At 35.5% G+C, this 144,179-nt stretch overlaps 6 protein-coding genes, 1 long non-coding RNA gene, 4 other non-coding genes and 1 pseudogene across 13 annotated transcripts; 2 read left to right on the plus strand and 10 right to left on the minus strand.

Moving 5' to 3' along the window:
• Window positions 1-4,906: 4,906 nt before the first annotated feature.
• Window positions 4,907-6,180, plus strand: LOC116136479 (protein CANDIDATE G-PROTEIN COUPLED RECEPTOR 2-like). 2 transcript variants are annotated; one of them, XM_031422179.1, is made up of 5 exons: window positions 4,907-5,082; window positions 5,410-5,569; window positions 5,648-5,750; window positions 5,836-5,917; window positions 6,040-6,180. In XM_031422179.1, the coding sequence occupies exons 2-5, from the start codon at window positions 5,470-5,472 to the stop codon at window positions 6,115-6,117; spliced, it is 363 nt and encodes a 120-aa protein (XP_031278039.1). In that variant the 5' UTR covers window positions 4,907-5,082; window positions 5,410-5,469; the 3' UTR covers window positions 6,118-6,180. The 2 variants fall into 2 exon arrangements, with proteins under 2 accessions (XP_031278039.1, XP_031278038.1); XM_031422178.1 differs by having other exon boundaries at window positions 4,907-5,569.
• A 2,460-nt stretch (window positions 6,181-8,640) lies between these two features.
• On the minus strand, window positions 8,641-10,371 carry LOC116136460 (phosphatidylinositol 4-kinase gamma 8-like). The gene has a single exon (XM_031422161.1). The coding sequence runs from the start codon at window positions 10,369-10,371 to the stop codon at window positions 8,641-8,643; it is 1,731 nt and encodes a 576-aa protein (XP_031278021.1).
• A 27,989-nt stretch (window positions 10,372-38,360) lies between these two features.
• LOC116136466 lies at window positions 38,361-48,511 on the minus strand (annotated as a pseudogene).
• A 17,064-nt stretch (window positions 48,512-65,575) lies between these two features.
• On the minus strand, window positions 65,576-67,796 carry LOC116136459. Its single transcript, XR_004129037.1, has 5 exons — window positions 67,726-67,796; window positions 67,508-67,634; window positions 67,345-67,391; window positions 65,868-66,659; window positions 65,576-65,756 (listed from the first exon to the last, which is right to left on the minus strand). It is a non-coding gene; the product is annotated as an uncharacterized LOC116136459 (long non-coding RNA).
• A 3,710-nt stretch (window positions 67,797-71,506) lies between these two features.
• LOC116136483 lies at window positions 71,507-77,267 on the minus strand. Of its 2 annotated transcripts, XM_031422184.1 has the most exons (6): window positions 76,983-77,267; window positions 76,023-76,321; window positions 73,565-73,677; window positions 73,093-73,464; window positions 72,146-72,893; window positions 71,507-71,789 (listed from the first exon to the last, which is right to left on the minus strand). In XM_031422184.1, the coding sequence occupies exons 2-6, from the start codon at window positions 76,261-76,263 to the stop codon at window positions 71,722-71,724; spliced, it is 1,542 nt and encodes a 513-aa protein (XP_031278044.1). In that variant the 5' UTR covers window positions 76,264-76,321; window positions 76,983-77,267; the 3' UTR covers window positions 71,507-71,721. The 2 variants fall into 2 exon arrangements, with proteins under 2 accessions (XP_031278044.1, XP_031278045.1); XM_031422185.1 differs by lacking the exon at window positions 76,023-76,321 and having other exon boundaries at window positions 76,684-77,267.
• Window positions 77,268-97,778: 20,511 nt separating this feature from the next.
• Window positions 97,779-98,924, minus strand: LOC116136474 (abscisic stress-ripening protein 2-like). Its single transcript, XM_031422173.1, has 2 exons — window positions 98,486-98,924; window positions 97,779-98,187 (listed from the first exon to the last, which is right to left on the minus strand). Exons 1-2 carry the CDS (start codon window positions 98,816-98,818, stop codon window positions 98,005-98,007), a joined length of 516 nt encoding a protein of 171 aa, XP_031278033.1. The 5' UTR covers window positions 98,819-98,924; the 3' UTR covers window positions 97,779-98,004.
• Window positions 98,925-104,688: 5,764 nt separating this feature from the next.
• TRNAY-GUA lies at window positions 104,689-104,781 on the minus strand. Its single transcript has 2 exons — window positions 104,746-104,781; window positions 104,689-104,724 (listed from the first exon to the last, which is right to left on the minus strand). It is a non-coding gene; the product is annotated as a tRNA-Tyr (tRNA).
• A 17,831-nt stretch (window positions 104,782-122,612) lies between these two features.
• TRNAY-GUA lies at window positions 122,613-122,710 on the minus strand. Its single transcript has 2 exons — window positions 122,674-122,710; window positions 122,613-122,652 (listed from the first exon to the last, which is right to left on the minus strand). It is a non-coding gene; the product is annotated as a tRNA-Tyr (tRNA).
• A 6-nt stretch (window positions 122,711-122,716) lies between these two features.
• TRNAH-GUG lies at window positions 122,717-122,788 on the minus strand. The gene has a single exon. It is a non-coding gene; the product is annotated as a tRNA-His (tRNA).
• A 1,292-nt stretch (window positions 122,789-124,080) lies between these two features.
• LOC116136467 (egg cell-secreted protein 1.1-like) lies at window positions 124,081-124,518 on the plus strand. The gene has a single exon (XM_031422165.1). It carries the CDS (start codon window positions 124,081-124,083, stop codon window positions 124,516-124,518), a length of 438 nt encoding a protein of 145 aa, XP_031278025.1.
• A 1,183-nt stretch (window positions 124,519-125,701) lies between these two features.
• Window positions 125,702-126,196, minus strand: LOC116136468. Its single transcript, XM_031422166.1, has 2 exons — window positions 125,975-126,196; window positions 125,702-125,884 (listed from the first exon to the last, which is right to left on the minus strand). Exons 1-2 carry the CDS (start codon window positions 126,194-126,196, stop codon window positions 125,702-125,704), a joined length of 405 nt encoding a protein of 134 aa, XP_031278026.1.
• A 13,952-nt stretch (window positions 126,197-140,148) lies between these two features.
• On the minus strand, window positions 140,149-140,246 carry TRNAY-GUA. Its single transcript has 2 exons — window positions 140,210-140,246; window positions 140,149-140,188 (listed from the first exon to the last, which is right to left on the minus strand). It is a non-coding gene; the product is annotated as a tRNA-Tyr (tRNA).
• Between the last annotated feature and the right edge of the window lie 3,933 nt (window positions 140,247-144,179).

The raw sequence follows: 144,179 nt of genomic DNA on the forward strand, positions 1-144,179 counted from the left end.
AAATGAGAGTGTTTGGAAACAAGGGTGTTTGGGTTGGAGCCCAAGCCTATTCTATAAGGGAATAGGGAAATTAAACTTGCACTATAAAAGACAAAGTTTAATTGAAAGACAAAAGAGTTTTTTTCATTAATTCAATCATTCATTGAAAAAACAAAAACCTCCAGCCCCAAAATACTCTCCCACGCCAGACTTGGTTTTTGATTGAAAATCAAATACATTTCATTTCTTCTTTGTTCTTAAGACTAAAGAGGATCTAGCAAATCCCTCTTTAGTTCCTTGGGATTGTCTTCGTGTGGGCTACATCGGTTCGATCCTACACTTGGGTCGGTAGCAAAATAAGTTCAGAGACAAAGGTGGAGGAGCCTCCAAACATGCATATGATTTCTTAAACTCTAAACAAATTTTCTGCAGATTCTTGTTTTGATATCAACTGTAAATTTGTGCCCTGATCTTGGTTCTATGGAACAATCCGTGTTGTTATTAATTTTTGTTTTTCGTTGCCTCAATGGATTGTTTCCTAACATATGATTATAAAAGGGTTCGTTGGAGTATATTTTCATTGTGACTTAGGGGTTATAGAGCATTGCTAGATGCCTACCATAATCGGTAGGAGTTTTGTTCATAAAGAGTTATGACAAAACATATCGGAATAGATTATGATATTGGGCCCACGACTAAGCCACAGTGAACCTAAGAGGTCATACATAAAAACTAAGGAGAATGGAGAAATAGCCAAAGAGAGTTGATTATCCAAGGTTGGTTAGCACCTACCAAGGGTAATAAAGTTATTTATATTATTATCATTGAATTAGATTCAATGGAGGGTTATTTAGTTATTATGAATAATTTAAGAATTAAATTACTAATTGGAATTAAATGGAATTACAATTCATAATTAATCATTTTCTTTATTTTAAGTTGAATTTAACAATGGGTTGTAATTGTAAACATATGAACAGTTTAAGGTTTAAATTGTTATGTAAACAATTTAAGAGTTAAATTGTTAATTGTGATTAAATGTGAATCCAATGTTATTATTTATAAAAGTTTAACAATTTCATAATAATTATGAAATTATTTACAACTTCAAAACAATCATGGAATTGTTTAAGGAAGTCCAAAACAATTATTGAATTGTTTACAAGGCTAAACTACATATATAAAGAAAATGATATACTAATTTTAAGATAGAGATCAAAATTTCTAAGAACCCTAAATGTCTCTCTTGGCCTAATTCTTCCTTTACCTTAGTGTGGATACTCTTTTGTTTAATTTCTCTTGAAATTAAAAGTCTCCAAGGTTGTTAAGGACTTAAGGTAACAAGTTATACCTTACTTGTTTTCAATTTGATTGATTTTTTTTTTCAAAATATGAATATACATGTTATAGTATCACATGCATCATTTTCCATGCATTCCATCTTTCAATATCAACTCAAGAAGTACTTCACGTCACCCCCCTTTGTTCCAAACCCAAAGGCGGGAAACAACTTTTTATCTACATTGTTGTCTCTGAGACGGCAATCTTAGTTGTGCTCATTCACGAAGAGGAAGGGAAGCAGCTTTCGGTTTACACTAGCCTTAGTTATCGCAGCTCGTAAACTCCGACCATACTTCCAGTGTCATCAAATCATCAATCTCCAAGCTTCCTACTAAAGAAAGTGTTGCGTAAACTTGAGCTATCTAACCAAATTACTCAATGGATTGTGGATATTAGCGAGTTCGATATCACTTACCAACAGCGAACTACCATCAAGTCCCAGGTGTTAGTAGACTTTCTTTTTGACTTCACCCCTAACATCCACATCTAGGATGAAAAAGAATTGGTTTTTTCACCAACCATCCTTCTATAAAGTGGACTTTATTAGTTGACGGGTCCAAAAATATGAATGGGATTGGTATAGGAGTCTCACTTACTTCACTATAAGGCGACCTGATTTGTGGTTTTAAAGCAATAAACAACGAGGCCGAGTATAAAGCATTGATCGCTGGTCTCTCACTTGCCAAGGAACTTGGAGCATGCAAGATAAATGTTCGCTCAGACTCTTAGCTCATTGTCATCTAGCTCCAAGGCACTTATCAAGCGGGGGACTCCAAAATGATGGCTTACCTTGCTCATGTGAAAGAACTCCAATCCAACTTTAAGGAATTCACGATCACTAAAATTCCACGATCAAAGAACACCTATGTTGACACTTTAGCTAATCTTGGGTCGTCCATCCAAACCATGACCTCATAAACCATTTCGCTTGTCTACCTTTAGTGGCTATTAGTTTGGAAAGATCCAACATATGAGGTGTCTACCACCGACGCAAGTGATTTATGGATGACTCCAATAGTTTGCTACCTGATAGATGATGAGCTCCCGATAGTCTGATAATCTTGTTTTCTACCTTATTTTTATATTGAGTTTCAGTAGGATTTTCATTAACCTTTGCTTTGGCCGTGAAATGCATTAATTAGAAGTTTTGTTCTTTGTAGGGTGAACATCAGTTTTGAGTAAAAACGAGATAACTTAAGTTGTAGACTTCAGAATTGGACAGTTCTTGAGGCGTTAGAAAGTTGACTTGAAGGGCTACAATTCATATGTTCATGAATTCACCAGATTCACATTCACCGCAGCAAGAATTTTTACCGCTGTGACATGCATGATTCTTCAATGAAAAAAAAAAATTGTATAAAAAAAAGGGATGACTTGGGAGAAAAGAGGCTAGGGTTCTTGAAACAAAACACATCAAGGAAGAGGAGGAGATCAAGGGAGGGGCGGGGGGTGAGGAGAGTGGGGGGAGGGGGGAGGAGAGTCTAGCACCATTCATTTGGGAGAAGTTGGTGCAAAACCTTTCTAGAGATCAATTCTTCAAGATTTCAATTTTTGTTTTCTCTTACTCTACTTTTATGTATTAGTTTGGAATTGTTATGATGATGAGTTCAAAATTGATGTTGATTGTTATCACTTTGATTATGGAGTAGATTTTCAATTCTATCAAGGTATTCAAGAATTTTACTATTCTACAAGAATCTGTGTGATTTGCTTAATGCTTTTGGATTTGTTGTTTCTTTAATTATTTAGGGTTCTTATTGAATGATGAACTGGGTGGTGAAGTTTGATTAAAAAATCTTTTGATTAGGGCTTCATTGTGTTCAATTATTTTATTGATGTGATGATTAACTGGGTGGTGAAATCACTTTAAGTCATTAAAATAGCATAGATCATAGATTGAATAGGATACTTGGGAAAGTCTTATGAGATTTATGTGGCCGGTTTAGGTTTTAAGTGGGAGCGGAACCTAAATTTCGCAATTGCGTTAAATTGAGAGATTTAGCCATCTTTAGATCAATGAAGTTCTGAATCTAATTTTTATATTACATAGTTGTCAAAATTGGTTTAGGTAGAATCAAACCTTTAACATTTCCATTGCACAGTGATCTTTTGTCATGTTATTTTAGTTGTTTTTGTTTTTAGTAATTTCTATTGTTTTTTTTAATTTTAAATTCACATCACAATTTTCGTCATCTTGAATAGCGTTAAGATTAGTCAATGTATTTGTTTNGTGTTAATAAGAGGAGGTAGAGTGAAAGATTCGCCAGGTGTAAAATCCCATTGTATTCGAGGAGTAAAGGATTTGATGGGAATTCCGGGTCGAAGAAGAGGCAGATCAAAATATGGTGCAGAAAAACCCAAATCGATATGAATGGAAGATGCCTCTGGAACTAGTCTATCGGTCAGTCGATGGAACAATCACAACGTTACGCCCCAAAATCAAACTATATGGAGCCGTTACGAATGACCATAATGGAGTCTACTACACACTAGCCAAGAAAGAGTGTATTTTACTCACTTCGCCCGTTGATGATCCAATTCCATCCATTCATTCATTCATTATTATTATACGAAATATCACTTTTTCAGGCTAGTTTGTTCCGAGTAGGCATTCCATCCCGACGAGGTATTGTTAGCTAGGAGACGGGGATTCCTTATCTGTCTGTCAAGTAGAGTTCCCCTTCTCCGTCTGCAAGGTTTGTTTGTTCCTTGATGTGTTAGTTAGCAAGCGAAGCGATCTTCCTAAGTAAGCAAGCTGTAGTGAGCGAGTGCCTACCGCGTTGTGCGTATGCATCTACTGAGGTAAGGCACGATTGAGCGGCTAAGGGTTGCTGCTAGCGCATTCTAAAGAGTATTCCTTCTCTTTGTTCGGAGTAGCTTGATGAGAATAGGCTGCTAGCGAAGCGTCCTTATGCGAGCAAGCTGTAGAGAAGGAGTGGCTGTCGGGGGCAGTTACGACTGATCGGCTAGCTGTCTTGTTGCTAGAGCGCAGTAAAGAATACCTCTCCTGCCGGAATCATAAACTCCAGGTTCTTCGGCTGTTTCAGGAGCTGCAGAAAGGGATGCTTTAGCTGTTGAGGCGAAGAAGGGAATTGAGGTAAGGCTGGCATAAGAGAATGGAGTTACTGAGCTTACTGAGCTAATGGCCTAGAAGTAAGTGGAGTTAAGACAGCTCGTAACAGTATCGGAATACAATAGAATCCCTTCTTTACTTACCTATAGGCGAGTGACCACTGAACGATAAGAACAAAGCCACTTTCAGCTATAACCGGAGTGAAATGAGTTCTATAGGCCTTAGCCGGAACACTTTCTAACTAACTGTTAGCCAGTGAAGTGTAGTGAGATACTCATAATTGTCTGATTGCAGTGACAATTGAAGTATCATTTAACACAGTTGAATTTTAGATATTGTGAATCATACATCTCAGACTTGTACTAGGAGACTATAGAGATTCCTTTGTTTGATAATAGTTTAATTAGTGTTCGAAAGATTGAAGGAGCATTTCTAGAAATATTTGAAATCCAATAAATAATGTGCCTGTTCCCAGTTGACAGCACAATAGATAATCTCATAATCTCTTGGTGAGGTACCCTCAAATGAAATGACTGGACTTGGTATATGTTTAAGTAATATTTACGACATGAGAAGATTATACTCACTTATTTTCATGCTTATTTGCTTATTGTCAACTACTCCTGATTTCATTCCAGTTCCTCTTTTCACCCTGAAGCAAGAATTACTTCCAGTGGGAGGATGTTAAGGTGACGGTCTTTTCCACTTCTGGGGATACTTGGCGTGTTTATTAGTAGCAGAATCAGCTAATTTACTAATCTTGTTTCAGATCCAATTGCGTAAAATAAGGCAACTTGAATGATTAAATATATCCTATAATTTTTTAATTTTCAACTGATTTTGCCCTGATATTTGAACCTGAGTTCTTTTTATCACATGAAAGTAGCAAGTTATACATTATATTTATATTGTGGTTTTTATTTTACTTGCACATTCTGTGGTTGTGCTTAAACCATTGAAAATATTGATCTTATAACAATTTCAATCCTAATTTACCTTGAACTCTTCACTATCAGGTAATATATGTTTTTGGATTTGGGTCCCCACTGTTCTTTGATCTGGAAAGTACTCATCGGATGAAGTGGGGCATGTGGATCATCCACAACTTATTACTTACTGCAGTTTATGGCTTCATTTTATTTGTGCATTTCTCAAAGTGGAGAGAGAAGTTGCCTTGTGAGTAACATTATTTGCTCGATTATCATATTACTATAGCAAGGGATCGGATAAACTAACATTTTCTACAATTTGCAGCTAGGCCAGCATTTTACCACTACATCGTTGTGATGTTCTTCGTTAGTGCAGTTGCATTGTTTGGTTGTGTTCTTGCTGGAATCGGAGCTGGTTTTGGCATTTGGTACTCAGAATATTAATTTTCATTTAGAAAAAAGAGAGCTATTAAATTTAGTACTCATGAAGTGTTTTATCTTTTTTCTTTTCAGGTTGTATAATCTCACAGTTGTCTGCTATCATGCACTCTATCTTCCTTTCTTGTTTGTGACTTTTCTGGCAGACTTTTTCCAGGTGATCATCCCCACTACTATCTCCTTTGTTAATTGTTAAAGATGTTAATTTTCCGGGCTTTATTTATGATTAATTATGTCCTAATAATAACATGAGCTTGCTGGATTATATGATGTTTATAGGAGGAAGATTTTCTTTTGGATAGTGCATATTACTCTGAAATGAAAGATGCGGGATTCTTTGATGCTGATTGGGAGTAGGGCGTTTTTTTTTAAATGAAATCATACTACCATAGGGTTTAGTTTGTTGTATACTTTGTAAACTTAGATACGTATACCTTGTAAATAAATTTGAATTGGACTATTTATTTTCTTTTATCCAGTTTAAAATTGTAACTGAGCCATGAATGTAACTGCAACTGTTTAAAACTTAATAAAATTCTGGGATTCAGAATTTTGGTCTATTCTGCAGTAGTCGATAGTTTGAATTGATTTGAACTATTGGTTTATAAACAATGAACTTTGGATGGGATTGAGATCATTGACTACATTCATTACTGCTGTAATCGAAAATCTTAGCCAGTATCAGCTTAGTAGTTGGTACCATTGTTTTAAAAGCCGGACCGGACCAGTCGGTCTAACCGGTTGGACCGTGAACCGGCCATGTGTCCGGTTCGGTTCAATATTAAAACCGTTATAATATAATAGACCGTTTTAAACCGTTTGAAAACCGGATTTTTGCAACTGCCGGTCCAACCAGACCGACGGATAAACCGGTCCAAATCTAAAAATCCCTAATACGCGAAAACCCTTTTCATTGCGTTCAGTTCTTCTCTTTCACTCCTCAGCTTCTTACGAAAATTTTCTCAAGTTTCTTATGAAAATTTTCTCAGTTTCTTACGAAATTTTCTCAGCTTCTTCTCAGTTCTCTCTTCTGTGCGAAAATTTATCAGCTTCGTCTGTGTGTGTTGTCTATTTTCTGCGAAAATTTATCTCTGAAATCCCACCCAAATCGCATTTGAGCTCTTTGAAATCGACGACGACGTCTTCCTCCCTCGTCGGAAATCGACGACGTCTTCCTCCCTTGCTAGAATCGACGACGACAACTCCGTTCCTCGCTGGAAATCGTTGACGACAGCTCCATCGTTGACAACAGCCCTGTTCCTCAATCTAGGTAGCCATTCTTCGATCACATAGTTGACTTTTTTGAGAGGGTTTTAAGGGTTTTAGAAGAGGACAGAATCACATAAATAGGGAAGGAGATGAAGAGAGTGAGGCCATTGTTGTGAGTGGTTCTTGGTTGTGTCTGTGTATGGATAATTTCGTAATTCATAGCTTGTGGTTTTTGGATAAGCATTTGGTAAATGCAGTAAAACCTTTTTATAATGATGCAAACTTAATCTGGAGCAATAATCAATGCGACATGACTTTTGTCATTTGTTCTTCATAAAACTTTTGACTGTAATTGTAGTATTCTATGTAGGCTTGGCTGGGGCTGGATATGAAACTTTTGACTGTAATCGTAGTATTTTGTGTAGGCTTGGCTATGGCTGGATATGAAACTTTTGAGTTTTGACTGTAATCGCAAAATCTCTGATTATTTTTACTAATTAATTGATGTCTAAATGGTGATTAGTTGGGTTGAAGATGACATGTGCCAAATAGGAAAGAGATCCTTTATGAACAATTAATTGTTAGGAGATTGATCTCTTTTCTTAAGATAGCAAAGCAGCTGGTTTACATGAGCACCCCACCACTTTTCATTGCTTAATGCATGTTTAGTACATGTTTTTCAAGTTTCAGACAAATGGCGTAATTTTTTTAGATTGAAAGTCCTGAAAACCTAATCATATTGTAAACGTTTCATTTGTTCGATTATAACTTAGCAATCTTATAAACCTTTTTAAGTTAGCTATAGTATTTATAATGTTAGTACTGTATTATAANATTTTTTTTTTTTTTCCATAGTTTTAAATACTATGCCTATGAATACGTCGTGCGTTATTATTAATCTGAGGCTATATTACCTTTAAAAATTATTTTTGTGTGAGACTTTGACATAAAAGGTCTGTGAAGTGCCTCTAGACTCTAGAGCCCACAAATAGAGTGCTTTTTATTAAAGAAAATGGTAGTCACTGAAAAGTGTATACTGAAATTGTGCACTGAATGACGTAGTAAAATCTTGATCGTTAATTAATATTAATTTATAATGAATCAATGATCAAGATTTTATCACGTTATTCAATGTACAAATTCGATGTACACCCATAGGTAATTGTAGCATTATTCTTTTATTAAAAAGAAAATCTGTAATTGCTTTTCTTATATCAAAAAGAGCACTTTGTTTATTGCGATTGAACATTACGAAATTGACGTAAAGATACTTCCATGGTATGATTGGTAGTTGTTAGGCACATAATAGAGGAAACAAACAAACCAAAAAAAGTAGAAATAAAAAAGAATTTTTTGAATTCCAAATGAAACCATTACAAAGATGATGTTAAAAGGGACAATGGGGAATTCTTTTTCTATCTAAATGTACGATAATGATAACACAAAAGAAAGAAAACAATCGTAGGAAAGGATGGCGCTTTGCCAATCCCATTTCCCATATGGTGTCCTATTAATTTATGTATGTATGTATTTATGTATAGATATCATTATATCTACAATCTAAACTAAGACAGGTCATTGAGGCATAAATTTACAGTAACTTCTTGATAAAATACAAACCCTTAATCTTCCCATTTCATAAAGTTGGCCGTTTTTCCCTTTAGCTATTCCTCAGAACTTGCACGAAGTTCCCAACCTTTGTTTCAATGTCATGCACTTTGTTTCCTCAATTACTTGAGGCAGACCTTCCTCAAATGTTTTCAAGAACACTTCCCATTCACCTTCACTCATCTCTCCAAAACATGTTCCCCCACTTTCACAATTGTAACTTCTCACTGAGAAACTCATGCTCTTTGCAAATCCTCCTACTTTGTTGTTGTCACTCTCACCATTACCACTCTTTTCTTTGATGGATTTTGAATCACTTTCATCATCGTCATCGTCACCATTGTCAGGGACGTTTTCCTCATATAAGGGAAACAATGCAGGGTCTTGTAACCGCGGCATTGCTCTTACGGATAAGAACCGTTTGGTTTTGGTTGCATTAAACATGTCAGCTGGGTTCTGTAAGGGCTGAGGAAGATCCATAACATCATGGGAACTGTCCTCATTTTCAATTTCGAATTGAAACATTTCAAACTCTTGTTCAGTTTCTTTGTTTTCATCATTATTTTCCTCTTCTTCTTCCTCCTCCTCCTCCTTCTCATCTTCTAATATATTCATTACTTTTTCCTTAGCTTTTGCACAAACAGTCTCTAACACACTCAAATTTTCTTCATCACAGAACTCCCTGGTCATCATTTCACCTATTTCAGCTAGACAAAGACCAGCAGCAGCAGCTTGCTTCAGGAAAATGGTACAAAGGATTAGGACCCGGATCGATGACTCCCTTAAAGAAGGAAGTTTGGCTCTTAACATCTCTGCATCTTTGAACGGATCAAGATTGCTAACGTACTCAAGTTCAGACTCTGAAAAGGGTACTGAAGCTTGAGGCCAATGCAGCCATTCAAAATATGGATCATCAAGCCACTCAGGCAAGCATAATCCATGGTCTATGGGCACAAGCTCTGCAGCCTCACCACCATAATTTTCATGCCTATCATGTTTCTTAACTAGCATATTTCCAGCATGCCTATCAAGGTTTAAAACTCGTACATCAAAAATACCGATCTGGTGAATTGACGCTACTGAGAAGCTGGAAGGACCTAACTCGCCTGCATCGTATTCGTGATCTACAAAGCGTTGAAGTGAGGCAATCTTAAAGGGTGTGTTTGAAATTGGAGATGAATCATTAACATTGAACCCAACAGGAGAGATTTTGACTAAAGCTGTAGGAGGAACACCAACAAATCCATCATGGTCAAGAAGATAAGCAGCAAGTTCTCGGACTCCAGTTTCCCCTATGCGAACTGAGCGTTTAAGACCAGGCTGGCCTGCCATGAAACCCCCGAACCCTTTAGGATTATTGAAGGCTAAAGGCTCTTCATCGATTGGTTTTGCCACAGCAATAATGTCACCATTTCGGCCAGGCAAAAAGTAAGCACCACCAAGGCCACCTGAGACAGGAATTGGTTCAACACCAGAGGCCAGAGCTATAGCAACCTCAACAACAAGGGCGCGCACCCGTGGAGCTCCTCTGCCGCCAACAATTTCAATCCGCTGATTGGTGTCAAATTCGTCCTCCACATTATTGGCTAAAGAAAGGCAAGGGGTGGAGAAGCTTCTGTGAATATTAGCAACTTCGAAAGCTTGTTTTAAGGAGTGAGCAAGATTGGTTTGATTAAGTTCAAGAATATTGTAGTCAAACTGAGTGAAGGATTGGAGTCTGCATTTCTGGGATCGGTTAAACGGCTTGAATCCGTGATGTGGATCGATGGCTACTGCCATCTCAAAGAGTCTCATGCAGTTGAGAATGGAAGCTGTTCATGCCAAGGACACCTCTTCTCAGGGTAATTTTGCCCGATAATTAGTCTTCCCCAGGAGATGAACCATCACATTTATGCACTTCAATCAAACCTTCAATTAATCAACATAAATTATCATTTATTTCAACCAAATTTATGAATATGGGTACTACTTAAAACATTAACTCTTGAATTCTTACCTAATATTGGCATTCCTGTTATAAAAGTGCTGAGTTCGTTCTCTTGAATTTGCGTTTGTGACCTACAAATACAAATACAAATAAACATATATGTATACATAGCCATGATTATTATTAACAGCCTGCACATTTGCAACAAGAAAATGAAAAACAAACCACAACACGCTAATATATCATTCCCTCGCTCTTCCGCTCACAAATCGCCAAAATTTCTGCAACAAAAACAATCAAAATGCTGAATAACTAAAATTTCAAAGCAACAAAAACAGTTAACAAGAAAATGAAGAAAAGAAAAGCATATGTTTTTACCCTGAACACTGGTAAGGCATTCAGGGAAGGGGAAGGGGGAAGAAGAGAGACGAACAACACAAGCGCTGAGACAAAACCAAATCCACTTCACATCCTTTGGATTCTCATAATCCTCTTTTTTAAAATTCAGTTGAGACTTGCGGATGCTTCTCTCTCTTACCCGCCAATTTCGTTAACTAACTTTCTCTATTATTAACTTTATCCAATACAAAGCGGCCACCTACGTGGTTATTGGCCTTGCTTTTGTAACCGTTTAGTTCCATCTCTATCACCGGTTTCAGCGGCTGAGACCCGCTATCTACGGCGGAAGATTCTTCAACAGCTACCACTTTTGGGAAGAAATCTAAGTGCCCTTTGAAGCAATTCTATCCTATTAGTAACGACCCATTACATATTAAATGTAATACAAAAAATTCACTATATAAATATAAATAGAAGAAAGTGGTTACATGGATTCCAATCAAGGGTTTGCAATCGGAGAGTTAATAGATATGGTTGGGAGTAATCAAAACGATCATATATATGCAAGAGTGCTACATATCTCATGAGAGTAGTAATAATAATTCTTTGGATAGTGAGATAATGGTTTCAGGAATTTAAGAAGTAGATGATTGTACATTTATACAGACAACAATCTAGGGTTTATGATGGATAATAAGATGGAAGACTGAATTCATGGTGTTGTGATAAAAACATTATGGAAAAGTCTTGCACATCACTGACTAATCAATATGGTGGTGTTAATAATGTAGCGATGCAATGGAATCAATATTAAAGACTCAGAATTCTCAATGATCATAAATTAATGAGATTGTTTTATAGATACTTTCTATACCTAGATAAAAGAATAAAAAAGTATTTTGTTTTAGAATTTCTCATGAAAATGAAACTTCTTTATTAGTTCGAATTCAATCTACGTATATGTATATGTAGTTATTAACTTTATAAACTACATCTGGGTCATTACTATTGCATAAATTGGCTTTTTTTTTGGCAAAAATGGAAGAGATTAACCAGTAAAAACACCAGAGATTTATCGAAATAATTCATCAACATTTTGAAGAAAGATTTTTAGCGCAATAGAGGGAGAGGGCCGGGCATATGTGCACGTCACATCATCTAGAGGTTGGTCACCATTAATTACTTATCGTAGTTTTGAACTAATCATCTTTTGAGTTTCGTGTTAATTTGTTCCATATCTTAGTGTGCCAAAATAAATGAGTCTTTACTAATTCAGTCAAACTATTAAAAATTGTATAAACTAATGACAGATTTGATGACTATTGGGAATCAAAATTTGCTATTGAACAAAGAAATGGTTCCGAACCCATCCCCATTATGTAACTTTATGATTTTACAGGCGGCATCTCAGTGACTATAACATTAATAAATTTCAGAAGTGTTATATTTATAAATGGATTTTAAAAAGTTGGTTTTCTTAACTTTTTAGATTTAAATGCTATTTTAAAAAATAGTCAATTACAATAATAGACCCCAATGGTAAACATAAACCTAAACCTATTTTTTTTTTTTTAAAACTAAATTAATAAAAAAGTTAATGAAATAATCCCTTGAGGTTTTGTTAAATAATAATAATAATAATGAAAACCCTAAGATTATTAATGAATATCAACCTACCTTGATGAATTGTTAAGTTTTGGACGTTAAATAAACAATAAAGGGTATTTAGATAAATATTATTAAGATTTTTAACAACAATAATCTCAAATTCATTAAATAACAAAATCCTTCTCAAGTTTTAACGATCCCTAACAAAAACGGGAACTTTTGTCATTTTTGAAAGAGTTAACGACCCCAAAAATTGGTCCATTGACATTTTCCCACCCTCAAACTTTTAAAACACCCTTTTACTACCCAAATATTAGGTTATCCTCTAACTTGGGTGGGAAACAAAGTGCTTTACTAAAAAACCCCTTTCTTCTGTCTTCTCTTCTCAGCCTTTTCCATTGCCGGCACTTGTCGCCGGTGTTGGGGAGTGTCGACGACCAGAAAATCAGCAAATAAACATTCCTCAATTATATTTCAACCCAACAAACACAAAAATTGTACGAATCAAACTCAATTAATCCAATTAAAACTCAAAAAACCTTAAGGTGGGGAAGCTTCAATCATCGGCGATTGGTGATTAAACGAGATTGAGAATGTTGGGGCTTTTGGAGAGGAAGATTCAGGGAGTTGATTGGTGGTGGCAGGGACGATTTTTGACACTGGAAACGACTAGAAATCGGCTTGGAAGTTGAAAGGTCGTGCGATTCACAGTTGGCGATCAGCAAGCAAGGGACGGTGATAGAGGTAAAGGTTTTGTAGAGTGGATTGTGGGGAGTGTGATGGTGGTGTCTGGGTGAATTTCTAGCAAAGAAATCCACCGGAATTCCGACTTGAAGAGTCGACCATGCGAATGGAGGTGGTGGTGGGAAATGGTGAGTGATGACAGTAAATGGAGACTTGGGCTTTGTAGAGGAGGTGATGGGGATTCTTTGGGTGGTGTTGGAAGTGATTTTGAACGTCGGAGTTGGCCGAAAAATGGCAAAAGTCTATCGGATCTGATGTTGCTAACGTGCAGCATCCTTTGCTAATGTGCACCATTCTTCTTCTCCGGCAACCATTGTTTGGTGATCATTCTGCTCTAATTAGTTATGAGCTTTTTACCATCTTGCCCTTCCTAACAACAAAAATTACTAATAAAATTATGTTTTGGGTATTGAAATGGTATTTAAAATGTGGGTGGGTATGAATTTGTCAATGGGACTACTTTTGGGTGGGAACATGTCGCTAACTTTTTTTGAAACTACGAGGATTTTTGTCATTTAATGAAACCTTAAGGGTCATTCTATTAACTCTTACTAAAATAATAAACATATTAAAAATAAATATACAAATTTTGGTTAGCGGAGTCAATGACCAGCTGCCATCGAGGGTGGCTGAGAGCCCTCACTGATGAACCAATGGCCGCAAGTGGATTAACACTGCCACAATTTGAATCAACTTTAAGCAACATATGCCCTGCTACTGAAGGTTTGGGCAGAAGACACAAAGTTTTGCTACAAAAAATTGGCCAAACTTTTGCAACTCGTTATGCCTTAACACCATGACATTTTACCAAATCACCGACACTATTAGACTGATCGCTAGCTATTCACTGGCAACGCCAGTACTAGTCTACAAACTCTACTAGCCAATTTTTTATATTGAACTTTTTTATTTAAAAAATTAAATTTTAAAATGTTTCAATAATTTAAAAAAAAAAACTTATTTAAGAATACATATTTTTGCTTGTTTACATTGTTTTTTAAATGGAAAATTAATTTTAAAATTAAGTAGAAACAAACACCTTAGGGTGTGTTTGGTTAGGGGTAATCTCTCATTATTGAGGTAATATCGTCTTATATTACTTTATTATCACTTTGGAAGATGTTGGCCAAAGTCAAGAAGAAGAAACATAAAGATTCTTCGACAACAAATACAAATCAGCCATTGGAAAGAAAAAGGTTTGCCACACACAATAGTACAAAATACATCGCAATCAAGTATCACTTCATAAGAGAAGCAATAGAGAATGGTGAAATTCAGCTGACGAAACGAGACAACAGAAATTGCTTAACTTAAGAAAGGTGGATTTAAGAGCGAGAGAGAAGATCAATGAGATTGTCAAGTAATATAAGATTTCGATAATCTTTCAAAATCAATAATAATTACTGTTGGTTATATAGGAGGTAATCTGATTACCTCCATTTTCTTAGATATTTTAAGATTTCGTAGTAATCTTAATTTTGTTACAGTTTTATCTCTTATTAATAAAATTTTAGATCAATAATGCCCTTGTTATCTAAATAATTTACAATAAATTTATGGACAATTTGAGCCTTATACTCAAGGTTTTTAAGATAGAATTACGCTTGTACTTCAACCAAATTACCCAAGACCACAACCACCCTCAGCCACCCTAGAGGGTTGCTGATCGTTGGACACCAACGCCGACTGCTGCTGACAGTCACCATAATGGCGCATTGCTAGTTGGATTTGGTCAGCTATATGCTGATAAGGCCGTTTCACTACCAAATCTATTTCACAGCCACATCTTTGGCCATGAAACAACTACCTTTTCACAGTCAGATATGTGATTGTTTCACGGCCAAAGATGTGGTCATTTTACAGCCAAAGATATGGCTGTAGAAAGGCTAGATCTGTGGTCATGAAACTTGCATCGATAAGGTAGTTTCCGACCATGGATCTGTGAAATGGCTGAAAATGGCCTTAACAACACACGTTAAGACTTTAAAAAATTTTAGATTCTATATATATTTATATTTATTTGCATTTTGCCCCATATAAGACTTTTACTTTTGCCCCCTTTAGAACTTTGACATTTTGGGAAAAGAACAGATTTTGTTTTTTATTTTTGAACTCTTACTAGTTACCAGAACAACAACGCACGCCAAGAACCTCTCTTCCCTCTTTCTCTCATGATGCAGGTGCTCTTAAGACTAAACTCTCAAGTCTCTCTCACCGAACTCTGCTTCCAAGTCTCAATCAACACTACTTTTCATTAATTTATCAAAAGGTAATGTCCCTAATTTTTGCTATTCAATTGATGTTTTAAAGTTTTAGAACTTTTGTTATTGCATTCTTCCAATAAAATTGAGTATTATATATTTCGAATTTGAGATTTGAAGTGTAACTTAACCTGAATCTTGTTCCTAATAGCCAACTAGAGTCGTTGAAGGGCCTTTACCATTTAGCCAATGCGACAATGCCCAGACATCCCCACGCCTACTCATGAATTTTGAGAGACAAGGGTGATCCTATAAACATATTGGCAACCCACACTAGCTGACACCAACCATTAGAAGTCTCTCTACGGATTGTAGTACCTTTCCCCTGTTGTTTCTCCCTTATAGTAAAATATTCCTAAGAAGCAATATGTCCCAGTAAGAGACTAAGAGTAGTGTAAAAGAATCCAAGTTTGAATTTCCCATATAGTATAATATTCTTAATTGAATGATTTTAAGAGATAATGTTATCCCTAAATCAAATTGAATGATATAGTGATGACATCTTTATGTTCATGAGATGACAATGAATTATGTGGCTGTTTATAATTAGGTTGTTTGTTGTTGATTATTGTATATATTTAGTAAAAAAATTCATACCCTCCAATTTATTCATCCCAATCAAACATATTAATATAACATACCCACCAATTTATTTCTCCCAATTAAACATATTAATATAACATACCCACCAATTTATTCTTACTAACCAAACATATTTTCCTAAACATTCTCAGTAATCTTCAGGGTAATCTTTATTTCCATTAATATAACATTCCCAGTGATACAACAATCCCTTAAACCAATGGCGGATTTAATTAATGACGAGTGGAGACCACGGCCCCCACTCAAACTTTACAAAATTTTGGATTCTATATATATTTATATTTATTTGCATTTTACCCCCATAAGACTTTTGCATTTTGCCCCCTATAGAACTTTGACATATTGGGAAAAGAACAGATTTTTTATTTTTTTTTATTTTTGAACTCTTACCAATTACCAGAACAACGACGTGATGCGTGTTTCATACAACATGCAATATGTAGCAAGTATACTAATCGCACAAGTAATAAAATGATGAGTAGAGTATTGTTCCCACGAGGATTGTTAGCTAAGCACTAAGTATTCTACTGTTCTCAAGTTGGAGCAATCGACTTCTTTGGATAATGGGAGCAATTTTAATTAACGAAGGCAAAATCTGAAATAACTGACTAAAATTTAACTATGAAATGCGAGATAAAGAAATTACGGATAAAAATCAATTCAATTAAAAAGGGTAGGGTTTTGACTTCATTCGGACTTTATGGGTTAAACCTAAAAATTAAACTACATTCACATTCATATGCATTAGTTGTAAATCGAACTCACTAAGGTGTTAAACATACCTCCTCAGGCTATGTTTTCTATTCTTCCTTATTAACTTTCCGCACCCAACAAATTGAAAGTTAACAATTCCAAACTCATTAAGCATAACAATCCTACAATGATTTCATTAATTCTTGAATCTATCTCTAGCATCCAATACTATAATGGTTTTTACCCAAGAAGCCTAACATGATTCATTTCTCAATCTCATCATGTTCATCACATAAAGCATTAAAACTCAGAGCAACACACAATCAAAGCATAGTCATATGAACATAAAACAATCAATCACTTAACCCATTAAAATCTGAATTACAATCAAAACCCTAACCCAAAATGGGTTAGTTCATAGCTAAATCAACACTACAAATAAGAAAAACGACAATATTCAAGTTCAACATAATGAAAAATAAGAGAAAGGACAAGAAATCTCCCCAAATGATGAATCCCTTGGTTCAAAATCGAATCTTCACACTCCTAATCGCTAAATCTCTCCAAGCTTAATCAAAGAAATTGTAAAAGTTGCTAAACCTACTTCCCAGACCACCCTGGGCAAAAAGGTTAAGTGTTTCTTTTATACCTCGCCCAAAATCCTAAGAAAAACCCACATAAAGTAAAACTATGTGTTTCATAAAACTGGAATTTATGACCGTTGCCGTGGCGAAGAAGAAATTTCGCCGTGGTGAAGAACCAAACAAATTTGGTGCATGACTGGCTTACTTCAGCGAAGCTTTTTGAAAAGTTCTGAAATTACAGAACTGCCACTCTGTTTGCATCTTCGCTTGATTTTTCGATTCTCGGTGCTCTCCCCTTGGAACAAGCCTCATCGTGCTTTATCCTACTTCAAAACTCCCTTAACTTCTGAGATTCGCTAACTTCTGGGTCAAAAATAACAAATTTTGTCCTCATTTGCTCGAACATGTCCATTCTAACCTGAAACACGAAATGTAAAGAATTAAGCAACAATTCAGGTCAAAATGCACCAGAAAGTATCTAAAATCCAAATAAAAAGTCTAATGAAAACTGTATAATCCACAGATTATCACAACGCATGCTAAGATCCTCTCTTCCCCCTCTCTCTCATGGTGCAGGTGCTCTAAAGACTAATGTCTTAGTTTCTTGGCTAAGTTCGTGCGACCTTAACACTTCGGAAATGTGTTAAGGAGGCTAACACTCACACAAACTCAAGGACTAAGAGTATGCAAATGAGAAGGAGATAAGTGTAGAGAAAATGTAAACTCTATATTGAAGGATTACAACTTATGAACTTTACAAAGTGGAGTGGCCTATTTATAGGCTAAACCTCCTCAAGGAATTTGACTAGATATAATGTATACTTAATCCTTAAGTAACTCTAGGTGACAACTTTGGGAATGATGAAGCTTAGTCATGAAGTTAACTTAGCCATGAAGTTAACTTAGCCACTAAGTATGCTTAACCTTGAAGTTAACTTATCCATTAAGTAACATGCAGCGTACTTGAATCGCCAAGCAAGCTGGTCGTGATATTCTCCCACACCTAATGCTGCGACGCCCTCGTCGCATTATCCTTATAGTGCAGGATTAAGTCTTGGAATTGCCATAATAAGTCTTTGGTCTCCCAATTGGCTTCGGCATCGGGAAGTCCTTTCCATTTGATGAAGTATTCACGGTAATTTGGTACACCACATCGGCAAACGACTCTATCAACAAGTATTTCTTCAACTTCCTTGTCAAAGGATGTTACAACGACTATTGGTGCTCATTTAAAGACTCCTCGGGATGGCTCCTTTGGGTCTTTATGGAATGTCTTTAGCAAGCTTACATGAAAGATCAGGTGTATCTTCAACTTATGAGGAAGTTGGAGTCGATACGAAACTTTGCTGATGCGTTGTATCACTGGAAAGGGCCCTTTATATTTGCGCACTATGCTTTTGTGCACCTTTCTTAGTGTCTTGAATTGTTGGGGCAATAGCTTTACAAGGACAAGGTCGTCTTCTTGGAACTCAACATGCCTTTTTTTCTTGTTTGTCCACTTTTTCATTCTCTTTGCTGCTTTATGTAGGGCTGCACAAGCAAGTTCAGTTTGTTTGTGCCATGACTTGGCTAACTTGAAGGCTGCGGGGCTCTTCCCATCATAGCGCGTGGCTAAGGAAAGAGGTGTGTATGGATGTTGTCCCATAATGATCTCGAAGGGACTCTTGTTGGTTGCATCGCTCAACTGCAAGTTAAATGAGAATTGGGCTATGTCAAGGAGTTTTGCCCAATCTCGTTGGCTAGCACTCACATAATGCTAGAAATATAGCTTTAACAGTGCATTGATGCGCTCGGTTTGACCATGAAAGCTGGTTGAGAAGTTAGGTTTGATCCTAGCATCTTGAATAACTTTGTCCAAAATCTCTCGGTGAACCGAGGATCTCGATCATTGAATATGCTTGTTGGAATGCCCTATAACTTGATGATGTTGTGAAAGAAAAGCTTGGCTGTTTCCTCAGTTGTGTAATTGGTGGATGCAGGGATGAAGGTGGCATATTTGCTAAACCTGTCCATAATGACTCTGATGCTCCCAGACCCTTCAGACTTTGGCAAACATGTGATGAAGTCCATTGAGACACTCTCCCATGGTCTCTTAGGCACGAGTAATGGTTCTAGCAAGCCTGCTGGTTGTTGTTGTGCTACCTTATCTTGCTGGTAAACAAGGCACGTTCGTATATATCCCTCAATGCTATCCTGTATCCCAGGCCAATAGTAGGCAGATTTCAAGAGAGCAAGGGTAAGTCTCATACCTGGATGGCCTGCCTACAAGGAGTTATGACACTCATTAATCAACTCTTTCCTTAGATTATCCTATCTTGGGACGTAGAGGTGGTTGCCTTTGGTGTAGAGTAAGTCGTTAGTTAGCCAAAACCTCTAGGTTTTCCCTTCTCCTACCAAGGCAATGATGTTTCGAGCCAATGCCTCGTGCTGGAGCTCTTGCTTGATCTTGTCAGCCAATGCGCTTGTGACCTGACTGATGCTTGCCAACTCGGCCTTGTGGCTTAGTGCATCTGCCACCACGTTGGTCCTCATTGGCTTGTACTCCAAGACATAATCAAACTCAGCAAGAAAGTCCTGCCATCGTGCCTGTTTCAAACTCAACTACTTTTGGGTCTGAAAGTAGCTCGTTGCGACGTTATTTGTCAAAGTAACAAACTTGGACCCAAGTAAGTAGCGTTGCCACTCTAAGGCAATGGATGATGGTTGTTATCTCCTTTTCTTGCACGGTGTAACGCTGCTCAGTCTCATTAAACTTTTGACTCTCGTAAGCAATCGAATGCCCATTCTGCATGAGTACTCCCCCGATGGCAAAGTCAGATGTGTCGGTGTGTACTTCATATGGCTGTGTGTGGTCTGGTAAGGCAAGCACAGGTTCCTTGCTGATTGCAGTTTTTAGCTCTTCAAATGCAGCTTGACATTCATCTGACCATTCCCACAGCTTGTTCTTCTTGAGTAGATCTATCAATGGGGCTGCTTTTGTCTAGTATCTCTTGATAAACTGACAGTAGTAGTTTTCTAATCCAAGAAAGGATCGTAACTCTGACACTTTGGTGGGTGTTTCCCATTCTTGAATGGCCTGTACTTTGTTGTCTTCCATCATAAGTTGTCCATCCTTGATCTTGTGACCCAAGAACATTACCTTTGGTTTGGCGAAAGAACATTTCTCCGTCTTGATGTACAGCTTGTTATCCCACAAGACTTGGAACACTTCCCTTAGGTGGTGCATGTGCTCCTCCTAGGTTTTGCTATACACCACTATGTTGTCTAGATAGACGACCACTAACCGATCGAGGTAGGGATGGAATATCTTATTCATTAAAGTGCAAAAAATGACTAGTGTATTTGTTAGACCAAATGGCATAACCAAAAATTCATAAGACCCATACCTTGTAACACAAGTGGTCTTTGGCTTGTCGCCTTCGGCTATGCGCACTTGGTAGTAACTTGACCGCATATCCAGCTTGGTAAAGTAGCGGGCATGCCCCAACTGATCGAAAAGATCAGCAATCAAATGAGTGGGATAACTATTTTTCATGGATACCTTGTTGAGTGCTCGGTAGTCTATGCACATGCATAAAGAACCATCTTTCTTCCTTTGAAACAAGACTGGTGTGCCATAGGGAGCTTTGGAAGGCTTGATGAACCCTGCATCTAGTAGTTCCCACAACTGCCTCCTTAGTTTCGCTAGCTCCGGTGGTCCCATATGCTAAAGACCCTTGGCAGGTGGTTTGGCGCCTGGTTCCAGCTCAATCTGATGATCTACCTCCTTTCTAGGTAGTAGTTCCTTTGGCAACTCATTTGGTAAGATATCAACAAACTCCTTGAGTACTTCTGCTACCTCTCAGGGCACTACCTCTGGCGGGATTGGTTCCTCGTCGTCATACTGCTTGATGATGGCCAGGTAGTTTTCCTCTTTCTTCTTGATGCCTTTCTTGAACTGCATGGCCGAGAGCACCACTGTCTCTAGCTTAGTAGAGCGACTAGTAGGCAACACACAAGCTTACTCCTCGTCCATGATACACATGGTGTTGGTTGAAGACAAAGGAAATGTCTTGACTTGTTCCATAAACTCTAAGCCGAGAACAACTTGGTAATCATCCATTGGTGCAACTGAGAAATCTATGTAGCTGAACCAAGTTCCCATTGTGGTTTTGAAATGTCGAGCTACTCCATGTATTGGTTTTATCGCTGAGTTGACTGCTTTGATGGTGCCTCTACCTCCAAAAGACTTGAGGCCTAGCCAGCATGCTTCACTTACTGAAACGAAGTTGTGCGAAGCTCTCGTATCTACCATGGCTTTAGTGGCCTTTCCATTGATGGCCATATCAACATAGAGCAACCCTTTGGCTTGGGTTTTTGGTGCGGACTGAATCCTGTTGAGTAGTTGCATCGATCCTATATGTGCCCCATTGCTACTGCTTTCGACTTGCTTGCTCTCTTGATGCTTGGCTATGAGGGAAGTGAGAGCTTTCTTCTCCAAACAGTCTTTCACCCAATGAGGCCCATTGCAAATGAAGTAATTGTTGGGGGGTTTGTTAGAGCCCTTGCCCCAACGTTTGCCCTTGTCCTCACCCTTGGATGAGGAGTTCTCTTGGCGGGTGTCCCGGTTGCTCTCTTTAGATTGCCCATTGTCTCCCATACCTTTAACAAAGCCGCCCTTTTTGTCTTTGGGTTTGCCAGTGTGTTCTTTTTGGTTGTTATAATCTATCAAAATTTCAGCAACTACTATGACTATGGCAAGGTCTTGTACTCCCCGTCGCCTTAGCTCCATTTTCATCCATGATTGCAACCTGTCCATAAAGTTGAAGAGTGAGTCTTTATCGAACATCCCATGGATCTCCAGTATCAAGTCGGTAAAGTCTTTGATGTAATCACAGATTGTCCTTATTTGCTTGATCCTTTGCAAGCAAGCTCTTGCCTCATCCTCAGCATTCTCTGTGTAAAATTGTCGCTTAAGCTCTTTCTTAAAATCATCAAAGCTAGAGATAGTGCAGATACCTTTTTTGATGTCTCCTTTTCTTCTCCTCCACCACAGCCTTATGGTGTCCGTGAGACAGAGGACTTCAGTTTCGATCCTAGAGCTCTCCTCCATGACGCCTACAGCCCCAAAATACTAGTCTATTCCCCACAAGAAGTTGTCAACTTCTTGTGCCTTGTGTGAGCCACCAAAGCTTGTAGGCCTTGGGACGTCAATCCTTTAGCTTTCAATGACATTGCTGCTGGTCCTTGCAACCATGGCGCGCTTGCATCGCGCTAAATCAGCTTGCACTAGGACTGTAAATGAGCTAAGCCGAGCAAAGCTTTTGGCTTATCGAGCCCGACTCGTTTACAACAGTGTCAAACTCAAGTTCGAGCTCGAGCCTGGCGAGCCTTAGAATTGAGACTCGAACTCGAGCCGACTAGCGTGCCAGCTCGAACTTGAGCTCGCGAGCTCGATATCGAGCTCAAACTTGATAAGGCTTGTGAGCCCGATATCGACCTTGACCTCGATAAGTCTCGATCAAACCACCATTTCTCCAAGTTTGATCGAGCCAATTTCCCTTTTTTTACAGCAATCTTCTTGCGTAAACATTCCATAATTACATCCAATGTTGAATTAACCATGATAGTTTCGAACTTTACAAAATGCCTATTACTTTACAAAATCAAAAAACAATTCTGAATATATACAAATAACATTCCAAGGTATGAAAATACAGTCCACCAATCAAAATCACTATCCACCACAGTAGGCCTGTCTTCAACAAAAGCCACAATTTCCCCCTGCTTGTAGAAAAGTTCAATTTAGTAAGTATTTTTTAAGGTAACTATAACAAGAGAAAAATATGTATAATCATGAAACAAAAGCAAAAGGAATGAAACTTTTACCTATGCATGCCTCCTACCACAGCCAAACCATGCACTAAATCCCAGAACTTACGGGATAGGAAGATTGATCTCCAACGGTTGCTGCTCTTCCTGAAAATGACAAAGGAGTAATTGAAGTTTAGTTAGTATAAATATAAAGTAATAATTAAATTTAATAAAAACAATATTCAATATAAGTATATAACCTACTTTACATCCTTTCTTCACCCCATTCAATGTCCTGCTCCAATCACATCCACATAAGAGCATCTCCACCATGTTGGGAGTCAACGACGATCGGTACATGTCAATAACCTTACTGCTGCCGCTGAAAGCAGACTCAGAAGCAACCGTAGTAATAGGAATGGCTAATATGTCACGAGCCATGGTAGACAAGATAGGGAACTTTGTTGAATTAGCCTTCCACAAGGTCAAAGCATCAAATGCCATAGGGTCCTCGACACATTTATGGCGTCCCTCTCCCAGGTAATAGTCTAACTCTGATTTCATTGGCTCAACCATCTCAACCGCTTCTAGAAACTGGCTAAAATCATCCCAATCATGCCCCCTTTCTGCTGTTGCCCCCGACCCCTCACCAACAACCTGAACTCTATCCCCTGTAGATGCTGAAGTGCGGGTAGCTGTCAATGCTTTACTGGCATCAACATACTCCCTATATACCTCATACAAGGCATCTTGAACAACATCCATATTTGCCCGCGCTTCAAGCTCAAGATGCATCTTAGGGAACGCCCATTGAATTACCCTCATCTTCAGTCTGGGGTCCAAAATAGCAGCCACACCCATCAATAGATTACATTCTCCCTAATATTTGTCAAACTTTTCTTTCGTTTTTTAAATCATGGTTTGCATAAACGCATCTCTATCTTGACTCTTACTATCCAACATAATTTTTATTGTAAGAAACAAGTTTGATGTCGGATAATCACTCTTCGATATCAGATTCGACACACCACTAAACACCTTCAAAAGTGAACAAATTTTCTCAACTTTGTCCTAATCCTCCTCCTTGGGACAATAATGATAACTCAAATCCCTCACCTTCAAACAAGGAAAAACACGCCTAAATTGCATTGTCGTTGTCAATATATCATATGTTGAATTCCATCGCGTTTTGCAATCAAGAATAAGCTTGCGAAATGGCAATCGGCGCTATTGAACAATCTCTGCAAACACCTTTAGTCTACTCTCCAATGAATTGATATACGCCACGGTATCACGAATGTCCTCAATAATGTGTTTAATCTGATAAAGACCATCTTGAATAACGAGGTTCAAGATGTGTGCACAACACCTCGCACGAAACATCTTGCCCCCCCACATATGAGCTTCCCTGTAGCTTGGAAATTATCTTTCAACACTTTTACTGCAACATCATTGCTTGAAGCATTATCCACCGATATCGTGTGGACCTTAGCTTCAATTCCCCAATCCATCAAATACTTGAAAATTGCATCAGCAATGGCAACACCAGAACGGGGAGGAGGGAAATGAATAAAGTTCAACACCCGTCTATTAAACTTCCAATTATCATCAATCCAATGCCCAGTCAAGACCATGTATTCCATCCTCTAGTTACCTGAATGCCATAAATCAATGGTCAGACTTATCTTCCTAACACCTTCAATAGGGTCAGAAACTTCTGCCTCTCATTTTCAAACATTCTCATACAATCATTCTTACAAGTATTACGATACATTGGAGTCCATTCAAGAATCTCGTAATTCATCATGTTGTTCAAACCCTCTTCCTCCATAATAGAAAATGGATGCTCATGCATCAGCACCTAATGTGTAATAAACTCCCTCATCTTCAGCATACTGAATTGGCCCTGTTGAACATGTAGGATATTAGAGCCACCTTGAGAACTGGAAGGGGGGAAATTTATTCGTTGTTGCCTCAAGTGAGTTGTTCTCTTCATACACCTTTTCAAATGTCGATTGAATTGTGTTGTGCTTCCACTGGCAGCCATTTTCAACTTTGTTTTACAATGAATGTACTCTCCCTTCCTTGTACCACTAGGGAGAACCACCTCTGTAAATTTTGACCACACAGTTGATGTCTTCGCTCTCTTCTTCCTCTCTAATGGACTATCATTGTCCTCAACATTTTCGGGGCTACTCACACTTTGCTTGGTACCACCTTGCTTCCATAAATGTTACGCCGATCGACTGCTCTTACTGTAACACAATCTTCAACGTCATCCAATTTAGGGGTGCTTGAGGAACTGTCTCCCGATTCCATACCTACAATTGAAAAATGAATTAACCACTATTGTTAGACAATATTATAAAGTTAAAATAATATATAATTGATAATTCTAGTTCATTTTTGACATGCTTAATAAAATAAAATCTGGTTCTTTTGTGGTTTTTATTTGCTTGACATAATATATATTCATTTAAAAATAAAAATAAAACTCTGTTATATTTTTAATGGGTTAGAATTATACTTTGAAGTCTAAACACTTGATTCTCTGTTTATATTCTTAATACAGACAATAAGACCTGAGTGAAATAGAAACTATCTAGTTTGTAAGAACTTATTTTAGTCACCACAGATAATAAACAGAAATAATGCCTAAATTTTATGTTCTAATTTTCAAGTCTTAATTTAAATATGCATCTTTCGTAATATGATGGGAAGGTGAGATTTTTAAGGAGAATAAAATGAAAGTTGCCTCAACTTCTTAGAATTAAAGCTTCCGAAAACAAAAGGCAAGTTAATTGAGGATTCGTGAACCTAACGACTCTATCCTCAGCCATTTTGGTCAAAGAATCATGTGATGTGACATCCTAGAAATGAATTCAAATCTAACATAGAGGCAGATAAACCCCGTACAAAATAGAGGGGTTTCAAACCTTTTTAAATTCATGGTGAAGTCACATAACCAATGGTCTTGACACATCAAACTTGACCTCATAAGAGTCGTTAACCCAACTATTGTCTTTTAAAGATTCACAAAATGTTTTTATTTACACCTAAAATATACAAAGACCTAAAGTTCAATGAAATGAGTTCCAAAAGAGCATTTAAGACAGCCAACTGAGTATCTCCTTAAAACCCAAGCTGAAACAAAAGCTTCCAGCGGACCTTTCCAAAAAAAAAAAAAAACCAACAAGCTACACTCCACACATAGCAAAAAAAAAACCAATTATTTTGTCCACCAATTTTGATTTCTCACAGTAAAGGGTATGTTAATGGATTAATTTACAACCACAAATAGAATTCATATGGGTTGTTATGAATTTCTTGAAAATGTTAGCAAGTAGAAGAGGATATTAATGTAAAATATCACAAAGGAGGGGCAGGGAGACCACTTTTTTTGGGTGTATTACTTTAGATTATTGGACTCTTGTTACTTTTCAATTGCATCAGTGGATCCACTAACTCCAACCTTTTTCCTACTCCAAATCTTTATGATTGTCCACTAATGTAGCCAAGCTAGTTTTTGTTTAGGCGCGCCACCCATTCGAATGGCAAAACAAAACCCAAATCAAACATGAGCCGAATCCAAAGCTTCAACTCAGCTAAAACAATCTATAGAACACTCTTCCCATTATCGACAAGCAATGACAGTGAAGCGTGTCATCATCTATATGGGTATTTATAAAAATGAAGGCTTTTTCAGTTTCCTTCGTACTTATTTCTTTTGGCTTATTTTAAGACTACTCTTTTAAACGGAAAAAGGAAGGTGATCTCCTTCTCAGAAATGCACCTAACTCCAACTCTAACAATTAGACGATCCACTCATCTCATGCTTGCTTTTTTAATATAATTATTTGTCACAAACAAACAACTAACTATCACACATAGGCACAACAAACTAACCTGGAAGTTTCAGAGTGTGCGATTTCGGGCCTCCTTTTCCGATTGCCGAGATCGGAGATGGTAATAGAGATTACCGATTTCACGGCGAGGAATCGTGTCTGATTTGCGATTTGGGATTTAGGGAAAGTGGGAATTGAAGTTGATTTGATATTTTGGTGTATCGTGTTATAAGAATTTGCACTTTGGGGGGGAAACTATCATTTTTTAAACTTTTTTCACTGAAAAATGTTAGTTTAATACCTAAAGGTTTAAAAAATTACCAAAACACCCTATGTAAGTGCACAATGTTTACGCGAGCCGGACCAGACTCGCGAGCCTATGAGCCGAGCTTCATTGTGTTCGAACTTGACTCGGTTAACAAACCAAGTTTGAGTCAAGTTGACTCGATAATAACCAACCCAAGCTCCAAACGAGCTCTAACCGAGTCAAGCCGGCTCGACTCGTTTATAGTCCTAGCTTACACCTCGTCTAAGTGAACAAGAGTGCTGTTGACTTCGATTGGAACACATGACGGGTCTTGGCATGTTCTTCTACGAACTCCTCACGGATTTTCCCCATTTCGGTTCTTAACGACTCTTCTAATTGAAGCAACATGACTTTCACGATAGTATGTGTAACGCCCCGCTTGAGGTACGTAGTTAAGATTTGTTGTATTCATTGATTCGGTTTTAATTGAGTTTGTATGTTGAGTGTTTGCCTTGAAATTGGTTGAGTTTTGAAGACTCTTAAAATTGCAGTCTTCGCCGGGGTGAAGAATAGTCTTCGCCATGGCGACGTTGGCTTGAGTAAGGCGGTGTCGGTTCTGTAACTTTTCACCGGGGCGACGGAAGTTTCTTCTCCGCGACGACGAGCCAGTTGAAAAGTTTCTTGAGGATTCTAGAGAATTCTTCATAGGGGTAAAAATGACCTTTCTACCCCTAATTAGTAGGAAAAGTGGGGAGTAAAATGTAAGAAAATTTAGTAGAGAATGTGTTGGTGGTAAGGGTGTACTTGCAAAGAATCAAATGATATGGATGGAATTTCCAAGGAAGAGTAAGGGCAAAATGGGAAATGATGGTTATAAAATGAGCTAAAAAAAGGGTTTAGTGTAGAGAACCCTTCATTTCACCCATTTCCACCGCCATATCCATTCTCTAATTTCTCTCAATTTTCCATTCAATTTTCTAAGATTTCTAAGGAGTTTTAAAGAGCTTTTGGGTAGTTTTAGTAGAGATTGCATCTAAAGCATCCTAAGGTAAAGATTTTTGCTTTAAATATAAATTTGTTTATATTTGTATCTTGAAGTCTTATGGTTTTATGGTTTAAAGTTGTAGAGAAGGGACAAGGTACTAAGGAAAAGGAAAAGTATTAGTGAGATCTCTTCATTAAAGGTAAGTAAATCCAATCAAGTTGAGATTCAAGAAAAGTAAATGAGTAGAGATTTATTTTAATTATGTATATATATGTTATACTTACTTAAAAATTGAGATGAGATGTGTGGTTAGTCATAGTTGTTGGATATGCTTAAATTATGAGAAGTGTTTTTGATGTGTGATGAGAGAGTGAAATTTAGTCGAAGTTGGAGGAGTTGTGTATGAATATTTTTGGGAGTGTTTTCCTTGGCAGGAATTATGACTGTTTGAGGGAGTTTTCCTCCCATTTTGGATGATTAAAGAGAAGAGTAGAGTTATAGATAAGTAGAGATTTGGTATGCACATGAGTTGTTTGATGAAATGCCTAAGTGAGAAACTGCCCTATCACAGCCGTGACTTTCTGAGTAATTTTTTGGCATTTTACAGATTGAACTAGGTTTAGACCAAAACACAAAAGTTATAGTCCTGTCTCTAAGCTTTAAAATGATACCAAAACCGTAGCAATCCGATGTGTATAACTCAAGTTAAGCCCTTTTTAGTGTGACCTGCGTAGAATGACTGTCTTTGATGTACCATTGCATTTATGCTTTTCATGAGTGCATTAGTGAGCATGAGCCGTTCATACGCATTATTTATGCACTTAAGAAGTAGTTTGAGAAATAGTAGAGAATGTTAGTATAAGCTACTTTCAGAGTAAAGAGAGAAAGAGAGAATGAGCACTAGAGAACAAAGAGAAAGTAGTGCTAAATAAAAGAGAATAGAGTAGGTTGTGCGATGGGGAACCCGTGAGTTATGGGTACAGTATTCCCGCATGTATACCGCATTAAGAGAGCGGCATGAGTATAAGAGAGAGAAGTGGTATAGCCCGTAAGAGTGCATATGGATGAAGGTTATACCCGAGAGTACCTAAGAGAGAGATTATACACTCACATGGCCAAGGTTTCCGAATCCATGCATAACCGAGTCCGATCGGCTAGGATGAGCAGGAGTCACGTAGAGTGGGAGCGAGTCCCAGCCGTGCCTCCGGTAAGATGAAGCCGTGACTACTAAAGAGAGTTAGTAGAAAAGAGTTATGAGAAAGAGAAAATAGAGAGAACTATAAGAGAGAGAGTAAATGAGAATTGTAAGGAAAGAATTAGAGAGAGAGTTACAGGAATAAATACGTAGAGGATTTACTTACTAAGCATTAGCTGTGCTCACCCCGTTGTTTTTCATGGTTTGCAGGTTCTAGGTAAGGACACGGTCAGATGGGCGTCGGCAAGCGAAGGGAAATGGCTACACTGTCCACTTTGTTTTTTATGCTTTTGTATATGATATAACTTTTTGTATAAAGAATGTTTATGTTTAATAAAAAAAAATATGGGCCCAACTATTTATGTTATTTTGCATGTATTTTCATTATGTATCTTTTATGAGTATTTGAGTAGAAAGCGGTTATTACAGTATGGGTTTCGGTAACCTCCATCTCTAGATCATCTACTCGATGATCTAGCTCTTCTGACTATGTGTTCGCCCTTTCTTCTACACGAGATAGGCGTGAGTCAAAATTGGAAATAAAGTCTTTGGACTTACCTCTCTACCTTGAGAGGTTGGGGTTGGGGTCGACTCTCTCTGGACGACCATGTTCTTGGGAAGTCTCCATTTCAGCCATCTTGGATCCCTTTGTTAAAACGACAGTATCTTTTGCCATAGAATAAAAACCGAGGTTATGCCAACCGAGACTCTGATACCACTTGTCACACACTTAGTTCCTTGGCTAAGTTCGTGCGGCCTTAACACTTGGGAAATATGTTAAGCAGCCTAACACTCACACAAACTCAAAGACTAATAGTATGCGAATGAGAAGGATAAGTGTAGAGAAAATGTAAACTTTATATTGAAGGATTACAACTTATGAACTTTACAAAGTGGAGTGGCCTATTTATAAGCTAAACCTTCTCAAGGAATTTGACTAGATACAATGTATACTTAATCCTTAAATAACTCTAGATGGCAACCTTAGGTGGCAACTTTGGGAATGATGAAGCTTAGTCATAAAGTTAACTTAGCCACTAAGTATGCTTAACCTTAAAGTTAACTTAACCATGAAACAACGTACAGTGTACTTGAGTCGCCAAGCAAGCTAATCGTGACACTAAACTCTCAAGTCTTTCTCACCGAACTCTCCTTCCAAGTCTTAACCAACACTGCTTTCCATCAATTTATCAAAAGGTAATGTCCCTAATCCTAAATCCCTAATTTTCTCTATTCAATTGATGTTTTACAATTTTAGAACTTTTGTTGTTGCATTCTTCTAATAAAATTGAGTATTATATACTTAGAATTTGAGATTTGAAGTATAACTAAACCTGACTCCTGCTCCTAATGGCCAACCAGAATCGTTGAAGGGGCCCTTACCATTTAGCCAATGCGGCAATGCCCAGACGTCCCCACACCTACTCATGAATTTTGAGAGACAAAGGTGATCCTGTAAACCTATTGGCAACCCACACTAACACACACCAGCCATCAGAAGTCTCTCTGCGGACTGTAGTACCTTTCCCTTATTGTTTCTCCCTTATAGTAAAATATTCCTAACAAGCAATATGTCCCAGTAAAAGATCAAGAGTAGTGTAAAAGAATCCAAGCCTGAATTTCCCATATAGTATAATATTCTTAATTGAATGGTTTTAAGAAATAATGTTATCTATCAAATAGAATGATTTAGTGATGATATCTTTATGTTCATGAGATGACAATGAATTATGTGGCTGTTCATAATTAGGTTGTTTGTTGTTGATTATTGTTTATGTTTAGTGAAAAATTTCATGCCCACCCATTTATTCATCCCAATCAAACATATTAATATAATATACCTACCAATTTATTTCTCCCAATCAAACATATTAATATAACATACCCACCAATTTATTCTAACCAATCAAACACATTTTCCTAAATATTCTCAGTTATCTTCAGGGTAATTTATATTTCCATTAATATAACATTCCCAGTAACACAACAATCTCTGAACCCAGTGGTGGATTTAATTAATGACGAGTGGAGACCACGGCCCCCACTCAAACTTTAAAAAATTTCAGATTCTATACATAATTATATTTATTTGCATTTTGCCCCTCTAAGACTTTTACATTTTGCCCCCATAGAACTTTGACATTTTGGGAAAAGAACAGATTTTGTTTTTTATTTTTGAACTCTTACCAGTTACCAGAACAATAGCGCATGCCAAGAACCTCTCTTCCTTCTTTCTCTCACGGTACAGGTGCTCGAAAGACTAAACTCTCAAGTCTCTCTCACTGAACTCTCCTTCCAAGTCTCAACCAACATTACTTTTCATCAATTTATCAAAAGGTAATGTCCCTAATCCTAAATCCCTAATTTTCTCTATTCAATCGATGTTTTACAGTTTTAGAGCTTTTGTTATTGCATCCTTCCAATATAATTGAGTATTATATATTTAGAATTTGAGATTTGAAGTATAACTAAACCTGAATCCTACTCCTAATGGCCAACTAGAGTCGTTGAAGGGGCCCTTACCATTTAGCCAATGCAGCAATGCCCAGATGTCCCCACGCCTACTCATGAATTTTGAGAGACAAGGGTGATCCTGTAAACCTATTGGCAACCCACACTAGCTGACACCAGCCATCAAAAGTCTCTCTACGGACTGCAGTACCTTTCCCCTGTTGTTTCTCCCTTATAGTAAAATATTCCTAAGAAGCAATATGTCCCAGTAAGAGACTAAGAGTAGTGTAAAAGAATCCAAGCCTGAATTTGCCATATAGTATAATATTCTTAATTGAATGATTTTAAGAGATAATGTTATCCATAAATCAAACTAAATGATTTAGTGATGATATATTTATGTTCATGAGATGACAATGAATTATGTGGCTGTTTATAATTATGTTGTTTGTTGTGTATTACTGTTTATGTTTAGTAAAAAACTGCACCCAAAAAAAAAAAAAAAAAAAAAAAAACACCTTTCCTTTTGCTGTATCAAATAAATTATAAGTTATATGATTTGTGGTCCCTTATGTTTGTTTGTGGTTTGTGGTCCCTTGATGTTTGTTTGTGGTTTGTGGTGCCTTGATATTTTCTTTATTGCTTCTCTAATGTTTGTACGGCCATCACATGTTTATTGTTAAACAAAGTACAAACCAGTTTCAAATATTTTTTCTTGTTGCAGGGAGATCTTTATCTATTCTTGAAAAGAAAATGAGCACTGAAACAATCCACAGCTGTGAGAATACTTGATACATATATTAGAACATTGGAACAAATAAATACAAACATGATCCAGGGACCACAAAGCACAAATACGGCAAAACAAAGCACAAAAATGGGAAAAGGCTATTGACTTGCATTAAATAAAATACATAAGATTTTTTTCAAAACCTCAATGCTCTCTTTTGCCTTCTCATTGAACTCAATGCAAATGTCAAATGTGCAATTGAAAGTTATACCAAAGGATGCAACAATGATAACATTTATGTTACAAAAACTTATTATCAACATAAACAACAAAAACTTATTACAAAAGCTTACTAAAACTTATTATTAACATAAACAACTAATTATTTCTAGAACTTATTACAAAAACTTATTATCAACATAAAAATAAAATTAAAAAAATAAAAAAACAACTTATTACAAAAACTTAAAAGATGCATATTTAAGATTTTTAATCAAGCACAATGAAAAAAAGGACAAAAAAATATTAGTTCTTTGTTGACAATATCAAAAACTTTTTAAACTTTATAAACATAAACAACTAATTATTTATTGTTTGTAAAGATTAGCTTGAGAAATCATTGTTTATGTATCTTTTCTTTCATCCTCATTAAATTACTTGACTAAATCAAATTTTATAAAAAAGAGTTGACTTCTTTCTATAAATAGGCATGATTCATGTTATATGAGTCTAAAAGGAATTCAAACCCACAAAATATCACATTCTTATTGTCTTTCCATTACTATGTATGTAAATCATTATAGGTTATTATTCTTGTACAATTTCTTATTGTTCTATTTATTTAAAAGTTCTTATTAGGTATGCAATATGGATAAATTTCTCAAAAGAAAATCAGCAATAGACCAATCATCCTCATCAGTCCAAGAAATTAAAGCCAATGATAAAGAAAATGATCCATTAAAAGAAAGTCATGTAGAACTAGAAGCCATCTTGAAAGATTTTCCATATGATCCAGCTCTATGGCCTAAAATCAATCATTATCATCCTAATTATAGGGATGCAATTCAAAGATTTTACTTGTAAAAGAGTTGTTGCCAGCCTCGAAATCATGCATTTCCACTGACAAAATTTGGAAAAGGATATCGTCGATTTAATCTTGCTTGGTTTGATGTGTATGGCGACTGGCTTGAGTATAATGTGACCAAAGATGCTGCATTATGTTTGTATTGTTATCTTTTTAGACTTGCCATTATAAGCCAAGTTGGTAGTGATGCTTTCGTTAGTGAGGGATTTTGTAATTGGAAGAAACCAGAATGCTTTCAAATTCATGTTGGCCAGCCAAATAGTGCTCACAACTAAGTACGACAAAGTTGTGTGAATTTAATGAATCAAAAGCAACATATCAAAGTGGCTCTATCTAAGCAATCAGATCAAGTTAGGACTGAATACCGAACTCGCTTGGCTGCATCCATTGTTTGCATTAGATTTCTTTTGCGTCTAGGGTTGGCATTTCATGGTCATGATGAAACTGAAGACTTGAAGAACCAAGGTAACTTTCTCTAACTTCTTCATTTTCTAGCTCAGCATAATGAACATTTTAAGAGTGTTGTTTTGAAGAATGCACCTGGGAATCTTAAATTGATAGCACCAATGATTCAGAAAGATATTGTGAATGCTGCGGTAAATGAAACCACAAAAGCTATCATTGGTGATCTTGGAGATGACATATTTTCAGTTTTGATTGATGAGTCTCATGATGTGTCAATTAAAGAACAAATGGCTATTGCCATACGTTATGTAGATAAAAAGGGTCATGTACTTGAGTGATTTTTTGGCATTATACATGTTAGTGACACAACTGCAGTATCACTTAAGATGGCTCTTGAGTCATTATTTTGTCAACATGGATTGAGTTTGTCAAGATTACATGGACAAGGCTATGATGGGGCAAGTAATATGCAAGGAGAGTTTAATGGTCTGAAAAGTTTGATTTTGAGGGAGAATGAATATGCTTATTATGTTCACTATTTTGCTCACCAACTTCAGTTGACACTAGTAGTCGTTGCAAAAAATCACATTTCTGTTGCTTCGTTTTTCACCTTGGTTACTAATTTGATAAATGTTGTTGTGGTTCATGCAAGCATCAAGACATGCTTTGGGAGAGTCAAGTTAATAAACTTGTTGAAGCACTAGAAATTTGTGAAGTTAGCAAGGGACGAGGTTTGAATCAAAAGACAAGTCTAAAACGAGCTGGTGATACACGTTGGGGCTCATATTATTATACATTGATCAGCTTAATCCTTTTGTTATCCTCTGTGGGCGATGTGCTTGAGGTTATTGGAGAAGATGGTTTAAATCCTAAACAAAGGGGTGAAGCATGTAATCTATTGGATTTAATCTATTCCTTTGATTTTGTATTTAACTTACATATGATGAAAAGTATATTGGCAATTACTAATGAGTTGTCACAAGCATTGTAGAGAAAAGATCAAGACATTGTAAATGCTATGCTCTAGTCAAAGTTTCCAAATAACGGTTACAATTGTTGAGAGATGAAGGATGGGAATCTTTGTTGAGTGAAGCTTCTTCATTTTGCCAAAAGCATGATATTGCCATTTTGAATATGGATGATATGTTTGCAATTCAAGGGCGGCCATGACAGAGAGTTGAGCACATGACAAATTTGCATCACTATCGAGTTGAATTGTTTTATACTGTGATAAATATGCAACTTCAAGAACTTAACACTCATTTCACTAAGGTTAGTACTAAGCTGCTTCTTTGTATGGCATGTTTAGATCCAAGTAATTCATTCTCTATTTTTGACAAGCATAAGTTGATCCATTTTGCCTAGTTTTATCCATCTGATTTTTCCGCATTTGAGTTGATGGTACTTGAGAACCAGGCTGAGACTTATGTTATTGACATGCATTCTTGTGATGAATTTGCTAAGTTACAAGGAATTAGTGATTTGGCTAAGAATTTAGTTTGGTTTAAAAAAGACAATTTGTATCCATTGGTGTATTTGTGAAACTTGCATTGGTTTTACCAGTTGCGACTGCGACCATTGAAAGGGTTTTTTCTACAATGAATCTTGTGAAAAGTCGGTTACGTAATCAAATGGAAGATCAATGGATGAATGATTGTTTGGTGACCTATATTGAGAAAATGTATTTGATACAATTAAAGATGAAATGATTATCCAACATTTTCAGAATACGAAAACTCATCAAGGACAATTGTAGAAAAATTGTGTTTTTTGAAGATATGTATTTGTATTTTGTAATTTTTTGTTGAAGCTCATCCTAATGAAAAAAAAAAAAGTGTGGTTATGATTGGTTTAATTTTATTTATTTATTTATTTATTTATTTATTTATTTATTGTTTATTTTTTGCCCCCATCGAGTGAAATTCCTGGATCTGCCACTGCCTAAATCAAATGTACCCTTAATAGATTTTATCAGAAGTTGGGTTTAGAGTTTAGGGTTATTTCATTATTTCTAAAGTTGGCTAACAAGTTGTAACATTTTGGTCCATGTCAAGATATTATCCCCTTTGGGCCCTGGAAGCATCATTTTCTCAAAACACGTTTTGATAGTTTAGGAGCTCATATGATATTTAACATAAGTTTTTGAAAACTTAGGAGCTCGTTGCATGTTTGACAAATCTTCTCAAGCAATGTGGGATTTACATTTGAGCTTTACACTAGCGTTATTTACTCAAAACACATTTTGATAGTTTAGGAGCTCACAGGATATTTAACAAAAGTTTTTGACAGCTTAGGAGGTCATAGGATATTTGACAAATCTTCTCAAGCAATGTGGGATGTCACAATTCAACACCCCCCAACCCTTGGGAGATCTTGCTCTTGACCATCTACACACTTTAAGTTGGATTCGGTTAGACCTTGTTCTAATACCATCTACAATGTCCCGATCTACTTTTAAGCTATTGTGTATTTATGCACATCTCTCTTGATTTGAGCCTAGGAATTCATCATTGAATTCAAGGAATCATGAGTATCAATCGGGATGTTAAACAAGTGATTTAAGGGACAAACTACAGGACTTCATCTTTGAATTCAAGGAATCATGAGTACCAATCAGAATGTTACACAAGTGTTTAAAAGACAAACCACAACAATCCCAAACTAAACCATACGGTTTATACGTAGTACTGGTTATCATGTTAGGATCCAAAAATATATTTAAGATATAAATCCAAATGTATAAGAGTATATGTTTTTTCAAGACCTTGATGTGGTTGGCAGAAACGAAAATGGATTTGCAAATGGGATTTGAATTTTTCCCACCAATTTTTTCTCCTTTAGTTCCCGTCTCTTATGAGAAGGGATGTACAATTATTATCTTTTTACTTCAAAAGTTTAAAGAAAACTTTATATCTGCAGTAAATAATAGAATTCATAATTAAATTAATTAATGTTTTGTTATTTGATCTTTAATTGAAGAGCTTCTGTTATGCCTAGAAAAATAGGGCTGACACAGATGGGCAGTCAACGCAAGTGTTCATATCTTAGGTAAGTTCAGATGTCGTTCAGGTGCAGCCACGTCGCGCGATGACGCAAGAAGCGTGGTCCTGCTAGTGCAGTAGGTGCGTGTCAGGCTCGTGAAAGGCTGGAGGTGATCCACATGTCCAATCCCTGCAAAACTCGAGTGAATTACTCGAGTAGGTGAATAACAGGGAACAATGAAGGATTTGCATAGCAATCTAACCCATTCATGGATTTAGTAATCATTACGTGATTTCATCCCACTATAAATAGAGGGCTCCTCTCCCGTTTGTGGGATTAGCTAATTTCTCTTTGTAATAGCTTACATATTTTCTCTTTATAATCTCTTGTATGTCAGCTCGCGGAACGCGACCTGACCTCAATATCTTAATACAATATTAGTGGACGTATGAGTTGTTTTTTAAGCATCCGAACCACTTTAAACATGGTTCTCCATCTTTTATCCATCCTCATACCCCAAATCACATGTGTTCTCTGAATCAACTCAATATTTCACATGTGTGTTTAGTTGGCGTCAAAATCACGCATCAACAGCTTCAATATAAATTTTCTTCTTCAATAGAGGGTCTTCTTGTATTCTTTGTTATGGGTTCTATATTTTAGAATAGAAATTTAGGAAACACAAAATTATTCATATTGACAATGATATTGTCGAAATGAAAAACTTTTTGATACCATAATATTTTAAAGCCAAAGCTAAAATCAGACAACAACTTAAATTAATAATTTCTTCCGTGTTTCTAGAGTTGACATGTTTACTTACAGTATACGAAACTAGAGAGCAACAAATTCCAGATCTTGAGTAATATAAAGAACAAAATCTAAAAAATTATTCCTGGAAATTTTGAATATGAATAAAAATAGTGTTAGTAATTTTTATTTTTTATTTTTTTAATAATACTCTTATCATAACCTAAATGGATGAAGTGGGCTGAAAAGATAAAAAGTGGCGCCCAAATTAACTTGCCTTCAGCAAAACCCGCCATTAAGTTTCAGCAATGGAGTCCAACTTTAACATTACCAAAATAGTGGCCTAATCACAAAGCAGACTGCTACTACTTCAACCTCGACAAGTCTTGCCCACTTACAAATATGGAATACACAAGGTTTAGGCAAATTCCAATTGGCCAATTTCAAGAGAGGTTATATTACAACACCAGCCAATATGCAGATGGGAACCTCTTCAGTATCCTCAAAACTTTTATGCAATAAAATTATTAATGGAAAGACTGCAGATGATGCAGGGATGTTGTAATAACAGAGCACTTGTATCACTATTTATTATGTTTGTTTCAATATACAAGCAGAAAGGATGAACTTAGCGATACCAAGTTTTATTAGCATCAGCATTATGCCACGCCCATCATCAAATATCTTACCAACAAAATATTACATTATCGGATGGAGCTGCTAATCTGACAACACTATCATGTAAAGTGCGCGACATAGTTACCTCTATCTACCAGGTTCTTCATTATTCTTTCAGGTTCGCTCCGGCAGAATATAATTCATCTACACAACATTACCAAACTTACAAGACAGCTACAGTCTCCTTCCGCGGAACTCCATTTAGAGGCTTTACTGTTGGGTTCTTTTCCTGGACCTTGGCAATCTGTTGCTTATCCGAAGCAATGGCTGCTGTTGCTTGATCCACTTGAGGGTGTGATCTTCCACTACCACGCACAAGATCTTTAATGGTCATTTTCAGTTCTTTATCCTTCAGCAATGACTCCAGTGTGACATGTACACCTGAGTACAAAGGCAAAAAATTAAATTCAAGATCTTCCAAAAAGGGAGACCAACTTGGCCTCAAACAGTGCAAACCAAAAGGCCTACTTGATCATATACTTAAATTCCTAAATAAACAAATATATATATATATATATATGAACTTACGGAATCTCCAATAGTGTTTTGGATTTGTTGGGTCATTGATTGTCTCCTCTTCTGCAGGGCGTGATGTGTACTCTTCTTTCAATGCTAACAAATCCTGATTATCAAACAAAAGCACATTGTTTGTGTGCAATTCAAAGCGGTTGAATAGGCAAGCATAATCCCTTGACATGAAATTGCTATTGCACAGCTAAAGTGCACTCTAACTTTGACATTATAGTTTCCGAAAGGGCCTCTGTTTGACACTAAGCCAGGTAGTTTCATAAAAGTACCTGAAGAGGGAAAATTGCCCACATTGATGGAGATTCAAAATGTTGCCTTATGATGAATGTGTGACTTCTGGAACACATTTACTAGGTGGTAATGCGTCAGAACCAATACATTCTTGAAAAATCGATGTCTTCTTCCTCGTCTTCTTCCCACCAAGCACGAAGGGTAGAGCAATCATGGCAAGATGGAGCACACACCTGAATTACATTGGAACAGACACCGATTTCCGAATCATTCTTACAAGAAGACAAGGATCTCCTAAATATAAGTTGAGGTGCTTTAGACCATATGACCAAAATGCATATCCAAAGCCTGTGATTTCATGCTTTATAGTAAAAAACAAAATACTAAAAGAGTTACTAGATAGGTATGTTTCCCCATGTTTCCATTTCAATGTTACTGATATTTAATGCCACAGTCTTCTGTTACTACAGCATTTAGAAAAAATAAATAGTCTGAGTTCTTATAAGAAGTTCAAAAGTAGAGCATCTTAGTTCACTGCATTCACTGAAACATTAATTATCTATTATTATAAAATCTTTAATGCTCTCTTTCTCCAGTAGGTGTCAATGATTTATATGCTGTTAGTTGACATTCCACATAAAACCATCGTAATAATATTAGAGGCACAATGGAATAACTTAATTCCCGATAGAATATAATGCTCTAAGAGATATGAATAGTTTATATTTGAAGCAAAATGGTATATGATCTTACCGTCATGTGTATATTGAGAAGGAATACCAAAATCTAGTCCAGGTTCACTGGGCATACGTGAATGCGTAAACCTATTACCCCAATTCTTGGATAACCGAATTAAAACCATCATGTCACGTTGTAATTCGCAGAAAAATATTCTTTAAATGTAAAAGAAATGCAAACCAGAGGCAGGTAAGCCAGGGAGTGGAGGGAGAGTATGTGAAGGTTGAATGCATTTACAGGATGAACACAGGAAGGAATAAGTCCCAGATCTTCCCACAGGCCATCATATCTGATGAGTTCAGGAGGGCAGGTAATGGCTTCAAGGCATTCTGTCGCCAAAGATTTTCTTGCCGATGAAAATAGTAGTCATAGTACAATTTTTCAGAACATTTTTGCTGTCACAAGGACAAGAAATAAGCAGCACTCAGTCAGCAGTAAATCAAGAGATTCATTAAGGAAAACGCCAAAGGGCAACCATTTTATCGCTGTGAGAGAACACCAACATGATTTACAATCATGAAATACAACAAAAATTTTAATCATATCAAATATCTCAGCGCTTCAAGATCACTGACAATTCAAGCCGATTAGTCCAAAATTGACATGACAAATGTACTGCGATCATCCAATCTGAAAAACTTGAGTGTCCTCTAGATTGAATCGAGGATGAAATTCCTTGCATCCTCGGATCTCTAATAAGAACTATATTCTGCAAGAGCAATGAATATATGAAAATCTAGGGCAAGGACTGGCAACATCATCAAACACTTGTTTATGATGTCTGGAAGAAAAAAGAAACTTATATTGAACAATTCGAAGATAATTAGTTTGAAACTAAAAATTACAAACCACTCAGATCAAACATGCTACCTTTAGAAGATCCAAGAGATCACGACGTATCTTATCTTCGCTCTCAAACATATAGATTCTTGCACATGACTTCAACTGGCAGCAATTTTTTTCTCCGTGTTGCACTCCTCAGTGAACTAGGATATGGTATAAGGAATGATAAACATGTTTCAGTTTGGGCGCTTGAATGGATACAGAAAATACAAAACTAACAGTGACATGCATACAGTTGATGCAAATGCAAGAGGACTTTAGAATAGATCCAGAACTCTCTTCTCTGAAATGAAACGAATATCAAAATTTATAAACTAAAGATTGTTATTTAAGAGGGAGAGAGAGAGGGAGAAAGTTGTGCTGTTTAGAGTTCAAAATCTAAAACAAGCAACTCAGGGTGAATCTACATCAAAACTCCATTTCTAGAGTGACTCTAGAGGAAACCATAGCTAAGGCTGAGAGAACAAGAGATGTCACAGACTAGAACGTATCGATAACAATGGTATTTGATGGAAGCAGAAGTTGGGACCTTGCATTATCAAAGCACACCATCACCGAAAGAGGCTAGTTATAAATGCAGAAACCAAAGCTTCAGCATCAGGAAATACATTCCTTAAATGAATCTGTGTCGACATGAGTGGCAATAATCTGTCTTTCCTAAAAAGGGGTGGAGAATTAAAGAACTAATTCACCGGGAGAACATCAACTAAACACCTATGGCAGAAAAGATGAGAAAGCCATCTAAACGTAATTTGGTTAAGACAAAATATTGCCATCTAAAAACCAAGAAAATAATAAATGCACTCAACCTGAATTGAGACATAGAGAGTTCACACTTCGTGCTCTGCAATATTGACATTTAAATTTTAATTTACATCATATTCCCATTCTAATTTTGAAGCCTAGTCAGCCCATTTACTACCTAAATGTTTGCAGGAAATATTAAATTTCATAACTAGATGCATTATTCATCCAGTCAAATTTATTAAAAAATATATGTTATTAAGAAACCCTATTTCCTCAGTATACGCCAGTTTTGAAGAAATTTCAAAAAAAAAAAAATTAAGATAAAAAATGGGAACATTGAAGGTGACTAATTTAATTAAATTTCTCAATTTCATCAGTAAATTCATATGGCTTGCAAAAGATCAAGATATTTTATAATTCCTTCAGAAGATCATGAGTAGAAAAGACTAACAATCAGACTTCATCACCAAACTGTCATTATTATCACCTCATAACGGCCCTTCTGAAATCTGTAGAAAATTTGCAGCATATAAGTCCAAGAAGATCCAAATTTTTCCTGAAACAGGAAATATAAATAAAAATAAAATCCATGATATAGTAACACAAAAGAACAGATATTTCACTAGAAGGAAACTAAAATCACAAGTTAATGACGACAGGACTTTAGAAGAACTAGATTATAGCAAACAATGAAAATTCAGTAACCTGCAAGAACTCTGTTAACTACGGACGGTCAAGCGATCAAAGTCCCATATTCCCTCTCGTTCTAGTTCTTCCTAACAGAAGCATGTTTTTCCATATTATTAATAAATTAAAATAAGATGAAATTATTTGCATAGATGCTATACTGGTCTAGCCCTTGTTTATTATACAGATATTGTATTTCATGATTATATGGGTGTGAGCCCCACCTGACTCAGAGGATAGATGGCGAAATTTCCAAGTAGACCGTCATAGCATGCTCTGGAAGCTCCCAGATTCAAAGAAACCCAAATATGATCAATCCTGTAAGCTGTAAAGTACTTTGCCATCTGTGACCAGCAGAGAAAAGAAACAAGAAGAATCAAAAACCAGAAAGAAAGTTGTAGATATAGAAATCAGCCAAAAGGATGCTACATTTGAACATAGACAGGAAACAAATAGGAGAGGAAAACCTGTGATAATCGAACACGCACCAACCATAGTTGTTTTGGACATTTCCTCCCAGTTTAAGGAGGAAATCCCCAGTTGGCCATTTTTATCAAAATAATCAGGAGGGGTCCGGTAGAAGTGTTCATAAGGAACAAATTTGGATAGACCCAGGTATCCACACTATTTCTGTCAACACCCAATAGGTAGGTCTCCCTTCAAATAACTCTTTTCTTTCTTGCATATTCTGCAGCGTCTGATAGCTGTAATAGCAAAATGTTACCAAAGAAAAAACACATAGTTTGCTCAATATTTAGTGCAGATGATGCATAGATTATAGGCCTAGATCAGTGCACTTACCTGTAAATGTAATGGTACTGGACATAATAGTTGAAGCATATTATGTCGTAGTGAAAGCTGTCTTTCAAGACAAGTTTTCAAGCTGCAAGAAATGGAGATTTATCATTGCACAATCAAAAATCTTGATAAGGTTTAACCTATTTTTCACTCAGTTATTACAACTAGATTCAACACAACACCAATAAGATGAAATAGCTCACCTTGTCCTTTGAATAATGAGAAAAGCGACCCCATTGACTGTGGTCTGATGTGCAAAAAGTCCCGTAAGAAACAGAAAGCCGCATAGGGTTTTAGCCAATCCTTTTACAAATGAAATGAAACATTAGAGTAAATTGGTTTTCAAGGATTATACAAATTTAAATTCAAAAATAAGAGAATTGACTCTTTTAACTGAATCAAAAATAAGGTCAAACTCTATAAGACCTCATTCTCGGAGTAAAAATTCTGAAAGGAATCGGATTTAAGTGATTAAATCCTTCTCTCGGTCAAAAATTTCTTGGCAATTGAAAGTTTAGTAGCCAGAGTAGCCTCATAATCAACACCTGTACGTATCCAAAATCAAATTAGTAAGAAAAATGCCAACTTAAATGGATGGATGCAAACAATTATAACACCATTAGCCATGTACACATGTACCTTTAAATTATTTACAAGAAAGACAAACATTGGAAAGTAAGTGGATTATATCTCTTGTATGGGTTGTGTTGGGTTTTTCATGCTAAACCTAATTGAAGTATGAATTGCAGCTTTCAATTCAAAACCTTTTAGAGAATCTGTCGTGTACATGTATTTATTTTAAATTTAAAACACCTGAATAAATATTTAAGTTTGGAATTTGGATTAGCCATTAATGTTAGTGTCTTATGCTATATTTTGTAGTGAAAGGGACACTGGCAAAATAAATGATTTGAAAGTTTGTTTAAAGATCTAAGTATAATAACTATATAATAAATGGTCAAGCTGATACTGGCAAGAGTTATCATGACGAGGTGCGGGAGGGGAGAAATTTCAGCTGGTATGTGGATGCCTACAATTCAGATAAGAGTGGAAAAAGTTGTAACCTAATAAGAGCTTGTTATAACATCCTAAAATTAAATTAGCATTCACATTTCTGAACTTAATATGTAATACGCACAACCATATATTATACAATGTCATGCAAAAGATACCATCTTGATGTAAAGAACACAGGAATAAATTTGAGTAGACATCAAATCGCTCAGATGTATAATAACAGAATATGATATAAATAAAGAAATAGATGACTCTCCATCAGTAAGCTTAAGCAAAGACTTTGGGCCCCATCCATTCCAAAATGAATTCCACTTCTTTATCCATGATATTTTCCATCAAATAAGAAACAAATGAGACAGACACAATCAGGGTTAGGATCAAATATTGTTGCTGCAATTTTACCAATCACTTAAACTTTAGTACTAATGATTATTATACATGGTATGAAAGCAAATTTTGAGAAAGAGGCCATATCACCACAAATTTCATGTCTTACACAAAACATAAGCAATTAATCCATATAAAGGATGTCAGCCATGTCCATAGAGCTGGCTCACTACATCAAAAATAATTCCTTTTCTCTTCTATTCTTTCCAACCAAATATGGATCATAACATGCATTGAAACCATAAAAATATGAATGACATAATGTCTTTTCATCATGATCAAAAAAAAAAAATATATTTCAGAGGGCTAACTTTAAATCTAGCTGCACTTTTGCTTTCTCAATTTCTTTCTGCGAGAAAATAATAATAATGTGGTGGTCAAGATTAAAAATAAAAAAAAAATTAAAAAGGAAAGAAAGAGAGAGAGAGGTTGCTACTAAAAACATTGAGATAGCAGCACAAATTACAGGAGGACTATTATCATTTATTGGGAAAAAAAAAAAAAATTGAAGTTATGAAGATACCTTGAGATACTCTGGCATGTTTCAGAAAGTGCTTCTATTCTCAGGTACAAAGGATGCAAGCAAATACAGAAAGTGAGTGGAATGACAAAGAACAAGTCAGAACCATCAACATTTGTATATTAATGAAAACAAAATGAATCTTCAAGAATGCTGCGAAAACTGATTAAAATAACTAAGGGAATATATTAGGTGATGTAAAAATGTGATTGGAAAACGGAAGTCAAAAGAAGCAACTGTATCCTAGATGCAGAAAAAGGCAATGGCTACTTCCGTCAATTTAGATTATGGAACTAAATATAAGAAGCAATGCCAAGGAATGCACAAATATGCCAGCCAAAAGACGCATTGAAAATGTAAGTGAGTGGTAAACATGCCTGAGATGAATGAATGGAAAAGTTCAAATTTGATTTATGCAATTTGAGATTGAAGTTCTTGTGATACCTGTAGGGATATGATCCCACCACATCTTATGCACAGATGTATCATTGATTGGTAGAAGTTGAACTAAATGGAACCCAGACCCACCGACCAATCAACAAGTAATTTCAGGTCAAGAAACTCTCCAACACCAAGATCGGCTTCTGACCTAATAGAGAACACGGGGACTGCAACACCACGCACCCCTCCAAGGCATTTCTAACAAAAACAAATAGTTTAAGAGAAAAATATAATAGCCTATATATATATATATATATATAAGATTTACTCAATAGTTACCCGCATCATGCCATCTGAAAGGAAGATGTATCTTGGCTGATTGTTAGAGGAGTCAACGGACAGTTCCCGGTGGGGACCAGTTTCCAAAGAAATGCTTCCTGTTTTTCCATATTTACAATACTTATATGTGCAATGAGCGTTAAGGAGAAGAAACAGAGAACATAACAATGTCCAACCAAATTGCAGAACAGAAGGCAATATAAATCTAAATTTCAAATTATTAGAGATGAAGAATCCCAAAAGGATATTTAAAGGGAAGGTCACCCCTTTGCATTACACAATCTGTTTCCCAGATTGATTCACCAGCATAACTAAGTTTGAGTCCACCCTCAATCTTCCACTGCCCTAACTTTGAAGTGCTACCAATCACATATACCTGCATTAGTCAGACTTTATAAATATAAGCAAAGCAGCAATTTCAAACAGCTGAGATTATTAGCCAAAATTTAGAAGAAACAGTTAATATTAGATAATTATGAAAACTGATTTCTGGAGAAAAGAAATTACTGAAGTGTCTTCTTCTACATTAGGACAGCAAATTTTGAAATGCACAAGGATCGAATCTGTTTTACATTTGAAAGAAATCATTAATAACATGTCACAATGCTAATATTCCAGTTCCAAACTAGAAAATTAGATAAAAAGGATTGTCAAAAAAATTCAATCTATTTATAATTACCTTCCCCATCTAACTTATCATGTATGAGCCCTTCAGGTCTCTCAATGTTCAAACTCAAGCTTTGGCGAAAGATGACATTTTTGAAGGCACTTCTGAAAGGGAGAGCATCACCACCAGTCTGGATTTATCAAAAACAGAACTATTAAGCGAAATAGATGTCAAAACCAAAAACACTCAGCATGAGTGAGTTTTAGCCACCTCCAATCAACCAACATCAAACAGTCAAGAATATAAAAGACAGAAACATTTGTCAACATCGACTTCCTAATGACACAGATTTTCAGAGGGGACTCTAACGGTTGAAAAAACAAACTGCTACAAAAAATTACTTGGAAAAAGCTCCAAATCACTACAAAATAAGAGTGGAATACTCCATTTAGTTGCTGACAGGTACTAACGCAAAAAAACAAGACACAATTCAAAAGATTCTGATTATACAGTGTTACAGTGGTAATCATACTCATATCCAGTGTTTAATATTAATCTAACAGCATAGGATTATGAAACCAAAATTTAGTTCATAACATCAATAAGAATAAAGAGACACCAACTTAGAACGAATAATAAAAGAGAAAATGTGAATTCTAAAATTTCAAAAGGAAAATATTACAGAAAATATAGAATGAAGACAAATAAGACATCCATTAAGTCATCAAGTCTACAAAATGCTTCAGTCGGGGCTAAGAAAACTGAAAAGAAAAAGGAAGAGGGAAGATAAAAAAAAATATTAGGGAATCTACAACTTTTGAATTAGAATGCATTCTTTTCCCCTTTGGATACCCAGAAATCCGTTCACCTTCCCTATATGGAATGCTTTAACATTCAAAGTTCCTCTATTACTTTATTTTCTTATATTCAGCAACAAAAAAAGAACAAATAAATAAATAAACAGAACCATTTACAGCAAAGATTCCCTATGATTGGCCTTGGAAAAGTTGTCAGAGAATTAACAAATCCCAATTCCCAAATCAAAAATCAAGCATAAGTTCAATTGAAGCATAATATCAAGGAATATCCATCACCCTAGTTTTTGAAAAAGTGAATACACCTGCAACTACAAAAACACAAACAGCCCTTCAAAGTCACACATGAAGGATAGAGATGTAAGAAATTAAACAAGAACAGCACCTGCCAAAGATCATGAAGCTGAACTACTTCCCCATCCTTAATACCCTCGGGCAACAACAGTTTACGTTTCTTTCCCATCTCCCATCTCAGTACATTTCTCTCATCATCCACAACATAATAACTGTACTCACAAGAAAACCCGCTTGGAACTGCAATATTTCCACACCATATGAGCTGATCACCTTCATGAACAGGCCTCAGTAAAAAGCCCTTCTTCACATTCCATGAACCAAGCACAGGCTCAGAGCCGCAAACAATCAGGCTCTGACCCCAGTGAGTATAATACGGTATCCTAAAGTTTACCCTCGGTGATTTCACAGATTTGGTTCCAGAAAGCAATCCCAAATTCACCATTTCTTCCAAAAATGAAGCAGACCCAGATCAGGTTTCTCAAAATCTAACAGAACCCAAGGTTTCAGTTGTTAGTATTTACAGAAACTGGATAGAACTATAAAAACTATATAATATTAAAAATAAATATAAGAATGTACATATTGACATTTGGAATCTCATCTAGTTGATAAGAAAATATAACCACAGGATTGGTTACAGATTTAAAACTAGAAACTAACAATGCCTTGACGAAACTCTTACAAAAATGAACTTCAAAAGAGTAAAACTAACAAACTCAGATGATTAAAGCCCATTAATTTATAAAATTCAGGAAAAAATACTATTTTTAGAGAAAATTAAACATAGCCCATATCAATATGAAGAACAACTAACCTGAAAAAAAAAAAATTTTAAATAACAATAAGAAACCGAACAGAGGTATAGATGAAAGAGCAGTGTAGTCGGTAACCTTTACTAGAACAAAGCGCAATAAATGCTTCAAGGTATCCTCAAAGCAATGGTGGGTCTAAAATTAAAGGAGAGGAGAATATGCTAATGAGAATGAATTTTTGTTTGGATTCAAAGAAAAAAACAAAGAGAGAGAGAATGTGTAGAGATATTTTGAGTAAAAAGGGCAGGAAAAATGATACAAGAAGAAAGATATTTGGTTAAAAAGGAAACCTTGTGGTTGTGTATAGTTGATTGTAAGCAACTGAAAGCAGCATTCACGGACAGGAGATGAAGCAGACACACACACACACGCACTGACAGTTGGCAGCTTCTGCAGAGTTCATGCGAGTTCGTGTCGAGATCAAGAGTCTTACATTCATATTCATATTAATTAACTAATGAAATATGATTGCAAATAAACACAATTTCCATTTATCAAGTCCCACAGTTCTATTTTATTTAACGTATGGGTTTGAATTTTTTTTTTTTTTAATTTAATTTACCCTTTTCTGAAAAAAAAAATTATTTAGGATCAAATTTTAATTTTTTTTTCTTATTTTAATGAAAAAAAATTTATTAATTGTAGGAGAAGTATCTTGGCTTTGAGGTAGGCAATGAAGCACATGATTTTGAATGAACGTGTAAAATATGGAGGAATTGTAGGTCCTCTCCTCTTGTATGATCAATGCTCCAAGATACTTGCAAGTTGTAAAAAAAATACGTTTTGAAAAAGTCTTTGAGTTTGTTTAAAGAAAAAATAACAACCCCTTATTCAGTTTTTTATTTTATTTTTTTTAAATAATACGATTTAAGCGATGAAAATTATTTGTTTATGCAGAACCATACTATACTTACTCACCATCTTACTAACCATCTTACTATCCTTTGTAAATATAACGCATAGTACTGGTACTATATGCATAGTACGGGTACCATGTAAAATTTTAACAAAGGTTGTATAGCAGTTAGTACAAGTGGTGAGTAAGCATAGTATTTTTCTATGCATAAAGCTTAAAAAATTGAGTGGGACCTGGGTCCTGGGATGTCCATGGCCACCCGATGCCCTTGGATAGGTCCGCTATTGCGGATCGAAGAAGGAGGGGCGTGAAGATTTGAAAGCGGTGGCAATGGCATTTTTTAAACGGGCTAGAATTCTATGAAAAGGAATAAAAGATCCCTCTTTATATTTATTAAAATTACAAATGAAGATTGATTGATTAGGAAACATGGAAGAGTTATTTAGTAACAAATTCCAGTTTTACAAATTTACACTCCACATCACGATACTTAAGAAGTTAAGCATAGAAGGAGATTTGGAGAAACTAATGCAACGAGCAGACTGATTCTAACTAGGTTTGGGAACTTATAAATATCTTGTTATTCTTAGAGAATAATACTAGACAGACAAGCTACGTTTGGTTAGGGGTGAAAGAGGATTACGGTAATCTATCTTTTAATCCAGTCATTAACTTGTTTGGTTCAAATGATAATAAAAGATTAAGATAATCTTTTCTTCCTTTGGTAATCTAAGAGGTGATATAGGAGGTTATGTGATTACTCGAGATGGTATTTTAAGATTATTAAGTAATCCTATTTTTGTTCCAATTTTACCCTTAATATCCCTGCACAAGTGCCCTTCATTAATGTCAAATAACAATTAACCCAACTTGTTGAATGACTTCTATAACCTCATTAACTAATTATTTGGACAAAAATGCCCCTCATTTAGCAGAGAACTACTCAGTACCTCGCTTGGGAATTTTGTCGAACGGGTGGTGTGCCAGAAGCTGAAAAAAAATAATTAACCAAACTTGTTGAATGACTTCTTTAACCTCAACAACTAATTATTTGGACAAAAATGCCCCTCATTTAACAGAGAACTACTCAGTAGCTCGCTTGGGAATTTCATCAAACGGGTGGTGTGCTAGAAGCTAAAAAAAAATTCCAATCTCCAATTCATCCAAAACCCATAAAATCAACAAATAACACTCAATCAAACTCCAAACATAACCCCAACACTTAATTTCCAACCAAAGATCAAACAACCTCCAAAAACACAAACGCCCAAAATCGCAAAGAGAGAATTCGGTCGGCAAACAGTAAGTGCTCTGGCTGCAGGTATAGAAGGGTTTTGATCTGTGGAAAACCGATGGTTGCAACGGTGGTGGTCAATTGGATTTTTGTTGTCGAAATCAACCAAAATCCAATGAAGAACAACAAAACCCTAGAACGGTCGGAGCTGACAATAGGTGGAAGCAAAACACGAAAACTCAGCCAAATACAAGCATAAACTAGTCAAAAAAGGCTGAAAACGATTAAAAAAAAAAAAGGTTGATTTTTGTTGTTAATACAGAAATTTGCACCAACCAGAGAATTCTGATCGACCTTTATGGGATCAGAATGGACGTGCACGTGATTACGGGTAATCAACAATAGACAAATATTAAGTGCAATAAAATAAATGACAGTGAGAATTTTTTTTAAAGTGGTTTGGCGAGGTAAATTCTTGAGCCTACATCTATTGTTTTTTTGATATTTGCTGTGAGAGCTTACAATGAGAATTTTGTGTGAAACTCGTAACACCTTTTTCCTCATGTGAGGGGGTTTATATACAAGGTTTGTACAAAGGAAAGAGCAAAAATAAAGTGATTACAATTGACTGAACTGCGATTCTGATATTCTTATGATTGGAGCTGTGATTAGGCAGAGATTGATGTTGATTTAGTCATTCCCGCAATATATAGGATCTGAAGTTATCTAGGAATTGATTGAATGATCATTCGGGTTGTTCGTGACTAGCTTATGTTGGGTCAAGCTATGTGTTGACGAGTTTATGTTGTGTTAGACAACAGGTGGAGTCAGACTGATCCTAAGTCGAGCTACATCCTCGTGATAACCCGAGCTTGGTGGAAAATGTTAGAGTAGATGCCCTAAAGCCAATCAATTATAGTAGAATTGACTCTTTGTAATAATGTTCATTGATCAATAAAAGGCATTTTATACTATATCGCGTAAATCATCATTGTATGTATTGATATATGTCCTTAGAATGGTAAAACCGTGACGAGGGTATCAAGTGTTTCAAATCTTGATAGTGAGAACCCTATGAGCACATAAGGTGGCCATTCTAGAAACGTCCATAGCCCCAGTATTATTCTGAAGTAAGGGCATAGTGTTGAACGACCCTGTCGAAAGGCAATGACTGATCTCACTTGTCAATGTTGTTTGGTGACAACCTGGTGCAACACATAGGTGCTTGTTGTAGGCAAGTTCACTGGACTGACCTGACAGAGGATTCCATATGGATGGTAACCCCAATGTCTATGAAACAAATCCTCTAACGAATGGTGGTGCATGTGATCCTTAGACTTGAGATCACTGGAGCACCTTGTGCACCGATTGTTGTAGTTTGACACTAGCCTAACGCAGTTCTTTTCAGAGATGTCAATACGGTGGTGATTGACTACATTAAGGAGTGTATCAAGACTATGGTGGATAGAAGATTCATCATTCCCGGGTACGGGATAAGTTATCTCACGGCGCAATTTAGTAAATGGCAATGACACTAAAACTATGGCCACAATGGGATTGAGTTGTTGCTTTATCCAGTTTATAATACAGGTCATTAGTCCAGTAACTAAATACATAATATCGAGAGTAACCGAGGTCGATGCTATTTCTATGCCCCGGTCTCGTCGAGATAATAGATGATGAAAGGATCAGATTGTACAGTAACCATATCGTTGATAGGTAGCTGTTTCGCTGAATCCGAATCTATCGGGTGGCCATGATGCCTTGCTAGGGGCCAATCTTGGTCTATGTATAGTGAGACGATTAATTGGTGTTAATCGCGATACTACACACTACCAGTATGATTAGGAGCCTACGAGTCACACACATAGAAGATAATTTAAAACCAGTTTAGAAGAAGGGCATTTTCGTCTTTTTAGGCAAAAGGGTATTTTGGTAATTTCACAGTGCAATTAAATTTGCTGAAGTCATAGCCTTTATTTAATTTGATGTTAAAAATAAGTAAGTGAGATTACGTTTAAATATGTGTTTGCATATATTTAAATAAATTATCATTATTGTATATATATATTGAATTTAATTGAGATAATGATAAATTAAAATTAAAATATCTTAAAAAGGATGTTTGGATACAAGGGGTATATTGAATTTAATTGAGATAATGATAAATTAAAATTAAAATATCTTAAAAGGGATGTTTGGATACAAGGGATGTTTGGGTAGAGCTCAAGCCTATTCCATGATGGAATAGGTTAAAGTATGCACTATATAAGTGCAAACTTTGTGAAAATAAATTGATATTCATTTCAATGACATAAAAAACAAAAGTTCCAGCCCCTTTGACATTTCTCTCACGCCAGTTTTGCTTTTTGCTAAAAATCAAATACACTTTGATTTCTTATTGGTTCTTAAAGGCTAAAGAGGATCTAGCAAATCCCTCTTTAGTTCCTTTAGGTTATCTTCATGTGGACTACACCGGTTCGATCCTACACTTGGGTCGGTAGCGAAATACGCTCAGAGACAAGTTGGAGGAGCCTCCAAACGTGCATATGATTTCTTAAACTCTAAACTGATTTTCTACAGATTCTTATTTTATATATAAACTGTAAATTTGTGCCCTGATCTTGGTTCTATAGAATGATCCATGTCGTAAATATTTTTGTTTTTCGCTACGCAACTGGATCGTTTACTAACAGAAAAATCATACACAACATCTGCCCCCGCCCTTTCTTCTTCCATCCTCGCGATAGCCCAAGATTGCTTGACGAACGAAGGGTCAAGATTCACTGTAGATCGACGGCTACAATTAAACCCCACCCTTTCGTCTTCCATGCAAACCACTATAAAAGGTGGCGAAGTCCTCAGAATGCTCATTCAATCCATGAAAATTCTCTGACGTCTTTGTCCACTTTGTTGTTGTTTCGTCATCGCCACGGTGCTCCTTCCAGTGAGTTTTTGAACTTCTTTCGTCCCAGTAAGGTTCTTTTCCCTTTCCTTACACGTTTTTCCAGTTTTTGTGTTAAAGGGTGGCTAATGTCATGGCCACATTGGATGTTCTAGGGCTTTCGTAGGGTTTTTAAATACGTCTCCGGCGGGTCTGCGTTTAAGGAGGGTTTAATGCGATAGCCACCAGAACCTGGGGTAGGTCACCTGCGTTCGTTGTGTGGTGCAAGCTATCTTGGGTGCCTGAACTAAAAGCAAATGTGAAATGGTCGCCGAATTTTTTGAACTCTGACACATGTTTGCTTCTGTTTTAGGCACCTAGAAGCGAGCTAAAACCATGTCTTCTTCCAGCAATCACACAATTGACCACATGCTCGATTCGCCTGCAGGCTTGGCAATCCTTGGGGATTCAACTCCTGAGGTTTCCGAGAAAATTGTGGCACGAAGCTTGGACTCTGACATGGCAGGCTCTTTCGACCGTGCCTTGATACAGTTGGCTCAACCTGTGCGGTCTCCAGCCCATAGGCTATGAAGAGAGCCACAATCCTCGATTATCGTCGAGGATCTAGAATGCATAAGAGTAGTCTATGTGTCGCAGCTTAATTTGATGGCCCCGAGAGATATTTCTTGAAAGAATCCCCCGCCTAGATGGGTGGCGACCCCTAAGACTTTCCTGAGATGTGGGGTATCCATTCTCCCTCATCATTTTATTGACAACATGCTAAAGCGGTTCAACATCGTTCCCCTCTAGCTTTCCATAAATTCCTACATAATTATTATCGCTATATATTACGTAGATGATCTCTGAGTTGGACGAGTAATCCATCAAGGAGCTCGTCCATCTATATAGGCTCAAAAAAGGGCAAGACCAGACATACTATCTTTCAAAGGCGAGGAAGGTACATTTCAATAGGTTGGTCGATGTCCTGAAGAAGGTCCCGCACTGGGACTCACAATTTTTCTTCTATGAAGCCCGGGAGACTGGTGTCTTCACCTCGGAAGCGAGTAAGATATTGACTTACCGTACGTGCGAGGATCACTTTCGAGCTTTGTGTTCCAACTAACCAAGTTGCTTTGTTTTGAAGTTAACATTGAACATAACTATCTCCCTGTCACAAGCTTGTAGAGGCTTCGGCATTTCAGTGACCTTCCTGACGGACAACATAACGTTAACGAGATCGTTACGCTCCCCCACCTGTGAGCATACAGCTTCTGTCGGGACGACACGAGATTTCCTACGATTTTAGAAAAAGGTTAAGATATCGTTTGCTCGCACTTTTTACTGTGCAGATAAGTCACTTACTGCTTGTTACTTTCTTAAAGAGATGTGGGTCGAGAAACCCAAAGGCCTTAAGAAGAAGACGGCAGCTCCGGCGGCTACCAAGAAGACAGCAGCTGCTTTGGCGATGAAGTGGCCCACTGATGTCGCCGATGTGAAGCATGCCGGTGGTGAGCTTGGGGAGGGTCCAAGAGTAGAAAAACCCGTGACTGCTCCAAAGGCAGCAGGTAGAAAGAGTGTTTCTGAGCCCCAAAAGAGGCTGGCGAAGAAAACTCCAGAGCTTAGTAGAAGCTCAGGGGGAAATTGAAGGCACCCGAGCAACGCGATAACTCAAGTAAGAAGAAAGCAATCAAGCCTCTAAGGGCCTCGGGCAAACAAAAGGTGTCCAAGCAGCAGGGTGGCTAGGGCAAAGAGGTCGCCGCGCAGGCTGGCGACCTAAAGAAAACAGCAGCCAAGGAGTTGGCCAAGAAGAAGTCTGCTCCTATGGGCGAGGCTGGTGCTATCGGGGGGAGTAAATCCAGCTCATCCCGCTCAAAGAGCAAGAAGATGGATGAAGCGGCCCAAGCTGCGGTCGACACTCTTATCGATCAACTGCCTAACCATATTAGCATTGGGGTCACAGCAGCTAGGGATGGATTCACTCTGCGAACCTTCGTGACCATCAGAGATGCTGCTCCAACTGATATGTTGGCCTTGGTGTGCAGCTACATGGCGAAGGTACCAGTAGTTTGCTCCCCTTTTGTTTTATCATTGCATGCTATCTTTGCTTCTTGTTAACTTTCCATCTTGTCACCCTTTTCTCTGTTTTTTTGTTAGGTTACCATGGCGAGCAGGCTTTTTTATGAGGAGTGTTATACCACTTTAGAGGGCACTCACAAAGGATGGAAATTATCAGAGACGGTGAAAGAAGACACTCTAATTAGAGTCGAGGTTGCAGAGAAAGATAGGGCGGCCAACCAGGCTGAGCTCGAATGGCTTAGGGGGAAAATGGCGAGATTTGGGGTCAAGGAAAGAGAGTTCCTTGACAAGCTTAAAACAAGCATGGTTGAAGCTAAGGCAGTGGAAGCCGAGAAGAATTTGGCATAGCAACGAAATGCTAATAACAAGTTAAACTCCAAGCTTTTCTCAGCTTAGAAGGTCGCCTCAGACTAGGAGACCAAATCTAAGCAGTCCTCGCTTGACCGTGCCCAGGAGGTAGAAGGTCAATGAAAAGCCAAAGATGAGGCCGGGCAACTCAAGCTTCAAATTGAGGAGCTAAACGAGACCATCACTACTCGGGCCTGGCAGACGTTGGTCTTCCTCGTGCAGAAGTTATTGGAAGCCCACCCCTCGATCGACTTCTCTTTCCTGCTGCAAGCTTACCAAAAGGAAGTCGAGAGGATGAAGGTTGAAGCCCAAGGAATGGTCTTCATGTACTTGGATGACTCCGAGGATGATAGTGAGGGCCAAGAAGAGGTCGAGGAGGGAAAAGAGGAGATCGGACTCAAGCTGGAAGTCGAGGATCCGGCTCCCCTATCTACAGTTCTGCCGAGCGAGGCTCCCAACTTTGGAGAAATTGATGATGCCCCTTCCATTGAAGAATCGTTTCTTCTCGTCGGTACCAAGCTCCTTGGTCCAGCGGAGAATGACCCCCCTACTCCCCCAGCTGTTTGAAGCATCATACATTTTTTTGTCTTTTGTTATTATTTTTCTTCTCTTTTTTTTTTTTTTTTTAAGAATGTAATAGAATTTCATTAATGAAAAAGGAATTTCTCAGTATGCCCTTATCGAGTAGCGATTATTATATTTCTGTGGAGTCATTTCATTCATCCTAGTTTGACTTGTAATAGAAGATCCGAATTCACTCTAAGTTATGCATAGCTCGCTTCTTGACGCGCTTTTTCGAATGTGTGCAAGGAAATCTTTTGCGACAAGCAACTCCAATTCCGGATCAATTGTCCGCTTTGAATTTTAGTCATCTGCCTAAGGCCGATTTCCTTCGATGCTTGAATTTTTTTTTTCAAATTTAACTTCGTCGATTCATAACGTTTCATCACTACAAGGAAATAGACCTTTCTTGACAAAAAATTTGACAGAATCTCTTGACTATTTTCCTTGACAACTTCTTGACTGTTTTTTAACTGTCAAGGATTTGAGACAATACTTGACTATTTTAGCTAATCCTTGACTGTTATTAACTATCAAGGATCGTGTAAAAATTAAGAGGTGCAATTTAATTCATTGACTGTTATAGTCTTAATAAACACTGTGAAGGATAAAGTTAAAAAAAAAAAAAAAAATTCTGAAATTTGGCTCCAAGGCTTCCCACCCTAAAATTTGCTAAGGCAAAATTTTCCGCCCAAACCAAAACACACAAGTCCCTTGCCGTCATTGTCAACACTCAAAACCCATTTTCCCCTAAAATTCTACGAAGTCAAAAATAGGGCAAGAAAACTGCCGCCAAAAACCGAAGTGTCTTCCTCCCAAACCTCTCCCACCCAAATCTCCTCTACTAAACTAATCAGAGCCCATAAACCCTAAATCTCCTCCACTAAATCACCCAAGTTTCTTCCACTAAATCGTCGAAATCTCTTCCCCTGAGTCGCCAAAATCTCTTCCCCTAAGTCACTAAAATCTCCTCCATCGATTGTTTATGATGTTCCTAGTAGTAGCAACAATCAATGAAGTCGTCACTTCGCCACCTTCGCTGCCGCAAACCATCACCGGTAAGATTGTTATTTTCTTCCTAAAATCTTTTCATGCCTTCACTAAACTTGGGTGAGATTAATACATGCATTGATGTTGTCTTTTGATTTAATGTGAGAATAATTTCACACTGTGAGAAATCTTTTCATGTCTTTGAATATGCGCTGTACAGAGTCTTAACTTGGATATTTGTGGTTTATGCTGGAAGCAGCCCAACGGGCCTTCATTTACACCTTAAATGGTCACACCTAAAAACCAAGTATGAGAAGAGAAGGCAATACATATCATTAAAGGTCAACGATGTTTGGACGTAAACGCATGTATCCAAATTAATGTATTGGTGAGAAATGATTAATCATAAAAAGCTAGCACTGGCCAAGGGTAATATGGTCATTCATCATTATTGAATTGATATATTTATATATTTATTGGATTGGATTCAATAATGGGCCAATATATATTTATTTGATTGGATTCAATATTGGACCAATATATGTATATAAAATGGGATTAAGTTAAATGGTGTGCCTTGATTATAAATTTGTTTAGATCAGGGACTCAATTTAAGTTTAAATTGTTTCAAGGACTTGGAAAGATTATTGAAATTGTATTAAGGAGTTAATAACAATTTCAAAATTGCAAAAAAAGTCCAACTATAAATATGCACTTATAATCCCATTTAACCTAACTTTTGCATTATTTCTTCTCACCCAAAAAAGGCCAAAAAAGTTTCTCTGTTCTTCATCTTGTGGTGGATACACTTTAAGGATTCTTCATAAATTTTTAAGATCTTTCATCTCCAATCAAAGCTACAAAGGGTTGAAAAGCTTTAAAGGAATAATTCCACCCTATTTGTCTTAATTTCATGCCATGTGAATCTTACTTCATTTATACACCATTTTTCCACCATTGTACCCCTAATAAGCCTGTTTTCTTTCACTTTATTTTGTCGTAGCTTAGAGGCTCCTGAAAGGAGAGGCAACTAGAAGAAAATTTGCTAGATTTACACCAAAGCATAGATGAGAGTATGATGGTTTTCATACGAAGGTACCATCTTGAGGTCCGAAGCTTGGGACTTTCAATGCCAATACTGCATTGAGCAGTCTTAAGGATCGAGGTACGAAATAATAAGGTATGTAGAAGCCCACGCAAGCACTATCCTAAGAATTATGCGAAAGCGTACGAAAAGGTTAAATTATTACTACAAAAAAGGAAGAATATAAGAGGAAGATACAATTAGAAGATTTGGGGAGGAAGAAGGAAGAAACAAGACCTAGACAGTCTACTGTGTGGCTTCTACTGGACAATCGACCTCCAAACTCAAGATTGTATTTGAGTAATAAGAACTGAAAGCTTGCCTCATACACACCATTGACTGAGAGTAGGAAGTAAACAAGCCGAGTTTTTGGCTTATCGAGGTCGACTCATTTTCTACAGTACCGAATGCGAGTTCGAGCTTGAGCTTGGCAAGCCTGAGGAATCGAGCTCATGCTCGATACTACAAAGTGGGGCTCAAGCTCCATCTAAGCTTGAGAATTTTTGTCTCTATTTGAGCTCGGCTCGAGCTCGAACTCAAATACAATCTCTCAACAAAATGTAGTCCATTTTCCTAGTTTCCCAATCTCACAAACACAAGAACAAAACACTGCTATGAATCATTTCCAAGTTACCATACTTGATTAAATCTCAAGGGTCCAAAAAACTCCTTTTCCAACTAAGAATTTTTTATCTCATATTTGGTAAGATCAAAATGTCTCAAATATGTAACAAGTACTGGATTATATTGATATAAATGAAGGTTGATAATGTATTATATGAATCTTCAAAAGCCTAAAACTTTTTAACTTTACCATATAGTCCCTTTCAATTTCATGCAATAAAATCTTTAAAAATAAAAATAAAATGCAGTAATTTTGATGACCTAAATCAAGTAAAATAACCCAAATCAATTAGTCTAATTAGACTTCCTTCTTTCATTAAATTCCTTATTAATTATCCTTCCATATGACAAAACTCCAATTAAACACTCTTAAACACTAGATTTTGGATTCTCACTTCTCCACTAAAGATCGCCATTTGATCATGACTCAAAATGGGCAAGCAAGTCAAGTCTATTTTTCCTAAACAATTTTGGAATTGGTTTCTCTATTCCTAAACAATTTCGTACTTCCTTTAATTTCAGTCTCATTACTATTTATATTCTCTCATACTATTTTCTTTTCGGAAGATATGGGGAAGAAAAAGAAGATTGCATATTGTAAACTTTCCCAATAAAATAATTTGAAGAGATTCTTCAGACGAGATTAATTCAAAACTATCATTTGATTTTACCATCCACCATGCAGAGGGGATGGACTAAAGGTGGGCAGGGATCGGCCCAACAGGGCGTGGGTCTGGGCTCGATTGTCCCATTGGGACCAGTCTTTCATGGGTCCCACATCCATGAAAAATATTAGGGACCAGATTGATCCTAGGCCCGTAGGATCGGTCTTGGGACTGATCCCACGGGCCTAAATAATTTTATTTGCCCCCTATATTTTTTTTATCTATTTAGGGATTTAATCAAAATTTTATAAGGGGGTTTAATGTAATTTTTAGGGGTAATTTGTAAATTTTTAATTAATTAAACATAAATGAATAATTAAATGTTAATGAATATATAATGACTTAATTCTTAATTAGTTATAAATTTAGGGTATTTTTAATTTAAACTTTAAGGAGATAATAATAATTTAATTTTAAGTTTTAACGTAAATATAATATCCACACAATCACAAATAAACAATTAAATAAATTTAATTTTAATAAATTATTAATTTTCATCATCAATAATATTTACATCCTCCAAATCAATGTTTTTGAAAAGGTTAAGTAGTTCGGGTTCTATAGGGTGTTACTGATCTCTTATGTCGGCACGAGTCCAATCCCGTAAACATGTTATGACTTCAACCATCTCATTTTTTAAAGAACATCTTCTCTCTTCAACAATGCGGTCACTAATTGAGAATGCTAACTTTGATGCAATTGTCGAAACTGACGCAGATAAAATGGCATGTGCCATTTGGGCTACTATAGGGAATTGACTTGTATTGTTGTTTCACCATTGAAGCACATTCATCTCACACTTCTCCTTCATGATCATGTAGGATATGTCCATTTGTAGGTATCAATGTAGCTCATTTGGTCCAAGTTGTCTATACGAGTTGCTACTTCCACCACCACCGTTGTCGCGTTCCACAAACCTCCAAATGCTCAATCCTTGCCATCCCTGGTCTTCATCAAGGTCCTGTTGCTTGTCTTTGCTGGCGCTAGATGCTCTAATGTGCCTAGTCTGATACAAAGAAAAAAAGCTTCCAATTTTCTGTTAAATTCTATCAAATAAGAATTATAGGCATATTGTAAATTATGGCCTATCTAAGCGACCGTACAATTAAATACGCTTGATTTAATTCTACAATCTACAATAAGATCTAATCCATATAAGAATTGAATATCTAACCAATATTTCCGGTATTTTTTTTTTCCATTGCAACAACAATGTTTCAAAAATCTTCATTATATCTATATGTAGCAAAAGTTGTAGAAATTCGAAGTAAAACATCTAACACTACATTAGTAGTAGAATAATAACTACTACTTAATAAATTGGTGGAATCATAAAAAACTTTAAGAAACAAAAAAAAATAGCTCGGAAACCATCCGATCAGATTCGTTGACGACTTCCTCCGAATAGTTCTTCTTGTTGAAGAACTTTGTAATTTGTCTTGCGTATAGCTTTTTCAAACATCAAGTACGTGGAGTTCTAACAGATAGGCATGTCCGTACATGCCTTCTTTGGTTGAATCGGCAAAATCCTCTTGGCTACAATATTTGCAAAATTCAGTCCATCTTGAATTGTTATAGGCCATGAATTCGATAGTCGCGCACACCCTTTCAATCCTCGAATGTATAGGTTTTAAACCTGCTTTAACAATCAAATTGATGATGTGGTAAGCACATCTCTAGCGAAAAAAATTTCCTTCACCATGCAGATCCAATCTCTTTTCAAATAAAAAAATTGTCGAGGTGTTAGCAGCTGTATTATCAAGCGTTAGCACCACAACTCTCTCAGATAATAAATATTCTTGCAAAACTCCAATAATTGTAAAATAAATAGTTTTAGCACTGTGTTTTTCATATAATGCTTTAAAACCTATCAATTTTTGTTGTAAATGCCAACCATGATCTAAATAATGTATTGTGACACTCAAAAAAATTATTTTTGATCTAGCAGCTCATATATCTGAAGTAAGTGCAATAGATATATTCCTAAAATTTTGAAATTCTTTTTTAAGTTTTTTTTTTTTTTATCATAAAGGTTTTTTATGATCCTTCTAGTTGTAGCTTTACTAAAAGGGGTAAATGCTGGGAAAAAAAAAAAAAGCAGTTTTAATCATTTGAACAAAATAAGGATTTTCAGATAAAGAAATAAGAGAGTTCATAGCACATATGACTTTTGCTATTTTCTCTTGTGTTATGCGTGCATTGTAATTCTATGTTGAGAGAGTTAAGGATTGTGAATTAAAATTAAGTTGAGTTTGAATTTGTCTTCTTAGTGTAGTACTTGAACCTGAACCGGACTGACGGGATTGCTGCATTTGTTGGGGGTGCTTCTTCTCCAGTGTTGCCACATCGTTGAAGTCTTGTTCTCAACGCCGATAATAGTTAAGCAATTACATTCTCTGCACGTCTCTTCCCTCAACCCATTTAGCTTTGGCCGTTTTGATTTAGTGAAGAATTGCCATACCTTGGAGAGACAGCTCTCTTTGACGGACGGGCTGTGGAGTCGCAACTTGCTTATGTTTGACTGGACCCAATCCCGACCATTGGTGGTCGTGGAATTGGAGTTGCTGCCTCTTGAAATGGTGAAAATGGATCAAACGCTTCCATTTATTCAATGGATGGAACGCAAAAACTCATTTGAGGATGATCCTCCAAATGCATAATTTTGAGAATCCATTATGTATGTATAATTAAATAATAAATAATTAAAATGAAAGAAATTGAATAATAATATGAATAATAAATGAAATTGAAAAATGGGAAAAAAATGAATAATATAAATAATAATATGAATAAATGTAAATAGAAATTGAATTGAAGAGAGTTTGAGAATTTGAGTTGAGAGATTGACAGAAGAGAATAGATTAAGAGTTGAGTTGTAAAGAAAATGTGAAATATAGGGGGGTTTTATAGTTGATGTATACCCCTTCCCAACACAACACCCACCCCCCCCCCCCCCCCCCCCCCTCCTCCTCTCACATTCTTGTCACGATCAACTGACGGTTGGCTTCAATGGTCATGTGATCTTGTTGAGCAGCCAACGGTCAATTCATATATTTTTTTATAATATCAATTTAGCCCTTATATTTATTGTAAATATTAAAATAGGAGGGGTTTTGTAATTTGCAAAGGGGCATTTAAAAAAAAAAAATTGGGCCCGGGCCCTCCTCCACGTTTTGGGCCAGGTTTATGGACCGAACCCCCTTGGTTAGTCTTGCCTGAGTTTTGGATGGGCTTTTTGGGTCCCGTCCCAAATGCCCACCTCTAGGATGGACAAACCAAACGATTATCCTATCGATTATTCGAAGAGGAAGTACACTGTTATATTTTTGTTTGACCCTAAAAGAGAATATAACATTAAGATTGTGAGAGGCTCATCGAATTCGATATGGAAATAGGATGTAACGCCCCACTTGAGGTACGTAGTAAATTATGTTGTATGTGTGAATGTTTATTGTTTTGCTCTTTTTTGAGATTGTATATTGTTAATATTGTTTGGTTGCCCTGAAATTGTAAAGACTTGGCGAAATCTTGGTGTTACAGACTTCGCCAGGGTGAAGAATAATCTTCGCCGCGGCAACAAGGTTCTGAAACCAAAGAGGTAGGTTTTGTAATTTTTCGTCAGGGCGAAGAAAGATTCTTTGCCGAATAAAATGTATAGTGAGTTTCTAGAGAATTCTTTCCATAGAGGCAAAATGACCTTTCTACCCTTAGTTAGCAGGAAAAGTGGGGAGTAAAATGTAAGAGAATTTTATGGAGAATATGTTAGAGTGGGGGTGTGATTGTAATGATTTAAAGGACAAGGATGGAATTTCCAAGGATAAGCAAGGGCAATATGGGAATGAATGAAGAAAGTTTGAGCTAACAAGGAGATAAGCTTCATAAACCCTTCATTCATTCTTCTTCCACCGCCTCTTCCATTCTCCATTTCCTCTCAACTCTTCCTTCAATCTTTCAAGGATCTTTGAGGGTTTTTAGTTGGATCTTGGTAGAACATTAATCTAAAGCATCCTAAGGTAATGATTCTTGCTTTAGATGTGAAGTTTTGAAGATATTTGTATATTAAACTCTTATGGTGTTATTGTTTAAAGGGTAGAGAAGAGACAAGTATTTTAAAGGAAGGGAAAGTGCAAGTGTGATCTCTCCATTGTAAGGTAAGTAAATTCATCCCAAGTTGAACTTTGAGAAAACTTTTGAGTAGAGATTAAGTAGAGATTTACTTATGCATGTGTATGATATATTGAGAAATTGGGTTGAGATGAGTATTTGTTGTATTGTTTTTGAATACACTTCATTGATGAGAAGTGTTAATATGTGATGAATATGTGATGAGAGGATGTAGTTTGAAATGAAGTTGGAGGAGATTGAGTAATTTCTTTGGGAGTGCTCTTTTATGACAAGAATCATAGTTATGTGAGGGAGTTTCCTCCCATTTTGGATGGATCAAGAGAGAGATAGAACTATAGATAAAGTAGAGTGTATGTATGCACACTAGATGTTTGATGAAATGTCATGGGTAGTAAACCTTAATTCTTGCAGCATTGCATGTTGGCATTTCATGAGTGTATTAGTGGAGAAGATTAATTGTGCATTGAGAAGTGGCTTGAGAAAGAGTAGAGAACTTTGTGGATGAACTACTCTAAGAGTAGAGAGAATAAGAAAAACACTAAAAACGGGTTGATGCTTTGTGATCTCCACTCGGTAGATATTCAAACGGGTTGGTGCTTTGTGATCTCCACCCGAAAGTTATGAAAAGCGGGTTGGTGCTTTGTGATCTCCACCTGAAAGTCACGAAGAGTGAGATGGTGCTGTGTGAACTCCACTCGACCGTGCCTCCGGTAAGATGAGGTCGTGACATATAGCAGAAGTTAAGTAAAGAGAGTTGTGTAAAAGATGAGAATTATAAGGAAAGAATTAAGAGAAAGAGTTACGGGAACAGTCGAGTAGAGGATTTACTTACTGAGCATTATTTCGTGCTCACCCCGTTGTTTTTCTTTGTAGTTGCAGGATCTAGGTGAGAACGCGGTTGGACGGGCGCCAGCAAGCGAGGAGCAATAGTTACACTGTCCGCTGTTTTAATGACATTTTGTAAATGATACTTTTATTTTGTATAAAGAATATTTATATGTAATAAAAGGAAATTTTGAGCCCATTTACTTTTGTTAATATAAATGTATTCTACTTAATATATTTTTATAAATACCCCAGTATAAAGCAGTTATTACATAGGATTTTTGGATGAATATGAATAGAACTCAAGTGAACTATATATCAAAATATGAATAGAACTCTAGCTTCAAACTTGCAATGAAAATTAAGATACAGTAAATACAAAATACTAAGTGTTTGAAAGAAAGGATGTGCTTTCAGTTCGCCGGATTGGTACTGCAAGCCTTGAAACATGCAACATTGATTTCGCCGTAACCACTCTGTTTTTTCATTTCTGCAGCCAAAGCCAATTCAGTTAGTTTCTCTTTTTTCCATTTCAAGCTTGGGGGAAACTTTCTTCATAATTCATATACTTCATAGCTAATTTAAGAGATGCTAGTTTAATCTTCAATTATACATACCATTGTTGCACAAAATTGAGCCAAAGGTAATAATAAAGGTAACAACATCGTGCTCCAAAAGGATGAAGAAAACTACAAATTGAAAACTACAAAATAGGCCCATATATAAATTGTAGGCTGGGCAACAAAACTCAAGTAGAATATCTAAACTGGAAAAACTCCAAAAAGTTTTAACATGTTCATGGATATATACAACTCGGCAAAATTCAAATAATAAAAAGATCTTGATCCATTATTTTACAATACATAATCTGGAAACAATCTGGATAATTTCTCCTCCTCAGGTTGTAATTTCTCAAGCTTGATCTATATTATAAAATGAAAACATGAAAACAGGCCCACAAATATGTCAATTACAACCATCTAGAAACAGAATAATATTATTCTAATCTTCAATTACAACTCATATGATATATATCTAACGTTGGTGATAATATTCAAAACAAACAATTCTCAGCATCTCCATGTTCAAATAAACCAAGCAAAACAAGAACAAATAACAGAAATCCAATTCAGAAAATTTTAAAGAAAGGACATGTGTCTGCCTGCTGCCACAGCCAATGAGTGAAGGGAGAAGGATCAAACAATCTCTTGATTTCCAACTGAAGGGATAGGAATCTTAATCTCCACTGGTTGCTTCTGTTTGTAAAATACAAAACGGGAAAAAAAATAAGTTTACATTAGACTAAAATAAGAGTAACCACTGAATAGGACCAAAATACTTCTAAAATTATCAAAAATGGAACTTACTTTGCTCTTTTTCTTCACTTCATTAATATTGAGACACCAATCACCTTCACATAATAGCATTTGCACTGTTTCGGGAGACAATGAAGCTCGATAAGTGTCAACAACTCTACTTCCAACACTAAAAGTAGCCTGTGAAGCCACCATAATCTGTCGTCACAATAATCTTTTGATTGCTTGAATTCTATAAATATGTCATCACACTAATTTTACTAACACTGTTCAACAATGTCTTCAACTTCTGCTTCTCCATTTCATACACCTTTATACAATCATTTTTACAACTTTTGTGTGAAACATGCCCCAGGTAGGAATCTCATACTTCATCATACTGTTGGAACCCTCTTCCTCCACACCCATAAATGGATGCTCATGCATAAGCACCCAATGGGCAACTAATTCCCTCATTTTCGCCGTGTTGAACTTGCCTATAAGAGCAGGATGACATTTCCTCCAACACTTGAACCGACACGGGGGAAATTAATCTAATGTTGCCTAATGGAAGCTAATCGCCTCACACACCCTTTCAGATTTCTTAAAAATTGGGTAATGCTTCTGGTTGAAGTAATTTGTAATTTGCCCTTACAATGGATACAACTCTACCTTCCTTGAGCCGTCAGGAAGGATCACCTCTTTAAATTTTGTCCAACTAGCAAATGCATTAGCTCTCTTTCTCCTTTGAAGTGGATTGTCATTCTCCTCTTCATTAGCGTTGTGGCCTCATTCAAGTTATGAGGTTCAGCCGGTGAAATTGTATCATTCAATGTCGGTCGGTTGTGTACTAGCTTTTCATACCTGTAATTGAAAAATTCACACCATGCAAATTAAACATAAGATCTCATTATTATAACTTTTATATATATTTAACGTAGCATTAACGAAATATAAAATTGTTATATATATAATTGTAGCATTCAATGTAGCTTAATAATGAGAATTCCTATTAAATAATGTAAATGAAATGGCAGTTGTTCAATCTGCAATTATAAAAGTTCTTTAATTAAATCACCCTAAACCCAAAAGAGCAACATATAATTAACCAAACTGATTGCAATCTAAACATAAAGTATATAATCAATCTTATGGTTGAAGTTGACTCCAATAATTACTCCAATCTGTCAATAAATTTATTATTGTGAAAGTTGGGTTTATTCAATTCAAGGCAGGATTTGATCATGAGATGGAGGGCAAGTAACAGACGCCCAAATACAAACCTTAATTACATGACATATTCGGATATTCCTATTCATTTCTTAAGGACCCAAAATCTCTCCAAAGCAGGGAAATTGTTCACACAAATCCAATAATAATAAACAACAATCGTACATGAAAAACCAAACAAATCAAGCATACACGAGTATAGAACCTTCAATTTTAGCTTAGTAAACAAAAATGGCTATGACTATGAATCACAATTCATAAGGACCGCCAAGAACAAAAATAAAAATAAAGACCAAAATATTGGTAACTAATCAACCACCTCTTTGCTCACTCTCTGAAACAGCCTCAGGAATGCCTTCGAAATATCTGCATTTCATTGATAACACGAGGGTTTAACATCTCATTCCGTGATACATACATACATACATACAAAGTAAAAACTATAACCCAAGGAAAATATAACTAGCATCACTATTTCCCACCTGATATCAGTAATGAGTCTAATGACTAATGAATGTGAACTGTGAAGATCCACTGTCCACTGAACTGATGAGTGATGACATGAAAGTATGAAACAAGTCTATGAACTGTTATGGCCGATGGGTGTGTCTGAAAATAAACATAAAGATTCAGATAACAAACTAATAAACTATAACATTTTCACAAGCATGAAGGAGTTGAAAAAAATTATATTTTATACCTTTGAAGATCGTGTGACAAAGATTCAGAGGCAAACAACTGCAGGCAGTGTTTTTTATCCACTCTATAAAGAGAGCTTCATAAGTTAGAAGGGTATGAAAAATTGATAACTCTCAACCCATTCTCTCTCTATAGTTATTGTAGTTTTTGCAAGAATATTCTTTGGGTAATTATTGTTAATTAATACACATAAAAGGGGGTAAATTAATGAGGTTGGCAAGTCCAACGTCATGAAAATATCTAATTCGTGATAGTACGTTGAACTTAAACGGACTCGATTGACTAACTTAGGCGTCAGAGGGTTCTCGTCAGGAGCACCTTCACTGGTCCCTTAAACTCTGTTGTTGCGTTGTAGGTCGAAGTTCACCTCCTTGACTAAGAGCTAAGGCAAACATTGGTGGACTCCAAGCTAGGAAAAGATTATTTAAGTGGACGACCAAAATCCACCATCAACAATAAATTTTGATGAGCTTGTAGTGTATATATATATATATATATATAATGAGAAGAACTACACATTAGAGTTTATACAATAGTAAAAATGAGTTTGAGATTAGAGTTGAAGAGAAATTATTTCATCTAATTGTATATATTATTTGTCTCTGTATTTTAACAAAGAATAGTCTTATTTGAGTCCACTGGATCTTTTTCTAAAATATATTTAAAATTTTAATTTTTAAATAATAATTTATTTTATCTCTAAAATATCCTCTTTCTAAATCTTCAAGACTTTTATCTTCTTCTGTCTATTATTCTCAAGATGTACTCATCTATGTTACATTCTAGTTGAAGAAAGGATTTTGCTTGCGATTTGGGTTTTCTGATTCAAATGTGTTCTTTTGTCCTAGGACTCCAATAGCCTTTTCCCAGGAGAATCATTTTTATTGTAGGCACAAATACAGTGGGACAAAGAATTGCAGCAAAGTTGAACTACGGATCTAATAACCTTTAAGACTGCCTCTTATTCATCGGACGTTATATACCAGTTAATATTTTTGGTCAACTTATTTTTATTTTTGGTCTGTGTAGATGTAAAAATCTACCTGTACGGAAAGGAGGTTCTGGTCCCGTGAGATTGAGGCCACTAGCGATCCGCTGCAGCTGCACACGTAGAGAAACACACGCGTGAAGCGAACGGGAAACACCGGGGTGGTGTTTGCCGTAGGCACTCTGACGCTCAAGTCAGCAAGGCTGAAAGAGGCTAATATAGTGAGGGCTAAGGAATAAGAGATTACCGGAAGTCTAGTCGGGGACTGTGACTACGGCGAATCAGTGAAACTCTCGAGTAAAGAGTCTCGGGTGTGAAGGTGTAATGTCGATGTCTCTTGTGAGAAGGCTGGCCTCTGCTTATATAGTGGTCGTCTGGTTTCCCAATCCTGATGGGAGCAGGAGTCCTAATATGACTCCGATGTAAACCCTAGAAGAATTAGGATCGTGGTGAGTTGTCTTACCAGTGTCCAAATAGGAAGGTAACTCTGTTTAAGAGAATTCGCTAAGTAGGAAAGTGATCAGGAATAGGAAGGCGTCTTTGAATAGGAGGTTGATTGGGAGTAGGAAAGTACTATGACAGGGCTGTGGGCTCTGGATTCGTCCGTGGACCTAGGAAATGGGCTAGGTTTGAGAGGCTTGTGCCCGCTTGATTTGGGCCGGTTTATACCTCATGTTAAAATAGGACTAACATGGCTTGGGCCTTTACAGGACTGGGCCTGGTCCATCTTCGCTAATGGTCCTATTTCCCTATTTGGACCAAGGACGATTTTTGGCCCTAACAGTCTGAATTAACTAGAAATTAAGTATAACCTTGCTAAATACAAAAGTACCAAAAACCTGTCAAATTTTAGAGCGAGGTTTGGGGAAAAGAACCAATCACCCCTGAAGAATATTTTTGGCACACCGTATTAGATTGAATTAAATTAGATAGGACAGTACAGTGTGTTTGAATTTTGATAAAGTATTGTATTTAACAAATTTATTCATAGCCCTATCAAATTAATTCAATATCCCTCATTTTTAAATGTATTTTCGCTTTGACAAACTTGACATTAATGACATAATAATTTCTAAAATACACTTATTCTCTATTTTATATTTTTATCTTTATCTTTAACATATAAAGTTATAAACCCTAAATCTAAATTTTATAAATCATTGAAACAAATTTTTTTATTAAAATATATTACTATTGCAGTAATCACATAACATGGTGAATTTGAATCTAAAGAAGAAAAAAGAAAAGTTTCAAATTTTAAATTTTAAAATATAATAAAAGTGCTTATAACAATGAGGAATAGTTATCAATTTAACGGGAAATAAAAATCATTTCCCTTATTTACATAGTTAAAAACTTCAAATAATATTTAAATAATCTGAATAAAAATCAATATTTAAATGGATAACTTTTATTATTAATTGAATTATACTTAATTTATATTTATATTTTTAAAATATAAATTTTAAAATATTGAAAAATATTTTTATTTTATCAGATAATTAATTAAAAAATATTATTATGCATTTGTAATATATATAATACTAATAAATTATATTAATATATATTAAAAGTTACAAACCTTACTCACGCAAACATAATGTCTGCACGAGGTTACGAAAGAAGACCCGTGGGGGCCCACGGGTTTGTTTTCCCGCATATTGTTTGGACTAAAAGGTATTTAAAATAATGCAAAGTTTCTCTTTTAAAAAAAAAATGCAGCAATACTGTAGCACAATACTGTGCAATCCCATCTGCCATTTGGGATTGCAAGTTCTCCTCAAGGTTGATATTCTTAACATGCCTCTAGAGACTTCCCCAAAGATTTAGACAAAAATAAGGGTTCGAGAAAATTCTTAGTTTGAAATCTCCTAATTTTAATAAGGATAACCCTGTAATCTGTAAGAAAGGTCATTTTGTCAAGCACCAGCACAGATGATAACTTCAAGTAATGCAGTAGCAGTAGTAGTAGATAGATACATTCTAACTCAAGAAACTAAAGAGCAGTCCAACAACCAAGACTTCAAAGCGTTAAATTACTGAAATAAATTGATTTGAAAGCTTGGAGATAGCACACCAACCATGTATCTCAAAATTTTAGCCTATGAGACCAACAACGTATAAACAATTCAATACTTGCACTCATCCCCCTGTAGACATCAATATATCAAATCTAGATGGCATCCCATCCACCAAACATCCAACCACCATATTGCTTCCCCATTCGCACCCCCAAACACAAAAAACACAAAATTAAATTCCTTCTCTCCGTCATGGTGAGTCAACACATACCACAACCACATTGCGGAGATCGCACATCGCTAGCACTTATAGCTCTTGCACTGGACACTAGTTTTAGAAAGCTAGGGACTTTGCTTAAACAAAATCTATTATGGAGTGAAAAAAATAAGAGGGCACGCATGTGTTTCCAATGATGTTTGATAATTATGCTAAAACATGAATGACAAAAGCATCAGTGGATTATATGTTAAACAGAATTTGACACTTCAAATATTGTCCAAAGTAACATTGATCAACATACACTTAAGAGTTTAAACAAGCCAAGCACGAGTCACTTTTGACAGACTGCAGAGAACAAGAAGAAAAGAGCGATAATTTGAGGTCAAAATTTCATACCTGATTGGCCTTTAAAGGATGAGAAACAAAAAGGTAATGTGATACATTTGTTACTTTTACCTCCTTACATTTCTGCAGAAGAGAATACACAAAACAGCAGTAATGCACATAAGCAAGGGCCTGCCACCTCTGTGACTTTGACCTGATAATGCATCTGCCAGCTTGTATTTTTTTTTTTTTTTTTTTTTTTATCCAATATTTACATGCACAAAAACATATATCCACTCAGATGTGAGGCACGCCCTTTGCGCTGCTCCCACTTACAAAGCTCCTCCAATTTATCGGTCCATTTAAATTTGAAAAATACAATTGATTCCCTCGAATACCAGAGAAGCAATTTTATCTAGACAGTAGGTTATTTCGTCTTCATTGTTAAAAATGTAATACAACAGCTAACAAGAGTGACAACGCCAATTGAACAGCTGTATCACCTGCAGAAGCTGCAAAAATAACAAACCATACTTATTAACTGATATTTGCTATCAACCAAAAGTTAAGTTTGCATTTTTACGGTAATAGACACCAGAAAATAATTTCAACTGCAAGTCTAAGACAAAAGATGACTTAAAATGAAATAAAAAAAATTTGAAGTATAAATCAAATTATCAAACTGGCCAATCTAATGATTCATCAATTATCAATTTAGGACCCCTTAGAGATATAGCAAAGATAAAATAACCTGAATGAACAATCATATCATTGCACTACAAATCCACCAGACAGTGATTGCATGAAATGAGTTATGTCAGATTCAAAATATTTGGAGCATCAAATTACGATTATAGGAGATACTCACATGAAAAAGGAGATTGTGACACTGGCGGCATTGAGTTATGATGCTCCACGTCTGAACCACTCTTTGATGGGGGCCTCGCATGAGCAAAAACAACATTTGGCAAAGGACTTGATGCAGGATGTGAATGGGAGAAAGGTGCAGGCATAGGTCTCGGTGGAGCTATACGTGCATGCGGTGAGGCAGCAGAACGGTGAGGAGAAATAGTGGGAGCAATGGTAGGGGCCAAACGGGACCGTGTCCTTCCTTTTTTTGCAGACCCCCTTTTATTCGCACTGTGGCAGCCAGGAGGCTTTGCCTCATGACTTTTCTGAGGTGCAGGTGAATTTTTCATTGGGGCAGGTGAACCATGCGCTGGCAGAGGTGCAGCTGTCTGAGTCGCAGGTGTTGGAGAAGTTGCAGGAGCTAGATGGTCATTGTGGTGATGGTGATGGTGTTGATGGTGGTGGTGATGGTGGTGATGGTGGGAATGAGGTAGAGGAGCTGGAGAAGGTGATGATGAGGGGGCACTGCCATCGCCACCATTGAGGGAGTGTTGCAAGATAGATGAAAGTCGAACTTGCTTAACCCTACCAAATACAGTGTTATTTAAGCCAAGGTTTTTGGAATTTGAACCAGTGATTGTCTGAGCGAGCTGCTTCAACCTTGGGGTTGAGGGAGTATTTCCAACCGCCAAAACAACAGAAGACTGAACAATTGTGGGGGGAGCCACTGTTGAACCTTTGGAATTCAACAAGCTTATATACAAATTCTGAAATCAACAAAACAAAACTAATTAGATAATCACACTCTGGCTGTAAATGACAAGAACATCTCCAGTATCTAGCCATAGAGCCCTGTACTGAAATGCCTAGAAGTTTCTTCTTCATTATATGGTTATTCTTTATTCAAATGTATATTAAATCATGTATTGCAGAGAAAACAACAAAAATAAAGTAAAGATTGCCAACCTCATAGGGTGCCAGATGTAATCCTGACTTCAGCTGGCTTGTCAGTTCATTGAAATTTTCTTGTATTTGATAAATAGAGAAGTTCAAGGTAAAGTTGAAAAGGATTTGCACTTTCTGCAGAAGAAACGCACTCTGTAGAGGAATCACAGTAATTCCTCCAGGGAATTTCAAAACCTCAAAAAACAACGGGTCCCCAAACAAGGATGTAGTCAGGCGAAGGGATGATTGGTTTAAAACCAAATATACAAATGATGACCTGATCAAGCTTTGAGAATATAAAGAAATTTTTGAATTTTTTGCATCTGGATCAACCGCAAACACCACCTTCGTTATGTTCGATCCAGCTACAGGATCTAGAGATAAAATAACCACCTGATCAAAGTTAATTAAGTCAATACATGGGTAAGGAAAAGAGGAAAGTAAATGTTAAAAAAAAAGTATGTAACATGAAAAGGATTAAAAGAGAAGATACTTTGATGGTTGGAACACTGATCTCGTTATAAATGTCCAACTCAAGCTGTACGATATTGTCTTCCAGCAAAGAAACTGGCTTCTGAAGATTGAAACTTGCAACAATGCCGTGATCTGCATTAACAAATACTATTGAGTACATGGTATCAAAAATATAACACAATTTTAATGAAAAAAATCACTAACTGCAATCACAGCATCGAGGATTTCACATTTATTACACCGATAGAGTATCAAACGATCTATTACTTCTAATGATTATCACACAAAAGAAATCAATAAATAGAACCTAAACCATTTCCACAATGAAACTAGGGAAAAGTGCAAAACACCAAAAAATCATTAACATCAAAGTACAGTGACAAACATCTTCACATCTTCTATTGCCCCAAATACACTCAATCCTTTATGCTGAAATTACATAAGCACTGTTATGGCAGTCTACACAAGCAATGAGGGGTCTAATACCCAAAGGGACAGCTTGTCTTCCATATACTCCTCAGAGCCCAGATCATAAAACCATATTCCGATTGACCTTGGGTACAACAAAAACAAGAAATATCAATCCTCAGCGTATGAGACCAGTGGTCCACCGCAGCATCTTTCAATAACATAATATTCAAGATATTTAGGTAGTTGCACACATTTCCACATAACACTGCACTACTGATGATGAACACCAAGCACCACAGCAAATGGACCAAAACCTTTATTGACTACAGTGGTAACATTTATTGCATCCGAAAACCATTCTATATACAAGAAGTTTTATAATATGTGAAAGAATTTACAACTATGAAGAGCTAATAATTGACGTAAATTATTAAGAGATTACCAGAAATCTTAAATTAAGTTCTGATCCTTCCAGAAAAGACAGAACTTGAATAGCTTTAAGCGAAATGTAGGACCTACTCGGTGAATACGTAGCACTTACTGCTAAATGGCAGGATAAATCTTTGATGTGGCACTTCCATGTTCCATTCCACTCAAAAAGGTAAAGAAGCCAATCCCAAAAATCATAAGCGACACTGAAATAATTGATCTCAAGAAATTTTGGAAATAACTGATTTATGACAAACTGTCTCACTAAATACTATTGAATTTTTTGACATTGATCTCTGACTCCTTTGCTACAACATATGCAACTAAACTCGAATCTAGAAAAATTTTATCCCAATATAGGTTCCAATTGCCTAAGTCCTGCTTCACTTCTTCACATGCATTTCATTCGTGTTCATTTTAGAAAGGATCCAATTTTGAATTTGTCAACATTAATCTATAACCCTTTTGCTTCTCCATATGCAACTAAACTCAGATACAAAAAAATTTATCCCCATATTGGTTCCAATTGCCTAAGTCCTGCTTCACTTCTTCACATGTATTTTATTTGCCTTCCTTTTAGAGAGGATCCAATAAACACACATGGCAAGCGACATCTTTACAGGCTTCTGCTAATTGCTCTTTTGCGAAACACTACAATAAAGCTAGTAATAACAATTTAACCATTTTTGGTAAGTGACTAGAATATAAATGAACGTATAGAGTCAATTAAATCGGCTTACAATAGCATGTTTGGCACACAGGACGCAATTATAGAAGGCCTTAAAATAAGTAAAATAAACTAGAAAGTGACAGCATCCTCACTAGGGAAATCAGAAATAAAGAGTAAAAGATTTTATCGTTCCAGAAACATTGCTTTGATGAGAATTATTCCCACAAAAACCTCCAAAAACTCCTTTCTAAAGACCTTGCTGAACACTTGACCATCAGTAATCTTAATAGTCACTCTCGAATGTTTCCTATAATAGTAATTCTCCCATGAAACCGAACTCCATGACTTATTGCACCACAATAGAAATAACTCCGATCTTAGAAACTTTACGTCATCACATCAACCATACTACAAGTCATGTATTCATGTGACATGTGGATTATTTTCTCTCCCATTAATCCTAACAATCACTTAACACAAACCTATCCCTTAAACCATCAGCTTAAACAGGAAATTCTATCCATAGAATATTTGTAAAAAAAAAATATTTTCCTTCAATAACAATATATACCCATAATTAGAAATTTTTATGAATGAAATTACTTACATAATCTTCACATTAGATTTCCAAAAAAAAAAAAAAAAAAAAAAAGAACTAAAGATATCAGCAGTCAGTGGGAAAATTATCTGTCTATTTATTATCAAAACTAAATTCCCAAAATATAGCTCCAAATCTGCAAACGTCACTCAAAATAGAAATTTCCAAGATAACCACCAGAATTTGCTAATTGGTTCGCTTCTTTGAATAAATCAAAACAAAACAGCAATTAAAATTATAAAATTGAAAATACCACTAAAAAACAAAACAATAAAATAAATAAAAATACAAATCACTTTATCTTCCCACATTTTCTCAGCAACCAAACACAGCCAAAGAAAAGCACAGATCAAAGACCCAAAATCTGACCTTTAAACTTAGAATAAAGATCCAGATCCTTCTGATCTGAAAACGGAAGAAAAGGAGGCAACCAAAACAAAGCGGAGAGAAAGACGGCAAGCGATAACAAGAGCATGAAGAAACATTTGAAGCCAATGAGCCTATAAATCCAACAACATCCTTTACACACAAATCTGGTGTCCACATTTTGCTGTACATTCTCATTGACAACACTAACGGCAAGAGTTCGCTCATCCTCAGCCTTCCCCATAATGCATGTGAGATGTCGGGTCAGGCTCCATCACCTCCGCGGCAGCCACTTAGGTGATCTGGGTCTCCGTTTGGTGCACCCATTCTTGATAAAACTGAACAAACAAAAACNAAAATATCAGCAGTCAGTGGGAAAATTATCTGTCTATTTATTATCAAAACTAAATTCCCAAAATATAGCTCCAAATCTGCAAACGTCACTCAAAATAGAAATTTCCAAGATAACCACCAGAATTTGCTAATTGGTTCGCTTCTTTGAATAAATCAAAACAAAACAGCAATTAAAATTATAAAATTGAAAATACCACTAAAAAACAAAACAATAAAATAAATAAAAACACAAATCACTTTATCTTCCCACATTTTCTCAGCAACCAAACACAGCCAGAGAAAAGCACAGATCAAAGACCCAAAATCTGACCTTTAAACTTAGAATAAAGATCCAGATCCTTCTGATCTGAAAACGGAAGAAAAGGAGGCAACCAAAACAAAGCGGAGAGAAAGACGGCAAGCGATAACAAGAGCATGAAGAAACATTTGAAGCCAATGAGCCTATAAATCCAACAACATCCTTTACACACAAATCTGGTGTCCACATTTTGCTGTACATTCTCATTGACAACACTAACGGCAAGAGTTCGCTCATCCTCAGCCTTCCCCATAATGCATGTGAGATGTCGGGTCAGGCTCCATCACCTCCGCGGCAGCCACTTAGGTGATCTGGGTCTCCGTTTGGTGCACCCATTCTTGATAAAACTGAACAAACAAAAACCAAGAAAATGTTTTCTGAATATGGGAATTGTTTTGTTTTGTTTTGTTGTGAATATTTTAAAATAAAAATAATGAGAGTTAGGGTTTGAAGCAAGGTCAAGCAAAGGAAGGGAGAGAGAGAGAGAGAGAGAGAGACAGAGAGAGAGGGCAGCGAGTATCTGTAAATGACAAGTATGGGCTTTTAGTTAAGAGATGGTGGTGGTTTATCTGTTTTTGTTTTTCTTGTTTTCAAAATAAAGAGTGAGTGTGAGGTGCGTTGGGTTTTAGTGAGTATTAAACTGAGAGCATTATGTGCGCACTAAGCGGCATTGTAGGAAAGTGAAAGTATTTTTAATTCTCCATTATTATTACATTTAACGTTAATGGACACTTTCTTTTGACTTCTTGTAAGCCAAGTAAACTAGTCTGAATTTCCATCCCAATATTTAATTTATTTAAATAACAAATATCTCTTTTTTATCCGCATAACATTAGGCTGATATCCAATTTTATAAACTTTTTTCAACACTTCAATGTGAACTCGTAATTAGTCAATTCATAAATAGGTCTAATTGCTCGTTATAGGTTTTGTTATTCATTTGCGAGCTATTACGTCAGGGTTGTGAAAAAAGGTTTATAAAATTAGGTTGTGAGCTAAATTTTATCATTTTTAATATGTTAGAATTAATAAAAAATTCTTCGGTTATTAGTTAACAGTTAACCGTTAATAACCATAAAATCATATTAATTAACTTAATTATCTTTAACATGACAAAATAGTTAGAATGTACTAGACTACTAAATCCAATATGGTTTAACACACTTTTAATTAGATTATTAAATGCTAGACTATCAAGTTTGGTATGATTTAACATAGTTTAATTTTATATAGTAAATAACATGTTATTTGTTGTTTCATCAAGGATATAATTGGTAAATCATTTAATTTACGACTAGATTTTAATTTTTAATAAAACTTTCACAAGATTATTGTCTTGGGAGATATTTGTATTTAATTTAATCCTTAGGGGAACATTGTTATTCAAATGTTATTTATTGCTTAATTGCTATTTATTATTGTTTTAATTTACGTTTCAATTCAGCATATAAAGAAGAATGGTTGAAGGATAATACTACACTTACAATTCAATCTTACAAACTCTCTTTCATAACTCCGACGTAACAGCTCTCAATTGATTTCTAATAATTTTTTTTGTCTAACTAGTTGCTAATAAATCAATTATGAACTGTAACGTCTGGATTGTGAGATGAAGTTTGTGAAATTGAGTTATGAGTCACTATAGTTTAATAATAAATTTAGTGCATGAAATTTAATTACATTAAGAGGGAATTTTTGGTAAACTTTGTTAGGTACAACTTTTATGCTTCTTTAATTTAAAAAGGAGTTACGTCACTTAAATATAACTTTTTTAAATTCAAATTACCTATTATTCTATACAGACAACAATATTCAAAAACTGCAACAAAATCTAAAACCATTAATAATCCTAAAATGGTTTTTAAAAGCTAAATCATGAATTAAATTTTTGAATCAAAATAATGACATAAATTAAATGTTAAGCATGGGAGGCAGAGCTTTCTATTGAAAACGAAAGAAGACCAAGCAAAATAAATATGCAATCCTGGGAATAATAAATAATAGTAGGTTTGATTTTGAACATGTTGCGCAGATTCAAATGGAATTTAAAATATTATTATAATTTATTAAATAAAAAAGAACGAAAAATTAAAAAAAAAAAAATGGGAGTAAATGGTGGGGTATGTTTACTTGTGAGAAAGCGAAAGTAGTGGACGCTTCCAATTTAGTGTTAATGAGGCCCACGCGCCAGTCACGGGGGTTCAGTGGGCCGCACCGTCAATACGCTACCTCCACCTGTGACTGTCTTCTACTTTTAACCTATTCAGTATTCTACTATTCTGTCTGCACCACGACGCCGTTTTTATGTGTAGGTCAATGGACATACATTAATGGATATCTTATATTTGGTTGATCAGCTGTATAATTAAGTGATTGTATGAATATTATATCATATACTAAATTAGTGGCACCTTTCATGTTAATACCATTGGATAGGTCGATAGAAGATATACTCAAAACTTTTGACGCTATTCCCACGATGACGACAAGTTCTTAACTTTGAAAAAAATTTATTAGAGGATTTATTATTTTTGTTTATTTCAATAATTTAATTTTCACATATTTATTAAACAATGAATTATACAATTAATCTCTTGGTGTTGTACCAAACACAGTAATATTAAATATAAGAGTAAACTGCTTTTTCTCACCCAAGGTTTGTCTTAATGAGACTTTCCCACTCTAAAAGTTTCAAAATACCATTTTTCTACCCAAAGTTTATGTTCTGGATACCATCCAGGATACACTTTCCAATTCAATAGCCAACGGAGAGCAAATTCTGTCCAGGCTATTGGAGTTTTTGAAGAGAAAATATTGGTGAGTCTTTTGGTGGTGGCAAATTAGATTTTAGTGATTAGGATTGGTCGAATCTGACTTAGGAGGAGCGGTTGGATGTTTCACAAATCGCTTGATTGTTAACGATTGACATGTTAGATAGAAGCAAGGTTTGAAGGATTTTGATGAGTAGTGATTAGAGAAGAGAATAGTGATGGTTTGGGGTTACAAAAATGTCAAAATCAGCCGACGATTAGTCAAAATATAAACTTTGGGTGAAAAGAATTGTATTTTAAAACTTTTTATGTATAAAAGTGCCATTAAGGCAAACCTTGGGTGAGAAAAAGTCGTTTACTCTAAATTTAGTCCAACTTAATTCCCTCTAATCCTTTCAAAATATCTAGTCTAGCCGACGGTGTTACTTGTTTTATTGGTGTATAATTATTAAACCTATAGCCTACTCACCTTCTAAAGAGCCCACACACTAACAAAGTCTCAAATACACATTGTGGCCCAAACTAAAGTCCACTAATCACTCAAGGGTCCCTCATCACACATTGTCATTCTCTCCCTGAAAACTCGAACTTGCCCAAGTTATTTGTTTTATCAGAACATGTGGCCCCTTTGTTTCAATATTATATCCTTATCTTATTCTATTGTTATATCCTAAAAACCTAAAAATATATTTATTTCAATATTTTCAAAATCATATTCTAATTTATTCATCTTACAAAATATTAATAGTTATCTTTCTCGTAAAGATAACCCAATTTTACTTTTTTTTTTTCAAAATACTATTCTAAAAATCATCAAATAATTAACCAAATGAAACCGTCTATAATTCTGTCCTTGAATTCTAACGAATTTTCGAAAATAATATTTTCCTTGGCCTTCCTTCCGATAAAGAATACCAGCTTCCATCTTCAAAACTAAGGTAATAATTTATCAAGTTTTTATCAAAACTCCCATGTGCAGGAAGTAGGGATGGGCACGAGGCGGGTAATGATCGGGGAACTCCCTTCCCGACCCCCTAGGGGATTCCCCATCCCCCACCCCCACCTTGCATACGGGGATTATGCAGGGAAAATTCCCCGTGGGGATTATTCCCCACACATTCTAAAGTTTATTTGTTTATAATTTATAGATAATAACATAAATTGTTTATTCTTGGTCTGTTACAAAAACTTTGCATCACAATGTTTGTAAGTTCAAAATGCTACATTGACAATTACTGATTTAGATTACATAATTTAACTTATTCACTTCTTGTGGCACCATAGCAAAAAATTGATCCATTCCTTCCTTGGAGAACTGCTTCGACAACCTCTAAGGTTACTTGAGAGTTTTTAAAATAATAAACTAAAAACAATAAGTGAAACTCCATCAACTACACAACAACTCTCAAAAGGATCAATGAGAAAGTGGGTTCATGGCAAATTCAGGCACAGATAAGAACTCATCAGCATTCATCAACTATAAACCCATGAAATAAAGGCAGAATGTGTGATACGATGAAACTATGTTTTCCTTTACTGCGTTTCTCTGTTCTCATAAACTTTTTTTCTTCTCCTTTACAAGGCAAATGATATGCATGTCTATACCCTTAGAACATCTAACCCTTCTAATCAAAAGCAATATGTCTTACAAACTAGACAAACCTAAGAGTTTTCAAATTAATAAACTAAAAACAGTCAGTGAAACTCCCTCAACTAAACAACAACTTTCAAAAGGATCAACTAAGCAACTCTCAAAACAATCATTAAAATTTTAAACATTTAGTAGCATATAATCCTATTCCCACCTTTTTAGTAGCATATGGAACACTTACCAGAGCATATAATCCCATTCCCACCTTTTCGGTAGCATATGGAACACTTAGTAGCATACAATCTCATTCCCATCTTTTTAGGGGATACAATCTTATTCCCACCTTTTTAGTAGCGTATGGAACACTTATATAATATTATATTATTGTTGGAATTTATTAATTAAATTTAATGAAATGAGATGTGGTGGTGTAAGTTGGGAATTTGAAAATTAAAAGGTTGGTGGATTAATGGAGGAGGTTAAAGTTGGAAAGCGAAAAGATTGAAAATAATGGTGGAATTTAATGTTTTGTCCCACCTTGAGTAGTATAAAAAATGTGTTTTTCCTTTCATTTTTAACACACACAAAAATTGAGAGCTCTTTCAATATCTTATTTTCTCTCTAGTTTTTTAAGGTTTTTCTTTGTTGGAGTTAATACTTTATTCAGTTCGTCAGAATAGAAGAGTGGTGTTTCTCTTATTATTTATCTGTCGTTGTATCTTGGGAATCAGACACTACTCAAATTCTTGTGCACCCTAGTGAAGGAGGCAAATTTGTTTTAAGGAAACTGTGTGTTACACAGGCCTCGACATTCATCCCAAGGTTGTATTCTTTATCGGATCTCTTCCCGTCATTATGAAGGATCTTCTACACGTGATCACGTTGTTGGTATTGTTAATTTTATTGTATTGTTATTTTATTGACATTAAGTTATATTGTTTTTATATTCAATATGTTTATTATTTGCAGTTACTAATATAATAATTGATTATTTAATAACAATCTTAAAACAGATTTGATTTTATTAGTAACCATATTTTATTTTGTTGAAAACATTGGATTTTGATATTCCCAAAGGTTGCTGTCGTTGTGCAGTAAAAGTGTGATGGTCGAATTTGACAGTACGATTTAGAGAAATTTTGTCTAAGGAGACTGGATTTAAGAGGGACCGTCTATAACCCCTCTAGTGTTTCTTGGGAATTATTTATTGACAACTATTCAAAAATTCACATAATAATTTTTGGGTTTGGATTTTTCAGAAAATGACATCTAAATCAAACTTCGATGGCGTGCTAACCCAAGTTGTGGCTACCACACCAACTCGTGTGGCACCGGTCTCTGTTCCTATGAACCATGCGAAAAAACTGGAAAAAATTGATGGAATGCATTTCAAGAGGTGGCAACAAAAAATGTTTTTCTATTTGACCACCTTGAATCTTACAAGATTCTTGATTGAGGATGCTCCTACGCTCAAAGAAAATGAGCACGATGTTCAAGTTATCAGTGCTATTGATGCTTGGAAACATTCTGAATTTCTGTGCAGAAATTATGTCATGAATTGTTTGACATATTCATTGTACAGTATGTATGCTTCGAAGAAAAGCCAAAGAATTATGGGAGTCTTTAGATCGTAAATATAAAACTGAGGATGCTGGGTCTAAAAAGTTTGTAATGGGACAATTCCTCAATTATAAAATGGTGGACTCAAAAGTTGTTATCAATCAAGTGCAAGAGATCCAAATGATATTACATGAAATTCATTCTGAAGGGATAGTGCTAAGTGAAACTTTCCAAGTAGTTGCTATTATTGAGAAGCTACCTCTCGCATGGAAAGATTTCAAGAACTATCTTAAACACAAGTGAAAGGAGATGAACCTTGAAGAACTCATTGTTAGACTTCGGATTGAAGAAGACAACAGAAGCTCTGAAAAAATAGGGTTTATTCATGCAGCAGCAAAAGCAAATGTTGTAAGGCCAAGCTGGGGCCAAAAGGAGGTATCTCTAAGAAGCCAAAAAAGTTCAAAGGCAAGTGTTTTAATTGTGACAAGATGTGTCACAAAGCTTCTTATTGTAGATTGCCAATGAGGAACCGAATCAAAGAGGTAAATGTTATGGAGACTATTACTCAGGATGTCTTTGACATAAGTCTCTTTGCGGTGGTTTCAAAAGTGAATATGGTTGGGTCTAACCCAAGAGGATGGTGGCTTGACACTAGAGCCACTCGGCTTGTTTGCTCAGACAAAAGACCATTTAATTCCTTCGAACCAAATGAGAATGGGGAAAAGTTGTACTTGGGAAACTCAACTAGTTCTGAGATTGAAGGCCAAGGAAGGGTGGCCTTAAAGATGACATCTAGGAAAGATCTAACTCTAATCAATGTTCTATATATGCCAAAAATCCATAAGAACCTGGTGTCTGGTTCTTTGTTGAACAAGCATGGTTTCCGTATAGTTCTTGAGTCGAACAAAGTAGTTTTGTCAAAGAATGGAATATATGTTGGAAAGGGTTATGTGAGTGATGGGTTGTTTAAGCTCAATGTTTGTGTTGTAAAACCTAAAAGTATTAATAAGAGAATTTCTTTTGCTTATTTGCTTGAGTCTTCCTATGTGTGGCATAGTAGACTAGGACACGTTAATTATAATACTTTGCGTAAATTAATTAACTTAAATCACGTACCTATTTTCCAAATCAATTCCAAACATAAGTGTGAAATTTGTGTTGAGGCAAAATTGACAAGGTCATCATTTAATAATATTGAAAGAATCACAAATCCTCTTGATTTAGTTCACAGTGATATTTGTGACCTAAAATTTGTGATGATAGCACAAGATATTGTTATGTGTATTTGCTAAAAAGCAAGGATAAAGCTATTGATAAGTTTATTCTTTATAAAAATGAAGTTGAAAATCAACTTAATAAAAAGATAAAGGTGTTACGAAGTGACCGAGGTGGCGAGTATGAATCATCGTTCCGTGATTTCTGTTCACGACAAGGAATTATACACGAAACCACGCACCTTATTCGCCTCAATCAAATGGAATTGTTGAGTGAAAGAATTGTACTTTGAAAGAAATGATGAATGCAATGCTAATAAGTTTTGGGTTGTCTCAGAACATAAGTGGGGAAGCTGTGTTGTCAGCCAATTAGCTTTTAAATAAGGTACCTCGGAAAAAGGAAGACAAAACCTCTTATGAATTATGGAAATGAAGGAAACCTCCCTATAAATACTTGCGAGTGTTGGGGTGTCTTGCCAAAGTAGCAATACCAACACCAAAGAAGGTGAAAATAGGTCCAAAAACAATTGATTTCATCTTCATTGGCTATGCACATAATAGTAGTTCTTATCAATTTCTTGTGCACGAGTCCAAAATCCCAGATATACACGAGAACACGATAATGGAATCTAGAAATGCATCTTTCTTATAACATGTATTTCCATGTAGATCCAAAGAAGGATCAAGTTCGTTTGAACGAATATATAAGACTATGGTTGAAAATGGACCTAGATGTAGCAAAAGAGCAAGGACAATAAAATCTTTTGGTCTAGATTTTTTAACTGATCTATTAGAAAGTGAACCTCAAACATTTGAAAAAGCTGTGAGATCTTCTAAAGGACCTTTTTGGAAAGAGGCTATTAAGAACGAAGTTGACTCTATCTTGCAAAATCATACATGGGAACTAGTGGATCTTTCTTTGGGATGCAACCCTCTAGGGCCCAAATGGATTTTCAAGAGGAAAAGGAAAGTAGATGATTCAATTGACAAGTACAAGGCTAGACTTGTAATTAAGGGATACAAGCAAAAAAAAGACCTAGATTACTTTGATACATATTCTCCTGTGACAAGAATAAATTCCATTAGGATGATACTCACGATTGCATCTCTGCGAAATCTAGAAGTACATCAAATGGATATAAAAACAACTTTTCTTAATGGAGATTTGGAAAAAGAAATCTACATGGAACAACCCGATGGTTTTTCTGTCCCAAGGCAAGAAAAGAAAGTTTGCAAACTGGTCAAGTCTTTATATGGATTAAAGCAAGCATCAAAACAATGGCATGTAAAATTTGATAATGCTATGATGGCTAGTGGCTTCAAAATCAATGAATGGTACAAATGCGTCTACATCAAAGAACGAATGATGGTTAAGTCATTTTATGTCTTTATGTTGATGACATGCTCATTGTTGGTAGTAATGATAAGATGATCAAATCTACAAAAGATATGTTGAATTCAAGATTTGACATGAAAAATATAGGTTTGGCTGATGTAATATTGGGAATTAAAATTTCAAGAACTTCGGATGGGCTTGTTTTAAGTCAATCGCTGTATGTAGATAATATTTTTGAAAAATTTAATAAAGATGATTCTAGCTTGGCTAGAACACCTTTAGATCCGAGCCAACATCTATCAAAGAATAAAGGAGAGAATATTTCTCAAGTAGAGTACTCAAGAATTATAAGAAGTCTGGTGTACTTAATGACTTGTACTAGACCAGACATAGCTTACACAGTTAGTAAATTGAGTAGATACACGAGTAATCCTAGAGCTGATCATTGGAAAGCAATAATAAGAATACTTAGGTATTTACGGTGTACTCCTAGTTATGGGTTGCACTATACTAGATATCTCGTTGTGTTGAAGGATACAGTGATGCAAAATGGATATCTGATATAAAAGACTCAAAATCTACTAGTGGATATGTGTTCACACTAGGAGGTGCAGCAATATCATGGAAATCCTTTAAACAAACTGTTATACCTAGATCCACTATGAAATCTTAATTTATTGCTTTGGATAAGTGTGGTGAAGAGGCTGAATAGTTACTCCAATTCTTAGAGGATATTCCAAAGTGGTCAAAGCAAGTGCTAGCAATCTGCATTCATTGTGATAATCAATCTGCAATTGGAAGGGCACAAAGCAATATATATAATGGTAAGTTTAGACATATACGTCGTTAACATAATACCATTAGACAACTACTTTCAACTAGAATTATCTCTATTGATTATGTGAAGTCAAAAGATATATATCGGATTCGCTAACCAAAGGGTTAAATAGAGAGGTTGTTGAAAAATCATCGAGAGGAATGAGACTAAAGCCCATGAAATAATAAGTTGATATAATGGAAACTCAACCTAATTGACTAGAGATCCCAAGATTTAGGTTCAAAAAGACAAATTAATTATAAAGACTTAGATAGATCACTATAAGAGTTACGTACTCTCAGTCTGTTCCTATGATTAAATGAAACAGTGATGGCCGTAAGGAATAAGGTTAAGCAAAAGCTTTTAATGATTTATATGAATCGGGCTTCTGAGTAGAGTAATGTACGTTACTCTTAAAGAGATCACCTATGTGAGAAAGAAGTAGGACCGCTTCTAAAGGGAATTGTATAGGGCTCAATTTTTAAGAACTTCTCACAGAACCAGGGGTATGTTCATGTCCAAAACGAACATAATAATGAGAATTGAATAATGTTAGGGAGGATTCCTGTGTGAAGTATGTCATCAGTTACATAAATGACAAATCAATTTAAGGACATCATGTCTACTAATCAGTTAGTAAAGTAAACAAACTTTCACAATGGAAGGTTCAAAGGGTAACACCTACCTATCCTATACAATTCCAACCATTTAAACTCCATCACTGTGTCTTATGTCTAGATCTGTCAATTTCATTCATGTGGGGGATTGTTGGAATTTATTAATTACATTGAATGAAATGAGATGTGGTGGTGTAAGTTGGGAGTTTGAAAGGTGAAAGGTTAGTAGATTAATGGAGGAGGTTTTAAAGTTAGAAAGTGAAAAGGTTGAAAATAATGGTGGAATCCAATGTTTTCCACCTTGAGTAGTATAAAAATGTGTTTTTCCTTTCATTCTTAACACACAAAAAATTGAAAGATCTTTCAATCTCTTATTTTCTCCCTAGTTTTTTAAGGTTTTCCTTTGTGGCAGTTAAGACTTTATTCAGTTCATCAGAATAGAAGAGTGGTGCTTCTCTTGTTATTCATCTGTCGTTGTATCGTGGGAAACAAACGCTGCTCAAATCCTTGTACACTCAAGTGAAGGAGGCGAATTTGTTTTAAGGAAATTGTGTGTCACACAGGCCTCGACATTCATGAGGTTGTATTCTTTATCGGATCTCTTCTTGTCATTTTGAAGGATCTACTACACGTGATCACATTGTTGGTATTGTTAATTTTATTGTTTTGTTATTTTATTGACATTTAGTTATATTGTTTTTATATTCAATATGTTTATTATTTGCGGTTACTAATTTAATAATTGATTATTTTATAACAATTATTTATAACCAGGTTCAACCGTTCAAGGAAAAATTCTAGAAAGGGTCGAGGCTTGTCATTGCTGGTCAATGAATACTCATCTAATAAGATAGCTGGTAGTTTAATGTTTCAAGCTTTATTAAATTAATTTAATATTCAAGTGTGTTAAATTCTCTCTTATGGTTGTTTGGATTTTAGAGATAAGAAGATAATTTAATATAGATATTAAAAAAAAATTGTTGGATTTTTGTTTTGATTGTGAAAATTTAGATGGGTATGTTTGATGATACAACTATTGGTTTAGTTGTTGGATTTTAGAATTAAAAATTTAGCAGGTTTGTCAAACAAGACAAATCAAGCTTCTGTCGAGCTCGAGCTAGCTTTTTCTATGTCGAGCTCGAGCTCAAGCCCAACATTTGAGCTCGACTGAGCTCAAGCTCCACATTGTAGGAGCCAAGCCAAGTTCGAACAACCAAAGCTCAACCCGGCTCGTTTACACCCCTACCTGGCATGGCTATATCGAGTGATGCCTTGCCACAACAGAACATTGATCTTGCTAGGGATGTTCAGAAAAATGTAAAAACCCAATTGAACCGACTTCTTGGTTAACCGAAAAACCAGCTTGGTTATTGATTTGGGAGAAAATGCAAACCAGTTAATCGAAACCAGTTTTATTAACTAGTTTACAATATTATAATAATATATTATATATTAAATTAAAATATATAAAAAAATCCCTAAATCTAAATCCCCTTTACATATGTATGAATGTTTAATTTTTATTTGGATATGTATTGTTGATGTTTACAATTTAAATCAAGAAATAAAAAAAAAAAAATTAGTTTAAGCCTTAAGGGGAAAATCTGTTCAAAACCAGTTTTTTATAAGAGGCTAACCGAAAAATCTGTTTTCCCTTAAACTGATTTGGTTTCGGTTCAGGAAAATTCTTGAACTGAAAAACCAGTTTGGTTCAAGAAAACAATTAACTGGTTTTTAACACCCCTAGATCTTGCCATTCCAGATTAGGCATAAGTGGCAATCGGAGGCTGACGCTTAGCCCATTTGATGACAACTATTTTACCCTTTTTTAACCTTTTTTTTATGATTTCTAAATTTTTTTTAAAGAATTTTTTAAGGTTTCAATATTTTAAGTTTTTATTTTGAAATTTCTTTATTAATTGAATTTTTTAAAATTTAAAACATTTCCTAACGTTTTTTATTATTTTCTAAGTTTTATTTATAATTTTTTTCTATTGTTTTTTTTCAATCATGTATTTTAGGACATTTTTTTTTTTTTCATATGATTTGTTTTAAAAAAAAATTCAAAGTGAAAGGTCTAATTTACCCTCACTAGTGCTTAAGTTAACACCCTAAAGGCCTAAAGTAACATCAGGGGATATAAAGTGTAGTTTTTTATTTTGTTTCGATACTTACAAGGGGTGTCGGTGGTGTAAACCCAAACTACAAAAAATTTATTGCTTAAGCTCCTCAAGAATTTGCTGGGACTGGGAGAGGATCCACGACAAGCCTTTAAAAGGTTAAATGAGTACCTTGCTACGCGTCAAAAACTAACAACTCCTTTGGATAAAAAGGTCTGTTTATTTATATTGCTGCATTAATTAGTAGCAACAATAAGTATTGCATTTATTTATTTATTTTTATTTTTTTGTGAAAGAGACTACAACAAAAACTTGCTTACTATATGAGTAAAACGTTAAATGAATTTAGCGAAGTATACTAGAACGTTAAAAAGTAGACATTATTTGAAGCACATAAGGTTGTGGTTGAAACACTAATAGATCCAGAAATTTTTATTAAAGTGAGCTAAAATAAAATATAATAGCATATAATATTCATATTCTATGTTTTTAGTTGAAATTAATATAAAAAGAAAAAAAAATTACATATAAATATTTTTTTTTTTTAAATTTGAGGGTGAGCCATGGCCCACCCTCAATATATTTTAGATCCGCCCCTGTTGAAACCATCATTTGCAAAGTTAGATATAGCAAGATGGATAACACAGTAGACTATGAAATGAGTACATTAGATATAGAATTCAAGCATAAGCAATCATGAAAAAGACAAACTGTAGTAGGATTTCTTGTTGGAATATGAGGAGCAACAAAGTAATGAAGCCAAGAAAAATATATGATTTTCGAATCAATTTGGAGTTGAAATTGGATGGTGTTATATAATCTAGAAGGACAATGGATGGAGCAAGCCATTTGAGTTGAATTTAAAGCTTCTAATAAAGAAGTGGAATATCGGGCAGTGATATGGGTTTAATGCTAGCCACAACTTTGATGGTTAGGCAATTGACAATACGTAGTGATTCTTTGATATATAATCAAAGATGATATATTGAAAAAAATATACTAAAGTTGTTCATTCTTTAAGGAGCAACTTTGAGTATGTTGATGTCACGTAGATTAATATTCCTTGGGAGGAATATGAAAGAGCTGGGGAGTTGGCTAATAAAGCATTTGATTCTAATATGGGGTCTAGTAGAGTACTCAGTCTTGACTTTTTACATAAGCCATCCATTGAAAAATAGGATATTCCTACTGTTTTTCGGGTACGGGAAGAATTCGGTTCGGGTTGTGGGTAATTTCATCCAACCCGACTGTTCATATAAAAGAAGATGAGAGTAATTGCATGAGTTTTGTTATTGCATACGTATTGGGCCAAAAACAATGAAGACTGTAATGGAGGAAGTGCATGAGGGGATATATAAGAAAATGTAAGCGATGTTAGAAACATGCCCCTACTATTCACCAATCAGTTTAGTCGTTGCATTCTACAATCAGTCCTTTAGCCTTGATATAATGGGACCGTTACTGAAGGCCGAAGCTGGTCTTATGGCAAACTACTATTTTGTGGATTTGGGATGATGGTAAACAATTGATAACCAACTGATTAATTACTTTTTTAACAAATTAAGCAGAGATAACTAATTGTACCATTTTTTCTTGTCTAAAGAAGAGGTTGGAGGAGAAGAAGAAGAAGAGGTCAAGAATAAATAAGAGAGTGCTTTTGACAAAAAAAGAAAAGAGGAATAGGTTTTAAAAGTTTGAAAGGAGTTGGAGTTGTTCGGATATAAGGATTGGATGATGTTTTAAGAGTTAACATGCAGTAGAGTATGTCAAATTGGAATGGGTTATAGAATTTTAAAAAGGAGAAGAAAATTATAATGAAGGTGGCATTCTCTCCCAAATTGGATAAGGCTTTAATTTTTTATTCAAGTTATGAGTCAAATTTCGTGTCAACAATCACTGGGACAAATTTTTGAGCCAATCTCCTCAAAGTAATGGGCTTTTTTCTTTTAGCAAATTCATTAGGCCAATTCCAAGATTAACAAGTCATGGGCTGCATTTCCTTTAAATATTACACAAATTCTTAGGCCAATCTTTTCAATCAAATGGGATAGCTTTCTCTAGTAAATCAGCTGATTTTTTAACACTAATTAGTCCAATTTGTTGGCCAAGTTTAGCAAGGTTTGAGCCCAAGTTTGGCAATAATAGTCCACAAGTTCTTCGCCCCAATATTAAATAAGCTTTTGGACTAATTATTTCAACAAGCTTTTAGGTCATTTTAAACAAGTGAATGACCCATCTTTCTAAGAAGCTCTTAGGCCGATTTCAACAAATTATGGGCTGATTTTAATGAGCAAATTGATAGACCAATTTCTACAAGTTATTGGGCAATAAATTCCTAGTTCCTACAAGAGTAAACAATTGTTTTCTCACCCAAATAATAGTTTAATGATACTTTTTCACCCATAAACTTTTAAAATATTATTTTATTATCCAAATTTATATTATGTTTCTGATTCTGACATCATTGCAACTCCACATCACCATTCTCTTTCCCGATCATCACTCACCAAAACTCTCAAACCCTACTCCCACCGGCCTTGCCAATCGCTAATAATCGAGTGATTGGGTTTATGCAACTGTCCCCCCTAAGTCAAATTCTAATAAATCTCAACCACCAAAATCCAACTTTTCATTACCAAAAGACTCATTAGCCTCTTCTTTTTAAAAACCCCAACAGTCAAGATCGAATTTACTCTCTGTTCATTGCAGAATATAAATTTGGATAGTATAATTGTATTTTAAAAGTTTATAGGTAAAAAAGTGTCATTAAACCATTATTTGAGTGAAAAAAAGTCGTTAACTCTTCCTACAGCCTGGTAAACTCAAACTCAGCAATAAAATTTAACATCCGACCAAAAAAAAAAAAAAAAAAAAAAAGCAATAAAATTTACAAGGTATTAGACAAAAAATTCCTACATGATCGTACGCCCAAATTTGGCATCAAATTCCGACAAGTGGTGTAGTAAAAAGTAAAAATTCCTACATGTTCTAAGAATTCTCTAGGCAAATTCATCAGTTGATTTTTGATGTGTTCAAACGCCACAGTCAATTTAACCTTATTTATTTTCTAGGAAGATGTTAGCACAGAACAAGCAACAGTTTCCCGCAAAAGATTTTTCTAGCTAACTAATTATCCACTTAATAGGGTGTTTTCAATTGATGATACATAAAATAAAAACAAGTAATTTAAAATATAAGATCGAAGTAATATGAGACAACTGGATTGAAGGATTGTTCGCCTTCACTAAACAGGTAACGAAAATTAATAAAAGTAATTCTTAACTTCCTATCCTCTTGATTATATCAATTTAGAAAAAGTAAACGACATATTCCCACCCAAGGTTTGATGAAATCCCAAGTTAGTACCATTGGTTTTATTTATTCCAGATTCCCACCCTTAAAGTAACAATGTTATGAATTTTTAGGGTTTAGAGGGTGCAATTACCATAATACCCTTAACCCTAAATTAATAAATTATGTTTTAACCCCTTAATTAGTAGAATTACAATCTTACCATTTTATTTTCAAATTATATCAAAAACACCCTCGGTCACTATACACCCTTGCCGGAAACAACCCAATCTAGGCTGTTTCCGACGACGTCGAACCCCCTGGTCACCTCCATCACCTTCCCCGTAGTCCGTCGTCCAAAACCCCTCTGGTTCCCGACTCATTTGCCTCTCCAATCGCCGGCACTATTAGGCTTAGGGTTTCCGTGTTCTTCACCGGATTCTGGTCGATTCCGGGGTAAAAATCCAATTGGACACCACCAATGCAACCACCATCTCCAAATCTATGAAACCCCTATGTCCCCAGCAACCGTTTCGTCGTCATTCGCTGGCCGAGAGTTCGTGTTCATCGGCCGTTTTTCGATGAAGTGGTGGACGGCAAACGGTGAGCTTCTGTGGCTGGAAAGGTTAGGGGTTTTGTAGGAGAGGATGCGAGGAGTCAAATGGTGGTGACAAGAGTGATTTTGGGTGGAAGAATCGCCGGCAAAGAGCGAAAAACGTTGGGAATGACGGCTACTTATGTGCGCCGGAGGACTGTTAGAGACGGTGGTCTGCTAACGTGCGCCGCTCATGTAAAATGACCAATTTACCCTTTTACTGTTACATCAAACATTTTTTCGTCATTTTAAGAGTGGGAATCTGGAATAAATGGAACCAATGGTACTAACTTGGGATTTCGTCAAACCTTGGGTGGGAATATATCGTTTACTCATTTAGAAAATATCACAAGTTCAATAAATTGGGTTTCTCTTTACTTTGCCGTTGGATTAAATAAGCTCTTAACTCAATTCTCTATCTATTAAATCACCCCTAATCACAGGAAAATTAGTTCTCCATGGAAAACATAAAAGCAATGGTGTTGTCGTTGTTAAAAGTTATCTTATAATCACTTATGGGTCAACTTTGGAAAGACTAAGCTACATCAATCCTAAGCTAAACCTGGGTGAGTTTGGGGTTGCTCTAGCTTTTCATTTAATCACTCATTTCATAATCTGTAATGTTAAAGTGTTGGTAAAAGCTACTTTTCAAAAGTTTATTATTACAAAGCTGATTATGAAATAATCTATTTTTTTAAAAGGATTCCAAAATAGGGTTTTTGTAACTTTTTGGATTTAAAAGCTGCTTTGATTGTTTATATACAAAAAACACCTTAATGATATATTTAATTCAAATTTTTTCGTAAATGATTTTTTTATTAACTAATATTTAATACAAAATATCAAAAATTAGTAAATTGGAAAATAGTATATATTTGCACTGATGTTAACCGTTGACGGTGGCTAGTCACCGTGTGCTGAGGAGTGTCTGGCAACATCGCCGAAACATTGAGATTGCCATAGGCGCCTACACAGTGTTATTGGATTGACAACCAAAGGCTTTGCCATTTAGTTTCGGTTTTTGGCACCACTGTGTATATCGTCATCAAAGGTATGAGGGGTGTGTGCAAGACGCTCCTCTGCTATGGTGATTGCTACGCGGCTATTGACATTCGGTGACTCTGCAACAAGTTTTTTTTTTTTTTTTTTTTTTTATTTAAACTTTGTTTATTTAAAAAAATTGTTACTAATATATAGTAACTTATTAATGAAAAAACTTTATCTTTGTCATTTTATAGCAACAAAATGTATGTCTAAAAGCAAAGTAATTTCGAAATTTATGAAAACAAACACCATGTAATAATATTAAAAGTTGATTATGGATAAAGTTGGCTCAAAAGTGATTAACGGATAAGCACAACAATTCAAACTAAGCCTTATTTTTTGAACCCTTTGACACTATTGCAAAGAGCTCATGTGATAAGGGGTTTTTGATAAAATATTGGAAGTTTAAGGGAACAATTTACAAAACGGGAAAGTCACATCCAACTTGGACTTGGATTATCCAAGTGATCAACGAAAATCCTTGGGTGGTTTGAAAATTGTTCCATTTGAAAATTAATGTTTGACCCGAAAACTCGACTTCATTTGGGTCCTTTTGGGCTGAATTTGTTAACCCATATTAGGGTTGTTAGAAAAAAAAAAAAACCGAATCGAATCTGATTTTTCGGATACTCAAAAATTTGGGTTGGTTTCTTCGTATAATTTTTATGTGATATTCGAATTTTCAAGGTTGATTTTATTTATCACTATTCTTATATTGTTTTAAGTTTTATTTTATGATTTAAAGATCTGAGTCAGTTTTTATTTTCTTTATGTATATATATATTTTGGGTTTTGGTTGGTTAAATCTGGAGAGGATTTTGTTTATTTATAATTTTGTCTATAATTAACCTTTAATAGTGTTGAATTTTGAGTGCTGTTGATTGATTTATGTTTCGTGATTTTGGTTTTACTTTTAATTATAATAAGTTGTCCATCTAAAAGCTTTTTGTGTTTGATTTTGTTCTTCAAATCCTGACATTCTGTAGCTAGAGAGATAAAAAAGATTACTGAAAAATAAGTATGTGGTAAATATGTATGAGAAGTTTGTATATTTTAATGGCTTCCTTGCCATCACTTACCTTTCTTTCAATGGCTTGAACAAATAATGAAATAAATTTGTTAACTGTAAACCCGGTATCCGGAAACCGACCCGAGATTTCGGGTACTCCAATCACCGGTTACTCTAACAAACGGTTCGGTTTATAGGGGCACCCGAATATGATACCCGGTTTATAGGGAAAAAGGGGTTCGGGTACCCGGTTTTGAACAGCCCTGCCCATATTAGTGAACCGACTCTCTCTCTCTCTCCTCTCTGAGAGACTTTCCACGTTAATTAAAAAAATGTTGCTGGTTTAGTTAACTCCAGTCTCAAAATCTTTCACTTGGCTCTGTAGGGTTTCTCTCCGATTCCAAATTTTTCATTTCTTTCGGTTCTGCGCTGAATCTAATCTCCATCTCTTTGTGGAAAGATGGGCAAGCACGTGGTTTCTGACGAAGAAGGTTAGCCCTCAAAATGCCCTAATCTTTATCCTTTTTTGCTTGAGAGTGCTCTAAAATGGGCTCTTTTTTTTATTTTTTTATTTTGTTCAGATGAGGTCGAGTACGAAGGAGAAGAAGACCAAGAACCCGTTGAGGGGGATGCTGTCGAGGGTCGAGATGACGATGAAGAGGATGAAGATGACGGTAAGAGATTTGGGTTTGGGTCGAATTTTGATTTTTTTTAGCTTTAGGACTTATTTTCATGGGAGTTTTAGGGAGTTTGTGTCTATTTTTTTTTTTAATTAGGGTTTTTCTGTTTTTGGATGTGAGGTTACATTGCCTGAGGTGATTTTTATTTAGGTTTTATTTTTTTAAACGGATTAGCTGTTTGGTTGCTTAGAAAATGGGGAAAGAATAATGCAACCTGTTTTTGTTATATTTTGATGATTTAGACAATTTTTGGTAAAGCTGGTGGAGTAGAATCTGGGTTTTCAAGATTATCGTATGTAAAACTGGTTGTTTGTTTGATGAGAAAGGTTGGGAAGTTGCGTATGAATATGAATTGGCGTTTTTATGCATGTTAAGCTTCTATTCTTTTTGTGCTTAATGCAAGTATACAATGAAACTTTAGTGTTAATAGTAATTCATAGAAGTCAAGCTTAGAGCTAATCAAACAGAGAATCAGGCTTCATTAATGGTTGGATTCTTTGTGGTTATGACTGTATATGCATGGATTATTGTTCAAACATATTGGAATTATGTGTTTTAATGTGTTGATATTCAATCTGTTGCTTGAATGGCATTTATTGCTCATATCGTGTTTGGCCTATTGTCTCTTCCTGGTTCTGTTTCAAATTTGATTTTNTTACGTTCAAGTTCAAAAACTGATTGCTATGGATGCTTCTTATTGGGCCAGCCCAAATACATGGGAGCTTTGGGCCATTCCTGGATCCGATGAATCATGGGCTTTTTATACCCAACAAAAAAGTGAATAGAGAAATCTCGACAAAGTCAAATAACTTCTCCAAACATCTGTGATGAAATAATTTTTGCTATTACTGTATTACTTGTAGTTCTTCAAAGAAAAAAAAAAAAAAAAAGATATGGTAATCCACAAATAATTTTTAAAAATTAAAATAATATATCTTAATATTTATATGTTCGATATAATCTTTAAAAACGGTTTTCATATTAAAAACTATAGAAAGCTGTGAAAACAACTTTCAATGATTTAATCATGTTCTAATTTTACACTAATTTTTATAATTGTATCTGAAAACTGTTTTCGAAAACTTTTTAACTCATTTCTAAATGAAAAAAGGAAAGCAAAAGAGGAGAGGATCTAAAGCAAGCAGATGCCAGAATATCCAAAAACAAAAACAAAAAGAAGAATGATTATTGATTAGGTGAAGTGGGTCACTAACTGGGTTTGGAAGTGACAAGAACCTGCAATTTCAAATCTCATCTCCAATCTTCAACCAGATTTTGAGCCGATAACATTAAAATCCTCAACAGGAAAAATAAGATACATAGTGATCTCTTACGTATTAATATTACTGGTGAAATAATGTAATGAAATCCACAATTCATGGATTCAGTCTATCTATGTAAAGCTAATTTAGTAAACATAATGATCTCTTACAAGTGAAAATTGATGTTCAAGCTGAGTTGATTCGTCTTAAGGTAGAAAAAGTCAAAGGTTAATTTAGGGTCAAATGGTAATCAAAACATACAACTACTCTACATTGAAGAGGCGACAAGAACATAGAAGTGTAAATCTGAGTGGGGTTTATCTTTGCTTAATGTGGATAAGATATAATGATTATTAATGCAGGAAATTAAAGGGCTATACCTAACATTCAAATGCTGGCCATAAATATTAATGGGTGCTAATTAATTAATTGGTGAGGTGTTTTGTATATATTTTGATATTTATTAATTTATTAGGCCACTAAATTAAAATTGGGTTCATTTTAATTTGGTGAAATCACATGATGTCTGTTTCTGTTTTAACAATAATACTAGCCTCATAAACATCTCTTACTAACACCTCTTATTAACCCTGACAGCTTGCAATTTCATTAATAGAATTGGGTGATCCATCACTCAATTGCAATAAAAGTCATATGGCTCTTTCCACCTTTTTTTAAATATTTTATTTTTTTATTTATTATTCTTTGATGTGAATGTTTTTTTTTTTTTTTTTCAAAGTGTGTATCGTATATAGGTTGATAATTAAGTATTAGTTTTGATTTTGTATTTTATTCGGTTAGAAATTGATCATCAACTCCTAATATGCACTTTAAGAAATTAGAATATTTGTGAATATACTTTTAGGATGTGTTTGGTTCTGATAAAGATGTGAGTATCAGTGAAATAAATAACGTTAAAGATTAATGAGTATAAATTATTATTGTGTTTGGTTCCTAGATAACTTATTTTATTAATTACTGGCCTATATACAATATTAATAACCATCAATTTATTTTTAAAAGTTAAATTATCATTTTTTTTTTAAAGTTGACTAAAATTTTGTTGTAAGCTAAATATATAGTAAATTAATGAAAATGGGCATGCCTTTATATATAAAGGTTATTAAATATAGTAATTTGATTATTCAATTTTACTAGTGGAATGATGAAACGGGGAATGAAGTAAAATATAATTTATATAATAAAAACATCTGAAATATCATTATTATAAACATCACATAACAAAGGGCAAATGCTCAAATCACCCCCAGTAGAGCACTCACAAAGTGACCCAAACACACAGAATTATTTAGGGCAGTTGCTTACTGGTACACAGATACGTACATACATACGTAATTAACAAACAAACATAACACAAAATACAGAAAATTAACAATAATTAATTCACTAAGCAAGTAAGCAACACTTAAAAGAGATGGTGGTGCTTCTTGCCATGAGCCTCTTCCTCTTCCTCCTTGGTCTCTTTCTTCTCATGGTGCTCATGGAAGGCGAATCCTCCGGCTCCAACAGCAGCCGCCGCAGCAATCTCCTCCTCGATCCTGTGCTTGTGTGCATGCTCTGGGTCCTTCTTCTCCTTGTGCTTCTCATGCTTAAATATTTTCAATATACATCAACAAATCAGTCATCAAATAAATCATACAATTTTTACTATCTCAAAATATAAATATTATGCTGTCAAAACAAGTTTTCCAGAGAGATGAAACTAATTTGTTTCAAATTATCAATCAAATTAAAACTTAAAGAAAAAAAGAAGATAATGAAGTGAAAAATATCATACCAAAAGCCGAGCTTGAGAAACAAGTGTGGGAGATTTCTGAATTTAGGGGGAAAAAAAAAAGAAAAAAAAGAAAAAGAAAGAAAGAAAGTGAAGTGAAAGTTATTTATACCAAAGCGTAAGCACCGGCTGCAGCAGTTCCGAGCTCGCCTAGGTGCTCAAGATGCTTGTGGTGCTTCTCCTCCTTCTTGTAATCAACGTCCTCCTTCCGCTGATCACCATAGTCAGACCGCGGAGGCACCTCGCCGTAAGCAGTCTCGGAGTAGGCGGTGTTCCCGCTAGAACCGTAAGCATTGTCGGAGTAGGCGGTGGTTCCATCGCCACCGTAAGCATTATCAGTGCTGTAGGCGGTGGTCTCGGAGTAGACGGCGCCTTCGTCGACCGGCCTGTCCTCGTCCTTGTTGTGGCGGCCGAAGAGGTGGTGGTGGTGCTTCTCCTCAGACATGGTGAAGTAAAAGTTTGATTGCAAAGAGTAATTCAATACAAGAAATTTAACAAAGAATATAAAATTAAAAGAAATTTGAGTTTTGGTGTGTGATCAAGCTGGGGAAGTGAGGGTATTTATAAGCGTTGGTGGGAAAATTTTGTAAAATATTTTTCTTGCTATCGTGTAAAGTTTGTGACAATTAATATTTATTTTTGTGTGTTATTTTTTAATTTTAGAAAATCCGAAATGACAAACCGTGTCGAATTGGATATTAATAGGACCACTAGAACTTTTTGTGTGTTATATAAATCCACATGAGATGGGGGACAACTTTTCGGTGGTTAATTGTTATTATATGCATTTTTTGGGCTTATTATTGTTTGCAATTGGTGGTTGATATTAATTTTTATCTAATGTAATATAAATATCCAAGTAAATCAGTTAATATAAGTGTTGATTATAATATATATTGACGCGTGAAATAAACGAGTTTTCTTTTAAGAGTTTTAATAGGTTAATTTTATGCCTTCTTGAGAAGTATCGTTATATCTAAAGGTCACAACTAGTTTATGTATTTTTATATTGGGATTTGATAATTCAATTGATTTTTAATAATTTTAAAAAGTATTTAATAATTTTTGAAAATCATTAATTTACTTTAAACTTAACTATCTTTGGTATGTTTACTGTTGTGCATGATTTTCCGATGGCCAGATTCGTGCCACCTGTTTAGATACCATATCAGGATCTAGCAGCTAGAAACTTAGAATTGTCTCACGTGTCGCTCTCATAACAAATGACTTCACCAAAAAACTCATCAAGGTTAAGCATGGGTGTTTAGACTTAAATATGGGTAGAGGCTGACTCAGATCCAGATAGTGGGAGATTATGCGTGTAATCCGCCTTGTAATATCAACCCCTAACCAATGTTAGTGGTGTGCATAAAAGGGAGACACCACCTTCATTTTGGGGGATCTATTATTTATACTAGCACAAGAAACCACTTAGGAAGAGTCTTAGCTTGTCATTACGTGTTTCCTTCTTGTAATCACCATGTGTATAAGGCAACATAAGTAATAATATAATAATGGACGTTGGTTTGGTTCTAACTCGTCGAATTACTTTAAAAGTCTATTTTGTTCTTGCATTATAGATACTCTAATCTGATTATCTATGATCACGTATACATCCTATTCAATTCTATCGTAGTTGACTGAATATCTCTGATTGCAAGTTTTTGTAACATCTGCGGAGTTGACTCTGTTTTAACTGTGAAGTTTTAATTGGTGAAATCAAAGAATTTTATGATTATTTTGTAATCTTCACACATGCCAAGGATAGTGGATAGTGGGCATTTTGCCTGGAATTTCGCATGACAATGTATCATCTGTGTTTGAAAATAGCATGTGGGCCATGAAAACTAATCATGACGAAGTCCACGAAGGTCCCATACGAAATGAGTGGCTAGCCAGCTGTTCCTGTTTTCGTCGGTGGAAGGTGAACTATTGAAAAATTACCAAAGAGGAATTTCAGAGTATTCGTGAACAAGGACCACGAGATCTGAATTGTAAACTCACGCTGAAGTGGGGACCCACAAGAAGTCAAGCACTGTTACGGTCTTGTCTGTCGCTCTCATTTGCTGCCACGAGAGATTTTTGTGATTAGTTTTGACGTCATTAAATAGTATTTAATTAATTATTGTTTTTTTTTTAATAATTTTGGGAGTTGATGACTTAAGTGAGATTAGTGGTTGGTCGGTGGGATTTAAATTTAATTGGGAACTGGAAAAGCCCGCCAGTATTTTAAGGGAAAAAAATAACGCGGGAATAATGTTGCGGGTACTTTTAGATATTAATTCGGTAATGGTTTTTTTTTTTTTTTGGTTTTTCAAAGTTTTAAAACAAAATTAACCAAAATATGAAAATAATAACCCCAAGAGATTGGTTTGGTGATCAAAAAAGTTGTTTCTCATTAACTTTTTAGATTCAAATCACCTTAAGGTTATTTAACACATTCATGGCTTACTTAGAACATTGAGTTAAAGGGTGTTTAATACAGTCTTAGGGATAAACTGAGATACGCACAAACTAGTTTAAAACATGCCCAATTATAAAAAATAAAAAATAATAGTAATAAACGTAGAATTCGGAATATGGTATGGTGGGTTAGTATGAATAATACTACATATTTCAAGAATTATTGTAAATTTTGCTTTCAAGTAATGTATTTATCTATGTTGTATTGATGTGTAAATGAAAAAAATGATATTGTAAATACACGTAATGCTAAAAACAGTGACATATTACTGAAAAATTATTTAAGTGATATTTCTTTCATCCATAACTTTTCATAAATGTGCAGTTTTAGTATATGGGATACAAATACTTCAATCTTATTAAGTGATTGACGTTAGTGTCATTAGCCTACTTTCTTAACGCTATAAGGGAAAAGTTGACATTCCATAATATATAAATTTCTCTAAATAAAGCTTAAAAAAAAAAACGGTCATCAATAAGCTTTAGTGGTTGTATCTCATGAATGCACCGGGCAAGTTATATACTTCAAACCTGAAGGATGAAAATAGGGCAAATTTCTGTCTAACATCTGTTAGTGAATTCCATCTATGTAACTGAAAATACTAAAACGCCCTTATTATTTTCTTCTTCTCCTCTTTCTTTCTTCGCCACTGCTTTAAACACATCTCCTTCCCGAGATTTCAGCTTTTTCATTTGCAACAACAAAAGTGCCCCACAAACAACCACCCACCACACCACCCGACAGTAACCACCACAACAATAATCGTCCAAACAAACAGCCACTACATGAACAAGCGCCCCAACAGCGCCACACAACATTAACACACTTGAAGTTTTCTTAGCAGTTCAATTCAGTCATGCTCCCTGTATAAAATTATTGAAAATCACCCTTTTCTCTGAAATTGATCTCAGCCTCTTAATAATGCGATGAATCTATGATATTTGCTTAAGTGATTGTTAAATTGTTTGCCAAATAGTGGACGCTCTTTCTGCTTTGACAACGACCTTGGTTGACCAAACGGTGGGTTTCAAAGCTGGGATGCAGCATTTGTTGATCCATGCACCTGGCTTCACGTTACAGGCAATGATGATAACAAAGTCACAAGGCTGTTGTATATTCCACCTTCGTTAGTTTATTTAAAGATTATTGAGTTTAGTTTGGTATTGAGAACTAATTTTTAACTTGAAAGTGAAATTTCAATTTGCTTCTTGAAGGGATCCTGGCAATTATGGACTCCAATGATTTTGTCCTGAGCTTGGATCTTTGGCTAATCTTCAATATTGTAAGAACATTTTGCTGTTGTTGGAGTGGTTAATGTTGTGGTGGCTGCTGTCGGGGTGGTTGTTGATGTGTGGTTGTTGCGGGACGATTGTTGTTGTGGTGGTTACTGCCGGGGTGGGGGTTGTTGGTGGGGCACTTTTGTTGTCATGGAGAAGGAGATGCGTTTAAAGCGGTGGTGCAGAAAAAGGGTAAAAAAAGAAAAGAGGAAAGAGAGCAAGAAGAAAATATAAGGGGTGCGTTTGATGTAGTATTTGGATAGGATTTTGAGGATAATATTGGATTGTGGATAGGGGAGTATACGGGTAAATTTGAAAAATTATGAAAAAGCCCATAGGTTTACTAATTTAATTAAAGACTCTACTATATAAATGACAAAAACACCCCACCACTGCAGGTTCAGATTCCGGCGCCACCGTCGGAATCTAGTAGGAAAATTCGTTACGGCACAGACCGATCGGATCGTGCCGTAAACGCATCATTATGGCCTTTTTCGGCCAGATCCACCACGGATGGCCGGAAAAGGCCAGATCTAAGGGCCTGTTATGGCCGTCGACGCGTCGGAAAGGCCAAAACGACGGCCATCTTTGGCCGCAGCGACGGCCAAAGATGTGGCCGTCGTTTTCGGTCAACGACGACCAAGATTTGGACGTGTTGACCGTAACGACGGCATTTCTTGCCGTCACTGACGGCCAGTCGGTGTAATTCCGGCCATTTATGGTCGAAATTTAGGCGTTGTACAGATTCCGGCTATCACGGCGGTGGTTGCCGGAATCTGACAAATTGGGTTGATGGGGGGGGGGGTTTTGTTAATTTTTAAAAAATAAATTTTGGGGTATTTAGTGAAATTAATAACTTTATGGGGTCTAAATGTAATTAAAAAAATAGGGTACATATTTCTGGAATAGTGTGCCAAAATATTTGGAGAATAGGATGGGGAATAGGATAAAAACAGGGAGCCAAACGCACCCAAGAGTGTTTAGTATTTTCAGTTACTATAGACGGAATTCACTACAGACGTGGACGTAAAGTGGGTATTGTTGTTTTGAAATTTTGGGTACTAACTTGTCTTTGAGGCAAAGTTTGGGTGGGAACATGTCGTTCGGCATGAAAATACAAGTAGCCTACAATATTAATTAAGGCTTAAAATATCGGAGAAACACAGGTTTCAAAAAGTGACCTAGGGGTATATAGTAAAATTGACCAAGTTGAGCCAGGGTTGGACTAACTTTTGTTGTGGGTGGTGTGATCGGAGCCCAGGTCTCCACGTGCATGATGCAGGAGCTTGATTAAACAAAATTAGCCCAAGACTCTCCTGATTAAATGTCACTAATCCAAGAACCACACTTTAATGATTAGCAAAGTAAATTTGTTTATTAAATTAACCCAAGTGTTGAGAGAATTGAGGTGAGTCAAGTCACCACAAGTCTGAGAATGATGAACACCTATGAGAAGGAAAAGGTCAAGACTTCAATTGGTATTTGTAATTTTCTTAATCTTCAGAAAGGCTAGTGACGAAGATCACGAGTTAGCCTCAAGGGTTATAATTAGATTTGGGTAAATCGAGGGCCGGCGGCTCTAAAGGTAGAATTAACCAACAAAAGAGTTTCTTCTTAACGACAATGTTGAAGAAGCAAACAAGTAAAGCATTTTTTGTGCATTGAGAAATTGTATTTGTATATGGATCACATGATTCTGTGAATTGAGTTTCATGCTTTTCTTTTTTTTCCTAGATGGGAAAAAAGTGAAAGAAACAAGCAAGAAAAAGAAAAGATAATGAACACCTTCTTCATAGAGTAATTTGATCTTAAATCTCAAATAAAAAATAATATAAATTACCAGAAATATTTGAACCTTTTGATGATATTGGTGTAAATGCGTGAGCAATTACCTGCAACTGCATATTGAAGGCAGAAGTTTTTACTTTTTAATATTAAGTCCTTTGTTTATTTAACACTAAATTCAAACATTTATGTTTGTGACTGTGTGTAGAATCGAAAATCAGAGCTTCATTTGTCATAATCTCTCTGGTTTCAAGAAAATAGAGAAGAGATTGTCAGGAATATAAGTAGATATGTTGTATTTAAACTTGTGTTATTAAGGGTCATAATGCCGAATGAAACAGAGCAAATTACATTCACCAACAAGTCAAAAAAGAAAATGAGACAATACCGCATAGCAATTCATGTAGCCAGCCATACTACATTTAGATGTGAATAAGGCCCATTTATGCTCTATAGCTCCAGCCCAAATTCAAGAAGAACTGGGCCAGAACAACTATTTCTCCACTGTAATTAACATGTTGAAGTGTATTGTGTACTGGGTAGAATCTAAAAATATACCTGTGAATAGAAGAAGTAATAAACTTACACCCATCAAACTATTTTAATTCTTGAATGAAGAAGCAAATGGAATACATATGCTGTAGGAGTGTAGGTGCCTATGTAGTGAAATGGAATAGGAATAATATTTTCGGGCAGTGTACAGTTCTCACTCTCTCTCCTCCACTTCTCAGTAAACAATCAGAAAAAAAAAAAAAAAAAAATATCCGACTCAGTAAACATCAGAAAAAGGTCGACCTGCCGGATTCGAACCAGCGACCTAAGGATAGCCGCCAAGGGTTGTACCCACTACAGTCCTCCGCTCTACCAACGAGCTAAGGTCGGAAAAGCTGTGGCTGCTGGGATTCGAGCCCAGGTCTCTACGGCCAAACGTGAATTCTACCACTAAACTACAGCCACATTTGTTGAATGATGGATTCTCTAAAAATACTTAACGAATAAACCAACATTCAATCTAGCCCCCATTGGAATTTGGTAAAACAAAACTTAACCCAAGACTCTCGATTAAATGTGACTAATTCCGAGAAGCATACTTTAATGATTAGGAACATATTTTGTTTCTTAAATTGCCAAGCGTGAGTTTGAACCAATGACTTTTGAGGAAAATGAGGCAAAGTACCACAAGCGTAAGAATGTTCAAAGGGTAAGAGAGAAAAAGGTTTAGATCTTCCATTTGGGTTCGTAATTCATTATTTGTTTAATGTTTAATTCTTTGTTTGAGAAAGGAAAGGGTAGCTAATCAAAGATCAGAGATGACCCCAAGAGGATTCATAATTATTTATTAAAAGAAGAAAACTAAAATAACATGAATTACAAGGGATTGGTTTAACGGTTAAAGATGTTCGCTTTATTCATTGAGATTGGGTTCAAATCTAAAGGTCATCTATCACTTTGTAACTTATTGGGTCATTTGACTTATAAGGTGTTTAAGATTCCGAAGATTAGTTGAGGTACGCGCAAACTGATCTGGATTCCCTCGTTTACCCAAAATCTACATAACATACTACAAATTAAGTTTGAGCAAGCAAATTAACCATCGTTTGTATATAGAGAAATGTAATAATTTTACTCTAACCACATAAGAATCAGGGGAAATGAGTTTCATGTTTTATATATCTCTGTCTTAACAGAAATTTGATCTTAAATTTGTGACAACGTATTAACCGAAATTCATGTTAATTTAATCAAATACTTGCTGTAAACAAGAGACACAATTTTGTTATTGTGTACTAATTAATATATAATCAATTCCATACTTAATTCAGAGTTGAATAAGGAACTGCCCAAAGAAATACGAAGAAGAAATGAAAGGCAGAAATGGGTGAGAGAAAAGTTCTAATAATTCAATTTGTGTAATAATAATTAATTGGATGGCTCATCAACAAATGATATGATAATTAAAGAAAGTTAAATACAGATTTGCTTTGAACGATTATGATGATCAACAGTTGCTTAATACTATTACATAAAATGGATGGCCTCATCATTCCCATAACACAAGCAATAAATTAATTAATTAATCTTCAGGCTTTTCAGTCCTCATAAACGTTCAAGAACATTAATGTCAAATGATGCAAATCTCTCTATAAACCCTAGCTTCACCAAGCATTTAGTAATTATCAATCAAATAACCAGTACTCCCAACACAAATGGCTTATTATTCTACCACTTCCAAGCTCTCTTAATCGCTGTCTTTCGGCTTTGTTCGGGTTCCAGTGTGGCCACTGCACGGCCACTCTTGAACCTTAGCTCATCAACTCTCGCCGCACGTTGAAATTGGATGGGGCTAATGATAACGATCAGCCATCGAATTGCTGGGACTCCTTGACAGCTTCAAGCGTGCTCTTCAGAAATTATACTGTTTCTTGTGAACGGCGAGACATACCTTGGCCATGGATGTTGCGAAGCCATTCGTATAATCGCGAAGCAGTGCTGGCCGAACATGATGGATACTCTGGGGTTTACTGCTGAAAAGAGGAGATATTCTCGAAGGCTATGTGTTCATGAAACATCTCCACCGCAGCAGGCCGTTGGACTCGCTAGGGTTTCTACGATGAGGATGAGGACTCAGGTTCCATGAGTGCATGCATGCATGGCTTGGGATTGGATTTTCTTTGGTTATTATAAGTTATTTGAATAATTATTGTGTGGCTGTTATTTTTAATTTACGTTTTACTTGAATTTGTGTTTGCATTGAGTCAGAGTGATTAATTATATAATATTGTGTTCTGTTTTGTGGGTCTGAAGTTAGTATTTGTTTAATTAAATTTGGTTTGATCTTATTAAACAGTGAATCAAAAATTAGAAAATCTTCGGTTTATGTATAGTGGACTTGATTATATAAAGCACCAATTATTAAGTATGTTTTATTAAATTAATTAAGAATTGAAATTTTGGTTTCATATTCGGAATAATTGCTCAACATGCGCCGAAAATGCTGAACCCGCACGTTGGACGCCTTGGTGGCGTTGAGTAATTCTTAATATATACCAACACTTAAAAATCGAATTATATTTCAAGTCAATGTCAAAAAGTAATGAAACTTAAATGTTTTTTTATATGAAAAAAAATTAAATTTTGTTAATTTATACTAGAATAATACTATATTTATAAAAACTTTATATAAAGTTTTTTTTACAAAATGACGTATCAGATTATGATAAAAGAAAATCAATTTAATAAATACAGATTAAATTATAATATCATGTAAGTGAATTTTAGATATGGTAGGAAAATATTAGATTATAATTTTGAATATTCAAATTAACTAATAGAACAATTACTGAATTTAGAGTTAAATATCTCAAACCTAATAATATTGTTCTCCAAACACATTAATTCAAATTAAATAAAAATGCTTTCTACATGAAAAGATGTATAAAATCGAGTTTGATTATTTAAGAAAAAAAAATTAAGAAAGTCATCAATTAATATTTGAAATTCAATAATAAATGTCTGTAATACTAACAATTTTGTGTATTTAATATCAGAGTATTCAAATTAACAAAATTAAAGCCATTCAAGGCAAATAAATACGAAGAAATTAACTAAATGAAGAGAATAAAATGTTTTGTGACATTCAATTACCCAAATCCAAATTCCAAGAATGAATTTGATTTACAATAGCCAAAAAAGGGCACTCCCAATTTTTACGATCAAACATAAACATTGTCTAATGTCATCAACAAGTAGTCAGGTTAATTCTTGTTTCTTTCTGATTTGCAGATTTTTGTTTCGTCAAAACCTCCTCAGGGACTGCCGATCGCCCTTCTCTGAGGCACCAATGCGCCATTTTACTTCCATCCTTAGTCAACAGGTTTTGTCCAGAAATTGCATGGCGCAGCCAATTCGCAAAAACAAACAGTAACACTGCATCTCATCATCAAAAACTCTTGATTAAGGTTTGTTTGATATTAAAAAACAATACAACAATCTTACGAAAATGTAATCTTATGAAAATGGTTTAGTTGAAATGAGTCGAAATATTTTCGAAAACGATATCAGAAATTGATTAAAAGTCGGTTCACATTTCTTTAATTTTATCTGAAAACAGATTTCATATCCAACCAATTTCAAATATTAAATATAATTCAAAAATTTGAAAGCAATGATAATTTTTAAAAATTATTTTTCTAATTATCATAATCATTAACTACACAAATAATAACAAGAGATTAATTAAAGTTAAACTTGATTACCGATTTACAGTATTTCTGTGAGGGGTGGTTTCAAATGGTAATTTCAAACACAAATGTCTTGAATGTGGGTAATCTCTGCAAGCAACCTACTAACAATAAATCAAAATCACCGACTTCAGAAAAAAAAAATAAAAAATTTCCAATCAACGGAAAAAGAATTAAATAAAAACCTGGCCTTTTTCGGCAATGATAGAGATGTCTTGAACATTATGAGGATGATGATGACCTTGGAGATAGAGAGATGGGCAAAATCAGCAGACTCATAAGGGTTAAAATAAAAGAGAAGCAATCCTCTTTCTCCTCAAAACTCTTCAAATCATCTTCTTTTTCACGCAAAATATGGATCGAATGGGAGTCCCTTCTTCTGATGATATCTCGTTGGCCTCCATCAATCACTCCCCACCAATTTTTGGTGTTAACACTAAACCCTAGAACCACCCCAAGAAGAATGGCTTTCAATGGGAAACAACTGTTGGATTCCCCAAGTGATTAAAAATTTAAAATTGAATTGAGTGGGAAAAAAGAATCGCCATGGATATTACTTACATAGTCAGTAATCTAAGGGTCCAACTTAATTCAACTAGTAACTAGGTTTGGAATATTAAATATTTTTCTTCAATAACTGTTTTTTGTAAAAAATAAATCACCTATTAAAATTTTGAATAAAACTATATGCACTACCAATGTGTACTAATTCAAGTAATAACATTGGAAATTTGAAATTCTCCCTAAAAAAAAATTTAATTTTCAGTGTTAGTATTTGGATTAGTAGTAAATTGGTTAGTGCACATAGCATTACTCAAAATTTTTGATGCAGAATTTTACTAAACTCGAAATTCCTAAAATGCCCTTGAGCATGTTAACTCCCGGTGAACGTACGAATTGACAACTTCAATCCCTAACAAAATCCCCGAAACTGAGAGGTGGGCAAGGCCTGGGTCCAGTCATTCTAGGCCTGGGCCCTCAAAGAGCGAGCCCAAATCCTGAGGACTCTTGAGGGTTTATGTAAATTTGTTTTGTTGGGGGATGGGTTAAAAATAATGGGCCCCGTCCCTCCTCCCTTGGGCCTGAGCCAAATTCCCACATCTACAGTAAAGAACAAACACCTTTCTGAAACGCCCTTTAGTATGTTAAAGTTCGAGTCAACATACGGTGACAACTCCAATCTCTAGCCTCTGTCATACAGTCTAGTCTTCTTTAGCTCAGATAAGTATGGACAACACTCTGAATAGCTAGCCTTTGCCAACAAATATAGTCTTCTTTAGCCTTAGATATAGTCTGGATGACACTCAAATAGCTAACCTCTGCCATACAGTTAGTCTTCTTTAGCCTCAGATATTTAGGATTTTAAAATGATAAAACTTGTGTTATGTTGTCATTTATATGTGTGAGTGATTACCTTTTGTGGTAACCTCTTTGTATAGAAATCTAGATTAGGTAAGGAGTACTTAAGATAAAGATATTTTAAGTGACACGGCCCATCCAACCTTCCTTATCTGATAGACTTGGGGCACACTCTTAGGACTTAGGCGACCGAAACATGCCATATTCCAATCTTAGAGTAAATGACCTATTCCCCCAAGGTTTCACGAAATCCAAGTTAGTACTATTGGTTCCATATTCTAGATTTCCACCCTTAAAGTAACAGTGTTATGAATTTTTAGGGTTTAGAGAGTGCAATTACCATAAACCCTTAACCCTAAATTAAAATATATTTTCACTCCTAAATTAGTAGAATTACAAAACTTGCCATTTTATTTTTAATATATCAAAACACCTCGATCACTATACACCCTCACTGGAAACAGCCTGATCTGGGTGTTTCCGATGACGTCGAACCCCCTGGCCACCTCCATCACCTTCCCTATAGTCGCGTCCAAAACCCCTCTGGTTCTGACTCATTTACCTCTCCAATCGTTGGCACCGTTAGCTTAGGGTTCGGTGTTCTTCACCGGATTCGGTGGTGAAAATCCAATTGGACACCACCAATGCAACCCCCGTCCTAAATCTATAAAACCCTATGTCCCTAGCAACCGTTTCGTCGTCATTCGCCAGCCGAGAGTTCGTGTATCAACCATTTTTCGTTGTCGTGGCCGGAGATCGGCGAGTGATAAGGGGTTGTGAATTGTATGGTTTGTAGAGGGGAGGATGAGGGTTCAAATGGTGGTGACAAAGGTGATTTTGGGTGGAAGAATCGCCGAAAAAGAGCGAAAAACGTTGGGAATGACGGCTGCTAATGTGCGTCGAAGGACTGTTAGAGGCGGTGGTCTGTAACGTGTGCCACCCATATAAAATGACCAATTTACCCCTTACCGTTACATCAAACGTTTTTCCGTCACTTTAAGAGAGAATTTGGAATAAATGGAACCAATGGTACAACTTGGGATTTCATCAAACCTTGGGTGGGATATATCTTTTACTCCCAATCTTATAATAAAACATGAGAGTTTTAAAAGTAAAACACTAAGAGGGTGTTTGTCTAAGCTTATAAGCTGGTCAAACTAGCTTATAAGCTCTAAAATTAAGCTGACCTGTTTGTTTATAACATTTTTTAGCTTATAAGTTAAGCTTATAAGCCAAAAAAAATAAGTGGGGGGGAGGTACTTTTTTTTTTGGGCTTATAAGCACTCTGCTTATAAGCTAGTTGACCAAGTATATTACCACATATCCTTGTTTAATTTTAAAATTCCTTAGTATAACCTTGTTTAATGTAGTATCTTTCAAATGCTTATAAGCTAAAATTAGCTTATAAGCACTTGTTGCTTATAAGCTTATGAAAAGTGCTTATAAGCTAATTTTCATAAGCTTAGACAAACACCCCCTAAGTCTTGCAGCGGAAAACAAAATAGCTCTGCCAATTTTCCTATTGATGAAAATCAGGCATCAACTTTTTCATAATTTAGGCCAAAATGAGTTCTTCAGTGTTTCATAAAAAATAGAAAATATAATTAGACAATTATCTTTTGTTGGTTAATTTCTATATCATAATAATAAGTAATTAAATTTTATTAAACACCAATGAGCGTAATTAGTTTTATGATTTAAGTTCCCTTCATTACCTAAGTTACAAGATTACTTCTACTCAACCTGAAGTGGTAATATTTTTGGTCTTACTTTTCTTAAGGGAGAACAACATTTCCCAACCCAAGGTTTGGTGCAACAACTTTTCCCACCCGTCAAATTTCAAAATGGACTATTTCCCACCCTTTGTTAGATTATGTTAGTGTTTTCTGCTAATATTTAATTGAAAAGACAAAAATACCCTCAAATAGTTTATTTCTTATTAGTTTATTATATATTAAAATTTGGTTAATCAAAGTCTTTACTTGATTATTTATCGTTCAAGTGTAAATTTTTTTTTCCTTCGTTTATTTAATTAATTTGGAATAGTTTTTTTATGTAATTAGTAAAAATTAAAAACATTATGAATATAGTAGATTATTGAATAATAGTGATGAAATATTGATGACATTATAAAAATAAACATTTAACTTTAAATAATTTGGTAGCATTACTCTTAACTTTTAGACAATGTTAATTGTTTTTTTTATTTTTTAATATTTGATTATTGACTAATTAAAAATAATGAAAAAATTTATAAAATAAATATAAGAGTATTTATATTTTTAATAAAATATTAATAAAAAACATAACAACCTAATAAATGATGGAAAAGTGCCATTTTTAAACTGAAGGGTGGGAAAGTTGGTTTGGCCAAACCTTTGGTGGGAACACGTCGTTCGCCTTTCTTAATTATGATGATCTCATCAGCTTCCTCTGTAGGAGTTTCAATTTTCAATAATTAATTATAACTTCCTTAAATCATTTCAGACTCTTGGATCCCCCACCCCACCCCCCACCCTGCTGTATACGTTAAATTCTCGATAATTTCCATCTATAAATAAACGCTTCAAAACTCTCTCTCACACACACACACACACACACACACAAAAATGGCTAAAATTATCATCACCACCTCCCACTCTAAGCTCTTCTTCCTAACTCTTCTCCTGGCTTGTCCATTGCGTCCATAACCGAAGCTCGACCATTTTTTGAGAACAGTAGTAGGTCAAGCCTCGTGGCTCGACTCAAACTGGATAATGAATCATCGAGTGCTGGGATCTTTGACACAGCTTCAATGCTTCTCCGGCGAGCTTATATGTTCTTTCTTAATGGGAGACTAATCCGGCCCTGGCGCTGCCAAGCCATACGAACCATTAGTCACCAATGCTGGCCAGCCATGATCGGCCACGCTAGGGTTTACCGCTGAAGAGAGTGATGTGCTTCAAGGTTACTGTGATAGTGAACCGCCACATGAGGGCCCGTCGCGGAGGCTGCTAGTGCTAGGGTGGTTGAGCAGCAGCAACAGCTTCTTTATGGACTTGGTTCCTTAGAATATGTAATTTGCTTTGGTAATCATAAATATTTTACATAGCAATAATAATAATATAATAAAAAGGGTTGAGTTTAATATCAGTTTCTTTATTATTAAAATTTAAGTTCTAATTATTATAAATTGTATGCTTTTATTGAATTTTAAATTGATGATGAATAATTTATCATTTATGAACCATCATTAAGTTCCCATTAGTTGTTAATAGGGATAGTTGTTGAAGGTTATATTTGACTGATAATTTCAGAGTCCTAAAACTTAATTAAAGTGTGTGTAATTGACCCGAACACCTCTATCATTCAAAAATGAAATAAAAAATCAATTACGTTCAAGTTAAAAACTAATTGCTATGGATGCTTCTTTTTTGGGCCAGCCCAAATACGTGGAAGCTTGGGCCATTCCTGGATCCGATTTATCATGGGCTTTTTATACCAAACAAAAAAGTGAATAGAGAAATCTCGACAAAGTAAAATAACTTCTCCAAACATCTGTGATGAAATAATTTTTGCTATTGCTGTATTACTTGTAGTTCTTCAAAGAAAAAAAAAAATGATATGGTAATCAACAAATAATTTTTAAAAATTAAAATATATATCTAATATTATATGTTTGAATAACTTTAAAAACGGTTTTCATATTAAAAACTATGGAAGCTTGTGAAACAACTTTCAATGATTTAATCATGTTCTAATTTACACTAATTTTTTAAATTGTATCTGAAAACTGTTTTCGAAACAGTTTAACTCATTTCTAAATGAAAAAAAGAAAGCAAAAGTGGAGAGGATCTAAGCAAGCAGATGCCAGAATATCCAAAAAGAAAAACAAAAAGAAGAATGATTGATTCGGTGAAGTGGGTCACTAACTGGGTTTGGAAGTGACAAGAACCTGCAATTTCAAATCTCATCTCCCAATCTTCAACCAGATTTGAGCCGATAACATTAAAATCCTCAACAGGAAAAATAAGATACATAGTGACTCTACGTATTATATATTACTGGTGAAATAATGTAATGAAATCGACAATTCACGGAATCAATCTATCTATGTAAAGCAATTTAGTAAACATATATAATGATCTCTCACAAGTAAAATTGATGTTCAAGCGAGGTGATGTCTTAAGTAGAAAAACTCAAAGGTTAATTTAGGGTCAAATGGTAATCAAACATACAACTACTTAGAAATAGAAGTGTAAATCTGAGTGGGGTTTATCTTTGCTTAATGGGAAAGATATAATGATTATTAATGCAGGAAATAAAGGGCTATACCTAACATTCAAATGTGGCCATAAATATTAATGGGTCTAATTAATTAATGGTGAGGTGTTTTGTATTATTTTGATATTTATTAATTAAGGCCACTAAATTAAAATGGGTTCATTTAATTTGGTAAATGACATGATGTCTGTTTCTGTTTAATAATAATATAATACTAACTCACTAACATTCTCATTAACCTTATGTGACAACTTGCAATTTCCATCAATCAATTGCAAAAAAGTCATAGACTCTTTCCACCTTTTTTTTAAATTTATTTATTTATTTATTATTCTCTGATGCGAACGTTTTTTTTTTTTTCAAAGTGTGTATCATATATAGTGGATAATTAAGTATTAGCTTGATTTTGTATTTTATTCAGTTACAATTGATCATCAACTCCTAATATGCACTTTAAGAAATTAGGTATCATGGATATACTTTTAGGGTGTGTTGGTTCTGACAATGTTTTATACCAAAAAGTGTGAGTATCAGTGAAGTGAGACAAATAATGTTAAAGATAATGGGTATAAATTATTGTTGTGTTGGTTCCTAGATACTTTTGTTAATTATGGTCATATATCGATATTAATAACTATCAATTTATTTTTAAAAGTTAAATTATCATTTTTTTTTTAAAGTTGACTAAATTTTGTTGTAAGCTAAATTATAGTAAATTAATGAAAAAGGGCATGCCTTATATATAAAGGTTAGAAGTTACTTTGTGATAATCAGGCTGCCCTTCATATTGCTTCAAATCCAGTGTTTCATGAGAGGACTAAGCACATAGAAATTGATTGTCACTTTGTTCGAGAGAAAGTTCTATCAGGGTGTATTGCAACTAGTTATGTTAGTTCCAACGACCAGTTAGCAGACATCTTCACTAAGTCTCTCAAGGGTTCTCGTGTTGATTTTATTTGTAACGAGCTTGGTGCATATGATTTATATGCTCCAGCTTGAGGGAGAGTGTTGAAGTGTAAAATAAGAAATAGGATTATTCTCATTGTAAAATAGGAAATAGGATTATTCTCATTAAAGACTATCTTTTATATTAGGTTAGGATCAAAGCTATTAAGAATTAGATCTGTTATAATAGGAATGTAATAATTTACTTCCTAGATTAGTTTTTGTTTTTTGCTATAAATTCATTGTACATTTCATTGTGAAATATGTAATAAAAACAAAGTATTTCTTCACAATATACATATAAAATTTAACATGATTTTATAAAAATGGGATCAATTTTTTCATTTTTCGTTTTTAGAAAATAAAATGACATGGAAATTTTGAAAAATAATTCCAAAATTGACCTAAAATAAGCAAGTGTTTTGACACCATAATGGGAATTGGAAACTTTTGCTTTTGCTTTGGATGCTTAACATTTTTGTCGATTGAATCATTAGCTAATTAGAAAGTAAGAGTAAACAACATGTTCCCACCCAGGGTTAAGCGAAATTCAAAGTTCCCATCCCAGGTTTCATAAATTCGAGATTCCCACCCTTAAGTTAACAATGTTAATGAATTATGACGGCTGACGACACAGCTACAAATGGTGTTATTACCATACTACCCTAACTTTTGATTTCACCACCACCACTATCACCACCACCACCACCACCACCACCACCATCACTATCACCCCTCAGCCACCACAAACCAGCACCATCATGATCGAAACCCCAAAGTCACCACCACCACCACCACCATCACAATCCCTCTAAACCCCAAAGTCAGCCCCGCCGCCACCAAACAACCACCACAAACTACCAACAAATTACTCATCTCACTTTCTACAGATCAAACCGTGGCGTTTCAGACCAAATCCATGAGTTTATTCACGTCGTGCAACAACACCCAGATGCCAAAACAGAGACTTTAAGCCATAAAATCACTAAAGAATCTATAAAATAGTAGCATACAACACTTCTAATAGAGATTCGTCTCTAATTAACACTTCAATTAAGGTGTCTCCAACGCTTGTTCCTAAGGTTTTTAAGAGGCTGAGCAATGCGGGTGTGCTGTCGTTGTCGTTCTTTAGGTGGACTGAGAAGCAAAAAGGGTTTAAACATGATGCCTAGATGCTTTGATTGAATTCTTAGAAAGATTAAACAATTCAAAATTATATGGGAATTAGTGAGCCAAAAGAAGCGTAAAGGGTTGTTAAATAAAAGAAACTTTTGCTTTAATTTTGAGGAGATATGCAAGAGCTATGAGGGTTAAAGAAGCCATTGATGATTTTGAGAAGATTAAGAAGTTTGGATTGAGGTGTCTCCACCACAAACTTACCTACAAACCCAAATTGGATGGGTTGTCTTCTGGTGGTTTGGGTAATCGGACATGGAAGAGAAACGAGGGGGAGAGGGGTGACTCAATGACCATTTTACCCTTTGGTCATTCTATTAAATAATTTTCTATTAATTTAAAGGTGATAATTTGTAATTTATGAAACTAGGGTAGGAGCCTTGAATTTCGCGTAGCCTTGGGTGGTAACATGTCGTTTGGTCTAGAAAGTAATAATCAACTATTAATTTCCCCACAATTTAACATGCACATGGAATGATCTATGGTGACGTACATGCCATGTAAGCATCACAGATAATTCCTTAATTACTAGCACACCAAATTAAACTCATCAAATAATTAACTAATTGGATTAATTTGGCTTGATTAGAAAGCTTAGCCACTTTTAATCCAAAATCAACTCTAACCATCATAATTCTAATGCGTACTCGTAAGTCAAAATCTGATGGCTTCACGCCTTCACCTAACAAATTATAGCTGTTCAAAAGAGGAAAAAAAAAAAAAATATATATATATATATATATATTTGTTTTTACAATAAATTAATTTTCATTTTCTAATTTTCGAAAATATATACTAATAAAAACAATTAATAGAGATGAAATTAATAAGGAAAAATTATTTTTCAAGTAAAGCTTTTTGATTTTCAATGGAAAGAAAAAAAATACTAACATTAAGTTCTTAAGAAATAAATTTATTAATTAAAATATTTTTATTTTAAGTAATATCATAATTACCTGTTTAAACACGATAAACACATCTTAATCTAGAAGCTGCAATTTGGAGAGGTACGCTAATGCTTATGATTAATGTTAATCACGACGGATTAACGAAATTTATTTCTTCCTTAATCTCCACGTGTTATAAAGATCGCGTGCACGTAAGCATGTGGGCCATGAAAACTAATCATGACGAAGTCCACGAAGGTCCCATACGAAATTGAGTGCTAGCCAGCTGTTCCTAGTTTTCGTCGGTGGAAGTGGAACTATTGAAAAATTACCAAAAGAGGAATTTCAGAGTATTCGTTGAACAAGGACCACGAGATCTGAATGATCTCGCGGTTAAACTCACGTCTGAAGTGGGACCCACAAAGAGTCAAGCACTGTTACGGTCATTTCTCTGTCGCTCATTTGCTGCCACGCGAGACTTTTTTGTGATTAGTTTTGACGTCATAATAGTATTTAATTAATTATTATTATTTTTTTAATAATTTTGGGAGTTGATGATCTGTTAAGTTGAATTAGTGTTTGGTCGGTGGGATTTAAATTTAATTGGGAACTGGAAAAGCCCGCCAGTTTTTAAGGGAAAAAATAACGCGGGAATAAGCAGTACTTTTAGATATTATTTGGTATTTTTTTTTTTTTTTTCTGTTTTTCAAGTTTTAAAACAAATTAACCAAATAATGAAAATTAATAACCCCAGAAATTGGTCTAGTGATAAAAAAAGTTTGTTTCATTCATTAACTTTTTAGGTTCAAATCACCTTAAGGCCACTTAACACATTCATGACTTACTTAGAACATTGAGTTAACAGGGTGTTTGAGTCTTAGGGATTAACTGAGATACGCATAAACTGGTTTGAACATTCCGATTATTAAAAATAAAAAATAATAGTAATAAATGTAGAATTCGGAATATGATATGTGTGGTTAGTATGAATAATACTACATATTTCAAGAATTATTGTAAAATTTGCTTTCAAGTAATGCATTATCTTATGTTGTATTGATGTGTAATGAAAAAAAATGATATTGTAAATACATCGTAATGCTAAAAACAGTGACATATTACTTGAAAAATTATTTAAGTGGATATTTCTTTCATAAATGTTGCAGTTTTAGTATTATGGGATACAAATACTTCAATCTTATAAGTGATTGACGTTAGTGTCATTAGCCTACTTTCTTAACGCTATAAGGGAAAAGTTGACATTCCATTAATATAAAAATTTCTCTAAATAAAGCTTTAAAAAAAAAAAAACCGTCATCTAATAAGACTTTAGTGTTGGGCTATGAAACTGGGCAAAGTTATATACTTCAAACGTCAAGGATGAAAAAAAGGCAAACGATGGCGTGTTTGGTTCATTATTCCTGGCATATTCCCAATCCTATCTCTAAATAATCTTGGCACATTATTATAAAATATTACCTAATTTTTTGTAATTACTTTTAGACCCCATAAGGTTATTAATTTCATTAATACCCCTTGAAAAAAAGTTTAAAAAATAACAAAAACACACCGGGACCATACTTGACAGATTCCGGTAACCACGTCGGTGGTAGCCGAAATCTGCCACAACGGTGAATTACCGACCAGAACTGGCCGATAATTCACGATCTGGCCCTTTCCAACCAGATCCACAGTGGATTTGGCAGGAAAAGGCCAGATCTGGATGGCCGTCGGTGACACAAAAACGACGGCCATATCTTTGGCCGTCGTTGACGGTCAAAGATGGTCATCGTTTTGGCCTTTTCCGACAGTCGACTGCCATAGCAGGTCATAGAAATGGCCTTTTTCGGCCAGATCCGTGGTGGATCTGGCCAGAAAAGGTTATAACGACGCGTTACGACACAGATCCGACCAGTCTTTGTCTTAATGCGATTTTTCGGCCAGATTCCGGCGGTGGTGGCCGGAATCTGGCACTGTAGGTGGTAGGGGTATTTTTGTCATTTTATATGTTGGGGTGTTTAATTAAATAGTAAACTTATGGGCTTTTTATAAATTTTTAAATTTTACCTTGTAATACTCCCCTATCAACTATCCAATATTATTCCTAAAATCCTATCGAAAATAATGAACAAACGCACTGATATGTTCCCACCCAAACTTTGCCTTAAAGACAAGTTAGTACCCAAAAAGTTTCAAAATGACAAATACCCACTTTCCGTTTACATTTGTTAGTGAATTCCATCTATAGTAACTAAAAATACTAAAACGCCCTTATTATTTTCTTCTTTCTCCTTTTTCTTTTTCTCCACTACTTAAACACATCTCCTTCTCCGAGATTTCAGCTTTTCATTTGCAACAACAAAAGTGCCCCACCAACAACCACCACCACCACCACCTCGGCAGTAACCACCACCACAATAATGTCCCAACAACAACCACTACATGAACAACCGCCCCACAGCAGCCACCACAACATTAACCACCCTTGAAGTTTTCTTAGCAGTTCAATTCAGTCATGCTCCTATATAAATTATTGAAATATCACCATTTTTCTCTGAAATTTGATCTTCAGCTCTTTAATAATGCGATGAATCTATGATATTTGCTTAAGTGATGTTAAATTGTTTGCCAAATAGTGGACGCTCTTCTGCTTTGAAATACGCCTTGGCTTATCCAAACGGTGGGTTTCAAAGTGGGATGCAGCATTTGTGATCCATGCACCTGGCTTCACGTTACAGGCAATGATGATAACAAAGTCACAAGGCTGTATGTATATTCCACCTTTCGTTAGTTTATTTAAAGATTATTGAGTTAGATTTGGCTGTCTGAGAACTCAATTTTTTTAACTTGAAAGTGAAATTTCAATTTGCTTCTTGAAGGGATCTTGGAAATTATGGACTACATGATCTCTGTCCCTGAGCTTTGATCTTTGGCAATCTTTTGTAAGAGTTAGCTGGATGAGAGATAGATATATTCCCAAAATCCTATCCCATGATCTCGGTGAGAAACCAAGGAAACAAGAGAGTCATATTCGGGACTAAGCCCAGCAAGCAAATAGGATAATTTCAGCACACGTCAGAGCTTGACCAGCAAGGCCAATTCGTCCGTGAGACGTTTGATAGTCATGAAGTAATCAGGTTGCAGTTGATTACCTTTTTGAAGGGGTAGAGAGTTGAGTGCGAACATGTACCGCTTTAGCACGGGATTGGGATGCAAAAGCAGAACTGAGGGCCTTCCAAACTACAGCGGAGGAGCAGCAGTGAGCAACCTGGGCAAGAACTTCATCAGAAAGAGAAGAGTATGCAGCTAAGAATAAGATTATCCTGGGTTTCCCAAAGATCATATGAGGGGTTAGGGGTGGTAGAGCCATCAAAGGCAGTGATGGTTTTGCGGTTGCTGATGGTGCCATCGATGTAGCCGTAGACTCTCGGCCTTTGAGGTAAGGTAACATGGTGGCTTTCCACGTAGGGTAATTAAGACGTGTGAGTTTGGTGGGGTGATGGGAGGAAGATGGTGAAGGTGGGAAGGTTGGTTTCGGCAACATTAGAAGTGGAGGAATTTGAGGAGGCAGACATCTTGAAGAGGATTGGTTTAGACGTGAGTCCTTTTGGGCTCTGATCCATGTAAGAGTTAGCTGGATGAGAGATAGATGGATAAGAAATCTTTCAGATATTTTTCAGTGTGTACAACGTATAATATTTATACACAAACTCTCCATAACTTTCTCCTATACATAAGCTACTCAAAAATCAAAAACACTATCACAAACGTAACAAAGTTGTTGGCCAGAAATATCAGTTGTAATCTTCTCTGTTTTGACTGGGTATTCTTGTTCCGAAATATCAGTTGCAATCTTCTCTGTTTTGACTGGGCACTCTTGTTCCCTTGGCTGCTGTTGTGCCGTTAGAAGCAGGTTCTGTTTTACCTCCAATATCTTTCCATATTTGTAAGAACATTTTGCTGTTGTTGGAGTGGTTAATGTTGTGGTGGCTGCTGTTGGGGTGGTTGTTGATGTGGTGGTTGTTGGCGGGACGATTGTTGTTGTGGTGGTTACTGCCGGGGTGGTGGTGGTTGTTGGTGGGGCACTTTTGTTGTCATGGAGAAGATGTGTTTAAAGCGGTGGAGCAGAAAAAGGGAAGAAGAAGAAAAGAGGAGAAAGAAGAAAATAGTAAGTGTGTTTTAGTATTTTTAGTTACTATAGATAGAATTCACTAACAGATGTGGACGCAAAGTGGGTATTGTTGTTTTGAAACTTTTTGCGTACTAACTTGTCTTTAAGGCAAAGTTTGGGTGAGAACATGTCGTTCGGCCATGAAAATACAAGTAGCATACATATTAATTAAGGCTTAAAATATCGAGAAACACAGGTTTCAAAAAGTGACACTTACGGGGTATAATAGTAAAATTGACCAAGTTGAGCCAGGGTTGGACTAACTTTTGTTTGTGGGTGGTGTGATCGGAGCCCAGGTCTCCACGTGCATGATGCATTGGAGCTTGATTAAACAAAATCTAGCCCAAGACTCTCCTGATTAAATGTCACTAATTCCAAGAACCATACTTTAATGATTAGCAAAGTAAATTTTTGTTTATTAAATTAACCCAAGTGCGAGTTTGGGCTATAACTTTTGAGAGAATGGAGGTGAAGTCAAGTCACCACAAGGGTTAGAATGATGAATACCTATGAGAAGGAAAAGGTCAAGATCTTCAATTTGGTATTTGTAATTTTCTTAATCTTCAGAAAGGCTAGTTGACGAAGATCACGAGTTAAGCCTCAAGGGTTCATAATTAGATTTGGTAAATCGAGGGCCGGCGGCTTAAAGGTAGAATTAAACAAACAAAAGAGTTTCTTCTTAACGACAATGTTGAAGAAGCAACAAGTAAAGCATTTTTTGTGCATTGAGAAATTGGTATTTTTAGTACTTGGATCACATGATTCTGTGAATTGAGTTTCATGCTTTTATCTTTATTCTTCTTTAAGATGGGAAAAAAGTAGAAACAAAGCAAGAAAAAGAAAAGATAATGAACACCTTCTTTCATAGAGTAATTTGATCTTAAAATCTCAAATAAATAAAAAAAATATAAATGACCCAGAAATATTTGAACCTTTTGATGATATTGGTGTAAATGCGTAGAGCAATTACCTGCAACTGCATAATTGAAGGCAGAAGTTTTTACTTTTTAATATTAAGTCCTTTGTTTATTTAACACATAAATTCACACATTTATGTTTGTGACTGTGTGTAGAATCAGAAATCACAGCTTCATTGTCATAAATTCTCTCTGGTTTCAAGAAAATAGAGAAGAGATTGTCAGGAATATAAGTAGATATGTTGTTATATTAAACTTGTGTTTATTAAGTGTCATAATGCCAAATGAAACAGAGCAAATTACATTCACCAACAAATCAAAAAAGAAATTGAGATGTAAGACAATACCAGCATAGCAATTCATGTAAGCCAGGCCATACTACATTTAGATGTGAATAAAGGCCCATTTATGCTCTATAGCTCCAGCCCAAATTCAAGAAGAACTGGGCCCAGAACAACTATTTCTCCCACTGTAATTAACATGTTGAAGTGTATTTGTGTACTGGGTAGAATCTAAAAATATACCTGTGAATATGAAGAAGATAATAAACTTACACCCTATCAAACTATTTTTAATTCTTGAATGAAGAAGCAAATGGAATAATATGCTGTAGGTGCCTATGTCGTGAAATGGAATAGGAATAATATTTTTGGTGCAGTGAACAGTTCTCACTCTCTCTCCTCCACTTTCTCAGTAAACAATCAGAAAAAAAAAAAAAAAAAATATCCGATCTCAGTAAACAATCAGAAAAAGGTCCGACCTGCCGGATTCGAACCAGCGACCTACCTAAGGATAGCCGCCAAGTGGTGTACCCACTACAGTCCTCCGCTCTACCAACTGAGCTAAGGTTGGAAAAGCTGTGGCTGCTGGGATTCGAGCCCAGGTCTCTACGGCCACAACGTAGAATTCTTACCACTAAACTACAGCCACATTTTGTTGAAATAGTGGATTCTCTAAAAATACTTAACAAATAAACCAACATTCAATCTAGCCCCCCATCCGAATTTGGTAAAACAAAACTTAACCCAAGACTCTCCTGATTAAATGTGACTAATTCCGAGAAGCATACTTTAATGATTAGGAACATATTTTTGTTTCTTAAATTTGCCCAAGCGTGAGTTTGAACCAATGACTTTTGAGGAAATTGAGGCAAAGTTACCACAAGCGTAAGAATGTTCAAAGGGTAGGAGAAGAAAAAGGTTTAGATCTTCCATTTGGGTTGGTAATTTAACTTATTTGTTTAATGTTTAATTCTTTGTTTGAGAAAGGAAAGGGTAGCTAATCAAGATCAAGAGCGACCCTCAAGAGTATTCATAATTATATTTATTAAAAGAAGAAAACTAACATAACATGAACTCCAAGGGATTGGTTTGACGGTCAAAGATGTTCACTTTATTCATTGAGCATTTGGGTTCAAATTTAAGGGCTATCTATCACCTTATAACTTATTAGGTCATTTGACTTATAGGGTGTTTTATAGATTCCGAATATTAGTTGAGGTGGCGCGCAAACTGATCTGGATACGCTCGTTAACCCAAAAAACTAACATAACAATCCTACAAATTAAGTTTGAGCAAACAAATTAAGCATCGTCTGTACTTAGAGAAATGTAGTAATTTTATACTTCAACCACATAAGAATCAGGGGAACTGAGTTTCATGGTTTATATATCTCTGTTCTTAACAGAAATTTGATCTTAAATTTTGTGACAACGTATTAACCGAAATTCATGTTAATTTAATCAAATACTTGCTGTAACAAGAGACACAATTTTGTTACTGTGTACTAATTAAAATATAATCAATTCCATACTTAATTCAGAGTTGAATAAGGTAACTGCCCAAAGAAATTACGAAGAAGATAATGAAAGGTCAGAAATGGGTGAGAGAAAAGTTCTCATAATTTAATTTGTGTAATTAATTAATTAATTGGATGGCTCATCAAACAAATGATAATGATAATTAAAAGAAAGCTTAAATACAGATTTGCTTTGAACGATTATGATGATCAACAGTTGCTTAATACTATTACATATAAATGGATGGCCTCATCAACTTCCCATAACCACAAGCAATTAAATTAATTAATTAATCTTCAGGCTTTTCAATCCTCATAACGTTCAAGAACATTAATGTCAAATGATGCAAATCTCTCTATAAAACCCTAGCTTCACCAAGCCATTTAGTAATTAATCAATCAATTAACCAGTACTCCCAACACAAATGGCTTATTATTCTACCACTTCCAAGCTCTTCTTAATCGCTGTTCTTTCGGCTTTGTTCCTGGCTTCCAATGTGGCTACTGCACGGCCACTCTTGAAACCTAGCTCATCAACTCTCGCCGCACGTTTGAAATTGGATGGGGCTAATGATAACGATCAGCCATCGAATTGCTGGGACTCCTTGATTCAGCTTCAAGCGTGCTCTTCAGAAATTATACTCTTCTTTGTGAACGGCGAGACGTACCTTGGCCATGGATGTTGCGAAGCCATTCGTATAATCGCGAAGCAGTGCTGGCCGAACATGATGGATACTCTGGGGTTTACTGCTGAAGAAGGAGATATTCTCGAAGGCTATTGTGTTCATGAAACGTCTCCACCGCAGCAGGCCGTTGGACTCGCTAGGGTTTCTACGATGAGGATGAGGACTCAGGTTCCATGAGTGCATGCATGCATGGCTTGGGATTTGGATTTTCTTTGGTTATTATAAGATAATTTGAATAATTATTGTGTGCTTGTTATTTTTAATTTTACGTTTTTACTTGAATTTTGTGTTTGCATTGAGTCAGAGTGATTAATTATATAATATTGTGTTCTGTTTTGTGGGTCTGAAGTTATGTATTTGTTTTAATTAAATTTGGTTTGATCTTATATAAACAGTGAATCAAAAATTGGAAAATCTTCAGTTTTATGTACAGTGGACTTTATTATATGTAAGCACTAATTATTTAAGTGTGTTTTATGTGAATGTTTTATTTAAATTAATTAAGAATTGAAATTTTGGTTTCATATTCGGAATAATTGCTCAACATGCGCCGAAAAATTGCTGAACCAGCGCTGTTGCGTTGAGGTCTTTTCTTAATATACACCAACACTTAAAAATCGAATTAATTATTTCAAGTCAATGTCAAAAAGCAATAAAACTTAAATGTTTTTTTTTTATATGAAAATAAACTTAAATTTTGTTAATTTATAATAGAATACATATTAAATTATAATATCATGATAAGCGAATTTTAGGTATGGTAGGAAAATATTAGATTATAATTTTGAATTTTCAATTTTCAAATTAACTAATAGAACATATACTGAATTTAAAAGTTTACATATCTCAAACCTAATAATATTGTTATCCAAACACATCAAGTCAAATTAAATAAAAATGCTTTGTATATTAAAAGATGTTATAAAATCGAGTTTGATTATTTAAGAAAAAAAATTAAGAAAGTCATCAATTATATATTTTGAAATTCAATAATAAATGTCTGTAATAGTAACAATATACATGGAAATGATAAGTTAATTAGAATTAGAATCAATAATTTTGTGTCTTTAATATCAGAGTATTAAAGCCATTCAAGGCAAATAAATACGAAGAAATTAACTAAATGAAGAGAATAAAATGTTTTTGTGACATTTCAATTACCCAAAATCCAAATTCCAAGCATGAATTTGATTTTACAATAGCCAAAAAAGGGCACTTTCCCAATTTTTACAATCAAACATAAACATTGTCTAATGTCATCAACAAGTAGTCAGGTTAATTCTTGTTCTATTTCTGATTTGCAGATTTTTGTTTCTTCAAAACCCTCCTCAGAGACTTCCGATCGCCCTTCTCATAAGCATCACAATGCGCCATTTACTTCCATCCTTAGTTTCAACAGGTTTTGTCCAGAAATTGCATGGCGCAGCCAATTCGCAAACATAACAGTAACACTGCATCTCATCATCAAAAACTCTTGAGGGGTGGTTTCAAATGGTAATTTCAAACACAAATGTCTTGAATGTGGGTAATCTCTGCAAGCAACCTACTAACAATAAATCAAAATCATCGACTTCAGAAAAATCTTAAAAAAAAAAAAATTTTCCAATTAAAAGAAAAAGAATTAAATAAAAACCTGGCCTTTTTCGGCGATGATAGAGATGTCTTGAACATTATGAGGATGATGATGACTCTTGGAGATAGAGAGATAGGCAAAATCAGCAGACTCATAAGGGTTAAAATCAAGAATGAAGGAATCCTCTTTCTCCTCAAAACTCTTCAAATCCATCTTCTTTTTCACAAAAAATATGGATCGAATGGGAGTCCCTTCTTCTGATGATATCTCGTTGGCCTCCATCTATCACTTCCTCCTCCACCAATTTTTGGTGTTAAACACTAAATCCTAGATAGCACCCCAAGAAGAATGGCTTTCAATTGGGAAACAACTGTTGGATTCCCCAAGTGATTAAAAATTTAAAATTGAATTGAGTGGGGAAAAAAGAATCGCCATGGATAATTACTTACATAGTCGGCAATCTAAGGGTCCAACTTAATTCTAACGACTAACTAGGTTTGGAATATTAAAATATTTCTTTCTTCAATAACTGTTTTTTGTAAAAAATAAAATTCACTATTAAAATTTTAGTACTTTAAAATTTTTTGATGGAGAATTTTTCACTACACTCGAAATTCCTAAAATGCCCTTGAGCATGTTAACTCCCCGGTGAACGTACGAATTGACAACTTCAATCCCCGAAACTGAGAGGTGGGCAAGGCTTGGGTCCAGTCGATTCTAGGCCTGGGTCCTCAAAGAGCAGGCCCAAATCCTGAAGGACTCTTGAGGGTTTATGTAAATTTTTTTTTTTTTGTTGGGGGGTGGGTTAAAAATAATGGGCCCTGTCCCTCCTCCCTTGGGCCTGAGCCAAATTCCCACATCGACAGTAAAGCACAAACACCTTTCTGAAACGCCCTTTAGTATGTTAAAGTTCGAGTCAACAGACGGTTGACAACTCCAATCTCTAGCCTCTGCCATATAGTCTAGTCTTCTTTAGCCTCAGATATAGTATGGACAACACTCTGAATAGCTAGCCTTTGCCATCAGTGTTCTGAAAACTGGACTAGACCGCCCGGTCGGATCGGTTCGAAAGGCAACCGGTGGCAAATCCGGTCCAGTATATATAAAAAACTGCTATTTGAAGTTAAACCAGATTGGACTGCGGTTGGACCATCGGAATAGTGTCGAATCGCGGTCCAATCGCCGTCGGATTCTAGCATCTTTCGACGGAGAAATCACCCTCATTCGACGGATTGCATCTCCACGACCAAACCCATCCATTTTCAGTCGCTGTCGTCCAGCCTTCGTTGATCACCGTCCACCTAAAGTTTACGGCTTTACTCGATGTCGGATTTCTTTCGTTGATTCTAGCGAGTTCCGACGCCGATAGAACTCCGTCGCACCACCATCTAAGTCGTCGACACTTGCACATCAAAAGCCCCAAGATTCTAGCTTCGATTGGCCGTCGATCGTCGCTGCGGCCACACTCACCAGAATCTTCTCGTGATAGGGGTGTTTTAGATAGATTTCAAACCTTAAGGGAGTATTATAGGGGTGTTTTTGATGAATTTCAAACCTTTAGGGACTAAATTTTTTTATAAATTACGGTCTAACCGACCGATCCAACCGGTCAAACCGGAAACTGGACCCTTGAACGGGTCATTGTCCGATCCGGTTTTCAGAACATTGTTTGCCATACAATATAGTCTTCTTTAGCCTTAGATATAGTCTGGCTGACACTCTAAATAGCTAACCTCTGCCATACAGTCTAGTCTTTTTTAGCCTCAGATATTTAGGATTTTAAAATGATAAAACTTGTGTTATGTTGTGATTTATATGTGTGAGTGAATTCCTTTGATTTGGTGACCTCTTTGTATAGAAATCTAGATTAGGTAAGGAGTACTTAAGATAAAGATATTTTAAGTGACACGACCCATCCGACCTTCCTTATCCTATAGACTTGGGGCACACTCTTAGGACTTGGGCGACCGAAACATGCCATATTTTCGATCTTAGAGTAACCCAAGGTTTGACGAAATCCCAAGTTAGTACCATTGGTTCCATTTATTCCAGATTCTCACCCTTAAAGTAACAGTGTTATGAATTTTTAGGGTTTAGAGGGTGCAATTACCATAATACCCTTAATCCTAAATTAATAAATTATGTTTTAACCCCTGAATTAATAGAATTACAAACTTACCATTTTATTTTCAAATTATATCAAAAACACCCTCGGTCACTATACACCCTCGCCGGAAACAGCCTGATTTGGGCTGTTTCCGACGACGTCGAACCCCCTGGTCACCTCCATCACCTTCCCCGGAGTTCATCGTCTAAAACCCCTTCGGCTCCCGACTCATTTGCCCCTCCAATTGCCGGCACCGTTAGGCCTAGGGTTTTGGTGTTCTTCACCGGATTCCGGTGGTGAAAATCCAATTGGACACCACCAATGCAACCACCGTCCCCAAATCTATAAAACGCCTATGTCCCCAACAACCGTTTCGTCGTCAATTGCCAGTCAAGAATTCATGTTCATCGGCCGTTTTTCATTGCCGTGGCCGGAGATCGACGAGTGATGAGGGGTTGTGAATGGTATGGTTTTGTAGAGGGGAGGATGGGGGTTCAAATGGTGGTGACAAGGGTGATTTTGGGTGGAAGAATCGCCGGAAAAGAGCGAAAAAGTTGGGAACGCCGGCTGCTAATGTGCGTCAGAGGACTGTTAGAGGCGGTGGTCTGCTAACGTGTGTTGCCCATATAAAATGACCAATTTACCCCTTTACTGTTATATCAAACATTTTTCCGTCACTTTAAGGATGAGAATTTGGAATAAACGGTGAGAAACATAGGAAACAAGAGAGTCATATTCGGGACTAAGCCCAGCAAGCAAATAGGATAATTTCAGCACACGTCAGAGCTTGACCAGCAAGGCCAATTCGTCCGTGAGACGTTTGATAGTCATGAAGTAATCAGGTTGCAGTTGATTACCTTTTTGAAGGGTAGAGAGTTGAGTGCGAACATGTACCGCTTTAGCACGGGATTGGGATGCAAAAGCAGAACTGAGGGCCTTCCAAACTACAGCGGAGGAGCAGCAGTGAGCAACCTGGGCAAGAACTTCATCAGAAAGAGAAGAGGTTATGCAGCTAAGAATAAGATTATCCTGGGTTTCCCAAAGATCATATGAGGGGTTAGGGGTGGTAGAGCCATCAAAGGCAGTGATGGTTTTTGCGGTTGCTGATGGTGCCATCGATGTAGCCGTAGACTCTCTGGCCTTTGAGGTAAGGTAACATGGTGGCTTTCCACGTAGGGTAATTAAGACGTGTGAGTTTGGTGGGGTTGATGGGGAGGAAGATGGTGAAGGTGGGAAGGTTGGTTTCGGCAACATTAGAAGTGGAGGAATTTGAGGAGGCAGACATCTTGAAGAGGATTGGTTTAGACGTGAGTCCTTTTGGGCTCTGATTCCATGTAAGAGTTAGCTGGATGAGAGATAGATGGATAAGAATCTTTCGAGAATTTTCAGTGTGTACAACGTATAATATTTATACACAAACTTCCATAACTTTCTCCTATACATAAGCTACTCAAAAATCAAAAACACTATCACAAACGTAACAAAGTTGTTGGCCAGAAATATCAGTGTAATCTTCTCTGTTTGACTGGGTATTCTTGTTCCGAAATATCAGTTGCAATCTTCTCTGTTTGACTGGGACTCTTGTTCCCTGGCTGCTGTTGTGCCGTTAGAAGCAGGTTCTGTTTTACCTCCAATATCTCATATTGTAAGAACATTTTGCTGTTGTTGGAGTGGTTAATGTTGTGGTGGTGCTGTTGGGGTGGTTGTTGATGTGGTGGTTGTTGGCGGGACGATTGTTGTTGTGGTGGTTACTGCCGGGGTGGTGGTGGTTGTTGGTGGGGCACTTGTTGTCATGGAGAAGATGTGTTTAAAGCGGTGGAGCAGAAAAAGGGAGAAGAAGAAGAAAGAGGAGAAAGAAGAATAGTAAGTGTGTTTTAGTATTTTTATTACTATAGATAGAATTCACTAACAGATGTGGACGCAAAGTGGGTATTGTTGTTTTGAAACTTTTTGCGTACTAACTTGTCTTTAAGGCAAAGTTTGGGTGAGAACATGTGTTCGGCCATGAAAATACAAGTAGCATACATATTAATTAAGGCTTAAAATATCGAGAAAACAAGGTTTCAAAAAGTGACACTTACGGGGTATAATAGTAAAATTGACCAAGTTGGCAGGGTTGGACTAACTTTTGTTTGTGGGTGGTGTGATCGGAGCCCAGGTCTGCACGTGCATGATGCGGTGGAGCTGATTAAACAAAATCTAGCCCAAGACTCTCCTGATTAAATGTCACTAATTCCAAGAACCATACTTTAATGATTAGCAAAGTAAATTTTGTTTATTAAATTAACCCAAGGCGAGTTGGGCTATAACTTTTGAGAGAATGGAGGTGAAGTCAAGTCACCACAAGGGTTAGAATGAGAAACCTATGAGAAGGAAAAGGTCAAGATCTTCAATTTGGTATTTGTAATTTCTAATCTTCAGAAAGGCTAGTTGAAGAAGATCAGAGTTAAGCCTCAGGGGTTCATAATTAGATTTGGTAAATCGAGGGCCGGCGGCTTAAAGGTAGATTAACAAACAAAAGAGTTTTTCTTAACGACAATGTTGAAGAAGCAACAAGTAAAGCATTTTTGTGTGCATTGAGAAATTGGTATTTTTAGTACTGGATCACATGATTCTGTGAATTGAGTTTCATGCTTTTATCTTTATCTTCTTTAAGATGGGAAAAAAGTAGAAACAAAGCAAGAAAAAAAGAAAGATAATGAACACCTTCTTTCATAGAGTAATTTGATCTTAAAATCTCAATAATAAAAAAAAATATAATGACCCAGAAATATTTGAACCTTTTGATGATATTGGTGTAAATGGTAGAGCAATTACCTGCAACTGCATAATTGAAGGCAGAAGTTTTTACTTTTTAATATAAGTCCTTTGTTTATTAACACATAAATTCACACATTTATGTCTGTGACTGTGTGTAGAATCAGAAATCACAGCTTCATTGTCATAAATTCTCTCTGGTTTCAAGAAAATAGAGAAGAGATTGTCAGGAATATAAGTAGATATGTTGTTATATTAAACTTGTGTTTATTAAGTGTCATAATGCCAAATGAAACAGAGCAAATTACATTCACAACAAATCAAAAAAGAAATTGAGATGTAAGACAATACCAGCATAGCAATTCATGTAAGCCAGGCCATACCACATTTAGACGTTAATAATGGCCCATTTATGCTCTATAGCTCCAGCCCAAATTCAAGAAGAACGGGGCCCAGAACAACTCTTTCCCACTGTAATTAACATGTTGAAATGTATTGTGTACTGGGTAGAATCTAAAAATATACCTGTGAATATGAGAAGATAATAAACTTACACCCTATCAAACTATTTTTAATTCTGTGAAGAAGCAAATGGAATATATGCTGTAGGTGCCTAGTCGTGAAATGGATAGGAATAATATTTTTGGTGCAGTGAACAGTTCTCACTTCTCTCCTCCACTTTCTCAGTAAACAATCAGAAAAAAAAAATAAAAATCCGATCTCAGTAAACAATCAGAAAAAGGTCCGACCTGCCGGATTCGAACCAGCGACCTACTAAGGATAGCCGCCAAGTGGTGTACCCACTACAGTCCTCCGCTCTACCAACTGAGCTAAGGTGAAAGCTGTGGCTGCTGGGATTCGAGCCCAGGTCTCTACGGCCACAACGTAGAATCTTACCACTAAACTCAGCCACATTTTGTTGAAATAGTGGATTCTCTAAAAATACTTAAAAATAAACAACATTCAATCTAGCCCCCCATCCGAATTTGGTAAAACAAAACTTAACCCAAGACTCTCCTGATTAAAGTGACTAATTCCGAGAAGCATACTTTAATGATTAGGAACATATTTTTGTTTCTTAAATTTGCCCAAGCGTGAGTTTGAACCAATGACTTTTGAGGAAATTGAGGCAAAGTTACCACAAGCGTAAGAATGTTCAAAGGGTAGGAGAAGAAAAAGGTTTAGATCTTCCATTTGGGTTGGTAATTTAACTATTTGTTTAATGTTAATTCTTTGTTTGAGAAAGGAAAGGGTAGCTAATCAAGATCAAGAGCGACCCTCAAGAGTATTCATAATTATATTTATTAAAAGAAGAAACTAACATAACATGAACTCCAAGGGATGGTTTGACGGTCAAAGATGTTCACTTATTCATTGAATTTGGGTTCAAATTTAAGGGCTATCTATCACTTATAACTTATTAGGTCATTTGATTATAGGTGTGTTTATAGATTCCGAATATAGTTGAGGTGGCGGCAAACTGATCTGGATACGCTCGTTAACCCAAAAAACTAACATAACAATCCTACAAATTAAGTTTGAGCAAACAAATTAAGATCGTCTGTACTTAGAGAAATGTAGTAATTTTATACTTCAACACATAAGAATCGGGAACTGAGTTTCATGGTTTATATATCTCTGTCTTAACAGAAATTTGATCTTAAATTTTGTGACAATGTATAACCGAAATTCATGTTAATTTAATCAAATACTTGCTGTAACAAGAGAACACATTTTGTTACTGTGTACTAATTAAAATAATCAATTCCATACTAATTCAGAGTTGAATAAGGTAACTGCCCAAAGAAATTACGAAGAAGATAATGAAAGGTCAGAAATGGGTGAGAGAAAAGTTCTCATAATTTTAATGTGTGAATTAATTAATTAATTGGATGGCTCATCAAACAAATGATAATGATAATTAAAAGAAAGCATAAATACAATTTGCTTTGAACGATTATAATGATCAACAGTTGCTTAATACTATTAAATATAAATGGAGGCCTCATCAACTTCCCATAACCACAAGCAATTAAATTAATTAATTAATCTTCAGGCTTTTCAATCCTCATACGTTCAAGAACATTAATGTCAAATGATGCAAATCTCTCTATAAAACCCTAGCTTCACCAAGCCATTTAGAATTAATCAATCAATTAACCAGTACTCACAACACAATGGCTTATTATTCTACCATTCCAAGCTCTTCTTAACACACGTTCTTTCGGCTTTGTTCCTGGCTTCCAATGTGGCTACTGCACGGCCACTCTTGAAACCTAGCTCATCAACTCTCGCCGCACGTTTGAAATTGGATGGGGGGATGATAACGATCAGCCATCGAATTGCTGGGACTCTTGATTCAGCTTCAAGCGTGCTCTTCAGAAATTATACTCTTCTTTGTGAACGGCGAGACGTACCTTGGCCATGGATGTTGCGAAGCATTCGTATAATCGCGAAGCAGTGCTGGCCGAACATGATGGATACTCTGGGGTTTACTGCTGAAGAAGGAGATATTCTCGAAGGCTATTGTGTTCATGAAACGTCTCCACCGCAGCAGGCCGTTGGACTCGCTAGGGTTTCTCGATGAGGATGAGGACTCAGGTTCCATGAGTGCATGCATGCATGGCTTCGGATTTGGATTTTTTTGGTTATTATAAGATAATTTGAATAATTATTGTGTGCTTGTTATTTTTAATTTTACGTTTTACTTGAATTTTGTGTTTGCATTGAGTCAGAGTGATTAATTATATAATATTGTGCTCTGTTGTGGGTCTGCAGTATTGTATTTGTTTTAATTAAATAGGTTTGATCATTTTTAAACGTGAATCAAAAATTGGAAAATCTTCAGTTTTATGTACAGTGGACTTATTATATGTAAGCACTAAATTAAGTGTGTTTATGTGATGTTTTATTAAATTATTAAGAATTGAAATTTTGGTTTCATATTCGGAATAATTGCCTCAACTGCCGCGAAAATGCTGAACCAGCGCTGTTGCGTTGAGGCTTTTCTTAATATACACCAACACTTAAAAATCGAATTAATTATTTCAAGTCAATGTCAAAAAGCAATAAACTTAAATGTTTTTTTTTTATATGAAATAAAACTTAAATTTGTTAATTTTAATAGAATACATATTAATTATATATCATGATAAGCGAATTTTAGGTATGGTAGGAAAATATTAGATTATAATTTTGAATTTTCAATTTTCAAATTAACTAATAGAACAACTGAATTAAAAGTTTACATATCTCAAACCTAATAATATTGTATCCAAACACATCAAGTCAAATTAAAAAATGCTTTGATATTAAAAGAGTTATAAAATCGAGTTTGATTATTTAAGAAAAAAAATTAAGAAAGTCATCAATATATATTTGAAATTCAATAATAAATGTCTGTAATAGTAACAATATACATGGAAATGATAAGTTAATTAGAATTGAATCAATAATGGTCTTAATATCAGAGTATTAAAGCCATTCAAGGCAAATAAATACGAAGAAATTAACTAAATGAAGAGAATAAAATGTTTTTGTGACATTTCAATTACCCAAAATCCAAATCCAAGCATGAATTTGATTTACAATAGCCAAAAAAGGGCACTTTCCCAATTTTTACAATCAAACATAACATTGTCTAATGTCATCAACAAGTAGTCAGGTAATTCTTGTTCTATTCTGATTTGCAGATTTTTGTTTCTTCAAAACCCTCCTCAGAGACTTCCGATCGCCCTTCTCATAAGCATCACAATGCGCATTTACTTCCATCCTTAGTTTCAACAGGTTTTGTCCAGAAAAGCATGGCGCAGCCAATTCGCAAAATAACAGTAACACTGCATCTCATCATCAAAAACTCTTGAGGGGTGGTTTCAAATGGTTATTTCAAACACAATGTCTTGAATGTGGGTAATTCTGCAAGCAACCTACTAACAATAAATCAAAATCATCGACTTCGAAAAATCTTAAAAAAAAAAAATTTTCCAATTAAAAAGAAAAGAATAAATAAAAACCTGGCCTTTTTCGGCGATGATGAGATGTCTTGAACATTATGAGGATGATGATGACTCTTGGAGATAGGAGATAGGCAAAATCAGCAGACTCATAAGGGTTAAAATCAAGAAGAAGGAATCCTCTTTTCTCTCAAAACTCTTCAAATCCATCTTCTTTTTCACAAAAAATATGGATCGAAGGGAGTCCCTCTTCTGAGATATCTCGTTGGCCTCCATCTATCACTTCCTCCTCCACCAATTTTTTTTTTTTTTTTTTTCTGTTTTTTCAAGTTTTAAAACAAATTAACCAAAATAATGAAAATTAATAACCCCAAGAAATTGGTCTAGTGATAAAAAAAGTTTGTTTCATTCATTAACTTTTTAGGTTCAAATCACCTTAAGGTTATTTAACACATTCATGTCTTACTTAGAACATTGAGTTAACAGGGTGTTTCATGAGTCTTAGGGATTAACTGAGATACGCATAAACTGGTTTGAACATTCCGATTATAAAAAATAAAAAATAATAGTAATAAATGTAGAATTCGGAATATGATATGTGTGGTTAGTATGAATAATACTACATATTTCAAGAATTATTGTAAAATTTTGCTTTCAAGTAATGCATTATCTTATGTTGTATTGATGTGTAAATGAAAAAAAATGATATTGTAAATACATCGTAATGCTAAAAACAGTGACATATTACTTGAAAAATTATTTAAGTGATATTTCTTTCATAAATGTTGCAGTTTTAGTATTATGGGATACAAATACTTCAATCTTATTAAGTGATTGACGTTAGTGTCATTAGCCTACTTTCTTAACGCTATAAGGGAAAAGTTGACATTCCATTAATATATAAAATTTCTCTAAATAAAGCTTTAAAAAAAAAAAAACCGTCATCTAATAAGACTTTAGTGTTTGGTTCTCATGAAACTGGGGCAAAGTTATATACTTCAAACGTCAAGGATGAAAATAGGGCAAACGATGGCCGTGTTTGGTTCATTATTCCTGCGCATATTCCCAATCCTATTCTCTAAATAATCTTTGGCACATTATTATAAAAATATTACCTAATTTTTTGTAATTACTTTTAGACCCCATAAGGTTATTAATTTCATTAAATACCCCTTGAAAAAAAGTTTAAAAAATAACAAAAACACACCGGGACCCATACTTGACAGATTCCGGTAACCACCGTCGGTGGTAGCCGAAATCTGCCACAACGGTGAATTACCGACCAGAACTGGCCGATAATTCACCGATCTGGCCCTTTCCAACCAGATCCACAGTGGATCTGGCAGGAAAAGGCCAGATCTGGATGGCCGTCGTTGACCAAAAACGACGGCCATATCTTTGGCCGTCGTTGACGGTCAAAGATGGTCATCGTTTTGGCCTTTTCCGACAGTCGACTGCCATAGCAGGTCATAGAACTGGCCTTTTTCGGCCAGATCCGTGGTGGATCTGGCCAGAAAAGGTTATAACGACGCGTTACGACACAGATCCGACCAGTCTTTGTCTTAATGCGATTTTTCGGCCAGATTCCGGCGGTGGTGGCCGGAATCTGGCACTGTAGGTGGTAGGGGTATTTTTGTCATTTTATATGTTGGGGTGTTTAATTAAATTAGTAAACTTATGGGCTTTTTTATAAATTTTTAAATTTTACCTTGTAATACTCCCCTATTCAACTATCCAATATTATTCCTAAAATCCTATCGAAAATAATGAACCAAACGCACCTGATATGTTCCCACCCAAACTTTGCCTTAAAGACAAGTTAGTACCCAAAAAGTTTCAAAATGACAAATACCCACTTTCCGTTTACATTTGTTAGTGAATTCCATCTATAGTAACTAAAAATACTAAAACGCCCTTATTATTTTCTTCTTTCTCCTCTTTTCTTTCTTCTCCACTACTTTAAACACATCTCCTTCTCCGAGATTTCAGCTTTTCATTTGCAACAACAAAAGTGCCCCACCAACAACCACCACCACCACCACCTCGGCAGTAACCACCACAACAATAATCGTCCCAACAACAACCACTACATGAACAACCGCCCCAACAGCAGCCACCACAACATTAACCACCCTTGAAGTTTTCTTAGCAGTTCAATTCAGTCATGCTCCCTATATAAATTATTGAAATATCACCATTTTTCTCTGAAATTTGATCTTCAGCTCTTTAATAATGCGATGAATCTATGATATTTGCTTAAGTGATTGTTAAATTGTTTGCCAAATAGTGGACGCTCTTTCTGCTTTGAAATACGCCTTGGCTTATCCAAACGGTGGGTTTCAAAGCTGGGATGCAGCATTTGTTGATCCATGCACCTGGCTTCACGTTACAGGCAATGATGATAACAAAGTCACAAGGCTGTATGTATATTCCACCTTTCGTTAGTTTATTTAAAGATTATTGAGTTTAGATTTGGCTGTCTGAGAACTCAATTTTTTTAACTTGAAAGTGAAATTTCAATTTGCTTCTTGAAGGGATCTTGGAAATTATGGACTCCAATGATCTCTTGTCCCTGAGCTTGGATCTTTGGCTAATCTTTTGTAAGAGTTAGCTGGATGAGAGCATAATATTATTCCCAAATCCTATCCAATGATCTCGGTGAGAAACCATGGAAACAAGAGAGTCATATTCGGGACTAGACCCAGCAAGCAAATATGGAATAATTTCAGCACACGTCAGAGCTTGACCAGAATGGCCAATTCGTCCGTGAGACGTTTGATAGTCATGAAGTAATCAGTTGCAGATTGATTACCTTTTGAAGGGTAGAGAGTTGAGTGCAACATGTACCGCTTTAGCACGGGATTGGGATGCAAAAGCGAACTGAGGGCCTTCAAACTACAAGCGGAGCAGCAGTGAGAACCTGGGCAAGAACTTATCAGAAAGAGAAGAGTTTATGCAGCTAAGAATAAGATTATCCTGGGTTTCCCAAAGATCATATGAGGGTTAGGGGTGGTAGAGCCATCAAAGGAGTGATGGTTTTTGCAGGTTGCTGAATGGTGCCATCGATGTAGCCGTAGACTCTCTGGCCTTTGAGGTAAGGAACATGGTGGCTTTCCACGTAGGGTAATTAAGACGTGTGAGTTTGGTGGGGTTGATGGAGGAAGATGGGTGAAGGTGGGAAGGTTGGTTTCGGCAACATTAGAAGTGGAGGAATTTGAGGAGGCAGACATCTTGAAGAGGATTGGTTTAGACGTGAGTCCTTTTGGGCTCTGATACCATGTAGAGTTAGCTGGATGAGAGATAGATGGATAAGAATCTTCAGATATTTTTCAGTGTGTACAACGTATATATTTATAACACACTCTCATAACTTTCTCCTATACATAAGCTACTCAAAAATCAAAAACACTATCACAAACGTAACAAGTGTTGGCCAGAAATATCAGTGTAATCTTCTCTGTTTTGACTGGGTATTCTGTTCCGAAATATCAGTTGCATCTTCTCTGTTTGACTGGGCACTCTTGTTCCTTGGCTGCTGTTGTGCGTTAGAAGCAGGTTCTGTTTTACCTCCAATATCTTTCCATATTTGTAAGAACATTTTGCTGTTGTTGGAGTGGTTAATGTTGTGGTGGCTGCTGTTGGGGTGGTTGTTGATGTGGTTGTTGGCGGGACGATTGTTTGTGTGGTGGTTACTGCCGGGGTGGTGGTGGTTGTTGGTGGGGCACTTTTGTTGTCATGGAGAAGATGTGTTTAAAGCGGTGGAGCAGAAAAAGGGAAGAAGAAGAAAAGAGGAGAAAGAAGAAAATAGTAAGTGTGTTTTAGTATTTTTAGACTATAGATAGAATTCACTAAAGATGTGGACGCAAAGTGGGTATTGTTGTTTGAAACTTTTTGCGTACTAACTTGTCTTTAAGGCAAAGTTTGGGTGAGAACATGTCGTTCGGCCATGAAAATACACAGTAGCATACATATTAATTAAGGCTAAAATACGAGAAACACGGTTTCAAAAAGTGACACTTACGGGGTATAATAAAAATTGACCAAGTTAGCCAGGGTTGGACTAACTTTTGTTGTGGGTGGTGTGATCGGAGCCCAGGTCTGCACGTGCATGATGCGGTGGAGCTGATAACAAAACTAGCCAAGACTCTCCTGTAAATGTCACTAATTCCAAGAACCATACTTTAATGATTAGCAAAGTAAATTTTGTTATTAAATTAACCCAGTGCGAGTTTGGGCTATAACTTTTGAGAGAATGGAGGTGAAGTCAAGTCACCACAAGGGTTAGAATGATGAATACCTATGAGAAGGAAAAGGTCAAGATCTTCAATTTGGTATTGTAATTTTCTTAATCTCAGAAAGGCTAGTTGAAGAAGATCAAGAGTTAAGCTCAGGGGTTCATAAAGATTTGGTAAATCGAGGGCCGGCGGCTAAAGGTAGAATAAACAAACAAAAGAGTTTCTTCTTAACGACAATGTTGAGAAGCAACAAGTAAAGCATTTTTTGTGCATTGAGAAATTGGTATTTTTAGTACTGGTCACATGATTCTGTGAATTGGTTTCATGCTTTTATCTTTATTCTTCTAAGATGGAAAAAAGTAGAAACAAAGCAAGAAAAAGAAAAGATAATGAACACCTTCTTTCATAGAGTAATTTGATTAAAATCTCAATAATAAAAAAAATATAAATGACCCAGAAATATTTGAACCTTTTGATGATATTGGTGTAAATGCGTAGAGCAATTACCTGCAACTGCATAATTGAAGGCAGAAGTTACTTTTTATTAAGTCCTTTGTTATTTAACACATAAATTCACACATTTATGTCTGTGACTGTTGAGAATCAGAAATCACAGCTTCATTGTCATAAATTCTCTTGGTTTCAAGAAAATAGAGAAGAGATTGTCAGGAATATAAGTAGTATTGTGTTATATTAAACTTGTGTTTATTAAGTGTCATAATGCAAATGAAACAGAGCAAAAAATTCCCAACAAATCAAAAAGAAATTGAGATGTAAGACAATACCAGCATAGCAATTCATGTAAGCAGGCCATACCACATTTAGACGTTAATAATGGCCCATTTATGCTCTATAGCTCCAGCCAAATTCAAGAAGAACGGGGCCCAGAACAACTCTTTCTCCCACTGTAATAACATGTTGAAATGTTTTGTGTACTGGGTAGAATCTAAAAATATACCTGTGAATATGAAGAAGATAATAAACTTACACCCTATAAACTATTTTAATTCTTGAATGAAGAAGCAAATGGAATAATATGCTGTAGGTGCCTATGTCGTGAAATGGAATAGGAATAATATTTTTGGTGCAGTGAACAGTTCTCACTCTCTCTCCTCCACTTTCTCAGTAAACAATCAGAAAAAAAAAATAAAAATCCGATCTCAGTAAACAATCAGAAAAAGGTCCGACCTGCCGGATTCGAACCAGCGACCTACCTAAGGATAGCCGCCAAGTGGTGTACCCACTACAGTCCTCCGCTCTACCAACTGAGCTAAGGTTGGAAAAGCTGGGTGCTGGGATTCGAGCCCAGGTCTCTACGGCCACAACGTAGAATTCTTACCACAACTACAGCCACCATTTTGTTGAAATAGTGGATTCTCTAAAAATACTAACAAATAAACCAACTTCAATCTGCCCCCCATCCGAATTGGTAAAACAAAACTTAACCCAAGACTCTCCTGATTAAATGTGACTAATTCCGAGAAGCATACTTTAATGATTAGGAACTATTTTTGTTTCTTAAATTTGCCCAGCGTGAGTTTGAACCATGACTTTTGAGGAATTGAGGCAAAGTACCACAAGCGTAAGAATGTTCAAAGGGTAGAGAAGAAAAAGGTTTAGATCTTCCATTTGGGTTGGTAATTTAACTTATTTGTTTAATGTTTAATCTTTGTTTGAGAAAGGAAAGGGTAGCTAATCAAGCAAGAGCGACCCTCAAGAGTATCATAATTATATTATAAAAGAAGAAACTAACATAAAAATGAACTCCAAGGGATTGGTTTGACGGTCAAAGATGTTCACTTTATTCATTGAGCATTTGGGTTCAAATTTAAGGGCTATCTATCACCTTAACTTATTAGGTCATTTGACTTATAGGGTGTTTTATAGATTCCGAATATTAGTTGAGGTGGCGCGCAAACTGATCTGGATACGCTCGTTAACCAAAAAACTAACATAACAATCCTACAAATTAAGTTTGAGCAAAAAATTAAGCATCGTCTGTACTAGAGAAATGTAGTAATTTATACTTCAACCCAATAAGAATCAGGGGAACTGAGTTTCATGGTTTATATCTCTGTTCTTAACAGAAATTTGATCTTAAATTTTGTGACATGTATTAACCGAAATTCATGTTAATTTAATCAATACTTGCTGTAACAAGAGACACAATTTTGTTACTGTGTACTAATTAAAATATAACAATTCCATACTTAATTCAGAGTTGAATAAGGTAACTGCCCAAAGAAATTACGAAGAAGATAATGAAAGGTCAGAAATGGGTGAGAGAAAAGTTCTCATAATTAATTTGTGTAATTAATTAATTATGGATGGCTCATCAAACAATGATAATGAAATTAAAAGAAAGCATAAATACGATTTGCTTTGAACGATTATAATGATCAACAGTTGCTAATACTAAATATAAATGGATGGCCTCATCAACTTCCCATAACCACAAGCAATTAAATTAATTAATTAATCTTCAGGCTTTTCAATCCTCATAACGTTCAAGAACATTAATGTCAAATGATGCAAATCTCTCTATAAAACCCTAGCTTCACCAAGCCATTTAGTAATTAATCAATCAATTAACCAGTACTCACAACAAAATGGCTTATTATCTACCACTTCCAAGCTCTTCTTAATCACTGTTCTTTCGGCTTTGTTCCTGGCTTCCAATGTGGCTACTGCACGGCATCTTGAAACCTAGCTCATCAACTCTCGCCGCACGTTTGAAATTGGATGGGGCTGATGAAACGATAGCCATCGATTGCTGGGACTCTTGATTCAGCTTCAAGCGTGCTCTTCAGAAATTATACTCTTTTGTGAACGGCGAGACGTACCTTGGCCATGGATGTTGCGAAGCCATTCGTAATCGCGAAGCAGTGCTGGCCGAACATGATGGATACTCTGGGGTTTACTGCTGAAGAAGGAGATATTCTCGAAGGCTATTGTGTCTATGAAACGTCTCCACCGCAGCAGGCCGTTGGACTCGCTAGGGTTTCTACGATGAGGATGAGGACTCAGGTTCCATGAGTGCTGCATGCATGGCTTCGGATTTGGATTTTCTTTGGTTATTATAAGAATATTTGAATAATTAGTGTGTGCTTGTATTTTTAATTTTACGTTTTTACTTGAATTTTGTGTTTGCATTGAGTCAGAGTGATTAATTATATAATATTGTGCTCTGTTTTGTGGTCTGCAGTTTGATTTGTTTTAATTAATATGGTTTGATCTTATATAACAGTGAATCAAAAATTGGAAAATCTTCAGTTTTATGTACAGTGACTATATATGTAAGCACTAATTATTTAAGTGGTTTTATGTGAATGTTTTATTTAAATTAATTAAGAATTGAAATTTTGGTTTCATATTCGGAATAATTGCCTCAACATGCGCCGAAAAATTGCTGAACCAGCGCTGTTGCGTTGAGGTCTTTCTTAATATACACCAACACTTAAAAATCGAATTAATTATTTCAAGTCAATGTCAAAAAGCAATAAAACTTAAAGTTTTTTTTTTATATGAAAATAAACTTAAATTTTTTAATTTATATAGAATATATTAATTATAATATCATGATAAGCGAATTTTAGGTATGGTAGGAAAATATAGATTATAATTTTGAATTTTCAATTTTCAAATTAACTAATAGAACATAACTGAATTTAAGTTTACATATCTCAAAACTAATAATATTGTATCCAAACACATCAAGTCAAATTAAATAAAAATGCTTTGTATATTAAAAGATGTTATAAAATCGAGTTTGATTATTTAGAAAAAAATTAAGAAAGTCATCAATTATATTTTGAAATTCAATAATAAATGTCTGTAATAGTAACAATATACATGGAAATGATAAGTTAATTAGAATTAGAATCATAATTTTGTGTCTTTAATATCAGAGTATTAAAGCCATTCAAGGCAAATAATACGAAGAAATAACTAAATGAGAGATAAAATGTTTTTGTGACATTTCAATTACCAAAATCCAAATTCCAAGCATGAATTTGATTTTACAATAGCCAAAAAAGGGCACTTTCCCAATTTTTACAATCAAAAATAAACATTGTCTAATGTCATCAACAAGTAGTCAGGTTATTCGTCTATTTTGATTTGCGATTTTTGTTCTTCAAAACCCTCCTCAGAGACTTCCGATCGCCCTTCTCATAAGCATCACAATGCGCCTTTACTTCCATCAGTTTCACAGGTTTTGCCAGAAATTGCATGGCGCAGCCAATTCGCAAACATAACAGTAACACTGCATCTCATCATCAAAACTCTGAGGGGTGGTTTCAAATGGTAATTTCAAACACAAATGTCTTGAATGTGGGTAATCTCTGCAAGCAACCTACTAACAATAAATCAAAATCACCGACTTCAGAAAAAAAAAAATAAAAAATTTCCAATCAACGGAAAAAGAATTAAATAAAAACCTGGCCTTTTTCGGCAATGATAGAGATGTCTTGAACATTATGAGGATGATGATGACCCTTGGAGATAGAGAGATGGGCAAAATCAGCAGACTCATAAGGGTTAAAATAAAAAATGAAGCAATCCTCTTTCTCCTCAAAACTCTTCAAATCCATCTTCTTTTTCACGCAAAATATGGATCGAATGGGAGTCCCTTCTTCTGATGATATCTCGTTGGCCTCCATCAATCACTTCCTCCTCCACCAATTTTTGGTGTTAAACACTAAACCCTAGATACCACCCCAAGAAGAATGGCTTTCAATTGGGAAACAACTGTTGGATTCCCCAAGTGATTAAAAATTTAAAATTGAATTGAGTGGGGAAAAAAGAATCGCCATGGATAATTACTTACATAGTCAGTAATCTAAGGGTCCAACTTAATTCTAACTAGTAACTAGGTTTGGAATATTAAAATATTTCTTTCTTCAATAACTGTTTTTTGTAAAAAATAAAATTCACTATTAAAATTTTGAATAAAACTATATGCACTAACCAATGTGTACTAATTCAAGTAATAACATTGGAAATTTGAAATTCTCCCTAAAAAAAAATTTAAATTTTCAGTGTTAGTATTTGGATTAGTATAAATTGGTTAGTGCACATAGCATTACTCTAAAATTTTTTGATGCAGAATTTTTTACTAAACTCGAAATTCCTAAAATGCCCTTGAGCATGTTAACTCCCCGGTGAACGTACGAATTGACAACTTCAATCCCTAACAAAATCCCCGAAACTGA

Source organism: Pistacia vera, unplaced genomic scaffold (assembly GCF_008641045.1).
Source record: "Pistacia vera cultivar Batoury unplaced genomic scaffold, PisVer_v2 Contig314, whole genome shotgun sequence".
NCBI lineage: Eukaryota > Viridiplantae > Streptophyta > Magnoliopsida > Sapindales > Anacardiaceae > Pistacia > Pistacia vera.

Coding starts and splice junctions, on each gene's coding strand:
- LOC116136468 (XM_031422166.1), bottom strand. CDS start 126,196: ATGGAGGCCAACGAGATATCATCAGAAGAAGGGACTCCCATTCGATCC. Junction 125,885..125,974: donor TCATCGCCGAAAAAGGCCAG/GTTTTTATTTAA, acceptor TATTGTTAGTAG/GTTGCTTGCAGAGATTACCC.
- LOC116136483 (XM_031422184.1), bottom strand. CDS start 76,263: ATGGGGAAGGCTGAGGATGAGCGAACTCTTGCCGTTAGTGTTGTCAAT. Junction 73,678..76,022: donor TCTTTATTCTAAGTTTAAAG/GTCAGATTTTGG, acceptor TTGTTAATGCAG/ATCACGGCATTGTTGCAAGT. Junction 72,894..73,092: donor TACATCTGGCACCCTATGAG/GTTGGCAATCTT, acceptor TGTTGATTTCAG/AATTTGTATATAAGCTTGTT.
- LOC116136474 (XM_031422173.1), bottom strand. CDS start 98,818: ATGTCTGAGGAGAAGCACCACCACCACCTCTTCGGCCGCCACAACAAG. Junction 98,188..98,485: donor CAGCCGGTGCTTACGCTTTG/GTATAAATAACT, acceptor AAAATATTTAAG/CATGAGAAGCACAAGGAGAA.
- LOC116136479 (XM_031422178.1), top strand. CDS start 5,470: ATGAAGTGGGGCATGTGGATCATCCACAACTTATTACTTACTGCAGTT. Junction 5,570..5,647: donor GTGGAGAGAGAAGTTGCCTT/GTGAGTAACATT, acceptor TACAATTTGCAG/CTAGGCCAGCATTTTACCAC. Junction 5,751..5,835: donor GGAGCTGGTTTTGGCATTTG/GTACTCAGAATA, acceptor TTTTCTTTTCAG/GTTGTATAATCTCACAGTTG.
- LOC116136467 (XM_031422165.1), top strand. CDS start 124,081: ATGGCTTATTATTCTACCACTTCCAAGCTCTTCTTAATCGCTGTTCTT.
- LOC116136460 (XM_031422161.1), bottom strand. CDS start 10,371: ATGAGACTCTTTGAGATGGCAGTAGCCATCGATCCACATCACGGATTC.